The following is a 144,179-nucleotide window of genomic DNA, read 5'->3' on the forward strand; positions in this document are numbered from 1 at the left end:
TAGTTGGATGATTATGAATTTAAAGAATGTGTGTGTTGAGGTTTGTGATTCCTGTTGCATGCACGTATGGTGAACCGCTTTGTGATGAAGTTGGAGCACAATTTTATTTATTGATTGTCTTCCTTATGAGTGGCGGTCGGGGACGAGCGATGGTCTTTTCCTACCAATCTATCCACCTAGGAGCATGCACGTAATACTTTGTTTTTGATGACTTGTAGATTTTTGCAATAAGTATATGAGTTCTTTTGACTAACGTTGAGTCCATGGATTATACGCACTCTCACCCTTTGTCAGGACCCCGACTCAACGCCACATCGATCTAGCATGTAACACCTCATATCACTTTGCAGCCTCGTGCACGGTATTCCCACGGGTGTCGCCTTACCTTGCCCAGGACCGTTTGTGCCTTTTGGCGCACGTATATGATAGTGTCTCTAGCAACCATATGACAAGGAGCCCGGGCTAACATGGCTAGTCATGAACCCAAAGTAGCACTAACTTACAGGGATAGGCATACATGACCCAGCAACGAACGTGTCGGTCATCAGCGAGTGAATCTGGGCTGTAGCACTGGGCTAGCAGGACTCCGGTAAACCGAGCTGTAGCGGGCTAATAGGACTCCGATACTCATCGCGTGACATTTCCCCGAAGGGACAGACATAGGAACGAAGAAGGACACATGCCGGCCAGCCTAGGTGTTTCGGAGCAGTAGCAAGCTACCATGGCTCAGTGGAAGCACTAGGAGACATTTCCCGGTAAGAGAGGCTACCAAGGATAAACAACTAGGTAGTCAGATCCCACACATAACAAGCATTTCAATCATACACACAATAAGCTCGATATGTGCAAATACAACATGGCATCACAACATGCCTCTACAACTCAAGTACTTTATTTAAAGGATCAGAGAGCCATACATATCATACACACAAGTACGGGTCTCACGACCCAGCATACAAGTCATACAAACATATAAGCCAACATCGGAAGTAACATGTCTGAGTACAGACAACTAGAAAATAAAAGAGGCTTGAGAAAGCCTGACTATACTACACGGTCCATCGTGAGCTCAGCATCACCACCTGGGCTTCCGCCTACTAGTCGAGATCGATGTCTATGAAGAACCCATCAGAAGGGGTTGCAGCGTCTTCCGAAAAACGTAAATTAAGCAACATGAGTACAAAGGTACTCAGCAAGACTTACATCAGATCCTACATACATGCCGATTATCAAGAAGGGATGGTGGGGTTATTGCAGCAAGCCAGCTTTGACTCTTGGCTAAGCTATCTTACGAGACTCTAACTTGAAAATGTTTTGCGCACTCGAGTCCACTACTCACCACTTCAATACACTACCCAGGATCCACCTACGTCATCCTACGAAAGAGCCATCCTCGGCACTCACGCTTATCTTGAGGCTTTTAGTAGTATCCATTTACTTGTCTATGAACTGCATAGGCAACCAAGTAGTCCTTTACCGCGGACGCGGCTATTTGAATAGATGATGTTAACCCGGCAGGGGTGTACTTCTTCATACATGTTTCCACCACTTAGCGTCCGCACACGACATGTGCTCGGCAGACTTCAAGCGAAAGCCGACGTGGGTGTAGACCACGACCTACCTAAACACCTAAGTCTCTAGTCCAGGTTTATCGCCTATGCAGGTTCCATCCGCAGGGAGTCCGGCCGACGTTTCCACATACGGCCCCGAACAATGTGTGTAGGGTTCCCGAGATACCAAACGGGCATCCGGTACCCCATGCCATGTACCTACCGCATCACAGCCCATCCCGCGGGTCAGCGCTGCCCACGGCCTCGAGTAAGCTACAAACACAAGAAACTACTTGCAACTCCTGGACAGAGGACTAGGGTGGATAAGAAGTCGAGCGGGGTCATATTTCAGGGCCCAATGCATGGTAGTAGCTGAATCTTAAATCACACATACAGATCTCAGTGCTTAAGGACGGTTTCAATGAAACAACCCACCATGTACTCCTACATGGCCTCTCATCGATACCTTTACCAAATCGTGTTCAACACATCGCTCTCATTACCGACATGATCATTTCACTCTAGCCCATCACCCAGATGAACCAGACCTGACACGACTCTAAGCATAGTAGGCATAGCAAGGTAGGAACAACACATACACATGGCTCAATCAACTCCTACACATGCTAGTGGGTTTCATCTAGTTACTGTGGCAATGACAGGTCATGTAGAGGAAATGGGTTCAACTACCATAGCACACAGCAATTTGAATTGAGTTGTCTTAATGCAGTAAAAGAGAGCGGAGACGAGAACATGGGATTGTATCGATATGATCAAATGGTTGGTTGCTTGCCTTGAAGGTCCGTGGACTGGTAATGCTCTTCGCTAGGATATTCGCAATACTCCTCGGGGCAGATCTGCCGCAGAGAGCACCGATACACAATCATCATCAAACAATATGCAACAATATGATGCATGCATGAGACATGGCAAAATAAGTGTATTGGGTGATGCAACTAAGACCAGATGGGTTTGAACCATTTTGAATCAAAGATTCAAGTTCCAAGCTCATAAATGGCCCTTAATAATTCTTTAACTTGTTCTGCACTGAACAGAAGGTTAACTTGTTTAAACATGCATGCAACCAGTACAGATGGATAGATTGGATTTTTTTGATCATTTTTCATATATAACACTTTGCATTTGGAGTTACAGATTAATTTCTATGAATTTTTGAAGTTTGTAGTATTTTCTGGAATTTCGTGTATAAGAATAATTCCAGTAATTAAATTATTGTGTCAGCATTGCATCAGGGTGACGTCAGCGATCAACGGGGACGGTCCAGGTCAAACCTGACCAGTGGGTCCCGCGTGTCAGTGTCATTAGTCTAACTAATTAAATTAGTACTAACCCCAGATTAATTAGCAGGGCTGGGCCCCACCTGTCATTGACCCATGGGGTCAAACTGGGCCCACCCGTGGTCAAATGGGGTCAGCGGGGTCAAACTCGTTGGTGTTTAGCCGCCGGCAAGGCCAAAAGCGGCGGTTCGGTGCGGGTTTTGTGCTCCGGCGACCAAAAAGGCGGCGGGGGGCACCTACATGTTGCTGGAGGCGAGCCGCATCCAGCGGTGGTGGTGGTTGGGCTTGGAGTCGCTGGAAACGACGTCGGCGACGAGTTTGGCGGCGGCCGGAGCTTGGACGAGCTCGGACTCGTCGCTAGGAGGCACGACAAGGCGCGTGGAGTGGTGCTACGGCGTCTTGGGAGTGTGGTGAGGTTAGCGGGCAAGGTGGTGTGGCCGTGGCATGGCCGGAGCCTCGTCGGCGGCGCATGCGGGTGAGATACATGCAGTCGCTACGGGGCTCGAGAGAGAGAACGGAGAGGATAGAGAGGTAGCTAGGCTCACGGCGGTTGCGATAGAGTTGACGGCGAGGTCGGGGACTAACTGCTGCAACGGTGAGAGTGAAGGGGATCTCCGGCGGTGGCGGAGTCGGGCGAGGTCGACATGGTGGCTTCGGGGCACGCGAGCGCTTGGGGCATGGCCTGCTCAATGCAGAGGACGGTGGCAGAGCTCGTGGACACGGTCGGGTGGCGCTGAGACGGTGGTGGCTACGACTACGACGATGGCGTGGCTGCGGCAGCGTCGGTCATGGCGGAGGGGAACAAGGGAGAGGCGAAGGGGGCAACTGGACGTGTCCAGAGGGTCGAGGGTGCGACATGGAGGTCGTCTAGCTTGTCCAGCGGCGAAGCGGCAAGCAAGTGGCGCCGTGGCGAGCTCACGCTCGTCGGCGTCACCTCCCTGCCTGCCTGGCAGGGATGAAGCAGCTGGCTGGCACGGGCCAGCACAGTGCTGGGCCACCAGGTGGGCTGGGGCGTGGGTTTGGCCAGGTAAGTGAGTTTTTCATTTATTTCTGTTTTATTTTATTTTTGTAGGTTTGTTGCATTATTAAAAATGCTTAGGCATCTCGAAAAATCACCAAACTGCACATGACCATTGCTTGGAACATATCCAGCATGGAACATTTTAGTTTGGGATTATTTGAGCATTTGAAATATTTTATATTATTTAAATGCCCAAACTCAAATAACTAATGATTTAATCCAGTGACCTTAGGATGACCTAGAAATTTGTGCATCACTTCTGGCAGAGGTTCCGGACCAAGACAAAAATTATGGACATTTTAGAAGGGCATTTCAGGTTCATTGAAAATATTTTTAGTAAACCCTAGTTGGTTTCAGGGGGTGCTGGGGGTTCTGCATCCCCATTTCCAGTTTCCGATGAATGATAAACATGATGCAAGCACTCTAATGCATGAACTAGCTAGGGTGTGACAACTCACCCCCACTCAGAAAAATCTCGTCCCGAGATTTAGGATCCTTCGGGAAGAAGGCGGGATACTCAAGTTGAAGACAATCTTCTCTTTCCCAAGTTGCTTCTTTCTCAGAATGGTGCGACCATTGAACCTTGAGAAACTTGATATTATGACATCGAGTGGTACGCTCGGCTTGATAGAGGATACGAACGGGGTACTCTTGATACATGAGATTTCTTGAAGATCAAGTGTTTCGTGGTCCCCTCCACGGATAGGATCCGAGAAGCAACGCCCGAGTTGAGAAACATGGAAGACATGCTGGACTCTGGAGAGATGCGGAGGTAGTTCCAATTGGTAGTTAACTTATCCTCGTTTGGCAAGAATGCGAAAGGGTCCAATGTAGGGAGGAGCCAATTTGCCTTTGATACCGAAGCGATGGGTTCCCTTCAGAGGAGTAACCCGAAGGTTAGCCTTCTGGTCAACCTCAAAAGTCGTAGCCTTATGTTTTCGGTCATATTGGCTCTTTTGACGAGATTGGGCTGTTTTCAACTTTTCACGAATGATGCGAACTTGCTCTTCTGCTTCCTGGATTATATCCGGGCCAAAGAATTGTCTTTCCCCGGTTTATGACCAGTAAAGAGGCGTTCGACACCTTCGTCCATAGAGAACTTCAAAAGGGGCTTTACCCAAGCTAGATTGATAGTTGTTGTTATAAGCAAATTCGGCAAACGGAAGGCATTTCTCCCAATCCATTCCGAATGAGATAACAGAAGCTCGAAGCATGTCTTCTAGAATCTGGTTGATGCGTTCTACTTGACCACTTGATTGAGGGTGAAAGGCAGTGCTAAAGGAGAGGCGGGTTCCCATAGCATTTTGGAAACTTTCCCAAAATCAAGAGGTGAAGAGACTTCCTCGATCTGAGTTGATTTCCAGTGGAATACCATGGAGGAACACTATTCGAGAGATATACAAGTCTGCTAGCTGACTAGTGGTTATACTCTCACGAACAGGCAAGAAATGGGCCACTTTGGAAAGACGATCGATAACGACAAAGATAGTGTTATTCCCTCTCTTGGTCCTGGGAAAACCGGTGATGAAATCCATACCAATTTTATCCCATTTCCATTCAAGAATAGCTAAGGGTTGAAGGGTGCCAGCAGGCCGTTGATGCTCTGCTTTAACGCGACGACAGATGTCACAATTAGCAACAAATTGAGCAATGTCTCTCTTCATCCTAGTCCACCAGAACCTCTGGCGTAGGTCCTGATACATCTTGGTACTACCGGGATGAATGGTGAGAGGAGATTCATGAGCCTCCTTAAGGATCAACTGCCATATATGTTGGTTCTTGGGAACCACTAGATGGTTCTCAAAGTACACAACACCATGATCATTTGTAGAGAAACATTTAGCATCTCCGCTGGCGATGTTCTCCTTGATCCGAGATATCCCTTTATCTTGCTTTTGGGCAGCGATGATTTGATCCGTAAGAGTAGGTTTTGCCACCAAGGTTGAAAGGAATCCTTGAGGAACAATGTGAAGGTTAAGCTTTCAAAATTCCTCATAGAGAAGTGGTTGACTTTGTTGTAACATCAGATTGTTACAATAAGATTTACGACTTAGTGCATTAGCCATGACATTGGCTTTTCCTGGGGTGTAAGTTATCCCTAAGTCGAAATCGGTGATCAACTCGACCCAACGTCTTTGCCTGAGATTGAAATCCGGTTGGGTGAATATATACTTCAGACTTTGGTGACCGGTGAAGATTTCGCAATGATTACCGAGGAGGTTATGTCGCCAGGTTTTAAGTGCATGGACTACAGCTGCAAGCTCTAGATCATGAGTAGGATAATTTTCCTCATGTGGGTGCAATTGTCGTGAAGCATAAGCAATTATGTGACGATCTTGCATGAGAATGCAACCTAGTACTTGTCGCGAGGCGTCGCAATAGATAACAAAGTCCTTAGAGAAATCTGGTAGTACCAGTACGGGAGCGGATGTCAGGCAGCTTTTCAGTTCTTGAAAGTTGTGCTCATAGTGTGGGGTCCACTCGAACTTTTTATCTTTCTTGAGGAGTTCAGTTTGAGGTTTAGCAACTTTGGAGAAGTTCTCGACAAAGCGGCGACATAGCTCACTAAGCCAAGGAAACTCCACACTTGCTTGACCGATTCAGGTGGAGTCCAATTAAGAACGGCTTGATCTCGCTCGGGAGTGACAGCAATACCCTTACCAGAGATTCCATGGCCTAGATAGGTCACTTCTGGCAACCAAAATTCACATTTAGAAAATTTGGCATAAAGGCGATGCTCTCGAAGTTTGATCAACACTAGCCTTAGATGCTCGGCATGTTCTTCCTCATTCTTGGAGTAGATGAGTATATCGTCGAGGTAAAGGACGACAAATTTATCCAAATACTCCATGAAGATTGAGTTAATTAGCCGAGAGAAAGTGGCTGGGGCGTTGGTTAAACCGAAGGACATGATGGTGTGCTCGTATTGGCCATAACGAGTAACAAAGGCCGTTTTAGGGATGTCCCCGTTCCTGATTTTGATTTGGTGGTAGCCCAACCTCAAATCCATCTTGAAGAAGACTGAGGATTCAGTGAGCTGATCATACAGGTCGTTGATCCTGGGGAGCGGATACTTGTTCTTTATTGTGACAAAGTTGACGGGTCGATAATCTACAACCATCCGATCCGTACCATCCTTCTTCTTGACGAAGAGGACAGGGCAAGCCCACGGAGATGAAGTAGGACAGATGAAACCCTTTTTCAAGGACTCATCGAGTTGTTTCTTAAGCTCGGCTAGTTCTAGTGGTGCCATCTTATAGGGTCTTCTAGAAATTGGGACAATTCCTGGAATAAGATCTATCACGAACTTGACATCTCGGTCAGGTGGAACACCTGGCAATTCTTCTGGAAAGACATCTGAAAAGTCACAAACTACCGGAACTTCTTCGAGGTCTGGCAAAGGACTGGCATTGAGAGAATATAGTTGTGGCTTGATTACTCGGGTTAAGACATTGACTACCTATCCCGATGGGTGTGTAAGTTGAACAGTCCTAAGAAGCAATCAATCTTGGCATGATGGGCTGACATCCAGTCCATACCCAAGATGATATTAATATCCGAGGATTTGAGGGCTATCAAAGACGCAAGAAAAACAAGTCTGTCGACCTGAATTTCATTTCCATGGCTCACTCTAGAAGTTTTCCATTTGGATCCCGGGGTTTGAATTACCATGGAGGTGGGGATATCACAGAATGTGATGTTATTCAAATGAGCATAGCTCTCGGATATAAATGAATGAGATGCTCCAGTATCGAAAATAACAGATGCCAGATGGCAGTTAACAAGGAGCGTACCGAGAACGACGTTGGGATCCTCATGAGCCTCTTCAGTAGAGACACAGTTCACATGGCCATGTGCAACGGTGGCCGACTTGGCGCAGAGCACTTTCCCTGTTGGCTTGCCACGGCCAACAGCTTTTCCAGACTGGTTGGGGTTGGTCTGGGGACACTCATGCATGTAGTGGCCCAGTTCCCCACACTTGAAGCACGTCACAGAACTGGTGTGTGGAGGTGCATTGTTGGTTGGTCCACCATAGGGCTTGCTGGTGCATACTGCTGAGTTGGGCGAGGCACCTGATAGGATGGCCTCGGTGTGAACCTGGGTGGCAGGGCGGTGTTAGGCACCCACGCCCGGCGCTTCTCAGAGCCAGATCTAGATGAGGAACCCATGTCACGGCCATGCTTGCGTGTTGCTTCGAAATCAGTCTGACCTGTCTCAGCACTAATGGCCTTGTTTACAAGCTTCTGAAAGGAAGTGCACTCATGCAGACGGAGGTCACAGCAAAGCTCGGGGCTAAGTCCCTTGCGGAACCTTGCCTGCTTCTTGGCATCGGTGGAAACTTCCTCTGTTGCATAACGTGCTAGGTTACTGAACTCCCTACTGTATGCATCCATAGAGAGTCTACCTTGAGTGAAACTGCAGAACTCCTCACGCTTACGGTCCATAAGACCCTGTGGAATGTGATGTTCATGGAAAGCCTCACTGAATTCTGCCCAAGTAGTGACCTGGCCAGCTAGGTGCATGGCCTCATAATTCTCCCACCAAAGACTGGCGGGGCCTTCAAGATGGTAGGCAGCAAAAGTGACCTTATCAGCCTCAGCTACGAGTGCAGGACGTAGCTTATGGGTAATGCTATGAAGCCAATCATCGGCGTCGAGGGGCTCGACAGAGTGATGGAAGGTGGGTGGATGTAACTTGATGAAGTCACTGAGCGACACCAAGTTATTCCTTTGATGCAGTGTTGTGTTCTGTTCGATGCGCTCCAACAAATGGTTGGTCTCCCGCTTGTTCCTCTCGGCCACCAGCATGACCTCAGCCAGAGAGGGAGAATGAGGCAGGTTCGCATCTCAAGCTCCACTACCTTCAGCCTGCTCCTGTGAAGCAGGGTTGTTGCGTGTGTTGACCATCCTAGGAAAACAAGACAATGGTTTAGTCCAGAATGATAAGATTCTGACATGGAAATGCAGAATGTAAGGGATAACTCGGAATGCAAGATGATCATCCGTATGACATGGTAAATACAGAAACTACTACATTTATTCTATCATCATACACACCATACAAGGTTTAGTACAAGACCAAACGGAGTACAACTGCGGTGAAAGGAAGATTACATCTCAACGGAGGCATCCCAAGCTCCTATACATTATTTTTCTACACCCCCGGAAAGTGGTACACACTAAGTCATATCCCATGAGTCACGCAGGACAATGGACGATATAACTGTTACAATACTAGTGGTGCTACCTTCAGCTCAGACATTTCCGTAGTAATCTTCATAGAGATTACCACCATGTCCTGGAAGCTGGACGTGATCATCGGAAAATAGTCGATCCTGTGGAGCCTGCGGTCCATAAGGACTCAGATGTGGCATGGGTCCAACAAACGGTGGCAGAAGAGGTCCACGGGGAGGAGTGATGCCCCTACCTCACGCCAATCCATACAATCCGGCAGAGTAGACCGCACGGGGTACAGATCCCGCATATCCACATACCCAGCCTGCATAGCAGGTCCAAACCGAGTCAAAGTGGCCCAGTGATCAGACCGGGAGTTGAAAAGCTCCAGTCGCAAGGCACGGTTTTCACGGTCCTTGTCCTCAAGCATCTGTGCGGTAGTGCGGAGCAGCGAATCCTCATGAGAAGAGTCGATGTAAATAGCTGTGAAGTAACCTTCTGCCCCAGGGAGGGACGCTGGCATATAGCGGAAGTCAGTGTTCCGAAGCAAGGAAGTCCTAGCCCGCATAATAGTCATCATCGAGTAAGCAGCGTCCTGCACGGACATCTCGATGGTAACCCCAAGTCCATATGAGCAATGGAGGGGTTCAGTGGATCCAGGATAGGAAGGGAATATCCTGACGGTGCAGAGCTATTGGCTTTGATTGAAGTCTCTATACTGCTCCTCAACGGTGTACTTAGGATACCAACGGTAACCAGCCTTGATCATTACGCGGACCAACATAGCAGTATGGCCGGGTACATCGAGACACCGAGTCAGATGAACAACTTGGTTCTGGGTGCGGGAGGCCATCTGAAACATGATGGAATGCAAAAGCATTAGAATTTCTAGTAGAAATTGGATAGCATAACAGCTATAAATGCTCAAAAAAAGATTTTGAGACACTTTGCAGAGGATTGCATAGACACTCAACAACATCATATCAAGGTTCCGGGTCCATCTTAGCAACATAATGGGTAGTAGAACTGAACTAGGCTTGTATCCATCAAACCTATAAGGTACTACTGATTAGTAACACGTGAACCTGATAGAGAGAAGACAAGGCCTAGTTCCTTAACCCCCGGTGGAAGAATGGACTGACTCAGATCAGAATGCCATGAGGTAAAGGAGTAAAAAGAACCTTACGTTCCATCCCACAATCAATTCCCCTACATATAACTAAAGCATTTCTAGACTCAACATCGACCAGTTTGGCTTAGAGAACATATAGGCAGTCCGGCTCTGATGCCAACACTGTCAGGACCCCGACTCAATGCCACATCGATCTAGCATGTAACACCTCATATCACTTTGCGGCCTCACACACGGTATTCCCACGGGTGTCGCCTTACCTTGCCCGGGACCGTTTGCGCCTTTTGGCACACGTATATGATAGTGTCGCTAGCAACCATATGACAAGGAGCCCGGGCTGACATGGCTAGTCGTGAACCCAAAGTGGCACTAACTTACAAGGACAGGCATACATGACCCAGCAACGAAAGTGTCGGTCATCAACGAGTGAATCCGAGCTGTAGCACTGGGCTAGCAGGACTCCGGTAAACCGGGCTGTAGCGGGCTAACAGGACTCCGGTACTCATCGCGTGACATTTCCCTAAAGGGACAAATACAGGAACGAAGAAGGACACATGCCGGCCAGCCTAGGTGTTCCGGAGCAGTGGCAAGCTACCATGGCTCAGTGGAAGCACTAGGAGAAATTTCCCGGTAAGAGAGGCTACCAAGGATAAACAACTAGGTAGTCAGATCCCACACATACCAAGCATTTCAATACACACAATATGCTCGATATGTGCAAATACAACATGGCATCACAACATGACTCTACAACTCAAGTACTTTATTTAAAGGATCAGAGAGCCATACATATCATACACACAAGCACGGGTCTCACGACCCAGCATACAAGTCATACAAACATACAAGCCAACAGCGGAAGTAACATGTCTGAGTACATACAACTAGAAAATAAAAGAGGCTTGAGAAAGCCTGACTATACTACACGGTCCATCGTGAGCTCAGGATCACCACCTGGGCTTCATCCTACTAGTCGACATCGACGTCTATGAAGACCCCATCAGAAGGGGTTGCAGCGTCTTCTGAAAAACGTAAATTAAGCAACATGAGTACAAAGGTACTCAGCAAGACTTACATCAGATCCTACATACATGCACATTATCAAGAAGGGATGGTGGGGTTATTGCAACAAGCCAGCTTTGACTCTTGGCTAAGCTATCTTATGAGACTCTAACTTGAAAATGTTTTGCGCACTCGAGTCCACTACTCACCACTTCAATACACTACCCAGGATCCACCTCCGTCATCCTACGGAAGAGCCATCCTCGGCACTCACGCTTATCTTGAGGCTTTTAGTAGTATCCATTTACTTGTCTATGAACTGTATAGGCAACCAAGTAGTCCTTTACCGCGGACGCGGCTATTCGAATAGATGATGTTAACCCTGCAGGGGTGTACATCTTCATACATGTTTTCACCACTTAGCGTCTGCACACGATATGTGCTCGGCAGACTTCAAGCGAAAGCCGACGTGGGTGTAGACCACGACCTACCTAAACACCTAAGTCTCTAGTCCAGGTTTATCGCCTATTCAGGTTCCATCCACAGGGAGTCCGGCCGAGGTTTCCACATACGGCCCCGAACGATGTGTGTAGGGTTCCCGAGATACCAAACGAGCATCCGGTACCCCGTGCCATGTACCTACCGCATCACAGCCCATCCCGCGGGTCAGCGCTGCCCACGGCCTCCAGTAAGCTACAAACACCAGAAACTACTTGCAACTCCTGGACAAAGGACTAGGGTGGATAAGAAGTCGAGCGGGGTCATATTTCAAGGCCCAATGCATGGTAGTAGCTGAATCTTAAATCACACATATAGATCCCAGTGCTTAAGGACGGTTTCAATGAAACAACCCATCCATGTACTCCTACATGGCCTCTCATCGATACCTTTACCAAATCGTGTTCAACACATCACTCTCATTACCGACATGATCATTTCACTCTAGCCCATCACCCAGATGAACCAGACCTGACACGACTCTAAGCATAGTAGGCATAGCAAGGTAGGAACAGCACATACACATGGCTCAATCAACTCCTACACATGCTAGAGGGTTTCATCTAGTTACTGTGGCAATGAAAGGTCATGCAGAGGAGATGGGTTCAACTACCGTAGCACATAGCAGTTTGAATCGCGTTGTCTTAATGCAGTAAAAGAGAGCAGAGGCGAGAACATGGTATTGTATCGATATGATCAAATGGTTGGTTGCTTGCCTTGCGGGTCCGTGGACTGGTAATGCTCTTCGCTAGGATATTTGCAATACTCCTCGGCAGAACCTGCCGTAGAGAGCACCGATACACAATCATCACCAAACAGTATGCAACAATAGGATGCATGCATGAGACATGGCAAAATAAGTGTATTGGGCTAATGCAACTAAGACCAGATGGGTTTGAACCATTTTGAATCAAAGATTCAAGTTCCAAGCTCATAAATGGCCCTTAATAGTGCTTTAACTTGTTCTGCACTAAACAGCAGGTTAACTTGTTTAAACATGCATGCGACCAGTACAGATGGATAGATTGGATTGTTCTGATCATTTTTCATATATAACACTTTGCATTTGGAGTTATAGATTAATTTCCATGAATTTTTGAAGTTTGTAGTATTTTGTGGATTTTCCTGTATAAGAATAATTCCAGTAATTAAATTATTGCGTCAGCATTGCGTTAGGGTGATGTCAACGGTCAACGGGGACGGTCCAAGTCAAACCTGACCAGTGGGTCCCGCATGTCAGTGTCATTAGTCTAACTAATTAAATTAGTACTAACCCTAGATTAATTAGTAGGGCTGGGCCCCACCTGCCATTGACCCAGGGGGGTCAAACTAGGCCCACCTGTGGTCAAACGGGGTCAGCGGGGTCAAACTCGCCGGTGTTTAGCCGCCGGGGAGAACAAACGCAGCGGTGCGGTGCGGGTTTTGTGCTCCGGCGACCAAAAAGGCGGTGGAGGGCACCTACGTGATGCTGGAGGCGAGCCGCATCCAGCGGTGGTGGTGGTTGGGCTCGGAGTCGCCAGAAACGACACCGGTGACGAGTTTGGCGGCGGCCGGAGCTCAGAAGAGCTCGGACTCATCGCTAAGAGGCACGGCGAGGCGCGTGGAGTGGTGCTACGGCCTCCTGGGAGTGCGGTGAGGTTAGCGGGCAAGGTGGCGTGGCCGGAGCCTCGTCGGCGACGAGCTCGGCGGTGGCGCATGCGGGTGAGATACATGCAGTCGCTACGGGGCTCGAGAGAGAGAATGAAGAGGATAGAGAGGTAGCTAGGCTCACGGCGGTTGCGACGGAGTTGACGGCGAGGTCGGGGACGAACTGCTGCGACGGTGATGGCAAAGGGGATCTCCGGCGGTGGCGAAGTCGGGCGAGGTCGATGCAGTGGTTTCGGGGCACGCGAGCGCTCGGGGCTCGGCCTGCTCGATGGAGAGGACGGTGGCGGAGCTCATGGACACGGTCGGGCGGCGCTGAGACAGCGGTGGCTATGGCTACGACGGCGGTGTGGCTGCGGCAGCATCGGCCATGGCGGAGGGGAGCGAGGGAGAGGCGAAGGGGGCAAATGGACATGTCCAGAGGGTCGAGGGTGCGACGTGGAGGTCGTCCAGCCCGTCCAGCGGCGAAGCGGCAAGCAGGTGGCGCCGTGGCGAGCTCACGCTCATCGGTGTCACCTCCCTGCCTGCCTGGCGGGGACGAAGCAGCTGGCTGGCACGGGCCAGCACAGTGCTGGGCCGCCAGGTGGGCCGGGGCGTGGGTTTGGCCAGGTAAGTGAGTTTTTCATTTATTTCGGTTTATTTTTGTAGGTTTGTTGCATTATTAAAAATGCTTAGGCATCTCCAAAAATCACCAAACTGCACATGGCACTGCTTGGAATATATCCAGCATGGAACCTTTTAGTTTGGGATTATTTGAGCATTTGAAATATTTTATATTATTTAAATGCCCAAACTCAAATAACTAATGATTTAATCCAGTGACCTTAGGATGACCTAGAAATTTGTGCATCACTTTTGGCAGAGGTTCTGGACCAAGACAAAAATGATGGACATTTTAGAAGGGCATTTCAGGTTCATTGAAAATATTTTTGGTAAACCTTAGTTGGTTTCAGGGGGTGTTGGGGGTTCTGTCATCCCCATTTCCAGTTTCTCATGAATGATAAACATGATGCAATCACTCCAATGCATGAACTAGCTAGGGTGTGACACCCTTCCACCATTGCTAGCCTCTCTTGTGTTGCGCAACTTTCGCCGGTACCATACACCCACCATATACCTTCCTCAAAACAGCCACCATACACTACAAAAAAAGACACATCCGTGACATTTTGGGCCGAACGATTTTTTTTCTGTCATACATATGACACTTTTATGACGATAATTGTGACAAAACCCAGTATCATCATAGATGTGGTGGGCTCCTACTTCTATGACAAAAAATCATGAAAGAAAATGGGCTTTTCGTCCTGTGCGGGCCGGAGACGCAGCTGCATGACATTCTTTGGGCCGTCCATGACGGAATAAACCGTGGTAGAAGTGAGGGCAAGGAAAATTTTGGGGAGTTCCTGGTTACGGTGGGCGATTAGGGGCCGAGCGATGCGCGTTTCTCTCGTGCACGTACGCGCGTGTGTGCAAGGCGTTGGCTCTAACTGAACCGAAGCGAGGCATTGGGCTCTAACTGACCCCGAGCGATGGCACTGCAGGCTACGCGTTACTGAACCCGAGCGATCGATCGATGGCTGTTAACTGAACCCAATCGAGCGATTCCTTCGCTACTGCTGCTAACTGAAGCCGATCGATTGGATGAACAGTGAGCATTGCGGGGGGGGGGGGGTGGATGAACAGTGAGCGGTGGCGTTGCCTCTGGATGAACAGGACCTCGATCAATCGAGCCGGTTGGGGCTAGATGAACAGGACCCCGTGGAGGGCTGGATGAATAGGACGACCCCGTGGAGGGCTAGATGAACAGTAGACGGTGGAGGGGTGCCCGTGGAGGGGTGGTTGAACAGTAGCCGGTGGAGTAGCGCGCGGTGGAGGCTGGATGAACAGGAGCCCGTGGAGGCTGGAGGAGGTCGACGGTGGAGATGAACAGTTGTAGGACCTTGAAGTATGTCTTGAGGGTGGGTGATTAGACTACTTGACCAATTAAAAACTTAACCTTTTCCCAATTTTAGTCTTTGGCAGATTTTAGCTATCTTAGCACAAGTCAAGCAATCTTCACACAATTCAAGCAAGCACGCAAAGAGTATATGAGCAGCGGAAATTAAAGCATGCAACTTGCAAGAATGTAAAGGAAAGGGTTTGGAGATTTCAAACGCAATTTGGAGACATGGTGATTTTTGAGCCGTGGTTCTGATAGGTGGTGCTATCATACATCCACATTGATGGAGACTTCAACCCACAAAGGGTAACAGTTGCGCGAGTCCACGAAGGGCTCCACCCACGACGGGTCCACGAAGAAGCAACCTTGTCTATCCCACCATGGCCGTCGCCCACGAAGGACTTGCCTCACTAGCGGTAGATCTTCACGAAGTAGGCAATCTCCTTGCCCTTACAAACTCCTTGGTTCAACTCCACAATCTTGTCAAAGGCTCCCAAGTGACACCTAGCCAATCTAGGAGACACCACTCTCCAAGAAGTAACAAATGGTGTGTTGATGATGAACTCCTTGCTCTTTTGCTTCAAATGATCGTCTCCCCAACACTCAACTCTCTCTCACAGGATTTGGATCTGGTGGAAAGAAGATTTGAGTGGAAAGCAACTTGGGGAAGGCTAGAGATCAAGATTCATATGGTAGGAATGGAATATCTTGGCCTCAACACATGAGTAGGTAGTTCTCTCTCAGAAATGGTAAGTTGGAAGTGTAGGTTTGTTCTGATGGCTCTCTCCACGAATGAAGAGGAGGTGGAGGGGTATATATAGACTCCACACAAAATGTAACCGTTACACACAATTTACCAATCTCGGTGGGACCGAATCAACAAACTCGGTCGGACCGATTCAGTAAACCTAGTGACCGTTAGTGATTTCAGTGGGACCGACATGCAACTCGGTAGGACCGATATGGTTAGGGTTAGGGCATAACGTAATCTCGGTGAGACCGATTACACAAACTCGGTGAGACCGATTTTGGTAATTAGCTAACTAGAGAGTTGGTCAGGTAAAATCGGTGGGACCGATTCGCTCTTTTCGGTGAGACCGAAATGTTACGAAAGGGAAACAGAGAGTTTACTTTGCAATCTCAATGGGACCGATCGCTCACTTCGGTTAGACCGAAACGTTACGAAGGGAAACAGAGAGATTACAATCCCATCTCGGTGAGACCGATATCCCTATCGGTGAGACCGATTTGCCTAGGGTTTGTGGCAGTGGCTATGACATCTGAACTCGGTGGCGCTGGATAGAAAGAATCGGTGGGGCCGAGTTTGACTTTAGGTTTAGGTCATATGTGGATATGAGAAAGTAGTTGAGGGTTTTTGGAGCATATCACTAAGCACTTGAAGCAAGAAACTCATCAAGCAACACCTCATCCCTCCTTGATAGTATTGGCTTTTCCTATAGACTCAATGTGATCTTGGATCACTGAAATATAAAATGTAGAGTCTTGAGCTTTTGAGCTTGAGCCAATCCTTTTATCCTTAATATTTTGAGGGATTCACTTTCCTCATCCATGCCATGCCATTCATTGAGCTTTCCTGAAATATTTGTCTTGGAATAGTATTAGCTCAATGAGCTATATGTTGTTAGGAATTACCAAAACCACCTAGGGATTGTTGCACTTTCAATCTCCCCCTTTTTGGTAATTGATGACAACATATAGATCAAAGCTTCGACAAATGATAATAAGATTGAAAAACATCGTCGCTTTGAGAAGTATGTGATAAGCAAGAGCTCCCCCTAAATTTGTGCATAGTTTAAGATTTGCTTTGGACTGCAAATGCACAAGGAGTTAGGCTCATGGGTTACTCTTTCATGTCACATACATCTTGGTGGAGCGCTCAAAATAATAAAGATTGAATACATGCACTCATCACCAAGCAAAGTGAATGATCATATAAAGATAAATGAGATAATGTCATCTAACAAGAAGAAATGTAGCTTATGATCAAACACATGATCATCAATGTCTCACAGATAATAGCATAGTAACTCAAGCAAGCAAAAGCAAATAAAGTTCAACCATGAAGACTAGAGAGAAAAAAAGCAAACTCTCTCTCTCTCAAAGCCTATGATCTATACATTTTTCTCCCCCTTTGGCAACAAGTTACCAAAAAGTTCCTAGAAAATGCACAGTACTATTTTGTCTCTCAGGCTTGGTCTTCAGTTGGTGGTGTAGAGATGGCTCCTTGGACGAAGACTTCAGTTGATGTGGATGGAGCTGAAGGAGTTGGTGCTGGAGCTGGTTGCACTGGAGTTGTAGTTGGTGCAGATGAAGTGGCTCTGGTGTCTGTCATAGGCTCTGCAACTGATCTCTGAGCTCGAGGCACTCTGGCAAATGCATCAGTAGTTGTCCTGCCCTTCCTCTCCTACATGTCATCCTGAAGCTGCTCCACAACTGACTGAATCTCAGTTACTTTCACATAGAGGTCATAGAATTTTTGTTCCATGATTCTTTCCAGGCTCTCCTGGTTTTGAGTTAGGATGGCCAACCCCTTCTCAATCCTCGGAGTTGATGCTATTAAGTAACCAAGCTGGTCCTGCTTACTCTTCAAAAAGTACTCAGATGCCTCCTCTAAAGTTGGCATCTTGGCAGCCTTCTCCTTCTTTGCCTTCTCCTTTTTCTCTTGAGCTTGCACTGATGATGGTTCATTCTCATTCATGACAATTTGATTGTCCTCAAAATCTGGATAGATAACAAAGTGTTCCTTATCCAACAGGTATTTGCATGTGCCCATCTTGGAATTGATCAGCTCCTAGATTTGTGGGGCATACCCACAACTTCTCTTCTGGTCTACTGCTATCCTCTTGATAGTCTCAACTATGAGGCTCATGACCTTGAATTTCTGTGGCACATCAAATATGTGTAGAAGATTTATTGCATGCCCTCTGATCATGTTGTGGTCACCTGACTTGGGCAAAAGAGTGTGCCTTAGGATCCAGTTGATCATTGGCAGCCCTGACAGAAGAAAATGGACAGACCCAAACTTGAAAGTCTCAAGTGCCGTGTCTGGGATCTCCTTGTACATATGTGACATTGAATGGCGATCCTTCTTCTTCTTGGAGTAGACATCCGAGTCATCGTCACTCTCCTCTGGGGCATTGATCGGATTTGCCCATTCCTCAATAGTTGATTGGTACCTTGTACCTTCAGACATCCAGACTATTCTGCCATCAGGATAAAAGTGAGCTGTGGAGTAGAATTGCATAACTAGCTCATCATTCTAGTTTTTGAACTTCTGTCCAATAAACTCATCAACTCCACAAGCCTTAAAGTTGTCAAATACTCCTGGGTAGTGATCCTCATTTTCCTTCATGTATTTCCAGTCTACCCACCGCATGTCACAAACTATGGGCTTCTTGTCCAACAGCACAGTCTCATAGAAATCCTGTTGTTCCTTAGTGTGGAACCTGTAATCAACAGCAGTCCTCCTTCTGATTGCATAGGGATTAGACAATCTCCACTGCCTGAGCCGTGCATCCTTCCTCAGCTTCATATTCTCAGCCACTGGATGAGCATCATTGTGGTCTGGAATCTTGGGTTTGAGCTTCCTCAGAACTTGTCCTTCATCTTCTTCCTCAGCAGCAACTTTAGGCACTGGGGCCTTGTTCTTCTCAGCAGCTGGTATGCTCCTGGTATTCCTCTTAGGTGCAGACTTGGCCTTGAAGGCAGGTTTGGGTGCTTCTTTGGGCTTTGATGATGCAGCCCCTGACCTTATAGCATCACCCATCAGCTTTTGTGCCTTGGGTGCTGGTGCAGCAACCTCTTCTTCCTCCTCTTCCATCATGGAAGGTTGTCCAACAACTCTGGCCATGGTCTTTCTGACCCTTTCCTTCCTCTTCTCTCCTTCTGCAGCAGGCTCTTTGGGATCAGGTTTCTCAGGTTCTTGTGTTGATCCTCTGACCTTTAGCATAGGTGTCCTCTTGGCAGGGACCTTCCTATTTAGTCCATGCTTTGTGATCTTAGTTGAGCCATACTCCTTTTTGAGCACTATCTTCTTGGAACTAGCCTCATCTTCAGCTGCCACATAGTCTTCATCCTCAGAGTCTGATTTTCTCTTCCTTCTGGCTCTTGTGGCTGCTTTGGGCAAATTGCTAGGAGTGCTCCTGCTGCCATCATCTGAGGAACTAGAGGGAATAGTGCCCTCACTCATGTGAATCTACTCCTCTTCCCTGTCCTGGCTGTCACTTTGGTCTGACATGTTGCAAACATTGACTGCTGACCCTATGAATAGTTGTAGTTGAGATAGAATGGATGAGCATCACAAAATGCAGAGATTTTGCAAAAGAATGACTCAAAAACTTAGTTTATGTTTTCCACAGAAAGCGTTTCGGATCAACCGATTTGCAAACTTGGTGATACCGAAGCAGCATTTGGAACCTAAACTAGTGATCTCGGTCAGACCGAGTCACAGTTCGCTGGCACCGAGACTGCTAGGGTTTCACAAAGTTCTAAAAGCGTTCACACAGATTTGCAATTCTCGGTCGGACCAAGAATCACTTGTGCAATGGCCTTAGCCGAATCGGTGGAACCGAGTTTTTCAACTCGGTGGGTCCGAGATGGTTTCGGGGAAACCTAACCCTAAATTTTCAATTCACATCTAATCTAAGCATTGTTTTGACTGGATAGATGCGTTTCAATCGTGGCAAGAATCATAATGAACACAATGTGCTAGGAATTGGACGGGGATAGCACTGTGATCGAGTCCATACCTTAGTTTGGCGATGAACTCGCTACGGCGGCAACGGCGGGGATGAATTCCGTTGACGGCGGCAGAGACCAGCGACTGGAGGCGGCTGGCAATGAAGTCGACGATCCGGAGACCTAGGAGGCAGAGCGAGCTATGCGCGGGCGAAGGGGTTTGGAGAAGTTTTCCAAAATAATTCCCGTGTGTATATATAGCCCGACCCTGTCGGTGTGACCGAGTGGAACAACTCGGTGGCACCGAGATGCATAACTGTTGACAGTTACAGCAAATCGGTGAGACCGAAAAGTTCAAATCGGTTGTACCGAGATTGAAAACCTAGATCGACTTAGTGATCTCGGTATGACCGAAATGGAAGAATCGGTCAGACCGAAACACACAAAGAAGTTTTGGAAGTTTAAGTCTATGGCGAATCGGGGACTCCGAGTGCTCGTCACACAGAGTGGTTCGAATCTGACTTAATCAAATTTTGTGATGTAGCATGAATAGAGTTTGAGACAAGAAAAGCATAGATAGCTAGAGAAGGTTCTTAGGCATTCTTGTTCATCCACTTGGAAAAATAAAAAGAAGCCAATCAAACAAAGCAACAAGTGGATGTCCTTGAATGAGTTAAATATGCAACCAACATGCTCACACAATAAAATGGCAAATGAAATATGTGGCAAATCATGGACAACCAATTCTAGCATCTATCAAACAATTGGCGATTACTAGGTCATTTATATATGAGTATATTGACTTAGGAGTCAAATGAGAACATTTGATCATAGGTCATACTCATCGTTTAAGCTCAAGTGGGGTTACCACTTTTACATAATGCATTGATGTGTTCACATCATTAGAGTTGCTTTGACTCAATTCTTAAGCTCCCCCTAGATGTGAGATCCCCCCTAAGAGGGATGAACTAACCTTGGGTTTTGTCGATGATGACTTCATGTAGGTGTTGAAGATGTGGATGCTCAATGTTGATGTAGATCATTTGGAGCAATCCTTTGGAGTGAGTTGCACTTTCAATACCTACACGGGTTAGTCCCACAAGGAACAAACAAGTATATCCATAGACATAGAGTGATGCACACACAAGATGATGCCCATGAAAGCATTAGGTTACCTTGTCCCTTGCCTTACCAACATGAGGGTTTGTGACTCCTTGAACTAGTGCAAGATGTGGAAGTTGATTGCACTTGTCCTTGCCATAATGATATGAAAGAAGAATGTTGGCGGAGTCACCCTCAAGAACACTCTAGTTCTTCTTCTTCGGGATCCACATCATCTTGATGGGAATCCTTGGAGTTGTAGTCGTGCTTGATGAAGTAGAACTTGACGTAGTCTTGGGAACCCACTTGACCAAGGCCTTAGGAGCTTCTTCAAATGCATCAATCTCCTCTTGAAGCTTGTCCTTGCCTTTGTGCTTGTGGTCTTGTGGTGGAAGATCATCTTGAGCTTGTGTCCCTTTGAAGGAAGTAGGATCATACTTCTCTTGTTAAGGAACAAACTTCGTCTTGGGGTATTGATCTTCTTCCCACTCAACTCCATTGGCATTGAACTTTCGTTCAAAACCAACACCTTGATTCTTCCGGTGCCTTCCTTGCTTGCGTACAATTTCCTCGAATTGCTTACTCCCGGCAAGGCTCTTGTAAACACCTTTCTCTATAATTCCCTTCAATAAGCTATTTTCTTGCTCAAGTGTAACTTGTCTAAGAGAATCATTAGTGGAATCAAGAGAACTACTAGAAGCAACAATATTGGATTTAGCATGATTATTGTTACTACTAGAGGAAGAATCCTTCTTGTTCTTGTTACTAGACTTGACTTGAGGCATGTAAGTAGATAAGAGTAAATGCTTGGCAATGTAAGAAGAACTTTTCTTGCGAAGATCATCATTGATTGCTTTTAAGAACTCATGCTCTTGCTCAAGATTGAGCTTTTCAAAGCGTAACTTCTCATGAGTCCTCAAAAGTTCTCGATGATCCCCTAAGATAGTTTCATGAGCTAACTTAAGAGTGTTTAGTTCTTTAGTTAGAAGCTCAATCTTCTCCTTATCATTGTCATTCGTTTTATCTTGTTTAGCATGATTAATTGACGTTTCATCATAGTATTCATCACTAGAGTTGTCAATAAGTAAATCATCATCACCTAACAAGTCATCTTCGTCACTATTGAAATCAACATACTCGGGGTGAGTTACCTTAGGGACTTCAGCCATGAAGCATTTTCCAATTCCTTCATTTGGTGAATCAAATATGTCGTAGGAGTTGGTCGACACAAGTGCTAGACCGGCAACACCTTCATCTTGAGTATGTTCGGAGTCGGAGTGATAGCTTCTCTCAGAGTGATGTTCAGAGTCGGAACCGGATACCCATTCACCAACAAGAGGAGGTGGAGGGGTATATATAGCCTCCACATAAAATCTAACCGTTACACACAATTTACCAATCTCGGTGGGACCGAATCAACAAACTCGGTCGGACCGATTCAGTAAACCTAGTGACCGTTAGTGATTTCGGTGGGACCGACATGCAACTCGGTAGGGCCGATATGGTTAGGGTTAGGGCATAACGTAATCTCGGTGAGACTGATTACACAAACTCGGTGAGACCAATTTTGGTAATTAGCTAACCAGAGAGTTGGTCAGGTAAACTCGGTGGGACCGATTCGCTCTTTTCGGTGAGACCGAAATGTTACGAAAGGGAAATAGAGAGTTTACATTGCAATCTCAGTGGGACCGATCGCTCACTTCGGTTAGACCGAAACATTACGAAGGGAAAAAGAGAGATTACAATCCCATCTCGGTGTGAACGAGATCCCTATCGGTGAGACCGATTTGCCTAGGGTTTGTGGCAGTGGCTATGACATCTGAACTCGGTGGCGCCGGATAGAAAGAATCGGTGGGGCTGAGTTTGACTTTAGGTTTAGTTCATATGTGGATATGAGAAAGTAGTTGAGGATTTTTGGAGCATATCACTAAGCACTTGAAGCAAGAAACTTATCAAGCGACACATCATCCCTCCTTGATAGTATTGGCTTTTCCTATAGACTCAATGTGATCTTGGATCACTGAAATATAAAATGTAGAGTCTTGAGCTTTTGAGCTTGAGCCAATCCTTTTATCCTTAGTATTTTGAGGGATCCACTTTCCTAATCCATGCCATGCCATTCATTGAGCTTTCCTGAAATATTTGTCTTGGAATAGTATTAGCTTAATGAGCTATATGTTGTTAGGAATTACCAAAACCACCTAGGGATAGTTGCACTTTCAACAGTATCCCGTGGAGTCCCGTTTTGCGGTACGCCACACCCCTCCCGATGAACAGGACCCCCCGTTTCGACCGTAGTGCTCCAACACAAGTCCGTTTCGTCCGTTTTGTGGTACGCCACACCCCTCCCGATTAACAGGACCCCCGTTTCGACCGTAGGAGGTCCGTTTCCTCCATTTTGCGGTACGCCAGACCCCTCCCGATGAATAGGATCCTGTTTCGAACGTGGCCGGTCGAACACAAGGCCGTTTCCTCCGCTCTGTGGTACGCCAGGCCACATTTCCATCGCCTGTTCCGTCCAAGCCCTCCTGATGAACACGACGACGCATTCCGTTCCGACCTAGCCGGTTGTCTCCCCATGAACACGACAACGGCGATGTTTCTCTGTCCCGACCCAACCATGTACACGAGCCCTGGCCGTACGTATGCGCGAGTAGGCGTTCGAGACCCCGCCCGTATGTACACATATGTGGCCGTATTTTCTTTCTTGCACACTGGCCGCTGTACGATACGTGTACTTGCTACGTGCGTGCCTCTAGTACGACACGTACGCGCCTCTACTACGACACGTGTGCGCCTCTACTACGGCACGTGCGCGCCTCTACATCCACCAGTATGTACGTACACGTTCGCGACCAGAATGACAACGCTACGTATGCTTCGACCAGGTGGGTCCCGACTGTCAGGCACTTCCTTGCGTGCGAAGATGTAGCTGGTGGGTCCCAGCAGTCAGGGGGGCGAATCGTTTTTTTGCCCGGACGCATTTCCTTGCATGCGAAGATGTAGCTGGTGGGTCCAAATAGTCAGGGGGAAACATTTTTTTCACGAAATACGGTGGCCCGTCTGGTGGGTCCCTACTGTCAGGTGGAGGAATAATTATTTTGCGCGTAATAAGGAGGCAGTTCCTTGCTACGGCCATGGACCCAACTGTCAGTCTCTCCACGTACAGTCCACGTCCGATGGAAGTCGTTCCTTGACCACGTTGACCACGCCGCGTCGAGAGCACCACGGCAGTGGACGACGGCGAGGCCTAGGAAGGGGACGATGCGGAGCCGGGGAAGACGCGGCAGTGGATGCCCACGCGGAGAGGAGTACGAGGGTTCACTGGTTCGGCTGCGGTGTGAGGCTGCCGTCGCCGCAGAATAACAGGGGGTGTGGGTGAGTGGAGGGATGGCCTGGCCAGCGGTGGGAGTAGTAGGGGGTGGTGAGGCCTCCGCGGTAGCACAACCGGCCACGACAGGCAGGAGCGGGCGGCATGACCGGCGCTGCTTTGGGCGGCTGGAGCAAGAAGATCATAGGTTGAATAAACACGACGGCCGTTGGATGGACATCGTACGGTCACTACAGCTAGAATCGTTTATATTGGCTAATTTGACAAAGCCCTTGGTACGCGCCAACTTAGTAGGCCCACAGGTCAGCCTCCGAAATGGTGCACCCCTAGATGTCAGGGGGAGGAATCATTTTTTGGGTGACCGAAGCTAAGAATATCCGAGATTGAAGAAGAAGCACGACATCCGTTGGATAGACATCCAATGGCCACTGCTGCTAGAACCGTGTGTTGACTATAATAAGTTGACAAAGCCTTGCATACGCGTCAACTTATATTTTTAGGGGACGCGTCAACTTAGTAGGCCCACAAGTGTGTGGCAAAGAACTTATGGCCCATTTGCAATTTGTAAGAATGTACAACCCATTTTTGAATTCTAATGGAATTTACTACAGTCCATTTACAGTTTGTTAAAAGTGCAGCCCATTTTCTAGCTAGGACAACGATTAATAATTTCAACCAACTGTTGAAGACACAATTCAATAAAATTTCCCACATTTTGATGGGATCCAAAATATTTTTATCCTGAAATTTCTAGTCAGATTAAATATAAATTTGTATTACGTAAAAATCCAACGAAACATTGCGCGTGCAACAATGAAAATTTAAGATTTTCAAAATCCATAAATAATATCTTATAAACTAATTTCGTGTTTGGTGCATTTTTTTATAGTTAATGCCCAGTTTTTATAATTACATCCCATTTATTATTTTTTAAAGCCCATTTTCCTATTAAGTCTAATACATCCCTCCTAGGAAAGATTTGCAGCCCAGCGGGGCGGAGAATAACAAGTTGACCTTGCCTGGGTATTCCTCAAAAAATGTATAGCTGGGCTTGCCATTTTCATCTTGAAAGAATTAATATCTGGGCTGGATATCTGGCCTGGGCTAGACGGGCCATAGCCCGCCCAGTTAATACCCTGCTCTCCTCTAAACAACAATGAAATAATCGCCAAGAAAAACTCTGCAGTGCTCACGCCTCAAAAACACAAATACTGCTCGAGCTTCTTGGTCCCAGCTGTCGGCCGCACCTTGTGCAATTCTCTCGTTTATATTGACTACATAGGTTGACAATGGTGTGGGACCGTGATGTCAGCAAACCAGGAGGAAGCAAAAAAAATATAGTTGTACATAATAAGGAGGCACTTGCGTACGTATGGCTATGGCCCTAGTGGGTCCCTAGTGTCATCCAGTCAAAATAAAGTCATCTCCTGAATCCTCATGTTCGTTGACGATGTTAACAATGCTCGGTGCCACAGCGAGCGCAACAACTCGAAGGACGACGGAGCCCTATGGATGGTCTGATACAGCGCCCGCTGCTCATCCAGGAAGCCAGGATCATCAGACACCTATGAGAACCTTCGAGAAACTGGGACGGCATGAAACGATAAGGCCGCGCTTGGGAGATCTGGTTTATTTCAAACCTGTATTAACATACAAGTGTAATTTACTCGTCATCGGAAACAACGCGTAAAATACAGGCGTAATGAAACTAAGGGCCCGAGGTCTGTAAGTAAAGCCGGTGGGTTACGCGTGTAATTTGAGAGACCGGTGTATATTTTACGAGCACTGCTATATGGACGACATTACCAGACGATACATGCACGACGTGCGTATCATGCCATCCATGGGCAAGGCTGAAACAACAGCTAACGGCTAGATTAGCAATCGTCTGAGTGTCGTTCAGCATTTTTATCGTGTGTGAAGTACTTTTGGTATTTTACTAGTCGAAATCGACCAACCAAGCGCTTCGCCCGAGACCAGCTGCTTTTATTTACAAGCGTTAGTTTTACAAGCGGTTTTGGTTGGAAAATGATGATCCAATCACGGCCTAATATCATGAGCTGGTCGGAAGATCATATGGTTTCATGTCTAACCTACCCGACTTGTAGTATAGGCTATGAATGAAACATAAGATGATGAATGAGGGAGTCCTGGATTAGGGGGTGTCCGGATGACCGGACTATAACCTTTGGCCGGACTCCTGGACTATGAAGATACAAGATTGAAGACTTCGTCCCGTGTCTGGATGGGACTTTCCTTGGCGTGGAAGGCAAGCTTGGCGATACAGATATGTAGATCTCCTCCCATTGTAACCGACTCTGTGTAACCCTAGCCCTCTCCGATGTCTATATAAACCAGAGGGTTTTAGTCCGTAGGACGAACAACAATCATACCATAGGCTAGCTTCTAGGGTTTAGCCTCTCTGATCTCGTGGTAGATCTACTCTTGTACTACCCATATCATCAATATTAATCAAGCAGGAGTGGGGTTTTACCTCCATCGAGAGGGCCCGAACCTGGGTAAAAACATCGTGTCCCTTGTCTCCTGTTACCATCTGCCTAGACGCACAGTTCGGGACCCCCTACCCGAGATCCGCCGGTTTTGACACCGACATTGGTGCTTTCATTGAGAGTTCCTCTGTGTCGTCATCTTTAGGCCCGATGGCTCCCCCGATCATCAACAACGATGCGGTCCAGGGTGAGACTTTTCTCCCCGGACAGATCTTCGTATTCGGCGGCTTTGCACTGCGGGCCAATTCGCTTGGCCATCTGGAGCAGATCGAAAGCCACGCCCCTGGCCATCAGGTCAGGTTTGGAAGTTTGAACTACACGGCTGACATCCGCGGAGACTTGATCTTCGACTGGTTCGAGCCACAGCCGAGCGTGCCGCACTATCACGATGGGCATGATCTTGCTCTGCCGCTGAACAGTGCCCAGGAGGCCGCCCCAGTGACCGCTCCGACCCTTAGCTCAGAGCCGACTGCGCCAATCGAGGACGGGTGGCTAGACACCGCCTCGGAGGCTGCAATCTCTACGGCGATCGAGCCGAACACCAGCCTTGTCCTTTGCGAAGCTCATGACTCCAAGGTGACGGATTCCTTTCCGGACTCTGAACCTTCCGCGCCCCTGCCGATCGAACCCGATTGGGCGCCGATCATGGAGTTCGCCGCTGTGGACATCTTTCAGCACTCGCCCTTTGGCGACATTCTGAATTCACTAAAGTCTCTCTCTTTATCAGGAGAGCCCTAGCCGGACTATGGTCAGCAAGGTTGGGATGCGGACGATGAAGAAATTCAAAGCCCACCCACCACCCACTTCGTAGCCACTGTCGATGAATTAACTGACATGCTCGACTTAGATGCCGAAGACATCGACAGTATGGACGCCGATGCAAGAGACGACCAAGAACCAGCACCTATAGGGCACTGGAAGGCCACCTCGTCATATGACATATACATGGTGGACACCCCAAAAGAAGGGAATGGCGATGGAACAACGGAGGATGACCCCTCCAAGAAGCAGCCTAAGCGCCGGCGTCAGCGGCGCTGCTCTAAATCCCGCCAAAGCAAAAACGGCGATTTCGGCACGGGAAATAATAACACCCCGGACAGCGCCAAAGACAACCCCCTCCAGCAGGATTCAGCACAGGAGGATGGAGAAGCCAACCCTCATGAGAGAGCGGCAGACAGAGAGGTAGAGGACGATAATTACATGCCTCCCTCCGAAGATGAGGCAAGCCTCGACGACGACGAATTTGTGGTGCCTGAGGATCCCATCAAACAAGAGCATTTCAAACGCAGGCTTATGGCCACGGCGAGCAGCCTCAAGAAAAAACAGCAGCAGCTTAGAGCTGACCAAGACTTGCTAGCCGACAGATGGACTAAAGTCCTTGCGGCCAAAGAGTACGAGCTCGAACGCCCCTCCAAGAGCTACCCAAAGCGCAGGCTGCTACCCCGATTAGAGGAGGAAGCACCTAAACCCACATCACCAGCGCACGACGCGGCCGACCGGCCACCTCGTGGCCACGACAGAGAGGCCTCTCGGCCATCAATTCAAGCCGCACCCTGGCGCCGCTCAAAAAATACCAAGGCACGGGGAAATGCGCAAGACCTACGAGACATATTGGAGGACAAGGCAAGGCAAACAAGATCGATCTACGGATCGCATGGGCGCCACACAACATGTGACGATAACCGTCACGCCGGATATGGCAAATACGGCCAGGCCGAACACAGCAGACAAAGCTCATTTGGGCTACATCATGATATAGCCCAGTACAGAGGCGCCGCATACCCACTATGCTTCACAGATGAAGTAATGGATCATCAAATCCCCGAAGGTTTTAAACCCGTAAACATCGAATCATACGATGGCACAACAGATCCCGCGGTATGGATCGAGGATTATCTCCTTCATATCCACATGGCCCGCGGTGATGATCTACACGCTATAAAATACCTCCCACTCAAGCTTAAAGGACCAGCTCGGCATTGGCTTAACAGCTTGCCAGCAGAGTCAATTGGTTGCTGGGAGGACCTGGAAGCCGCATTCCTTGACAATTTCCAGGGCACTTATGTGCGACCACCAGACGCCGATGACCTAAGCCACATAATTCAGCAGCCAGAGGAATCGGCCAGACAATTCTGGACACGGTTCCTAACCAAGAAAAATCAAATAGTCGACTGTCCGGACGCAGAGGCCCTCGCAGCCTTCAAGCATAACATCCGAGACGAATGGCTTGCCCGGCACCTAGGACAGGAAAAGCCGAAATCCATGGCATCCCTCACAACACTCATGACCTGCTTTTGCGCGGGAGAAGACAGCTGGCTAGCTCGTAGTAATAACATGACCAAGGACAACAATGGCAGGTCGCGTCGCAACAAGCACAAGAGCCGCATTAACGACGACAATGCTGAGGATACGCCAGTTAATGCCGGATTCAGAGGCTCTAAACCCGGTCAGCGGAAAAATCCATTCAAAAGAAATACTCCGGGCCCGTCCAGTTTCGACCGAATACTCGATCGATCGTGCCAGATACACGGCACCCCCGAAACACCAGCCAATCACACCAACAGGGATTGTTGGGTGTTCAAGCAGGCATGCAAATTAAGTGTCGAAAACAGAGACAAGGGGCTGCATAGCGATGACAAGGAGGAGCCCCGGCCGCCGAACAATAGGGGATAGAAGGGCTTTCCCCCACAAGTGCAGACGGTGAACATGATATACGCAACCCACATCCCCAAAAGGGAGCGGAAGCGTGCACTCAGGGACGTATATGCGTTGGAGCCAGTCGCCCCAAAGTTCAACCCGTGGTCCTCCTGCCCAATCACTTTTGATCGAAGGGACCACCCGACTAGCATCCGCCACGGCGGATTCGCCGCGTTGGTTCTAGACCCAATCATTGACGGATTTCATCTCACTAGAGTCCTCATGGACGGCAGCAGTAGCCTGAACCTGCTTTATCAGGATACAGTGCAAAAAATGGGCATAGATCCCTCAAGGATTAAACCCACAAAGACAACCTTTAAAGGTGTCATACCAGGTGTAGAGGCCAACTGTACAGGCTCAGTTACACTCGAAGTGGTCTTCGGATCCCCGGATAATTTCCGAAGCGAGGAGTTAATCTTCGACATAGTCCCGTTCCGCAGTGGCTATCACGCCCTGCTCGGACGAACCGCATTTGCAAAGTTCAATGCGGTGCCGCACTACGCATACCTCAAGCTCAAGATGCCAGGCCCTCGGGGAGTCATTACGGTCAATGGAAACACCAAACGCTCTCTCCGAACAGAGGAGCATACGGCGGCCCTCGCAGCGGAAGTACAAAGTAGCCTTTCAAGGCAATTCTCCAGTCCGGCTATTAAACGCCCGGACACCGTCAAGCGCGCCCGGAGTAACCTACAACAAGACCGCCTGGCATGTTCCGAGCAAGCGTAGCAATGCGGCCCCACCCCAGCCCTCGCAAAATTGCGAAACCAGTACCACGCGTACATAATTACGCTCTGGAAATACCATGGGCATAAGGGGAGGGGCACAACCACGGCACGCCCAAAATGCGGCTCAACCACACTAGGGGCTCCCGATTTTGTCATTTCTTTTTTCTTACTTTCAGGACTCCATTCTCTGGAAGGCCTGTCCGGCAGTACAATCGCCGAACACACGATGCAACAGCCAGGGAGGCAGCAAGCTACGTCGAATGTCCAGGTGGTCTCTATAACGAGCTAAATACATGTCTTACATAAAGTCTCGCAGCTTGCCCCTGGAGGGGGACATGTCAAATAATCCCATCTCTTGCTTATCGCACTATTTGTATCGTTCTGCTTCCACAGCAGCCTTTTAATAAACAATACATAGCTCTTGTCTATTATTGCATTCATTTTTTATGTAAATATGTTCAGTTATGACATTATGCAACCGTACACTTTGGTACGGCCAATACACCAGGGGCTTAAGTACCCCAGAATATGGTGTGAGAAGTCCGAACACTCTCACGAGTGCGGCACCCCGAACTTATAGCATTATATGCATCGGCTCTAAATCATGTCTTGGGTCAATAGTTCGGTTTGCCCGGCTCCCATGTTTTGGTACCTTATGTTCTGTTATATCGGCTAAGGTAGCGCTGGGAGAACTACTGCAATTGTGCCCCAGTTGAGTTGGGTTAAGCACCTCAGTAGAGAAAGCTAAAACTGACCGTCATGATAGGGCGAGAGCCGGTCACTGTTTGAGAGGTTTTCGAGTCCCTAAAGACTTATACCGCTTAGAGTGAGGAGCTGGCTTTGTCCGGCCTAGGCATGGATAGCGCCCCGAACTTGGTCTTCCGAATACTAGGGGCTTCGCCGAAATTTAAAATTATAGAATTCTATGGCTAAGTGAGAGTGATAAAGCATTATAGTCCGACTGAGCGCCTCCCTCGAAGGACCCAAGAATGGGAACAAGAGCGCTCAGGTTTATCCCAAACACCCCAGCACTCGTGGCATGGGGGTAGAAGCCGAAGACTCGCATCTCTCAGATTTAATAAACGGCTGCACAAAATGTAATATTTTAAATTCAAAAAGCGTTGCTTAGCGCATATGAACAAGTTTTCAGCGCACAGGACAACACGAGCGAGTTTACTCAAAAATTACATCCTTGGAACACTCGTTCGCCACAAGGCAGGCACCCTTCAGGACGCCCTCATAATACAACTCGGGCTTGCGATGCTCCTTCCCCTCCGGTGGCCCATCTGTCACCAGCTTCTCAGCATCCATCTTGCCCCAGTGTACTTTAACACGGGCAAGAGCCCTACGGGCGCCTTCAATGCATATGGAGCGCTTGATGATTTCAAGCCATGGACAGGCATCCACCAGCCGCCTCACCAGCCCAAAGTAGCTCCCAGGCAGGACCTCCCCAGGCCATAGCCGGCCTATAAGGCCCTTCATGGCCTGTTCGGCTACCTTATGGAGCTCGACCAGCTGCTTTAGCTGGTCGCTCAAGGGCACCGGGTGTCCGGCCTCAACATACTGGGACCAGAACACCTTCTCCGTCGAGCTCCCTTCCTCGGCTCGGAAGAATGCGGCAGCGTCGGACACACTGCGGGGCAGATCTGCGAATGCTCCTGGAGAGCTCCGGACTCGGGTAAGTAACAAGTAATTCACTTTCACGTGCTTGCTTTGCATAAAGAATGCCTTACCCGCCGCTATCTTCTTCATCGCCTCAATTTCCTGGAGGGCTTTTTGGGCTTCGGCCTTGGCAGATTTGTCGCTCTCAAGGGCCAAGGCAAGCTCGGACTCTCGAGTCTTTGAGTCAAACTCCAAACTCTCATGTTTTTCCACAAGAGCATGGAGCTCTTGCTGCACCTCCGCCACCCGCGCCTCTTGCTTTTCTCGCTCGGTGCGCTCCATGGCCACATTGTCTTCGGCCTTGGACAACGCTTCCTTCAGGGTCGCCACCTCAGTTGTGGCCCCTGTAATACTCACGTTGGTCTTGTCATTATTTGCAACCAGGTATTTTTATATACTTACATAAGGTACTACTTACCTTCCTTGTCCTCGATCTGCTTCTTGGCAAGGCCGAGCTCGTTCTCGGAACGCTCGAGGCTCTGCTTCAATGCATCGACCTCCGCAGTCAGTGCGGCAGAGGTCAGCAGCGCAGCCTGCATTCCCATATTGACATATTTATGTTAGCTCCTGTGTATATCTTTTTAGATCCTCAGTCCGACTTTTCTTTCCGAACACCAAACTGAGCATCATGGGCTACTGTCTATGCGGTAATATTTTTACATGTCTTAAATACATACCTCAAAGCCTGTTAGAAGGCTGGCACAGGCTTCCGTCAGCCCACTCTTGGCGGACCGAACCTTCTGGATCACCGCACTCATAATAGTGCGGTGCTCCTTGTCGATGGAGGCGCCATTAAGCACCTCCAGCAAATTATCCGGTGCTTCTGGTTGGACGGAGGTCACCGACATCGTGGGCTTGCCCTTCTTACTACGGGGCCACCTGCTGGACTCCGGAACCACTGAAGGTTCCGGTGCGGTGTCCGGCCCAGGACCGGACTTAGAGCCCTTTGGGGTTTTATCCCCTTTGCGCCTGGAGTCCGAGAGGTCGCCTTGCGGCGCCTCCAGGACCACCTCCTCCTAGCTTGGCCCCTTTTGGGACTCCACCTCGGCATCGTCCGTAGGGCGAGGGGAGGTAGCAGTCAGGAGCGAAAGACTATTCACGTCCGACGAATCCAGGAAGCCGCTCGACGAAGCGTCGAGCCAGGCCTGGGGCGGACTGCATGATTATATTCGGCGTTAGAAGATACTATGCAATAAAGGAATGCCATGAGTTGTTCTGCTATCTGGATACTTACGATTTCGCCAGGGGCTTGGCCCTGGATGGCCACTCCTCTTCGCCGTCGTCGGCGTCGGTGGAGTGGTCCGGAGGAAGGGTACTTCCCTTCTTGGACCCTCCGCCCCCCCCTAGTTGAGGTGGCCTTCCTCTTCTTTACTCCCCTCGTGGGAGGGGGAGAGGCCTCTTCTTCCTCCTCCTCGTCTTCGGGGGAGGAGTGCGCTTTGGAGTCGTCGGGCGATGAATCCGACACCACCAGGTGCCTGGAGCTCTTTCGAGTTCCCGTGGCCTTCTTCTTGGCCTTCTTCTCCGGCACCACGTGAGGTGCCGGGACCAGCAGCTTCGCCAAGCGGGCATCTGCTGGGCCTTCGGGCAAAGGAGCCGGACAGTCGATCTGTCCGGACTTCTTCTGCCAGTCCTGTTAAAGGAATGGGAGCTTAGATCCCGCATAGAGTCAAATTATGAAAAAACAAGTATCTTGTAATGGGTAAAACAAGCTTAACGCACTGGCTTGGTGCTTCGCGCAGAATCCGCGATCCTCGATAATGGGAGGGGGAACCTCGGTGCCCTTGAATAGCACCTTCCAGGCATCTTCGTGCGTTGTGTCAAAGAGCCTGGACAAAGTTTGGTGCTGGGTCGGGTCGAACTCCCACAAGTTAAAAGCCCGTCGTTGACACGGGAGGATCCGGCAGAAGAGCATGACCTGGACTACGGTGACAAGTTTAACCTTCTTGTCAATCAGGTCTTTGACGCAGGTTTGGAGTTCGGTCAGCTCTCCCGAATTACCCCACGACAGGCCCGTCTCTTTCCAGGAGGTGAGCCGTGTGGGGATGCCAGATCGGAATTCGGGGGCCGCTGCCCATTCAGGGTCACGCGGCTCGGTGATGTAGAACCACCCCGATTGCCACCCTTTGATGGTTTCCACAAAGGAGCCCTCGAGCCATATGACGTTGGCATCTTGCCCACCATGGCACCTCCGCACTCCGCCTGCTGGCCGCCCACTACCTTCGGCTTGACATTGAAGATCTTCAGCCATAAGCCGAAGTGGGGCTTGATGCGGAGGAAGACCTCGCACACGACGATAAACGCCGAGATGTTGAGGATGAAGTTCGGGGCCAGATCGTGGAAATCCAGGCCATAGTAGAACATGAGCCCCCGGGGCAAATGGGTGGAGTGGGAAGCCTAGTCCGCGGAGGAAATGGGGGAGGAACACCACCCTCTCATGGGGCCTGGGGTGGGGATGAGCTGCCCCTCGTCTGGAAGCCGGTGCGCAATGTCGTTGGATAAGTATCCGGCTTTCCTCAACTTTTTGATGTGCCCCTCCGTGACGGAGGAGGCCATCCACCTGCCTCCCGCTCCGGACATGGCTGGAGAAGGTTGAGGTGGGAAGTGCGGACTTGGGCGCTGGAGCTCGAGTGCGCGGAAATGGATAAGCAAAGGAGGAAGAAGGCGTAGATGGAAAGGGTGGATCCTTATCCCCTTATATGCGCGGACGAAACTATGTATGCCCACCAGCCTCGTAAAACTCGCTTATCTCCCAAGCGCCGTGATTAATGGCACGGTTGGGTTACCCATGCCCGTATTGATGAGAATCCCGGAATAAGGGGACATGATCTCTGCTTCGACAAGACGTGCCAAGGAAACCACCTCGCTAAACGCGCTGAGGTGGGACAGTAAAATGATTCGAATAAAGGCTTGGCCATGGCATGATGTCATGCTGCGGAATACGTCAGCAAATTAGATTTGTACAAATATTATTCTCTCTACAGTGGTATGTGGAACTTATTTTGCAGAGCCGGACACTATCCTTGTGTTCAAAATCTTCTATGAAGTATTCGGAGGAGGAACCCTCCTTGCAATGTTGAAGACAATTTGCGCGCCGGACTCGTCGTCATTGAAGCCTAGTTCAGGGGCTACTGAGGGAGTCCTGGATTAGGGGGTGTCCGGATGACCGGACTATAACCTTTGGCCAGACTCCTGGACTATGAAGATACAAGATTGAAGACTGCGTCCCGTGTCCGGATGGGACTTTCCTTGGCGTGGAAGGCAAGCTTGGTGATACGGATATGTAGATCTCCTCCCATTGTAACCGACTCTGTGTAACCCTAGCCCTCTCCGGTGTCTATATAAACCGAAGGGTTTTAGTCCATAGGACGAACAACAATCATACCATAGGCTAGCTTGTAGGGTTTAGCCTCTCTGATCTCATGGTAGATCTACTCTTGTACTACCCATATCATCAATATTAATCAAGCAGGAGTAGGGTTTTACCTCCATCGAGAGGGCCCGAACCTGGGTAAAAACATCGTGTCCCTTTTCTCCTATTACCATCCACCTAGACGCATAGTTCGGGACCCCCTACCCGAGATCCGCCGGTTTTGACACCGACAATGAACTTCTTAAGCACGGAAACAACAGAAGAGGATGATCTTCTTAACAAGCAAATCACTGGCATTAGATCGACATGCAAAACAATACGAAGCATTATTCTCAGGAGGCACGGTGAATAGCTCGTGATGCCGCATGCCACAACATTCCAAGCTCAACTTTCCAATCAAACGCAAGGCCTCGCATTACATAGACAATATTCAGAACAAACTCTTAACACAGGAATATCTCAGCAGAGTAACTATTTACTTCTAAACTGAACACATGAATAGGAAAAACAATCGATGCTGCTCACAGCAAGGGCGTCCCACTCAAAAATATCAAATGCATGTCTTCTGGCTAACATCAATGAGCAAATTTTGACAAGGTTTTCCAATTCCAATATATTAAACTAACGTCTTCTTGCTAAAATCAGTGATTAAACTTTGACAAGCTTTTGCCATTCAAAATATGTAATGCCTATGATCGTGGAGTCCTGTCGTAGCTTCTTGTACTTGTTTGGGCACTTTTTTCCCAGTGCACTCCACGTGTTGTAGAATTGCGAATGCTCTCTGCAGACTAGTCATGTCACCAGCGTCTAATAATACTCTGTAAAGCTTCTCGGTCATTCCTTCTGTAATGTAGCGCAAACAATGACTGCTTCTTTCTGCAAAGTAGGACGACCAACTGGACCCAGTAATGCAGCAGTTTGCCTTTGACACATTGGCTCCTTTTGTGCAGTTCCACTAAAATCGAAGTCGGAATAAAACCGAGCTTTAATTTTGATATCCCTGTAAGCAACAATAGGTATAAGGGAAACAATTACTGAGAAATAACGGTTGATGACTTGTACTCCCAGAAGAAAAGCATCTACTGATCTACCTTATCTTAATGGGAAACAAAGCAGGAGAGTAGCAATTCTCCATCAGTGTGATTCATTCATATTGACTGAGACATTATCTTAACAATGTTGGAAATATTCCCTAGAGGCAATAATAAATTAGTTATTATTATATTTCCTTGTTCATGATAATCGTTTATTATCCATGCTATAATTGTATTGATAGGAAACTCGGATACATGTGTGGGTACATAGACAACACCATGTCCCTAGTAAGCCTCTAGTTGACTAGCTCGTTGATCAATAGATGGTTACGGTTTCCTGACCATGGACATTGGATGTCATTGATAACAGGATCACATCATTAGGAGAATGATGTGATGGACAAGACCCAATCCTAAGCCTAGCACAAAGATCGTGTAGTTCGTATGCTAAAGCTTTTCTAATGTCAAGTATCATTTCCTTAGACCATGAGATTGTGCAACTCCCGGATACTGTAGGAATGCTTTGGGTGTACCAAACGTCACAACGTAACTGGGTGACTATAAAGGTGCACTACAGGTATCTCCGAAAGTGTCTGTTGGGTTGGCACGAATCGAGACTGGGATTTGTCACTCCGGGTGACGGAGAGGTATCTCTGGGCCCAGTCGGTAGGACATCATCATAATGTGCACAATGTGACCAAGGGGTTGATCACGGGATGATGTGTTATGGAACGAGTAAAGAGACTTGCCGGTAACGAGATTGAACACGGTATCGGCATACCAACGATCGAATCTCGGGCAAGTACAATACCGCTAGACAAAGGGAATTGTATACGGGATCGATTGAGTCCTTGACATCGTGGTTCATCCGATGAGATCATCGGGGAACATGTGGGAGCCAACATGGGTATCCAGATCCCGCTGTTGGTTATTGACCGGAGAACGTCTCGGTCATGTCTGCATGGTTCCTGAACCCGTAGGGTCTACACACTTAAGGTTCGATGATGCTAGGGTTATAAAGGAAGTTTGTATGTGGTTACCGAATGTTGTTTGGAGTCCCGGATGAGATCCCGGACGCCACGAGGAGTTCCGGAATGGTCCAGAGGTAAAGATTTATATATGGGAAGTCCTGTTTTGGTCACCGGAAAAATTTCGGGTTTTTCCGGTAACATACCGGGACCACCGGGAGGGTCCCGGGGGTCCACCAAATGGGGCCAAAAAACCCGGAGGGTTACATGAGCCAAGTGTGGGAGGGGACCAGCCCCAGGTGGGCTGGTGCGCCCCCCACAAGGGGCCCAAGGCGCAGGGAAGTGGGGAAGGGGGCAAACCCTAGGGCAGATGGGCCCTAAGGCCCACCCTAGGTGCGCCTCCCCCCTCTCCCCCTTCTGGCCGCCACCAGATAGCATCTGGGGGCTGCTGCCACCCCTGGGGAGGGAACCCTAGAGGGGGCACAGCCCCCTCCCCTCTCCCTATAAATACTTGAGGTCTGGGGGCTGCCCAACGCACGAGAACCTCTCCCTCTTGGCGCAGCCCTACCTCTCTTACTCCTCCTCTCCCGCGGTGCTTGGAGAAGCCCTGCAGGATTGCCACGCTCCTCCACCACCACCACACCGTTGTGCTGCTGCTGGATGGAGTCTTCCTCAACCTCTCCCTCTCTCCTTGCTGGATCAAGGCGTGGGAGACGTCACCGGGCTGTACGTGTGTTGAACGCGGAGGTGCCGTCCGTTCGGCACTAGATTCTCCGGTGATTTGGATCACGACGAGTACGACTCCTTCAACCCCGTTCTCTTGAACGCTTCCGCTTAGCGATCTACAAGGGTATGTAGATGCACTCTCCTTCCCCTCGTTGCTGGTTTCTCCATAGATAGATCTTGGTGACACGTAGGAAAATTTTGAATTTCTGCTACGTTCCCCAACAAACAATGCCTTGTTTCAACATGTATAAAGAATGACAAAGTAGAAAAGTATCATTCCTAAAACAATGCAACTGATTCATTTTAACAGAGACATTATCTTAACAATACCTTGGTTAAACATGTAGAAAGAACTACAAAGCAGAATAGTACCATTCCTAACAAGTGTTGCAGTTTTGAACTAAGATTCAGTAGTTAATTAATTCTGAGAGTGGCATTGCTTAATTTTACCAGCGGCATTAGATTAACGAAAAGCATAAACAGTTCCAGGGAGAGTTGGCGCAACAACAATATGTGCTTACATCTACTTATAAAGGGGGTGATGCAGAGTTTGTTGTAACAAAACAACAAGCATCATGCCTGGGTTCGTCCCATTTTTGTTCACTACTTAATGGGAAAAGACATCAATACAATAGCTTCAATTCAACATTTATTTAAAATAGTACCAATACAAGTAGCATAACATCTCAAAGCACACTGCACAATCATGTGGATGAAGGCCTGTACTGACCTTTCATGAGAACACTAGGATAAAATATGAATCTGCCAACACGAATAGGAAATCCAATCTCATTTTGTGTAGTTGCACTGAAATCAAGCAAAGTGTTTCGTGTAGCGAAGCAAAATGTCGCAATAGCAACAGTTGAATAGATATCCCTGTTTAAACAGAGGCAAAAAGGGATCAATTACTGGCTAATAAAGGAGGATGAAACATGCGGCCACAAAAATGGTAATCCCGCCAATCCCTAACAAGTGTTGCAGTTTTGAAATAAGATTCAATAGTTAATTCTGAGAGTGGCATTGCTTAATTTTACCAGCGGCAATAGATTAACAAGAAGCATAAATAGTTCCAGGGGAGAGTGGGCGCAACAACACCATGTGCTTCCATCTACTTATAAAGGGGGTGATGCAGAGTTTGTTGTAACAAAGCAACAAGCATCATGTCTGGGTTGGTACCATTTTTGTTCACTACTTAATGGGAAAAGAGAGTAATACAATAGCTTCAATTCAACATTTATTTAAAATAGTACCAATACAAGTAGCACAACATCTCAAAACACACTGCACGATCATGTGGATGAAGGCAAGTACCAACCTGTCATGACGCTCACAAGATCAAGTACAAATCTGCCAACACCAATAGGAAATCCAATCTCGTTTTGTGCAGTTGCACTAAAATCAAGCAAAGTGTTTCGAGTAGCGAAGCAAAATGTCGCAATAGCAACAAGTTGAATCGATACCCCTGTTTTAACAAAGGCAAAAAAGGAAACAATTACTTGCCGATAAAGGAGGATGAAACTAACGGTGACAGAAAGAAGCATCTAACTTATCTTGGATGGAAAACAAAGTAGGATAGTAGCATTTCTAAAACGATTGCATTGATTCATATTGACAGAGACATTCTCTTAAAACAACATTCGTTAAAAAATGTAATGCAGTGGCATTGCTTCAATTTTCCGGCGGCATTCTTAGATTAACAACAGCAAAATAGTTGTATGGGACATGCCAGCACCATGTGCGTCCACATGTATAAATGGGTGATGCAGAGTATGTAGCCAAGCAGCGTATATGCGTTGGTCCCATATTTTTTCTCTTTGAACATTTTTCCTATGTGAGGGCAGCAAATCTAGTCCTGCACAAACTACCCGACCCCCCAGTTTCTTTCCCTTTTCAACAAAGAGATCGGTTCCTTATAGATGTGTGTACTGGGTTACCCCCTTTTTCCCTTTTTGACCAACAAAGCGGCTGGATAGCCAGTCTATACTACTTTTCGTCCCTCCTTTCCTCATTGATCCACGTCCTAGATTCTTGCTCCATTCCATTGCACCCTTCTTTCCTCTTTGAACCAAGACCTAGATTCGACTACAGATCGAAAAAGATCCACATGCAGCTAGAGCAACGACGGTTTCAAAGAAACTTATACCTTAGGGTCGTCGGGATGTGGCAAGGCGTGCGGCGGGAGGCCAGATCTGCCCATACTACGTACGGCAGCGAGGAAGAAGGGTTTGGTGGCCCTCCCGCACAGGCGCTGGGTGAAAGAGAACAGCGTAGCTGGTAGTGGATTGCCTCCCTCGCCGAAGGCAATAGAGTGAACGCTACACCTCCTCCCCTTCCCGGTGCGACGGGATACGGATGCCTCCTTCATCAGTTGTGAGGGGGAGAGAGAGACAAGAGGCCAACACAGTCTTGTTTACATCTGGTGAAGAGGGGGTGAGAGACTGTGAATATAGCAAACCCTAGCAAATGAACGCTAAGCCTCCAGCGTGTATACATATGTAGTGCGGCGAGAGTGTGGAGAGTGCAAACCCTAGCGAACAAGCGCTGAGGCTCCAGCTTATATATATACTACTGTAGTACGGACTGAGCTCCGGTGCCTTCACTGCATCTGCTTTTGGCTGTATGACAGGTGAGCCAGCCACATTTTGCGCCCACCTATCATAAACCCAAAGGCAGGTGCACTAAGTCAATGAAGCTGCGTCCATATAGTACTCTTGTGTATACGACTAATATATAGTGGAGTGGTTTTCTTATTCTCTCCATAACAATCGTTTTAAATTGTGTAAGTACGAAATGAAACTCTTTATTTAACGTACAGTGAAGAAAACTACTACTACTTCTGATGAACTAACGATCCACGCCCATGCGTCCTGGTCGCACTTCCTGTCCTTCACGTGCGGTACACTACCCACCCTTAAATGAACAACCACACATGCGCCAAATTATCGGAAACGTGTGAGAGTGTGTACAAATAAAGAATTTTAATTTCAATTATTGGAAAGGTTTGAGAGTATTACAAAGTTTGACTTCAGTCAAATCTAATATGCGGAGTAAATAAAAATGGAGGGCTACTACGTCCATCCGGGTTTTAAGTCCACACCATTTTTTAAATCGAAGTTAATAGCTGGACAAATAAAATTACAGGGGAGCTGGAGACAATGTTGTGAGAAGGCTTAGAAATCAATACAAAACTTATGCTCTTAGTACCAACGTCAATCCTTCTTCGAGGAAACATTTGGTTCATAGCCAATTGTGTGATAAAATTGCACCAACGTGAAAGACGATTGCGTCTCCAATGCAACCAAGGTGAACTGACGAAGGATATCATCTTTGTGCATAACAAGCAAAGAGCACTGATGGAAGACAACTTGTTTTTCATTGAAAATCGATCAGCTTCACCAGCAGGCACAACCATGAGAAGCAACCATGAGCATCGATAGGTCATCGTGGTGATGCATCATCCATTTGGCATCAAGTTTGGGTGAGGCACCTATGAAGTTCGACAAATCCTCACTGTGGTCTGTTTCTTCTCAGTAATCAAGCTTGAGGAAGGAAGAACCATGTGGCAGAGAACAGTGAGGCGGGACAACAATGGCCATCCAATTTTGTGCAGTTCCACTAAAATTTAGGAAGACATGCCCGGGTATGGAGATACACATCGCTCTTTCCAAAAATATAAAAAAGGGATATAGTGTTGTTACTTTGTTTTACAAGATTAGCAACGACATCTCAATTGTCAATAAGAATTAATGAAAAGTACACCATCAAACAGAAGCATCATAATTATCTTGATGGGAACTGAACCAGGATACCCGAGAAAAAAAGCATTTCTTCATTTAACCAGTGATAGTACTACCACCATATGGACAATGACCGCACAACCACCTTGTACTTTTTGTCGAAACAACATGTATACCTCCACCGAGGCATAAATCAGGACAACTTTTCGAGTGGCATTTCCTCTATATTAGTACTAGTAGGTGATGTTGGACCAGCCGATGAACCCTAGCTACTATACATGGGGAGCTAGGGAGTAGTCGCATAGAAGAAAATCCGCACACAGCGACCTAGGGAGCTGGGCCAGTACAAGAAGTTATACCTCAGGTGGGCGAGATGTCGTTTAGGCGGGCGGGCGGGATCTGCCCACACGACGGCAACGAATAAGGGCGCGGAGGATCTTTGTCCACGCCAGCGTCGGCTCCGAGAGGACGGTGCGCATCGGCTTCCTCTGTCGCCGACGGCGACAACGTCAACGCTGCACCTCCTCACCTCCCGCAGCAGACGGGATTCGGCCGGATCTGTGACCACCGGTGAGGAGAGAGATAGAGTGGACACTGTCATCTTGTTTTGATATGGAGAGGATGAGACAGCGAGACGCGAGAAACTCTATCAAACAAGAGGCTATAATGGAGTAAAAAAATCTCTCCATAGCAGTGGTTTTAAATAGAATATGCGCGTTCCTAGAAAAAAGAAACGAAATCTGACGAACAATTTTTTAACATACCAAGAAAGAAAACTCGATCAAAAACACGCCCCCGCTTCCAGGCCGCGAGAGTCGTCGCGCACAAACACATAGACATAGACATGCATATCCGTGTTTACGTAAAATTCCATTTCCATCTCCATCTCCAATCATATTTGTCCAACTCGCACATTATTTACGTTGTTAATTATATACGCGGCAATATTAACATACAACCTCTATTGTTTGCGGACATCCGGACCGCTGCCACGGCCGGTCCTGACCAAGCCGAACCCTCGTCATCACCCGCGCGTGCTTCCCGCCTGAAACGGTCAGTGCCGCATTCATGCCCGGCCAGAGCGGACGCGACCTCTCACTGGCGACGGCATTGAAGCGGCGCGTCGGCCGAGAGAGCGTCGCCCGCACCGCTTCCAGGTGCACGCGACTGCTCCGCATTCAAAGGTTGCAATAGCCGGCTACAACATGCATGTAAAAAGTTCTTGGGAGTCCATGCTACAGCTAGCTGTCCTCCCCCAACTCGTCAATCTCTTCCAGTAGTGCTAGTACTCCATGGCGCGATCCATCGACAAGCAGGCGAGAAAGTTATCGTATACTCGGTTTGCGGTGAGTGGCATGCCAAGCGACCGTGTGGGGTCGAGCCGTGGAGGAGGGTGAGACACGAACACGATAGACATGATTTAAACGTTGGTTTTGCTCGATGGTGCGATCCAACGAAACGAAACATTGGTTTCTCTCCGTTTCCATTTTTTCTCCAGAAAAACGGAAACTTTCCACTCCATTTTCATTCCTATTCCAAGGTTGCCCCCTACAACATTCCATCAAATACAAAGGAAAACTAACACGCATGCTGATGCATCTCAATGATTCACAAATCATAGCCAATATTTACTTCACAACTAAATACAAAAGTTGTGAGAGCGTGTACGAAAGAAAAACTACTGATGGGGTCACTACGACTTAAACCCTAAACCCTAAACAGGATTTAATTTCCTGGCCAGGTAGAACCTGTCGAAGGAAAGACGGCTAGCACCCTCGGATCATACGATGCTTTTGTGCAGCTCCACTAAAATCGACCTGAGCATCCCTCATGGCAAAGATATTGAAGAAGTGTGATTAGAATAATAGTATTGGCACTAGTTCATGAGACATAAACTCATCACAAGTAGAAGCCGGTAGAAGTAGAGAAAGATCGGCATGGAGATGGAGCTACGGCAGTCGAGCAAGCTAGCTCCAAAAGGAAGATGGACTACCTGGGACATCGGGCTGTAGCTAGAAGGGCGGTTGGGACGCGGCATCGGCCCATACCGCAGTGACCCCCGATTGGGACGCACCGACTGTGGGTTTTCTCCCTTGCCGATGTCGACCACGTCTACGCAAAACATTGTTCCCTTCCCCCAGCCGCGGGATCAGGCCCGTCATTCTATGCTTGTGAAGAGAGCAACCTAAGCAAGCAGGCTTATAGCTTAGGCTCCTGCTAGTGTATATATAGTGGTTTTCTTTTTCTCTCCATATCAACCATTTTATATTGCGTACGTGTCATTGAAGAGTGAAATGATGGTTGCTTCTTCCGACTAACTTACTATGTGATTTGACTGCTCCTTAGTGGCCCCTACACGTACTCCCCCTACGTGCATGCAACAGTCACACGTACACATGGATGAAAAAAGGCGCGCGACGCCCTAATGCATGCATGTCCGAGCACACGATGGAACACACACGGTCACACTCAAGTGCTCAACCTACACGTGCATGCACACACATACTCAGTCAGGGTGAGCTAGTGACCGTATAAACACCGGAAAATATATATATTGAGCGCAATGAGCGTATTATGAAGTCCACTAACCGTATTTTTACAAATATACAGTGACAAACAGTGTATTTATCTCGTCTGAAATTAAGCCATATTGACCGGAGAGGAGGCAGTATGGACTAGCATTACTTTGTTGTGTCCCGTCAACTTGCCGAACGAGGAGAAGGTTGCAGGACGGGAGAAGCTTGCGCGCGCTGGCTCGCAGGACAAGGAGAAACTTTTGATTAATGCAAGCTCTCCCTCGCTCAGGCGGTGGACGTGAAACAGTTAATTCGGTGTCAGATTGCCAGAAGCATACACTATACTACTAGTAGTATTATTGTTCAACTTCCCGAATAGGCGAACAGCCAAGCGCAAAGTTTACTAGTAGTGCTAGTACTACTACTATAGTCTATACAGGTATGTACTATACTAGTACTAGGAACTGGATGGAGGAGCGTCTGCACTCTTATTATGATTTTAAAATGTGATAAAGCAACACATTTGGTTCTCTTCGAGGGTTCTCGCATGTGATAATGGAAGTTGATTGCATGGAACACTCGCCACAATTCTCGCTTAATTCTGGCTCATATCCTGTTACAAGTAGGAGCGCTCGGTAATATTTCCTCTTTTTTTGTTATTCAGCATGTAAACAGGTCAGCAAACCTTGCAGCGCATCTTCGTGCGAACCGTGCTTGCTGCACTTTGAATGTGGCCGAGAGCTGGCTTGATGAAACACCTCGCTTCCTACTTCTTTTTTTTGCGGGGTACCTCGCTTCCTAGTGACCAGTGTCTTGGCTGATCGTCCTAAGAATGCTTATATATGAATAAAGCTCTCTCATTTACCTGCAAAAAAGATTAAGCCATATTAACCAGAAAGGAGGGAGTATGGACTAGCACTACTTTTTGGTGTGTCCCGTCAACTCGCGGAATGAGGAGAATCTTGCAGGACAAGGTGAAGCTCGCTTACGCCTTTTGACTAATGCAACCTACCCTCGGTGGACATGCATCAGTCCATTCGGTGTCAGATTGTCAGAGGCATACACTGTAGTACCCAACATGTGGAGTACCATCATTGTTCGACTTCACGAAGAGGCGAAGAGCCAAGCGCAGTAGTACGAGTAGTACTACTACTAGAACCGCATGGTGGAGCGTCTGTACTCTTATTTTTTTATCTCTGATAAAGTACACGTTTATTCTGGAGAAGGGCGGAAACGGTAGCCCAACATGTAATGATGATATCGATCAACCAACCATGCTCGAATATATCTTGGCCTCCGTGCGAGCCCGTCTGTGTGTTCTCTCTCCTCGTCTCTCTCAAGGAATGGCGGGTTGGCTATTTGCCATCAATTGAGATCGGTTTGCTCACACTCCTGTCCCACATGTCAGTGATATGCCAAGAGGAGGTGCGTTGACCGACTGGCCATACACGTACTTGGTTTTGCACCTTCATCCGTCAAAATTTTAGTTTTTCCATTTTATAAGGCTCAATTTGGTTGTTTTCTGTCGCATGTTCATATTCCAAGGTGCATTAAATCATTGCATGCAAGTATTAAGAGAAAATTGACCAATGCATGTACTTTATGCATGCATGCATTGCAATTAATGCATTGATAAACATAATTTTTTGAGGAAAACAAGAGCATTAATTAGGTGCTTTTGCAAAACTACAAAAAGTATTCCACCACTCGCCATCTACCTTGATTGGTGAGATTTTTGAATTGAGCACTATAAACCGGAAAGGAGGGAGTACTACTACGGAGTGGAGTAAGTGCATCCATGTGTGTACCCGGGGTGGAAGCACTGCATGCATATGTGTACGCATTATTCCCTCTAGTAATAGACGCCGTGCTATAACTATCAATGTTATTTTCAGCCCGATCGCTAGTCACCTTGGTCCCACAGATTTTTTTTCTTTTTTTCTAAAGTGTGCTCTATAAACAATGACGGATGGAGTAGTATGAGCGGATTCAAATAAGAGTGTATTGATGGTTGCTTCTTCCGAGCAACTTACAGTGGGAAAGGTGGGGCTTATGATTTGACTGCTCATTACTCGCTATTAATGTGGCGCAACGAACGGGCTGAGTTTCCCATGCGGTTGTGCACTACCCCCTCGGTTCTTAAATATACTCCGGAGTATTTGTCTTTCTAGAGATTTCAACGAGTGACTACTCAAATATTTGTCTTTTTAGAGATTCAAATGGACTACTACATACAGATGTATATAGACATATTTTAGAGTGTAGATCCACTCATTTTGCTCCATATGTAGTCACTTGTTAAAATCTCTAGAAAGACGAATAGAGTATTTAGGAACGGAGGGAGTACACATACGAAGCAAAATGAGTGAATCTATACTCTAAAATATGCCCATTTGAAATTTGTAAAGAGACAAATATTTAGGAATGAAGGAGTATAATTTTGTGCATGGCACATGGACCTGGATGCTGAAGAGGCTTCTGGCAATGTTATCAAGCTTCCATCATTTGTTTACATAATTGACGTACTATACATATAATTTTCCAGCGACGTGAAATTGTACAATGGTGTGAGCTTTCAGCTTTTGTTTCGTGTGTCTTGCCATCGATGCTCTTTCGGAAACAATAAAAAACTAACTTCCTTGCTAATGCATGTCAATTATTAGCAGATCAGAGCTAATATTTACATCACAACTGAAGACAGAGTTGTGAGAAGGTGTTAAATTAAAATTGATCCATGCTTTCATCGGCAGCAACGTCCCCCCAGCTCTGTCTAAATCAACAAGGCATGTTGGGAAAAAAAAAGTAGCTGTCTGGAGCATGCAACATTCCGATCATTTTGTGCAGTTCCACTAAAATAGAGCCGAGCGTCCCTGTTTCAAAGATATTAAGTGTGATTATGATAATAGAGGACTGCTGATGAAATAATAAACACACAAATAGAATCCGGTCACCTTTGTAGTCTCTCTTAAGACTAACTAGTTGGACAAGATTAGGCTTGGAGTTGGATGAGGAGGATAGAGCAAAACCAATCTCCCTTTGTGCAGTCGCACTGAAATGTAGAGACGTTGTCCGTGTAACATTTTAGTACAACTGCACAAAACACTCTTAAGAAAAAAGTGATTTGTGCAGTTCACCAAAAGGTCGCAATAGCAACGAGGTGAAATGGATAGCCATGTTTGCAAAAAAGAGGTAGAAAGGAAACAATTACTGGCCAATAATAGTTGACGACACATGCGACGACAAAAAAGAAGCATATTCCTTGTCCTAAGGGAAGATAACAACATTGTTGTGTTTGTCTAAAATGGTGTGAGGACGAGATTGCAATATGGAAAGTACGCCGGACGAGCTACGTTTTGGGCAAAGAACTATGGAAGAACCACATGCAGCGACGTGGGAAGACGGGCAGTGGAGCAAGGCCGGAGGGGATACCTGGAGGTCGTCGGGATGTAACTAGGTGAGCGGCGGTGGGCGGAATCTGCCCATACTGCAGTAGCGAGCAGGTGGAGTAGGCCCCGCTGCGCCGGAGCTTGGTCAGAGAGAACAACGTGTACCGTAGATCGGGACGTGCTGCCTCGGCGCCGTCGAACAGAGAAACGATGCACTTCCTCCCTTTCCCCCGGCAGACAGGATGCGGCCAGATCAGTGACCAACGGTGAGAGAGAGAGAGGCCACCGCACTCCCTTTCCCCTGGGGACGGGATGCGGCTGGATCAGTGACCAACGGTGAGAGAGAGAGAGGCCATCACAGCCTTGTGTGAGATACTCTGAAGATCGACAAACCAGGCAGGCAAGCTCCATTGTATATAGTGGAGAGGACTACCTTTCTGTCCATAAAAATCGTTTTATATTCTGTATACGTGCCATTGAGCGCCATAACTTTATTTAAAAATAACACGGAAACGCGTCAAGTCAAACTTTGTTTCGTGCACGCGTGGTACACGACCTCCCTAGGTAAGCAATCGCTACATGCGTTCAAATTAGCATATGGGCTGCCATTTCGTAAAGAAATGAGCTCCACCGTGTACCCGCGCGGGTGTGGCTGGGCACGAAGCGTGAGTACGTGCACGGTGCACCTATTCTCTTCTTGTATACATACACCACCTACGTGGGGTTGTGTGAGACAGATACAAACCTAGAGAGATATAGTGTGTGGGTTCGTGAGAGTTTTTTTGGGGAGGCATATGCAATGTGTGTGAAATAGAGTCCTAGATATAACATATATATAGAGGGGGCGATCCACGAGAAGAGAGTGGAGGTATCATCGGCTTGAGGTGTCCATAGAATCAAAGAGAGGGATGATGTGTGTGTGTGTGCGCGCGCGATCGATAAAGAGTGCCATCGAATTTGTGTGTGCCCACGTCAAAGATATAGAGTGGCTGGCCTACTGGAACATGAGAGAGGACATGTACTGTTTGTCTCTGTGGCATGGAAACCTACCTGCAGCGCTCGACTATCGGTGTGTGGTGGGGAAAGAGGGAGGCCCAATTAACTATAGAGGTACAATGGTTGGTACATGTGTGGAGGAGGAGAGAGGCCTACCTCATGTATTAAGGAGATCGATCTGCCTCATGTATTAAGGGAGATCGATCGGCATCCATGCATATGTGCAGGAGAGGTATAAGGTTGGGAGAGAGACAGAGCTAGAGTGTTGGAGGGGGTGGTAGTGGAGTTGCTTCTAACAAATGGTGGGATAGGCTTGCTAGACAAACGGATGGCACGCCCGCAATATCAATACGAGAGGAGATGGCTGCTTGTTGTTGTCTGTGCACGTGCGTGTGAGAGACGGGTCAGGAGGCATGCACGAATGATGAGGGGGGACGATATGGTTGTGGTAAGCACACGTAACTACATAGGAATATCAATCGCCCTTTGTTAGAGTAAGGAGAGACATAAATTGTGAGGTACGTCGATCGATGGGGGGATAGTTAAAGTCGATCTAGGTATATGTTGGGAGATCGATCGGTATACATGCATGTGTGTGTTAGAAGCAAATGAGGCACGAGGAGAAGGATAGAGAGAGAGGGATGCATCTAGGAGGTGGTACGAGAGGCATACTATATCGAGGGGGAAGGAGTGTGCGAGTACGAGATCGATGAAAAGAGTGGTGGGAGTGAGGCATGGACGGTGACAAGAGAAGAGGGGAAGCTTGTGTTTGTGCTAGGCACACCTGGCTAGAGAGGCATATCGATCGATGTGTGCCGTAAAGAAGGAGCTGGGGGGCCTACACACACCATGGGTGAACGAACTAAAGTGAAAAGACGAATTTGCACGATGGAGCTAGAGAATGCTGAGGGAGGGTGAGAGGGATGCGGGCATGTGCATGCATGAGAGAAAGTTAGCGCTAGCTACAAAGATAAGAGGATTGTGTGGGTGTAAAAGAGGAATAGAGATCATACTTCATTATAAAAAGCGAATTCGGATATTTGAAGAATTTATCATAGTTTTTTAAACCGACGCATGTGTGAATATATATAACGGTGATACACATGGTGTGGTTATGAACATGTTATACTACATATAATATATTTTATCTCTACTCTTATAAAAAACGGAGTTGTTGATGATGGTGTGCCTGCCATCCTGCAATATAGGCCGTCCGATTTATATCTGGCGGATAGGAAGGAAACTATGGCAAGTTTGAAAAAAGATACCCACACCCCTCTCCATATTTGCAAATTAGGCCCCTTGATCATGTTGATGTTCTGTGGAACACATGGGCATCTTGCTAGTACTACGTATAATACACAGAACATTGATTATAATCTGGGCTAATGTGTGGATTTTGTAGCTCAGGTCTAAATACTTGTCATAATGTAGGGGCCGGGGCACTATACTTTGTGTGATAAACACGGTGTATGTATGGAACATGATTTAGATTATGAATATATAGTTAGTACATCAAATGTACTAGTATTTGGAATCAACATCAAGTGTATTCAAAAAATAGAATTCGAGTTCATGTAGTACACATAGTTCATATCTATCTCTATAGTAATTATGTAGTGTGTTATTAAGGTAATACACGAATGATGGTTGAAGTTGGCAACAATCATGATTGTAGATTCTTATTGAAATAGAGAAACGAATTCAAATTTAGTTTGAATTGCAGTGGTAGTATAGACATTTGGAATGCTCTAAAATGTTGGTATGAGTAGGTTACATGCATTATACAGCAAGCGAAAAAAATTAATCGGACATAACATGGATTCATACTCCCTCCTTCCATCTATATAGGGCGTAATGAGATTTTTAAGACCGCCTTTGACTATTGACAAGATTAATAGTACATGGCATGCACAATGTGAAAATTGTCATTGAAAGAACCTTTCACAGACAAATTTAACGGTGTGCTTTGTGTAAGTTGCATGTCATATATTATTGCTCTAATATTTGGTCAAAATTAGCATCGAAAAACGCATTAGGCCCTATATAGATGGAAGGAGGGAGTAGCTTTGAATAGCATTTGTAGAGTAAAACCGAGCAAGACTCTCTCTTTGTGTGGTGTGAATAGTTTTATTTTTTTGTGTTTTCTTTTTGGTTGAGGGAAGTGCGAATTGATTTGGTACGTACAAGTACAATATTACTACACGTTAGGCTTGTCCCTAAAATTCAACTCGCGTCTTGTTATATCCCAAAAATTCAGATATCGTGCTCCCAAAACTGGCGCCTTCACAACCCGCGCCTTGCTATCCCAAAATTACAACGTGCGCGAAAACTCCCTCCAGCTGCCGAATCCCGACACGCAAAATCCCCCTTCTAACCCTGAGCCGAAAGGGCCGCTAGTTCAAATTAGTGGGGGTTCTTTTGTAACACACCCTACATTTTGGACAAGCGCGTCCCTAAGTCATGCTTCACCCCCTCCCATCGCCCCCTTTTCGCCATTCGAAATCCCAGGCCGCCATAACCTCTCTGCTCCAGCCGCGAAACCCCACCCTCCTCCATCCGCCACCTCACCGCTGCCCAGCTAGAGCCTCTTCCCCGACAACGTCGTCCACCGCAACAGCTCGACGTCCCTCGTCCACCTCCTCGGATGAGGATCCTCGTCATCTCATCGTCCCGCCGGTTCAGTCGCCCCGTCCTCCACCTCCAAGGAGCTGCTCCGACGATCGCCTCGTCTATCACGGCTGCTCCATCCCCACAGCGCCGCCTTAACCTGCTGCACCGGAACCGCAACATCCTCACCGACTCCTCGGACGAAGCCGAGGCCTACTCGGTGCCACCAAAGAGGTTGTACACTCATCGCATCGCACCTTCTCCTTCACTCGACCTCCCGGCGACAATGGTGCTCCATCCCGCACCCCCATGGAGCATCTACCTTGAAGTCGGCGCCGCGGGCGACATCTCCACGGTGGCTCTCCCGCAGTGAGAGGCCCCTTCGGCAGCGGCGTTCATACCAGCCGAATCTGCTGATGCTGCTCCGGCTCTCGCTCGATCGCTCGCTAGCCCAGCTGCTGCTGCTGCTCTCCCCCTCGCTCGTGCTGCTGCTCTGCTCCGATTTAGCCACACTTCAGTCGACTGAATCGACATTTGGGTCAGTCGATTTTCAGGGGTTGGGGGGGGGCTCGCCGGAGTTAAGGAAGAGCCACCCGCAACGGGGACAGGGGCTCGCTGGAGAGGTACCCCACTATCTATCTTAGGGTTCAGGGTGGGGGGGCTAGAGGGCTGGCCGAGGCGGCGGTGGGGAGTTGTTTCAGGGCAGCGAGGCGGCGCTGGGGCCGGCGGTTCGGCCGGTGGTGGCTGGCGGCTCGGGGGGGTGCAGGTTGAAGATGAACTGCAGGCCCTCCCTAAACTACATGTCAAGTGCCTCTCTGCTACCATTGCGTTCAGTATCGGCAGTAGCATTCAGATTCCATAGTAAATTTCAGTTTCGACAGTTAAGTTCAGAGTCAGCAGTTTTTACCTCATCTGTTGTAGTCAGGTGGTTTTTGGTGATGTAAATTTTACATCCATTTTACATCATCTATTGGAGATGCTATTAGAATCCCACTTGAGATTGATGATGTCTGTCTTGTGCTGCTTCAGCCTTGACGTCTTACGACTCACCGGAGCTGCTCCAATGACAAAACGATCCATCACAACAGAGCAGTGCCCTGGACGCCGTCTATAGATTCCTCAGGTCTTCCTCCACACCTCCAACATCCACCTCTGCCTCAACTGCTTCAGCGACCAACCCAATGATGCTGAGGTCGACACGGCTACGGCAAAGAGGTTGTACACTTGTTGCATCACTTATTACTATACATTCACGTCGATCCATTAGGGCTATTTTGGTTCATCGGAAAAACATAGAAATAGAGAATTTTCCAATGGCACTCTACTATTCAACTATTCATGCATTTTGTTGAAAGGAATGAAGCAAAACATCCACCTGGACCTACTTTTCAAAATCCTATGCATGAAAACAAGACCAAGTGCATTAGTGCCAGAATAACATTCTAACTACGCTTTCATATGGTTTCACTTTATTTTGGCCATGTTTCTTTGCATTCCTCTGCTCTTCCAATTCATGTAAACCAAACACCCAAGTTGACAGAAATCATGTGTTTACAAATGCTCTGTTTACCATGTGCATTCCTATCCTATTCCGGTGTTTTTCCTATCCCTGCGTTTTAAGAATCATGCAAGCCAAATGAGCCCTTACAGAATTACTTCAGTTATAGGTATGTGTCGAAGGGAACTTTGTGTGGTTTGTCCTGCTCCTGCCGTGACATCGTCCACCTCACCTGAGCTGCTCCATCGACAGAAGCATCCACCAAACCATACATCACGACTCCTGACCGTCTTTTGCCCCCTCAGCTCTCCTTCCCTGCCACTGGCACCCACCGCAACGGCATCACCATCATCGACTCAGCAGATGAACCTGAGGAGTACACGGGTCCACAAGAGAGGTCACACTCTTTTGTTTCTACTTATGTTATGCATTGCTTAAACTTACCTGCTACTTTATCGTCCTGTTCAGCTCTTGGACTCCTAAGTCAGGTCCAAATTAATGTTCAAACTTGAGTTCTAAATTAGTTGTGGGGCACATATCGAGGCAACAATGAATAGTATGTCTATCTAATATCTGGTTCACCTAGGGTATGCCTATGTTGTTCATCTTGGGTGGGAAACAAATAGTAAAGCAACCATCATCTATCTTTTTATTAATTTAAAGCAATCATCAGCCTGTTATCGTTATTTTTTGGATCCATCCACTGGTTGTTACCATCACTCTAAATTTCTGCATGCTCTCCTCACATAATCTCACCATATTTTTTTCGTATGCATGTCAGATATTGTACACAGTCATGCTGGACATGTAGAGAAAAAGAGAAGAGTTCTGCGCGGCAATACAATGTCATGCAGACATCGCTCCATGGTGGGTTCAATGGCAAACCCTTCCCACCCCTCTCCAGATTGTAATCCAGAGGAAGATATCTGTTCTGAGGCGGATTCAGACACCGCTGACCACTCCTATTTACCCCCCAAGGTGTTTGCTCTACCTTGGCATGATGATGTTAGTCATATCATGCATATGTTGCCTTGAAGTGCCTACTTTTGACATCATATATTTCATCTGCTTAGTTTAGACATGTTCTGTAATGCCACTTGTTTAGTTTCTATATCATATATGGGAATTATGCTGTCTCATGTCTTTTAGCCAGCCATAATATATGTGAAATGTGCAATGTCATCCTGTTTAACCAGGCATCATATATTTGAATGATATCTTGCCCATCCTTTTCTTCATTACATTTCCATTTGTCGACAATGTTTGTACATTAAACTACTCTTCCTGTGAATCAGCCATTTGGGTGGGAGATGGAAAAATCTGGAGTGAAAACAAGGCCTTCAGAGCAGACAATGCTACGTGTCGAAGCAGATCTCTTGTTGGGTCCCGATAGCTCCTCGGAGATGGATTCGGAGACAGATGACCAGTCCTATTCCCCCACCGAGGTGTATACTCTAACTTGGCACGGTTATACTGCTCATATCATGCATATGGTGTCTTGCATTGCATAGTTTAGACATCATATACACAATATTTAACACCATGTTCTTAGTTCAGACATCATATCGAATGCCCTCTATTTAGCATATAAATCACATATGTGAATTAAATGATGCGATCCTGATTACTTAGATAACATGTAGGTGAATTATGTCATGCGATCCTGTTTAGTTATTCATCTTATCTTTGAATTATGTTATGCTATGCTATCTAGTTTAGATAGACATCATATATGTGAAATTATGTCATTCTATCTGTTTTAGTTAAACAATATACATGTCAACTATTTCATGCCCTCTTTTTTCCACACTATCTATTGCATCTGTCTCTCATACAATGTATGTACATTCAACTATGCTTCCTGTTTATCAGCCATTTGAATTGGAGCGGGTGATGCCAGTATCTAGCGGACTAAAAACACGGTCTTCAAATAAAACAATGCTACCTCTTGGTGGAGATAGCACCCCGGTTGTACATGCACAAGAACCATCCCTACCACACATAACCCAAACTCTCGCAGATTGTACCCCTACTGCGATGGACAGAGAACCAACTTCACCCAATCTAACCCCAACCCCAGCAAATAGTAACGCAGTTCCTGTTGACACAGCACCATCTCCACCACAGAGCTCCCAAACAAGAGCAGTTAGTAAGGCAGCTCCAGTGCCCAAAGGGCCAGTACTACCACGGCGAACGCCAACTCCACCAGTTAGTACGCCTATTCCTGTGGAGGAAGCACAACCAGCTAGTTGTAGTTTAGCAGCTATCGCATTTGATATTGTTAAATCGTATGTGCGTATCTTCCCATCTTGGAAATATTATACTGAAGATGAAGAAAAATGCCAGTTGCAGGTGTTTGTCCAGGAGTTATGTGTAAGTAATGTTATTCATGGCAATTACTTTGCTTTGTCCCATGCATCCTACCTCCATGATGGTTATAATACAGCAAATTTTCGCATTTTTCTCTATAGAGAAGGACCGATTTGGAAACTCAGGATGAGGTAACCCGTGCTAATACCTCTGCTATCTTCAAGAATGCTTGGTGGCAGTATCGGAATTACCTGAAGAAAATGTACTTCACTGGCAAAGAAATTTATCAAATTCCCTTACGTTCTCCTAAGACACATTTACTGGACGATGACTGGGAACACCTTGTCCTGTACTGGTCCCGAACCAAGAATGTGGTAAGGTCTATGAGCTCATTTTCTATTTTTAAGTAAGATATTCTTGCGTCTTACTCTACTCTGTTCATGTAGAACAAGTGCCTAAACCTGAAGAACAACTGTTCTAATTTAAGATTCCATTGCTATCATAGTTCAAAAAAGCGCTAGCGTTAGTTGTGCGTTTTGCCACCGCCTTGCGCTTTACTGACCAAAGCACATGCTTATGCGCAGTTATGCACAAATTAAGTGTAGTTATGCGCAATGCATTTTGCCAACGCCTAGAGCCTAGGCGCGCCTTTTTTTAACTATGATTGCTATCGTGCATACTGCTTTGCTCTTGTATCACTGTATTTACTCATACAAACTTATTTTTAAATTGAAGGATCCAATCAAAACTCCAATGGCACAGCAGGTATGTTCACACATGTTTCTTTAACAGGTTTGCTCTTATCAATAGCTCTGTTGATTTCAATTTCAATTGTGTATACAGTTGACTTCTCATATCATGCATATTACTAGCATCACAAGAGAGCCAATAGTGTTGTTGTACATGTAGACCCATGGTACCCATCTGAAATCTTGTTGTGTCGTGTAGTTTCCCACGCTTTGTATTCTTTCACTGTTGCTTTATCTTGAACTGATATGATTTGAACCGTGTCTCTATTTTGATTTGGCAAGACAATGCAGTGACCATAGGGCATAGATATATGTTTGTTTGATGCTTTTATTATGTACTAGTACTTAGCAATAGAAGAATTGGTAGTTTAATCCTCTCCACCTTACTAATGAATTGGTTCACCGAAATGAGTTTCATATACTAGTACATGCTAAACCTGTTATGTGTCTGTTTGTTTCTTCTTTTAGAATGCTGACAGAATATTGGGGAAGAGTGCCTTATTAAGCAATGGTAAAGGAAGTAATGCAGATAAGGTTCGGGATAGTGACACATCCTTGTTGGTCTCCAACATAGCTGATAAAACAGCTAAGGAAGACTATCTTGAAGACAGCGAGACAACCCCAAAGTCCTGTCTTGGTTTAGTGTTCGAGTTACTGGCCACTACCGCTTGTACAAGCTATTCAAACTCACTGTCTGAATCAATTTGGTTTCTTGAGTCTCTATGCAAGCTGAAAGACATCGATCAGCTGTGATGCGACAAGAAGCAGAAGGACTGCGGAAGGCCCTGGAGCATTCAGATGCATACTTTCTGGTGCAACAGCAAGCGTTGGAGGATTTTAGCGTAAAACAGGACAAAGCTAATAAGCTTGCTAAGCTTATTGCTAGCATGGTGGATACCCAGGATAATGTTTCTTGAGCTCTTCTGAAGTTGTTTCAGTTATGCTCTTGTTTTGCTGCCACGTTTATTTGCACTGGTGGCCAATTTTGATGGCCAGTGTATGTAATATGCTGCTTTGTTCCCTATATTTGCACTGGTGGCGAACTTTGATGCCCAGTGGATGTAATATGTGTAATAGCGGTAATAGGCTAGCGTTAATTGCTTGCTTATTTATTTCCTCATTGTCTTGTTTAGTTGTTTGCTTGTAGTCACTGCAGTTCTTTTTCTGTGTTTTCCTAATGGCCACAATAGCCTATTTTTGGTAACTAGGCCAAAATAATCATGGCAGCACACAAACTGTTGTAACCATGGGCCTCCCGCGAGCCGTATGATCCATGGGCCTTCTACAGGCCATAGGGTCCATGGGCCTTCTATGGGTCGTAGGGTCCATGGGCCTTCTACAGGCCGTAGGATCCATGGGCCTTCTACGGGGCATATCGTCATTTCGCCAATCATGGGCCGTACTATTTGTGGACCATAACGGGCCGTATTTGATAACTGTATGAAAATAGCCCAACAGGTTTTTTTTGACATGAAAACGGCCCAACGTATTAACGGTCCACAAACGGGCCGACTGTAACGACGGGCTGAATTTGGCCCACAAGCAGAAAATGACAGTAACGGGCCGTAATTAACCAAGCTGCAAACAAGCCCAAGAATAAATGGGCCCTGAGAAGGCCGAAAGATAACTTGGGCTGGAAACGGCCCAGTGGAATAATGGGCCGTTAATGGGTATAAAGTGATACACTATTCATTACAGGCCAGTTACACCACGGGCCGTTAATGGGCCAAGAGTTACAAAGGGCCTCATATGGGCCGAAAGAAGTCATGGGCCACACATGGGCTGGAAGTTAAAACGGGCTAGAATCATATTGGACGGCCCAGATGACGCTACTGGGCCTAATTCGGATAGGGCATAACGGGCCCTGGGTTAGCGGGTTGTAAATGGGCTATATGCGGATAGGCCGTTAACAGGCTTTCCGTGGGCCGGCCCACCACCTTTTGACCAAGTCAAAGGGCCGGCCTTTTCACAAGAGTGGGCCTCTGTTGGACCGTGCCACGTGTCGATGTATCATAGGCGCCTTAGGTCCAATGAGTGGATGACGTCTGTCCCAATGGTGAGCCGACACGTGTTTCCTCCAGCCAATGATGATTTTACACGTGGAAAATCCCCATTGGTCGGGGTTGTTAACGGGTTATCGGATCCAAAACCCGACCCGATAGCTTAATGGTGTTCCGTTACGGTGGATGCCACGTGTCGGTCACCCTTGACGAAAGCACTTCTGTGACGCGCGATTTATCGTCATGGAAGTGGACACTTCCGTGATGATATTTTTGGTAATGTCATGGAACACTTCTACGACAGCACATGTATGACTATCTTGATTCTGTCATAAAATCGTCATGGATGTACATGCATGACAAAAAACGCACCCTACTGTGACAAACACGTATCATCATGGAAGTGTATTTTTTTGTAGTGGCATACCTACCTATTATGGCATTTCCATAGCCATTCCGAGATATATTGACATGCAACTTTCCACCGTTCCGTTTATATGACACACATCATTATCGTCATATTGCTCTTTACATGATCATGTAGTTGGCATCGTATTTGTGGCAAGGCCACCTTCATATTTTTCATACGTCACTCTTGATTCATTGCATATCCCGGTACACCGCCGGAGGCATTCATATAGAGTCATATCTTGTTCTAGTTTTGAGTTGTAATCTTGAGTTGTAAGTAAATAAAAGTGTGATGATCTTCATTATTAGAGCATTGTCCCAGTGAGGAAAGGATGATGGAGACTATGATTCCCCCACAAGTCGGGATGAGACTTCGGACTTTACAAAAAGAGAGAGAAAAAGAAAAAGGAAAGAGAAAGGCCAAAAGAAAAAAAGGCCAAAGAAAAGAAAAAGAAGAAGAAAAGAAAAAAATGAGAAAAATGAGAAAAAAATGAGAGAAAAAGAGAGAAGGGACAATGCTACTATCCTTTTATCACACTTGTACTTCAAAGTAGCACCATGATATTCATGATAGAGAGTCTCCTATGTTGTCACTTTCATATACTAGTGGGAATTTTTCATTATAGAACTTGGCTTGTATATTCCAATGATGGGCTTCCTCAAAATGCCCTAGGTCTTCGTGAGCAAGCGAGTTGGATGCACACCCACTTAGTTCCGTTTGTTGAGCTTTCATACATTTATAGCTCTAGTGCATCCGTTGCATGTCAATCCCTACTCACTCACATTGATATCTATTAATGGGCATCTCCATAGCCCGTTGGCACGTCTAGTTTATGTGAGACTATCTTCTCCCTTTTGTCTTCTCCACAACCACCATTCTATTCCACATATAGTGCTACGTCCATGGCTCACGCTCATGTATTGCGTGAAAGTTGAAAAAGTTCGAGATTACTAAAGTATGAAATAATTGCTTGGCTTGTCATCGGGGTTGTGCATGATTAAATACTTTGTGTGATGAAGATAGAGCAACAGCCAGACTATATGATTTTGTAGGGATAACTTTCTTTAGCCATGTTATTTTGAGAAGACATGATTGCTTGATTAGTATGCTTGAAGTATTGCTATTTCTTATGTCAATATGAACTTTTATTTTGAATCATTTGGATCTGAACATTCATGCCACAATAAAGAAAATTACATTGAGAATTATGCTAGGTAGCATTCCACTTCAAAAATTCTATTTTTATCATTTACCTACTCGAGGACGAGCAGGAATTAAGCTTGGGGATGCTTGATACATCTCCAATGTATCTATAGTTTTTGATTGTTCCATGCTATTATATTACCTGTTTTGGATGTTTATGGGCTTTACTTCACACATTTATATCATTTTTGGGACTAACCTACTAACCGGAGGCCCAGCCCGTATTGTTGTTTTTTTTGCTTATTTCAGTATTTCGAAGAAAAGGAATATGAAACAGAGTACAAATGCAATGAAACCTTCAGGAGCATGATTTTTGGAACGGACGTGATCTAGAGGACTTGGAGTGCAAGTCAAGAAGCAGCCGAGGTGGCCACGAGGGTGGAGGGCGTGCCCACCCCTACAGGGCGTGCCCCCCTATCCCGTGGGCCCCTCGGGCGGCCACCGACCTACTTCTTCCTCCTATATATACCCACGTACCCCGAGAACATCAGAACAAGCCACGAAAACCTAATTCCATCGTCGCAACCTTATGTATCCGCGAGATCCCATCTTGGAGCCTTCGTCGGCGCTCCACCGGAGGGGGAATCAACCATAGAGCGCTTCTACATCAACACCATAGCCCCTCCGATGAGTTGTGAGTAGTTTACCAGAGACCTTCGAGTCCATAGTTATTAGCTAGATGGCTTCTTCTCTCTTTTTGGATCTCAATACCATGTTCTCCTCGATCTTCTTGGAGATCTATTTGATGTAATTCTTTTTGCGGTGTGTTTGTCGAGACCCGATGAATTGTGGGTTTGTGATCAAGTTTATCTATGAGAAATATTTGAATCTCCTCTGAACTCTTTTATGTATTATTGAGTTATATTTTCAAGTCTCTTCAAATTATCAGTTTGGTTTGGCCTACTAGATTGATCTTTCTTGCAATGGGAGAAGTGTTTAGCTTTGGGTTCAATCTTGCGGTGTCCTTTCCCGGTGACAGCAGGGGCAGCAAGGCACGTATTGTATTGTTGCCATCGAGGATAAAAAGATGGGGTTTATATCATATAGCATGAGTTTATCCCTCTACATCATGTCATCTTTCTTAATGCGTTACTCTGTTTTTTATGAACTTAATACTCTAAATGCATGCTAGATAGCGGTCGATGTGTGGAGTAGTAGATGCAGGAAGGAGTCAGTCTACTTGTCGCGGACGTGATGCCTATATACATGATCATGCCTAGATAATCTCATAATTATTCGCTTTTCTATCAATTGCTCGACAGTAATTTGTTCACCCACCGAAATACTTATGCTATCTTGAGAGAATCCACTAGTGAAACCTATGGCCCCCGGGTCTATCTTTTATCATATAAGCTTTCATTCTACTTTTATTTGCATCTTTACTTTTCCAATCTATATCATAAAATACCAAAAATATATTTATATTATCAAACTATCTCTATCAGATCTCACTTTCGCAAGTGGCCGTGAAGGGATAGACAACCCCTTTATTGCGTTGGTTGCGAGTTGTTTGTTTCTTTGTGTAGGTGCGTGGGACTTTTGAGGAGCCTCCTACTGGATTGATACCTTGGTTCTCAAAAACTGAGGGAAATACTTACGCTACTATTGTTGCATCACCCTTTCCTCTTCAAGGAAAACCAACGCAAGCTCAAGACGTAGCATAGATGCATCAGAGGTAGTTAGGAAAAAGACTACAACAGAGGAGAAGCAACGCATGGACAAGCGCTATGGAACCCCAGCTAAGGGGATCCCGCCCATCGACATCCTCTTGTGGGCCATGAGGAGGCGGACTCCACCAATTCTGGGCAGCCCACCACTATATCGCTCCAAGAACAAGCTAGGGCTACAACTAGAGATGTGCAGCAAGAGGAGGAGGACGACGACTTGCAGATCGTCGCCCCACCGACACTGCTTGCTCGCCGCCTACCTCCTCTCGCATCGTCATCGATGAAGATGAAGTGTAGGAGCTGCCAGATCATACTCAAGTCAAACAGGAGGTACACCGGTCTGCGCACTTAGCATGGCAGGCTTCTGAGATTCTAAAACTGTAAGTTTCAGGTTCAGTTATCGTCAATGTTTGAATGTTTACTGAGATTCAGTTTTGTCAGTGTTCTTCAATGTTGAAACCTTTCAGTTCCAGTATATCTAAAACTATTTCAGATTGTATGTGTTATTTATGTAATAATAAGTGTTATCTATGTAATCATATCTGCTCTCTATGTAATCCTAAATGCTATCTATGGCGCCTGCCTATGTTTGCAAATGTGATATAAAGTAATCAGAATTGCCTTAAGCAACCATTGTCGCACAGAAATACATTTCTTGAGGACATAATATGGTTTTTATCTTAACTTAGAAGCCATTACAACGAGGATAAAATGTAGGAAGTACAAATTAAGGGCATAACAACACCCCCACCACCCTAACCAAAATGATCTGAAACCATGGCAGTTCTTAGGCAGTTTCATAACTAATATTAGTACTGAGATGCATATTTGCATCAGACTCAATAGTGCTACGCCAGTTATATATATATAGGCCTCATATTTACTTACTAACCATAGCTACCACTTCACTCCTCCATGACAACTTCTTTCATCTTGTCCAGCTTTTCCTTGCACCCATGACCAGCCTTCAGGAGCTAAGAAATGACATGCTCCAACTTCTTCTTCTCTTCTTTAAGGAGGTCTCTCTCGTACCTTCACTTGTATCTCCTTCATGGCCTTCATGGTGTTTGAATGATATCAGCTTGACTCTGCAGGATGCACCTCTGTTCTTTCTTGAGTTTAAACTTCTCCATTCCAAGCTCAATCTTTGCCTGCTCCTCAAGTTGTTGCCTCTTCTCCTTCAGTTCATTGATTGCTTGGCTTGTGTGATCCATGTCATGGGATTTCTGCCCATCCTGGTAATCAAACAGCTTGGATACATTATCCACAAGCCGGCTGTACTGATTGCCAACAGAATCAAGCTCCTTCTTCAGTTTTGCAACCTCTATCCCATGAGCCTCATTATCCTAGACTCTATGAAGGTTCTCCTCATGATACATATCCCACAGCTTGGTTAAACATCTTTACAGAATTACTAGCCAAGGGGCATCTACCCACTCCAGAACACCATAGTTCACACCATCCTGAAAACACAATGAAATTCAGTCAAATTTACAATGAACTATATTGTTCAGTAACAATCAAATTCAGAAGAAGAAATCATAAACCCTAAACATTTACATAGCTACACTTGCTAGCTCTATGAAAGAACTACAAAACATTTATCTACATCAACAACTAAACAATACTCTGTTTCCACATACCACAAAATTCAGACATAACCAACTGAACAGTACTTTGTTTCCACATACCACAAAATGAATCAATCACAACCTTCAAAAGTTAGTATATTACCTCAGTAGCACAACCTATGAATCTTCTGCCAGTGTCAGTACCTTCAAATGCAACAAATTTGCCTGGCCTCTGCCTGTGCAGTATGCACTTATGGTCAGATTCAACCACAAGCCCACAGAAATGGAAGAAATCAAAAGAATCTTCAAACCCTAACCCTAGCACGGGATAGGAGAGATTGAGCAACTTACAAAGTACATCTGCATGCTGCTGAACTCGCTCATGTACTCGTCATCATTATCGGAGCTCTCATTGCTATCTGGACACAACGACATCTTCGTGGCATCGCCGGAGTGCGATGAGAAGAAGAGAGGAGGCAAAGAAGAGAGTGAGCTCGGGGGAGAGTGAGAGATGGTGGGAAGGGGCGAGCCGGCCGACCAGCTTTGACCTGGTCGAGCCCGGTCCGACTGAGTGGCGCAAGTAACGGCCACCAACTGTCACCATTAGCCATAGGCACCCCGTCAGCCTGACAGGTGGTCCGCTCTTGTCGGAAACACGTTTAAAATGCTTGAAACGGTCACCAGACGGATTTAGTAGTTTTTAGACACAAAATGAGCAATTTTTGGTAGTTTTTAGCCAGTTTAAAAAAATGATAGTTCTATGGGACAAAACCCCTAGAGTGGTAGTTTTTTGTCAAACACTCCATGGACATTGTCGTCCGACATGGGCATGGAGGGGAACAACAAGGGCTGGCTTGGAGGACGTGCCCCGCTGTAGAATTAGACTAGGTTTAGGTCCGATCGCTTTGTTTAATATATAATATGTCTAAAATGTAAAGAATGTGCTCCGGATTAGATGTCAATCATCTGTTTTTGCATGTAAATCCTCTTGTTCGTTCAAATTTGGTTTGAAAATGTATGCGCGCATAGTTGGATGGTCAACTCCCATACCGCTCTCCGCAGACTAGTTCGTACGCGTCCACGGACGTTCATTTTAAGGGTCACCGTTGAATATGTTTGATATGTAATTTTTAATTGTTTTATGATATTATAATATCACTTTTACATACTTTTTTATTAGAATTTATATAACCTTTTTGAACTAACCTATTAATTCAGTACCCACCCAGATCCTGTTTTTTCCCGGTTTTACAAGAAATCATTGTCTCTAGCCCTCAAAATATCATGCCGTATCAAATAAATACACATAATTGTAATATTGGAATGAATCCATTGATAAATCACAAAAAACATAGCGAGCCCGGTTGGTATTGGGCTTTTGGCGTGTGGTTGTTATGCTAAAAGACCTTTTGCATCTTAAAAAACGGAGAAGACCGGTTCTGGTTCGCGGACGGACCGCCAGTCCGGTTCGGACATGAAGAGTGAAACCTACTCTCGCGGTTGTCGGAAAAGTTGGGGCGGCATAAATTTGCCAGCGCCGAGACAGCCGGTGTCCAGAACAACCGGAAGTCGACACAGGATAGGCCACGCAGGCAGGCCTCGTACGAGCCGTCCGATCCGGCCTCGCTTCCGACGCGCCCATCCGAGCCCTTCATCCCCGAACACCGGCCCCACAAGACCTCCGTCCGGCGCCACCTCACCTCTCTCCTCCTGTCGCCTGAGTGCAGAGTCCCCTCCTGAATCCGGATCGCATCGCGCGCTCCACCGTGCCGCTTCGATCGCCTCCCCCTCCTCCAACGCCGGCGACGCCGACGCCGACGCCGGTGCGGTTGGCCGGCACTAGGAGGCGACCTGCCCCCAAGTTTCTCGCGGCGCGGTAGTGTTCGCGAGTGATCCGCCGGTAAGCGCCACCTCTGCTTGCAGCCCCTACCTTTCCTTTTCCTGAAGGCGAGGCCGTTCTTGGAGATCTCGGGACTAGGGCTCGCCGTGTTCAGCTGCGAGAATTCTCGGTAGTGTCTGGTGGGCGGGGCGGGAAGCAATTGCGATCTCGAATATTTTGCGGCGTTTTTGTCATAGAAGTACTAGAACAAATCGAAATCAACCCTTGGCACTTCGATAGTTTGTGAGAGTTCTGGGCTACCTGGGTGCAATTTCGTGCTGCATGTCACCACATTTGGTTGTTTGTTTGACACGAAAGCAAAAAGGTTAATGTGATTGTTTCGTACGGCTATTTAGAGTTGAGTTTTTTAAGTTATGTATGTAAACTGGAGAGTTATGAGGAGTGATCGATGCTGCGATCTGCTCGAATGGTGGGGTTCTCATGTTCGAAGTTGTATGATCAGGCTGAATCATTGGTTACACGAGCTCACTGTCTACTGCCGGCAACTTGGTTTTGGTGAAATAGGATTGCTAGGAATGCGCAACATTACAATTTTGATGTGCAAGAACTATTGTAGTATCAAATATAGTATTTGAGCAGATTGGATTGACTTGTCTTTATGTGGTCGTTTTCGTTCTATATTCGCTTGCTTATGCTAACCGACTTCTCACTTGCTATTGATCTGAAATTTGCAGGTTGGGTACCATTTCACTTGCTGAGGCCGCCTGACACAGTTAGCACATAAGACTGTTGTATACAAAATGTCTGAATTCCTTGAGCTTGAGGCTCTGGATGGGATAAGGATGCCATGGAATGTTATTCCAGGCACAAGGGAGGATGCTGTGAGCTGTGTCGTCCCTGTTTCTGCCATCTATACTCCTCTCAAGTCAATTCCTGATATGCCAGTAGTGCCATATGCTCCCCTTCGCTGCCGCATGTGTCGTTCCATCCTCAATCCTTTCTCCAGAGTCGACTATAATGCTAAGATCTGGCTCTGTACATTCTGCTTTCAGCGCAATCAGTTCCCTCAACACTATTCCTCGATCTCAGAAAACAATCTCCCTCCAGAACTCTTTCCTCAGTATACCACAATTGAGTACATATCCACTGCAGAAACAGGTCCTGTAATGCCTCCTGTTTTCATCTTTGTTGTGGATACTTGCATTATCGAGGAAGAAATTGGTTATTTGAAGTCTGCTCTGGCACAGGCTACTGAGCTATTGCCAGATAATTCCCTTATTGGATTCATTACTTATGGGACATATGTACAGGTATAGTTCTGTGTTTACTCATAATGCTCTGTCCTTAAATGTTTTGTTCTGTACTCAATGCTTTATTTAGCAATATCTTTTCAATATTGGTGCATGTAGGTGCATGAATTGGGTTTTGGTTTGTTGCCGAAGTCATATGTGTTCAAGGGAACAAAGGAGGTCAGCAAGGAACAAATATTGGAGCAAATGTGCTTCTTTGCAGGCAAACAAAAGCCCACCACAGGGGTTATAGCTGGAACCAGGGATGGTCTTTCATCAGAGAGCATCTCTAGGTTCCTTGTGCCTGCTTCGGAGTGCGAGTTTGTACTGAACTCAGTTAAGAATCGATATCATTCAATAGAAAATCATATTGTCTATATAACTGTTCTTATCCCAAATTTTTAATGAGGCAAGTCCATGATACGATGATTTCACTGTATGTATAGGTTATTGAAGAGCTGCAAAAGGACCCTTGGCATATTCCAGCTGATCAACGTGCATCAAGATGCACTGGAGCTGCATTAAGTGTGGCGGCTAGTCTCTTGGGGGTTTGTGTCCCTGGATCAGGTGCTAGGATCATGGCATTTGTTGGGGGTCCATCTACAGAGGGACCTGGTTCTGTAAGTCCAATTAATATTGAATGATTGCCATCTTTTGAGCTATTTGGTTGTCTATCATACTATCACAATTTTGGGTTCACATGTTTAGATGTGAAACTGGAAAGGTTCTTACTCTTGGAGCACCATCCTTTCCTCATGTTCCAAGAAACACTACTATTTTATATTTGAACATTAAGTCATTTTTGCATGTTCTAGCATTGCACCTTTGCTTTGTGACAAAATACTATTGTTTCTTTTCTTGAAAAGGTAAACTCATGTTTATCTCACTGTTTTCATTGGTTTTAGAGCAAATCTCTGCACCAAAAGCTCCCTTATTGAAGGACAGCAATATGCACTGTTTTCTGCCAAATTGCTCTGAGTACATATATTGATTATGCTTGGAACTTATGTTATCTATAATTTACATATACCACAATAATTGTATAATGCATACATATTGTTTTATATGATTCTTGTGTAGTGTGATGACCGTTCTGCAAAATTTCCAGATTGTATCCAAATCCTTAACAGAGCCAATTCGCTCACACAAAGACCTCGATAAAGACTCGGCTCCACTTTTTGATAAAGCTGTTAAGTTCTATGATCAGATTGCCAAGCAGCTTGTGCACCAAGGACATGTGCTGGATTTGTTTGCTTGTGCAGTCGATCAGGTCTGTTGCTTATTTTATTTATACTCCTTACTTCTTGTATAGATGTCATCTTAGTGCAGTTAAACCTGTAAACTGTTTCCTAGCATATACAACTACTAAGAGTTGTCAAAATTATATTGAGTAGAATTGGCATCATAAGTACTCTGTATCATTGCATTTATAATTAGAAAAGGTATGATCAAAGTTGTGTACTGGAGACAACGTCTATATTATTAAGTTTCATGCACCAACCAGTAGAACCAAAAGTCTGAACTAATGGAGAAAGTTTGCACAATCCACATATACTTCAACAGATGTCCATAATGACAAGCAAAAGAGAATGGAGAGGGTACTAAGTAAAGTATGAGGCCACACATACCCTTGTATGGATAGAAATCAGCTTGTCGAATGTGTTCCCTAACTCTTTCACCCTTTTCTCCTTGATTTTGCAGCTATTACTATTAGAGGTGTGTAGCTAGAACCGTTAGCTTACGTGTGTAGAATTTGTAGTTATTTAGCTGTTGCTTGTGCTGAAAGTCCATATCAATATCACATATCCATGTTAGTGCGTCAGATATCAGCCATATGCACAATTCTAGGACATGAACTAGATTCCTGACCAACGGCAGTATCATCATAATGCAAATTAGCTACCTTTTTCTAGCCACATGGGTCCATTTTATGTAAAGCAATAGCTTTGCTATTGCTGTGTATTTTTGTGAGTTGTATGCTAGTGAGGGACCTCAACACAGGTACTATATCCAATGTTTGCAAATAATAAAATGTAAGAAACACTTAGTTGCTTCCAGTGACTGTGTAATAGGACCACAGAGTTGATAGACAGCCGGTTATGAAGGGCACGTCCACGGTCGTTGTGCGGTACTGCACGTGGCATTTAGTTATTTATAGTAGTAGTTGCTTATTCTAGTAAGATGTTGTGGATAAAAATGCTCTCAACTAACCCTTGTATCCAAAACTGGTTGAAAACACATGCTTTTGAAAAGCTACTACACTGCCTAATGAAGCCATGGAAACTCACCTTTGTGTCCACTATTTGATGCGTGACTTAGATGCATGGTCATTTTGTCTGAAGTAATATTTTCTTTATGCTTGAGTTTTCAGGTTGGTGTTGCTGAAATGAAGGTTGCAATTGAGAAGACTGGGGGAATTGTTGTGCTTGCTGAAAGTTTTGGTCACTCTGTTTTCAAAGACTCGCTTCTCCGCATCTTTCAGTCAGCAGACAACGGCCTTGGATTATCATTCAAGTAAACAATTATTTTCTCTTGCTCTTATTTTTATTTTGTTGGCAAACTGCTGCCTACCTCTTTTTCACCATAGTGTGAGGGTTCCTCATTTAAAATTTCCATACTATCCTATAAAGTCGTACATGTGCCAGTGAAGCTTTCAAGGTAGCTCAGCTGCTCTGCTGCATATCAAGGCCACCCGGATCGACCCTTGTACCGGAGATACCATATTTGAATCTAAAATTTATCAATCAATCAATATAATACACCCAATGTTTGTGTGAAGGTGACATCTTTATTTGAATTTTACACTAATATTTTTGAATTGCCTCAACAGTGGTATTCTTGAGATTAACTGCTCAAAAGATGTAAAGATTCAAGGCATTATTGGGCCTTGTTCTTCCCTGGAGAAGGTACAACCATGTTGTTAACTTTGTAGCTGTAAAGTATATACAATGACAAGACTGCAATTTTTTGCTGTTCTAATGTTGCAGTTATTGTATGCAGAAAAGTCCTCTGTCTGCAGATACTGTTATTGGTCAGGGAAATACTAGCGCCTGGAAGATGTGTGGTCTTGACAAGAAAACATCGCTTTGCTTTGTATATGACATCTCAAGAAAAGTTGGCCCAGATTCAGTCGCTCAGCAGACAGGCGAACAGCTCTACCTTCAATTTGTAACCTAGTAAGGAACATTTTTTTTTCCTTTTCAATTTTCCAAACAATCTGATTCTGCTTTAGATGTACTTGCCTGGCTGACTTGAGGGTGTCACATTCAGTTATCAGCATCATGAGGGCCAGATGAGATTGCGAACTACTACGATCTCCAGACAATGGGCTTCTGGTTCTGCTAGTGTGCAGGCTAGTTTCTCTTATCTTTGATCACTTTGCTAATCATGAATTATTGATGACACTTCTTCTAGTGAGCATAATCTTTTTTTCGCATTTAAATATTTTCTGTTCCTTTTAGAAGACTCTGTACAAGGCACAAAAGCACAATCCACAAACGGTGGCCAACGACTAAACCAAATAAAACCATAAAAAGTACAAAAGCACAACAACAAAACTGAATGGAAAGATTAACTTAGCTACCTATAATAAAACTGCAAAGGCTAAAAGAAAGAAAGAAGAGAAGGCAAAAGACATGCGCGGAGAGGTGTCGTTCCATCTAGTGAGCATAATTGATTTTGCTGATATGAACAAGTAATCTATGTTCAGAAAACAGCCATATTGTTGCTCATGCCGGTTCCTTTCGAATCCGACGGGTTTTCTGGTGTTTGCCTGTTATTCTTTTGAAAAAAATACTTATTTGTTTATTAATATACTCTTTTTGTGTTTCAGGAGCTGATAGATGGGTTTGATCAAGAAGCCGCAGCCGCAGTTGTGGCACGCTTGGTCTCATTTAAGATGGAAACTGAGGTACATCCATGTGTTTCATAATTAAATTAAATAGTTCACAATATTACTCCATTTTTAGAATTTACAAATTGAATGCATTTCTTACTTCTGCCGATATGGATAATTTTTTTAGCAGTATTGTTCAGCACTTGAGCTGTAGGCAGTGACTTGGCTGTTGATGTCACATAGATTATCTGAAATAATTCAGGCCTTAAACGATTATAAATTCAAGTTATAGTTCCATATTTATGTAACACTATCTTATCTGGATGTTTTCAGGCTGATTTTGATCCAATAAGATGGCTTGACCGTGCTTTGATACGTTTATGTACCAAATTTGGAGACTATCAGAAGGAAACACCCTCATCTTTCAGTTTGTCTCCACGTCTATCAATATTCCCCCAGTTTATGTTTAATTTGAGGCGTTCTCAGTTTGTACAGGTTGAGCCTTTCTTCATTAAACAATGCTACAAAGATGGAAATTTACATGTTTATACATACTGAATTGCTTACCTTGATGCAGGTTTTCAATAATAGCCCCGATGAAACCGCATACTTTAGGATGATGTTGGAGAGGGAAAATGTGGGCAATGCAGTTGCAATGATTCAACCTTCACTTATATCCTACTCATTTCAATCAGGGCCAATGCCTGTTCTCTTGGATGCAACTGCAATTGCTCCTGACAAGATCCTTTTGTTGGATTCTTATTTTTCTGTGGTTATTTTCCATGGGATAACCATTGCACAATGGCGAAATGCTGGCTACCAAGATCAAGAAGGCCACGAGGTAATTGTTTGTCAAGCTATACTGCAGAATAATGTTGGTTTACTGAGATGCACACGAGTCTAGTTGATTGATCATGAAAGACTTGATCTAGATTGCAAAGTAGAGTGCCTTCCAGTGTTTAATCTTCTTTTGCATTATGTTCAGGTGTTTGCGCAGTTGTTGAAAGCTCCACATGAGGAATCTGATAGCATAATCAAGGAGCGGTTTCCTGTGCCCCGTTTGGTTGTTTGTGATCAATATGGATCTCAGGTAATTCCTTTTGTACTTGTGATTTGTTGATGAAAATATGGTACTTAGTTTCGGCATTGGCTTTGTTATAATTACTCGTTGAAGAAAGAGCTAAATGTCATTTGCGTCTGAACCTGCAGGCTCGGTTCTTACTGGCAAAGCTAAATCCATCCGTGGCATATAACTCTGACAACCCTGCTCCCGGAGGAGACGTGATATTCACGGATGATGTGAGCTTCGAGGTGTTCATGGACCATCTCCAGCGGTTAGCGGTCCAATAGGCGATATATGACTCTGCGGAGAGCAATTTTGTACCACCAAAGCAATCATCTCTTGTGGTGTACAGTAAAGAGGCATTGTTCGTTCGTGTTTATCATGTCTTGTTACTTTGTATTGTGTTAGACGGGTTTATGCGACTTCGGTTATGAAAGTGTAAAAAGGCGCATGCTATCTTGTGAACCATGTTGTGCCATGCCAGTTTGGTATATGTATGTGGATGGACCGGTTCTCTTCTGTTGACCAAGTGAATTGTACTTTTTCACACCAAGGAAAAAAAATAGCACGCTACGGCAAAAAAAAATTAGCATCGGCCTTAAAATATGCCATTAACATGCTACATATCGCGCTATAGCGCCCTTAGGGCGCCCTTTTTTTTTCAGTGTTCCACATGCGCTGACATTTTCGTTTTCCCAGCGCCATGATTTATCGCCATATGTAACTCAAAATAGCCCCTAAAGAAAAACTGAAAATAGATTTTAAAACAGTCCCCCAAACGGCCAAACCGCTCGCTCTTTTTTGGGTTCTTTGGAGAGAAAAAATGCCTGGCGTATCTGAACCCACGCCGCGCAAAACGTGCCATCGCTGGTGATTGCGCTGTTCAACCGGGGACCAGGGGAAATCTCGCGGACAGTTCAGTTGCGCGGGCGGCATGGACAGACGGAAGATCTTGTGCCGATGTCGGCGTGCGCTTGATCTCTCGACGTGTCCCTTTTAGAACGTGGCCGATCTTTTGAGGTAACGTTCTCACGTGTCCTTTTTGCAACTTGGCCTGTCCTGAAGCACACGCGGACGGTAAGGTCCATGCATGCGGTTTTTTTTTTATAGAATTTTTTGCATTCAAATCACAAAACAGTACAAAATAGTTGACCCTTACAAGCACACTGAAACAGAAACACAAAGGACCACGAACACCTAGAGTACCCTAAGACAACCATAACATAAGAAAATCTTCGGAACCCTGTGTCATCATCCCTGAATCTTGAGAGAAGACCCCTGCAGCAGAAAGACCTGCAACCAGGCACAAATAGATCATCATCTTCGACCACGGAACAATTGTCGTCACGCTGCTTCTTCCTTTTTTGACATCAGCACTGAGAGGGCATGGACATTAATCCAACACACCTGCAACAACCGTCGCCATCTTTGACTTTGAGTACCGCAAAAAATGTCCCTTCCAAAAGAAAGAGAACTCGAGCCTTCCGACCGGTCCAGCACCACGGCCGGGCCATCCGTCTGGGCAAAGCAGGATCTTCCTCCAGCATCAATACAGAGGAAGAAGAAGAACAACAGCAAGGATCTTCATCTCTGAATCGCATGATGATGATCTTGGACGGCCGGACCTTTGCCACCACACAAAATCTTATCTGTTAGCACTGTTACTGCATCCAAGCCGGCCTAAGCATTAAGCAACACCTGGCTCTTATCTGTTAGCCTGTTACTACACCAAGGCCGCCTAAGCAAACACTCGGACAAAAAGAACACTCGGCCTCCATGGCCACCACCATCAGGAGCGGAGTCACCACCTGCACTGGCTGGGCGGCCACCCGACCTTGCCGGCGGCTACCACTGGATCGGACAAGAAGGTTACCCCAACTCCAACGGCCTTCCTTGTCGACCACATTCTTGCCTCAAATAAGATGCCCGGGCCTGTGGCGATCGAGAGTCCGTTCCACCTCAGACACGAGTGGGGCTCCTCCGGTGACTGCCCCGGAACCAGTTGGTGCCGGCGAGGTGCTGCTAGAGGCGGCGGGGAGCTTCCGCATCTACAAGAGCGGGAAGATAGACCGCCTCAACGATCCCACCATCCTGCCCGCCGGCGTCGACGAGGCCACCGGCGTCACCTCCAAGGACGTCGTCCTCGACGCGGACACGGGCCTCTCCGTGCGCCTCTACCTTCCCAACAAGCTCCAGGACGCCTCCGCGAAGCTCCCGGTCGTCGTCTACTTCCACGGCGGCGCCTTCCTCATCGGGTCGGCCCGCGACCCCACGTACCACAAGTACCTCAACGCCCTCGCCGCGGCGGCCGGCGTCCTCGCGGTGTCCGTCGACTACCGCCTGGCCCCGGAGCACCGGCTCCCCGCCGCCTACGACGACTCCTGGGCCGCGCTCCTGTGGGCGGCCTCGGCGCAGGACAAATGGATCGCCGACCACGGCGACGCCTCCCGCCTGTTCGTCGCGGGCGACAGCGCCGGCGCCAACATCGCGCACGAGATGCTCGTGAGGGACGGCGGCCCAAGAATCGAGGGCGCGATACTGCTGCACCCGTGGTTCAGCGGGAACGCGGCGATCGAGGGGGAGCCCCCGGCCGCGGCCAAGGTCACGGGGCTCCTCTGGTCCTACGCGTGCCGGGGGTCGGCGGTGGGCGGCGCGGACGACCCGAGGATGAACCCGCTGGCATCGCCGGCGCTGGAGAGGCTCGGGTGCGCGAGGATGCTGGTGACCACGGGGCTCGAGGACGGGCTCGCGGCGCGGAACCGCGCGTACTACGAGGCCGTGGCCGCGAGCGGGTGGCGCGGGAGGGCGGCGTGGCTGGAGCTGGAGGGGGAGGGCCACGTGTTCTTCCTTGGGAAGCTCGAGTGCGACAACGCCAAGCGGCTCATGGACCGCGTCGTCGCGTTCATAGCCGACGCATGAGCTGCATGTACTGCCCACCAACGCGTTGCCCACTCGCTGCTGATCCAAAACCCCTGCCGTTCATCCAACAATGGTGTACGAGTTAGATGCGACTAAGCGAGACACTGCATGCATCAGGATGTGATCGACCGTACGTCCGTACCTTCTTCCTGGAGGCGCGCATACATAGCACGCCGACATCTGGTTCTGAGCCCAAGTCGCTACCTGCCCAGGGAACTCCATGTCCAACGGCCACGGCACGGCTGAGATTGCATTATCCTCTTGAGTTTAATGCAACAATAAAACATGATTCTCTCCATCTGTTAATGCTCTTGAGTTGTAAACTGGTAAAGGTAGACAACAGGTTTTTCAATTTCGTTGCTATCATTTTTTTGATAAAAGAGAGTGCCCTCTCCGATTTTCATTAAAAGAAATCATTCAGTCTTACAACTAACAGAACCAAACTAAACTACTAATAAACTCCCTTCTGGCATCGCACTAAACCAATGGAGAGGAGGGGGAGCCATCCCTCCCCCACCTAAAGCCCCCAAAGGCAGTGTCGCATAGAGAGAATAAAGGCCTGGGCTCTGAAGCAAGTCCCAGCCCCAGCATTACAAAGTTTAAGAAACCACATAGTATCAAACAGTCTTGAGTAGACAAACTACAAGCAGTCCCCTCTACATGGAGAGCAAAACAAGATACAAAAGAGCAGAGTGAAGCAAAACGCAGGAAATGCTGCCTCCCAGCATCCATCGCAGCAACATAGATCCGAGGAAACTTGAAGCTTTTTGGTCATCCCATAATTCTTCTAGTCTCCAGACGCCACCCATGTATTGCTTTGAATACCTCTTCAGCAACTTCACCTACTCGCTTCACTCCTGCTTCCATCATATCACTTCTTGCGGGGGTTTTCTGCAAAATATTCCAATCATGTAAGTTTTTAAGAAGCAGATTAATAGGTATACATGGATCATTATCCTGTTATTATCAAAAACCACACTATTTCTCAATTTCCATAAAGTCCAACAAATACCAGAAATTCCTACCATAACTAAACCTCTCTCTTCCTTTCCAAAGGTTTTAGCCCATATTCTCATTACCAGATCCAAGTCGCCTGGTATATCAGTTAAATCAAAGGCACATTTAAGGATATTCCACAACAACCTAGCTACAGAGCAAGAAATGAATAAGTGATTTATAGTTTCCACACGGCCACAGAATGGACATTTATCATCTCCCTTTCATCCTCTACGGCGCAAATTATCTTTTGTGAGGATACTGTTTCTAAGAGTCAGCCACATAAAGACTTTGACTCTCGGAGGCATCTTGATCTTCCACATATATAGATGTGGATATTTGATCCCATTTTCTATCAGATGTCTATAATAAGATTTTACAGTATATATCCCATTTTTTGTCAACGTCCATTTTACCTTATCATTTTCCTCTCTCAAAATCACCAGCTGCACACCTCTTTAATGTGGTCCCACAGCTCTCTTGAGTCCCCTGTCAAAGTCCTACTAAAACTCATGTTTTCAATTTCTTTTGCAAAAATCTCTCTAATTGTTTTCTGTTTATCAAAGCATACATTGTACAATCTAGGAAAACTCCTGCACAAAGGTGCATATCCAATCCACCAGTCTTCCCAGAATCTAGTATTCCCCCCATTTCCAATCTGGAATTTGCACAGGGAAGTAAAATGATCTTTGTGTTTTAATAACTCCCTCCAGAATTGGGAATCCCCTTGTCTAACTGTAATGTTACCCAATGCTTTAGATCCCTGATATTTTTTTAGAATAATTTCCTGCCATAAACCTTCTGTGTTATAAATTTTCCACCACCATTCACATAACAAAGCTTTGTTTATATGGGCAAGATTTTGGATTCCTAGCCCCCCCCCATGTCTTTGGGTCTACAGACATCAGTCCATTTAACCAGGTGATATTTCTTTTTTTTATCATCTTCCTGCCAAAGCAACCTAACTCTATAGAAGTCCATGCGTTTGTTAACCCCAACAGGTAGACCATAAAAGGACATCATAAAATAAGGGATCCATGTCAAAGAAGATTGGATTAGTGTGACCCTCCCAACACTTGCAAGCAATCTCCCTTGCCAGGTTTCACATTTCTTCCCCATCTTAGTTTCTGGGGGTTTCCAGTGTTTGTTTCTAATCCTGTTCTTATCAACTGGCAACCCTAAAAATTTCATAGGCAAAGTACCCACTGGACAAGTGAATATCTTAGCATATTCATCTTTTTTATCTTTGCCCCCCCCCCCACAAAGAGGAAGAGCTCACTTTTATGAAAATTAATTTTTAGACCAAACATTTGCTCAAAGAGGCATAAAACATATTTCAGATTATGAGCACTATCTATATCATCCTGTAGAAGAAAGATATTATCATATGCATACTGCAGCATGTTAATTCCATCTGTGACATAATCACACAAAACCCCCTTGACCAACCCATTTTTTCTGGCACTATCCAAGGTAATAGCCAAAGCATCAGCTGCCAAATCAAAATTCAGGGGTGATAAAGAATCCCCCTGTCTTAATCCTTTACGAGTGAGAAAGAATTTTCCTAAATGCTCATTAACCTTCATACAAACGTTTCCTCCCTAACAGTTTCCATCACCCAGTCTATCCACTTATCTGGAAATCCTTTCAAATTGAGCATCTGAAACAAAAAGGTGAAAGTGCAACTATCCCTAGGTGGTTTTGGTAATTCCTAACAACATATAGCTCATTGAGCTAACATCATTCCAAGATGAACATTTCAGGAAAAGCTCAATGAATGGCATGGCATGGATGAGGAAAGTGGATCCCTCAAAATACTAAGGATAAAAGGATTGGCTCAAGCTCAAAAGCTCAAGACTCTACATTTTATATTTTAGTGATCCAAGATCACATTGAGTCTATAGGAAAAGCCAATACTATCAAGGAGGGATGAGGTGTTGCTTAATGAGTTTCTTGCTTCAAGTGCTTGGTGATATGCTCCAAAAACCCTTAACTACTTTCTCATATCCACATATGACCCAAACCTAAAGTCAAACTCGGCCCCACCGATTCTTTCTACCCGGCGCCACCGAGTTCATATGTCATAGCCACTGCCACAAACCCTAGGCAAATCGGTTTCACCGATAGGGATCTCGGTCTCACCGAGATGGGATTGTAATCTCTCTGTTTCCCTTCGTAACGTTTCGGTACCACCGAGATGAGCGATCGGTCCCACCGAGACTGCAATGTAAACTCTCTGTTTCCTTTTCGTAACATTTCGGTCCCACCGAAATGAGCGAACCGGTCCCACCGAGTTTACCTGACCAACTCTCTGGTTAGCTTATTACCAAAATCGGTCTTACCGAGTTTGTGTATTCGGTCTCACCGAGATTGCGTTATGCCCTAACCCTAACCATATCGGTTCTACCGGGTTGCATGTCGGTCCCACCGAAAATCCTAACAGTCACTAGATTTACTAAATCGGTCTAACCGAGTTTGTTGATTCGGTCCCACCGAGATTGGTAAATTGTGTGTAACGGTTAGATTTTGTGTGAAGGCTATATATACCCCTCCACCTCCTCTTCATTCGTGGAGAGAGCCATCAGAACAAGCCTACACTTCCAACTTACCATTTCTGAGAGAGAACCACCTACTCATGTGTTGAGGCCAAGATATTCCATTCCTACCATATGAATCTTGATCTCTAGCCTTCCCCAAGTTGATTTCCACTCAAATCTTCTTTCCACCAAATCCAAATCCTGTGAGAAAGAGTTGAGTGTTGGGGAGACTATCATTTGAAGCATAAGAGCAAGGAGTTCATCATCAACACACCATTTGTTACTTCTTGGAGAGTGGTGTCTCCTAGATTGGCTAGGTGTCACTTGGGAGCCTCCGACAAGATTGTGGAGTTGAACCAAGGAGTTTGTAAGGGCAAGGAGATCGCCTACTTCGTGAAGATCTACCGCTAGTGAGGCAAGTCCTTCGTGGGCGACGACCATGGTGGGATAGACAAGGTTGCTTCTTCGTGGACCCTTCGTGGGTGGAGCCCTCCGTGGACTCGTGCAACCGTTACCCTTCGTGGGTTGAAGTCTCCATCAATGTGGATGTACGATAGCACCACCTACCGGAACCACGACAAAAACATCCGTGTCTCCAATTGCGTTTGAATTCTCCAAACCCTTCCCCTTTACATTCTTGCAAGTTGCATGCTTTACTTTCTGCTGCTCATATACTCTTTGCATGCTTGCTTGAATTGTGTGAAGATTGCTTGACTTGTGATAAGATAGCTAAAATCTGCCAAAGACTAAAATTGGGAAAAGGTTAAGTTTTTAATTGGTCAAGTAGTCTAATCACCCCCCTCTATACATACTTCAAGATCCTACAAGTGGTATCAGAGCTTTGGTCTCCATTTGCTTTGATTTCCATAACTTTTGGTGGTCATAGCCTTGGTTTCACAACCTAGGAGAGTATGGCGTCTAGCGAGGGAAATTATCACTGTAGAGGTCCTTACTTTCATGGTATAAATTTTGCTAGTTGGAAGCATAAGATGAAAATGCATATTCTCGGACATAACCCCGCCGTTTGGGCTATTGTATGTATTGGCTTGCAAGGTGAATTCTTTGATGGGAGAGAACCAAACCGTGAAGCTAGCGTGGAAGAGTTGAAGATGCTGCAATACAACGCTCAAGCTTGTGATATCCTCTTCAACAAATTGTGCCCCGAAGAATTCAACAAAATCAGCCGTCTTGAGAATGCAAAGGAAATTTGGGATACTTTGATTGATATGCATGAAGGTACTGACTCCGTCAAGGAATCCAAGTTGGATGTGCTCCAAAGTCAACTTGACAAGTTCAAAATGAAGGATGGTGAAGGTGTCGCTGAAATGTACTCTAGGCTTGCTCTTATCACAAATGAGATTGCGGGCTTAGGAAGTGAAGAGATGACCGACAAATTCATCATCAAGAAGATCCTAAGAGCATTGGATGGAAAATATGATATCGTGTGCATATTGATCCAAATGATGCCCAACTACAAGAATCTCAAGCCAACGGAAGTCATTGGAAGAATTTTTGCTCATGAGATGTCACTCAAGGATAAGGAGGAACTTCACAACAAGTCAAGTGGTGCTTACAAAGCCTCATGTGAAGCTCCTACATCATCAAGTGAGAAACAAACCTTCAATGAAGAATTGAGCTTAATGGTGAAGAACTTCAACAAGTTCTACAAGAGTAGAAGCAAAGAGAGAAGCTCCAAGTCAAGGTCCTACAATGACAAAAGATCTTCCAGTCGAGAGCGCAATTGCTATAATTGTGGGAGACTCGGACACTATTCCAATGAGTGTACGACACCCTACAAAAGAAGAGAAGATTCTCCCAAGAGAAGAAGTAGAAGAGAAGAATCACCGCCAAGAGAGAGAAGGAGTAGTGATGATCGTTATGAACGAAGAACATCCCGGAGAAGCAAGGATTCGGAAAGGAGGGACAAGTCATCAAAGAGCTACACAAAACGAAGACATCAAGCTCATGTTGGTGAATGGGTATCCGGTTCCGACTCTGAACATCACTCCGAGAGAAGCTATCACTCCGACTCCGAACATACTCAAGATGAAGGTGTTGCCGGTCTAGCACTTGTGTCAACCAACTCCTACGACATATTTGATTCACCAAATGAAGGACTTGGAAGATGCTTCATGGCTAAAGGCCCTAAGGTAACACACCCCGAGTATGTTGATTTCAATAGTGATGAAGATGACTTGTTAGGTGATGATGATTTACTTATTGACAACTCTAGTGATGAATACTATGATGAAACGTCAATTAATCATGCTAATCAAGATAAAACGAATGACAATGATAATGAGAAGATTGAGCTTCTTACTAAAGAACTAAACACTCTTAAGTTAGCTCATGAAACTATCTTAGAAGATCATCGAGAACTTTTAAAGACTCATGAGAAATTATGCTTTGAAAAGCTCAACCTTGAGCAAGAGCATGAGTTCTTAAAAGCAATCAATGATGATCTCTGTAAGAAAAGTTCTTCTTACATTGCCAAGCGTTTACTCTTATCTACTTACATGCCTCAAGTCAAGTCTAGTAACAAAAACAAGAAGGATTCTTCCTCTAGTAGTAAAAATCATCATGTTAAATCCAATATTGTTGCTTCTAGTAGTTCTCTTGATTCCACTAATGATTCTCTTAGCCAAGTTACACTTGAGCAAGAAAATAGCTTATTGAAGGGAATTATAGAGAAAGGTGTTTACAAGAGCCCTGCCGAGAGTAAGCAATTCGAGGAAACTGTATGCAAGCAAGGAAGGCACCGGAAGAACCAAGGTGTTGGTTTTGAACGAAAGCTCAATGCCAATGGAGTTGAGTGGGAAGAAGATCAATATCCCAAGACGAAGTTTGTTCCTCAACAAGAGAAGTATGATCCTACTTCCTTCAAGGGGACACAAGCTCAAGATGATCTTCCACCACAAGACCACAAGCAAAAAGGCAAGGACAAGCTTCAAGAGGAGATTGATGCATTTGAAGAAGCTCCTAAGGCCTTGGTCAAGTGGGTTCCCAAGACTATGTCAAGTTCTACTTCATCAAGTACGACTACAACTCCAAGTATTCCCATCAAGATGATGTGGATCCCGAAGAAGAACTAAAGAGTTCTTGAGGGTGACTCCGCCAACATTCTTCACTCATATCATTATGGCAAGGACAAGTGCAATCAACTTCCACATCTTGCACTAGTTCAAAGAGTCACAAACCCTCTTGTTGGTAAGACAAGGGACAAGGTAACCTAATGCTTTCATGGCATCATCTTGTGTGTGCATCACTCTATGTCTATGGATATACTTGTTTGTTCCTTGTGGGACTAACCCGTGTAGGTATTGAAAGTGCAACTCACTCCAAAGGATTGCTCCAAATGATCTTCATCAACATTGAGCATCCACATCTTCAACACCTACATGAAGTCATCATCGATAAAACCCAAGGTTAGTTCATCCCTCTAAGAGGGGGATCTCACATCTAGGGGGAGCTTAACTCTAAGAATTGAGTCAAAGAAACTCTAATGGTGTGAACACATCAATGCACTATGTAAAAGTGGTAACCCCACTTGAGCTTAAACGATGAGTATGACCTATGATCAAATATTCTCATTTGACTCCTAAGTCAATATACTCATATATAGATGATCTAGTCATCGTCAATTGTTTGATAGATGCTAGAATTGGTTGTGCATGCTTTGCCACATAATTCATTTGCCATTTTATTGTGTGAGCATGTTGGTTGCATATTTTACTCATTCGAGGACGTCCCGTGACGCCCCGAGACCGGCGCTCCAGAAGACTTCCAGCTATTCCGAGTTTCGCCGTGTGTTTCTTTTGTGCTTGCTCTTTTATTTTTGCATTGCATCGTTTCTTCATGCCATCATATCATTAATTTTTATAACTCTTCTAAATAAATTGTATGGATTTTTCGATCCATTTAAATCGAGGGAATTCACTTGTGATTTCTCTTTATAACATATTAAAGCCTCTCAATATTATTAGGGAGCTATAATAAAATTATTCCATTTATTTGGAATTAACCATAACCCACTTGCAATATCCCATGCCTTTGTTATCTCAATTCTTGGTCTCCAACCTTGTCCATAATTTCTTTCATCATTTTCCGGAGCTCCACCAAAAATCCGAACATTTTTGGACCTTTGAAACTCCACTTCTTATTCAAACCCATTTGAATTAAATTCAAATGAGTTTGAATTTAAATCTTTCAATCATGGCCTTTTTATTTTTCTTGGAACGAGCATATTTTTGCGAGTCCGGGAAAATTACCCCATGCGTAAATGCTATCCCAAACACTTCCTTTCCTCTTCTTTTCCTCTTTGGTATTTTCTGTTTTGGAAAATAAAAGAGTAGTGAGAGAGAGCCCAGCCGCAACCTGCAGCCAGGCCAACTAGGCCCATCCGCAGCCCAGCTTCTCCATGGCCCAAGGCCCAGCCGCCCCCTCTAGGCCTCTAACCCTAGCCCGATCCCACGCATCTCTTTCCCTCGATCTCTCCCTCCTGCGCCGCCACCTTCTTCTCGTTCCCCATCGCGCACAGCCAGCGCCAGGAGCCACGCTCGATCACTTCTCCCTCCTCGCTCGATCCCCATCTTCCTCGCGCCTCCACCTCTGCCCAAGGCCTCACCCTTCCTTCTCCCCCGCGTCCCCATCGCCACCCGCCGCTGTCGGCGACCCCCAGGAGGGCCACCCCGCGCTTGGCCCCATCCTCTCCGCCGCGACGCCTTCCCTCCTCCGTCGCCTGCGGCCGTGCCAGGACCTCCGCCATTCGCCTCCTGCAGCCCGAGCGCCTCGACTCAGCGCCACCTCGCCATGGATGCCGCCATGGACGCCGAGCTCGTCCCCGCCGCGCCAAGCCCCTCTCCAGCGACCGCCGCTGCCTCCGTCGTTCCCTGGCCAAGCTGCTGCCATGTTCCTGCTCCGCCCTCTTGCCGTTCTCCGTCGTCGCCGGACCCGCTCCGTCCTCTGCTTCCTCTACGGTGACCAGGAGCCACCTCGCCCGTGCATCTCCTCCACCATCAACCTGCAACGCCCGAGCGGAGTCGAGCTCCTCCCGGTCCCCATGGTGCTGCGACCCCATCACTATTCCTGCTGGCCATCGCCGAGTTTCCCCAGGACCCGTGGAGTCATGCACGGGAAAACCAAGTCTGAAGATTCCATGGATGTGTGCCTGGTGTCACCTGGATCGTCAAGTACCGTCTCCGTGGATTATTCAAGTACCACGACGACCGACGCATAGTACCACTACGATTGCCGTGTACATCTACCGTCGCCCGAAGACCCGTGTACCACGAGCGCCAAGTTCATCTACGGAACATGTACGTCTCCAATGGTGTACCACTACCGATGCCGTGTACGACTACTTCCCACGACGACCCGTGAACGTCTACTTCCACTACTGTCGTGTGTACAACTACTTCCACTACGACCCGTGAATGACTACTTCCCTCGACGATTTTGGAACCGCCCCGAATGCACACTTCAGAGGTATAAGCCCCGAGACGATCAACCGTGGACCGAATGAATGTGTGTTGTATGAGATACTTGTGTGTGCACCGCGTCCGAATTGTCGCTCTTTGCCATGCCACCGACACGTGGGAACCCGATAGCCGGGAGCACCCCACCATCCTTGCATGACACGCTCATGCCCACTTCTTGTGCACCGGTATCTCCATGAGCTACCGGAACTGATATGTTGCCGTGGCATCATTTTCGGATATGTTGCCGTGGCACCATTTTTGTTTCGCCGCCGTGGCACCCTTTTCGTTCCGCCATGGTGACCAAATGCCTCGTAACATGCTCATGTCAACGTTTTCATAAAAAATGCATAAAACTTGCATTATGTCATCTGCATCATGTTAACAACATTTAAAATGGTTAAAACTGTGTTTGCATTAAATTGCTAAATGACATATGGGGATTTTCCGGAATTGTTGTTTGTTATTTCCGGCCTCATTTAAACTTGCCTAAATAGTTAGTTCAATTATGCTTCACCTCTTGCCATGCTTAACAACATTTAATATTGTTTGGTAACTTAAACAAGAGAGAACTAAATAATTGATGTGGTGTTTCGTCAATATGCAACTCGTTGCATATTGAGCTCCACTTAACTTGTAGTATTGTTTGTTGCACTTTGCCATGCCATGCCTCATTAAATCGGACATGCATCATACTTGTTTGTGCATCATGCCATGTTTATGCTCGTGTGTTTACCATGTTGTTTGCTTCTTTCCGGTTTACTTCTCTCGTTAGCTTCGGTTTCGTTCCGGAGTTGTGAGGATTCATTCGACTACGTCCGTTTGTCTTCTTCATGGACTCGTTCTTCTTCCTTGCGGGATTTCAGGCAAGATGACTATTACCCTCGACATCACTTCTATCTTTGCTTGCTAGTTGCTCCGTTCTATCGCTATGCTGTGCTACCTATCACTTGTTTACCATGCCTCTCATATTGCCATGTCAGCCTCTAACCTTTTCACCCTTCCTAGCAAACCGTTGTTTGGCTATGTTACCGCTTTGCTCAGCCCCTCTTATAGCATTGTTAGTTGTAGGTGAAGTTTAAGATTGCTTCATGATGGACAGGATTATGTTGGGATATCACAATATCTCTTATATTATTAATGCATCTATATACTTGGTAAAGGGTGGAAGACTCGGCCTTATGCCTGGTGTTTTGTTCCACTCTTGCCGCCCTAGTTTCCGTCATACCGGTGTTATGTTCCCGGATTTTGCGTTCCTTACGCGGTTGGGTGATTTATGGGACCCCCTTGACAGTTCGCTTTGAATAAAATTCCTCCAGCAAGGCCCAACCTTGGTTTTACCATTTGCCTACCTAAGCCTTTTTCCCTTGGGTTCTGCAGACTCAAGGGTCATCTTTATTTACCCCCCGGGCCATTGCTCCTCCGAGTGTTGGTCCAAACTAGAGCACCGTGCGGGACCATTCCTTGGCAACTTGGATTACGTCGGTACCTGTACGCTTCGCTTATCTGGTGTGCCCTGAGAACGAGATATGTGCAGCTCCTATCGGGATTTGTCGGCACAGCGGGTGGTCTTGCTGGTCTTGTTTTACCATTGTCGAAATGTCTTGCGAACCGGGATTCCGAGGCTGATCGCGTCTTCCCGGGAGAAGGTATATCCTTCGTAGACCGTGAGAGCTTGTGATGGGCTAATTTGGGACACCCCTGCAGGGTATATTATCTTTCGAAAGCCGTGCCCGCAGTTATGAGGCAGATGGGAATTTTTTAATGTCTGGTTGTAGATAACTTGACACCAGATCTGATTTAAAACGCATCAACCGCGTGTGTAGCCGTGATGGTCTCTTTTTGGCGGAGTTCGGGAAGTGAACACGGTTTTGGGTTATGTTTGACGTGAGTAGGAGTTCAGGATCACTTCTTGATCATTGCTAGTTCACAACCGTTCCTTTTGCTCTCTTCTCGCTCTTATTTGCGTATGTTAGCCACCATATATGCTTAGTCGCTGCTGCAACCTCACCACTTTACCACTTCCTACCCATAATCTTAAATAGTCTTGATCTCGCGGGTTTTGAGATTGCTGAGTCCTCGTGACTCACCAGATACTATCACAACAGTTGCAGGTGCCGATGAAACCAGTGCAGATGATGCAGCCGAGCTCAGATGGGAGCTCAATGAAGATCTTTGTTGTTGCTATGTTTCATTTCATGTTGATCAGTAGTGGAGCCCAGTTGGGACGATCGGGGATCTAGCAGTTGGGTTATCTTCTTGTCTTTTGGCTTCGTCCGTAGTCGGACATATGTGTGTACTCTGAATGATGTATGATTTATATGTTCATTGTGTGAAGTGGCGATTGTAAGCCAACTCTTTATCCCATTCTTGTTCATTACATGGGATTGTGTGAAGATGACCCTTCTTGCGACAAAACCACAATGCGGTTATGCCTCTAAGTCGTGCTTCGACACGTGGGAGATATAGCCGCATCGTGGGTGTAACAAGTTGGTAATCAGAGCCATCCCCGACTTAGGAGCCCCCTGCTTGATTGTTTGCTGGCGTTGTTGAGTCTAGAACAAAAAAATGTTTTGAGTCTTAGGATTATATATATCGGAGAGTAGGATTCTTTTTACTCCTCAGTCCCTTCGTCGCTCTGGTGAGGTCTCCTGACGTAGATGTTTTGTCTTTCCTCTCCTCATATTTCACTAAAAAAAAATTAGGATCACGCGGGTATCTTGGAATCGTTCCGATGGCTTTGTGACGAGAACATTGTTCTCGGTGCCTCCTGTCTATTATGTGGCATTGACCCGGGGAGTTGAGCTCTGAGGTGTTGTCGTCACAATTTTATCGTTGCAGTTCTGGAATACCTGAGTTTTGCCGACATCGAAAATCTCTTTTATGCAGTTGTTGATGAGATAACCTCGACGCCACCCAGTACTGGGGCGGGAGTTTGGGAGTATTGCCATAGCTCGTATAACGGATGCTTTTCGAAGGTTGAGGTACATGATTTCCGAAGGTTTCTTGGTTATGTGTTGACGGATGGATACAACTTGGATGTAGGGATTGTTAGTTTTGGGTGAGATATATATTGCTTCCCCTGTATCCCCAACACCAGATTGCATAACCAGAAAGTTTCGGGAGTTTTATAGGTGGGAATTCAAGTAGCTCCTAGAATATCTTTTCGACAGATGCATGACATGAGATTGGGGTTCGACGTCTAGTGGTCCGCCTTTCCACGGTCGTTTTTACAGTGGTCTCGTTGTGTCTTAAAGAACCCTTGGCTATGCTGGTTCGGGGACACTTCGTATGTCATGTTCACTGCCTTGTACATGATGGTGCTGTACACTCGAGCCCGTGTGGGCCCCACCACGAAAACTTCGAACGAAATCTCTATCATATGTTTGTTCCGGCTTATTCTGCAAGCCAAATCCTTTGTTTTGTTTTGAGTTGTGGTAATCGAGTTGCTTCGAAGTCAAATGTTGGATCCATACCTTTCCTAAACGGTTTTCTCATATTGCTATGTGAATACTAATCCTTCTTGATCATCGAGGTCGTCATGTTAATTCTTTTCCAACCGGTGCGCTTCTCTTCAAGAAGATTTCTCCCCATCTGCAAGATCATTTCCAAGTTTTTCTCAACGGTGTTTGTTTCATCCGTCCCAAGTTGCCTTTGTTTTCCCGCCCTCCCACCCTTAACTTCAAGGACTTAGATTTCTTAATCGGGTATCCATTTTATTGATGGGAAGTCTCTCCGTTCTTTTCCGTCAATGTTCTTATCCGGTGATTCTCAGGGAGATACTAACGGAGCTTCAAGTTCATCATTCTTCGTTCTCGTTTTCTTCTCCAGTGGATTTAACTCAAGCTTTCGGTGTTGATCATATTCTTTTTCTCATTTCAAGTGCTTTCTTATGCTGGTGTATCTCTTAATCATTCAATTCTCGCTATTCCTTCGTTCTCGAGTGTTGAATATATCTCAGAAGGCCCGTCTTTCCATTCTCAATCCGTCCAAATTATTTTGAGGTTGTTATCTCATTCAAGCCATTTAATTCAACCGGTGCAATCCCCCCTTTTCAATCAATCGTTCAACGGTGTTTTCCTTTTGAGTGGGCCCTAACCCACAGGTCTTTTCCCAGGATCTTACCCGACTCTTCTAATTATCAGGAGCGGTTCTCAAATTCATTTCCAAGTTTGACGTAAGAATGAATTTTCATCAGTCATATTCTTTCTCCAAGATCGCTTTCAAAATATTTTCAGCGTTGGTTCATCATTTCTATTCTTCTTTGTTCCGAAGTGCCTCAACAATTTTGGTGGTTCTTGTCATCATTCTCAACATTTGAAGACCGAAGAAGGATTTCTCTTAAATCTTGCTCCATTCTCTTCAAGATTCATGGTTCTAGCTTTTTACCATCCTTTCATAATTGTTTTCGATTGTGAGAATTCTTTTCAACCATCCGGAGCATTTCATGAGTTGTTTCCGTTTCTTTCCTACGAAGGCCATAATGTCATAATTCTTCATTCTCAGCTTTCAACTCTCGTTCTTGAATTCTTCCGGTGCATCGTCCAAATACCCTCTAATCAGTTCATGATCTCTTCGTTCTCATGTATCTAAATCCCCTCAAGTATCTTCATTCGTTTTCCAACTCTTCCTGGTGAATTGTGCCTTTGCTACTTCCATTTTCAATTCTTACGGTGGTTCGTTCAAGATTCCTTTTCTCTTGTTATCATGTTAATTCATTTGTTGTTTCCAAATCCCACCGGTGGTTCCATCAATACCTTCTTAAGTTTACGCTATATCTCTCTTAATCCTTTCCACGGGAATAAGTAGTATGCCAAATTCATTGCTTGTCATCAATTTAATTTGATGAAGGATAAGCATACAATAAATCTTATTCTTATTTCCTCGAGGTGATTCAATTCTTTTCCTCCGGAGATTGTTCATGATGAAGTAATTCTCGGCTCTAGTGCTTCATCTTTTCTTTTCCGGAGTTCCAAGTTTTCTCGGTTATCTCGTTGCGAAGCTCCATCTAAATCATCGCAAGGCTTCACCTTGTGTTCTCAACTTCTCTTTCTTTCTATCATTCTTTTATTACCGGAGTTCTTCATGGAGGCTCTACATGGTGGTTCGTCAAGGATTCTTTTCATTCTTCAATTGTTCTTCAAGATTTCTCTTGAAGTTAAGATCAGCCAAGCTATACTCTAAAAATAAACATGGTGTTCAACACACGTTTTGTTTTGAGGAGTTCAAGTATTCTTCTTCTTGCATTTTGAAGTGCAATTCTTTCTACCTTATCTTTTGAGACGGTGTTATATCATTCTTGACAATTTCCATTCTTGTTTCACGATTCACATGTTGTCAAGAATGAGGTATTTTAAATCCATCAATCTCTTCGTTGGAGTTATCTTGTGTCATATTTCACCTAAAAGCCTTACCTAAGGAATGTTCCTATTGTGGTGCTTATCAATGATCCAAGTTTTCTCCTATCCTCTCGGCAAAAGCAGTTTTCATCTCTTCATTGGTCTCAAGCAATCAATTGTTTCTGTTAGTGGCCGGTTGTCACCTCATCATTTTGAGATGTTTGCCATAAGCCCACAACAAGCTTGTGCTTTTCATTGTTGATTTTCCAACAACTCCGTTCAATTCTTCTTTGCAAGGATGCTTTCCAAGCTCATTTGTGGTAGAAGTTGGCATTTTCTTCTCCGTTCCTTTATCCCAACAATCTAGCTTCTATTCTTTCGTTCCGGAGGCATTGTGATGTTGCTCTCTTCACTCATCTTCTCGTATTGAGGATCGTGTTCTTTTCGTGCTTATCCATCTAACCGGAGTGTTGTGTCATCTCTTCAAATTCTTTTCATCTTATCAAGTCATGCGTCTCTTTTCAATCGGAGTGATGTCTGAAATCCTTCTTACCCCTTGTGCCATTCTTTCAATAGTTCCGGAAGCAGTGTGTTGTTGATTTCATCAAGAATCATCCCATCTTCTCAAGTTCATGTTCTATTCCCTCCATGTTCAACCGGAGTGCTGCCTGAATTCTTCCTCTCTCATCTTATTTTAACCAGAGTGGTTTCGAATTCTATCTTGTCCATTAAACTCTTGATTCATGTCTTTGCAACCTTCAAGTTCTAATGTTCTTTGTTCCTCTTTTCTAACGGATTGTTCGCAATCTCGTTCATCTCTGTTGTACTCTTTCTTTTAAATTGCTCAACTTCTCAAGGTTCTTTGGTTTCACTCATTGGTCGAAGAAGCAACTTAGTTTTACCTCTTCTCTTCCTCTTCCGTTTCCCTCCGGTGCCATCCTAGATCTCGGGACGAGATCCTCTCGTAGTGGTGGAGTGTTGTGACGCCCCGAGACCGACGCTCCAGAAGACTTCCAGCTATTCCGAGTTTCGCCGTGTGTTTCTTTTGTGCTTGCTCTTTTATTTTTGCATTGCATCGTTTCTTCATGCCATCATATCATTAATTTTTATAACTCTTCTAGATAAATTGTATGGATTTTTCGATCCATTTAAATCGAGGGAATTCACTTGTGATTTCTCTTTATAACATATTAAAGCCTCTCAATATTATTAGGGAGCTATAATAAAATTATTCCATTTATTTGGAATTAACCATAACCCACTTGCAATATCCCATGCCTTTGTTATCTCAATTCTTGGTCTCCAACCTTGTCCATAATTTCTTTCATCATTTTCCGGAGCTCCACCAAAAATCCGAACATTTTTGGACCTTTGAAACTCCACTTCTTATTCAAACCCATTTGAATTAAATTCAAATGAGTTTGAATTTAAATCTTTCAATCATGGCCTTTCTATTTTTCTTAGAACGAGCATATTTTTGCGAGTCCGGGAAAATTACCCCATGCGTAAATGCTATCCCAAACACTTCCTTTCCTCTTCTTTTCCTCTTTGGTATTTTTTGTTTTGGAAAATAAAAGAGTAGTGAGAGAGAGCCCAGCCGCAACCTGCAGCTAGGCCATCTAGGCCCATCCGCAGCCCAGCTTCTCCATGGCCCAAGGCCCAGCCGCCCCCTCTAGGCCTCTAACCCTAGCCCGATCCCACACATCTCTTTCCCTCGATCTCTCCCTCCTGCGCCGCCACCTTCTTCTCGTTCCCCATCGCGCACAGCCAGCGCAAGGAGCCACGCTCGACCGCTCCTCCCTCCTTGCTCGATCCCCATCTTCCTCGCGCCTCCGCCTCCGCCCAAGGCCTCGCCCTTCCTTCTCCCCCGCGTCCCCATCGCCACCCGCCGCCGTCGGCGACCCCCAGGAGGGCCACCCCGCGCGTGGCCCCATCCTCTCCGCCGCGACGCCTTCCCTCCTCCGTCGCCTGCGGCCGTGCCAGGACCTCCGCCGTTCGCCTCCTGCAGCCCGAGCGCCTCGACTCAGCGCCACCTCGCCATGGATGCCGCCATGGACGCCGAGCTCGTCCCCGCCGCGCCAAGCCCCTCTCCAGCGACCGCCGCTGCCTCCGTCGTTCCCTGGCCAAGCTGCTGCCATGTTCCTGCGCCGCCCTCTTGCCGTTCTCCGTCGTCGCCGGACCCGCGCGGTCCTCTGCTTCCTCTACGGTGACCAAGAGCCACCTCGCCCGCGCATCTCCTCCACCATCTGCCTGCAACGCCCGAGCGGAGCCGAGCTCCTCCCGGTCCCCATGGTGCTGCGACCCCATCACTATTCCTGCTGGCCATCGCCGAGTTTCCCTAGGACCCGTGGAGTCATGCACGGGAAAACCAAGTCTGAAGATTCCGTGGATGTGTGCCTGGTGTCACCTGGATCGTCAAGTACCGTCTCCGTGGATTATTCAAGTACCACGACAACCGACGCATAGTACCACTATGATTGCCGTGTACATCTACCGTCGCCCGAAGACCCGTGTACCACGAGCGCCAAGTTCATCTACGGAACGTGTACGTCTCCAATGGTGTACCACTACCGATGCCGTGTACGGCTACTTCCCACGACGACCCGTGAACGTCTACTTCCACTACTGTCGCGTGTACAACTACTTCCACTATGACCCGTGAACGACTACTTCCCTCGACGATTTTGGAACCGCCCCGAATGCACGCTTCGGAGGTATAAGCCCCGAGACGATCAACCGTGGACCGAATGAATGTGTGTTGTATGAGATGCTTGTGTGTGCACCGCGTCCGAATTGTCGCTCTTTGCCATGCCACCGACACGTGGGAACCCGGTAGCCGGGAGCACCCCACCATCCTTGCATGACACGCTCACGCCCACTTCTTGTGCACCGATATCTCCGTGAGCTACCGGAACTGATATGTTGCCGTGGCATCATTTTCGGATATGTTGCCGTGGCATCATTTTCGGATATGTTGCCGTGGCACCATTTTTGTTTCGCCGCCGTGGCACCCTTTTCGTTCCGCCATGGTGACCAAATGCCTCGTAACATGCTCATGTCAACGTTTTCATAAAAAATGCATAAAACTTGCATTATGTCATCCGCATCATGTTAACAACATTTAAAATGGTTAAAACTGTGTTTGCATTAAATTGCTAAATGACATATGGGGATTTTCCGGAATTGTTGTTTGTTATTTCCAGCCTCATTTAAACTTGCCTAAATAGTTAGTTCAATTATGCTTCACCTCTTGCCATGCTTAACAACATTTAATATTGTTTGGTAACTTAAACAAGAGAGAACTAAATAATTGATGTGGTGTTTCGTCAATATGCAACTCGTTGCATATTGAGCTCCACTTAACTTGTAGTATTGTTTGTTGCACTTTGCCATGTCATGCCTCATTAAATCGGACATGCATCATACTTGTTTGTGCATCATGCCATGTTTATGCTCGTGTGTTTACCATGTTGTTTGCTTCTTTCCGGTTTACTTCTCTCATTAGCTTCGGTTTCGTTCTGGAGTTGTGAGGATTCGTTCGACTACGTCTGTTTGTCTTCTTCATGGACTCGTTCTTCTTCCTGGCGGGATTTCAGGAAGATGACTATTACCCTCGACATCACTTCTATCTTTGCTTGCTAGTTGCTCCGTTCTATCGCTATGCTGCGCTACCTATCACTTGTTTACCATGCCTCTCATATTGCCATGTCAGCCTCTAACCTTTTCACCCTTCCTAGCAAACCGTTGTTTGGCTATGTTACCGCTTTGCTCAGCCCCTCTTATAGCATTGTTAGTTGCAGGTGAAGTTGAAGATTGGTTCATGATGGACAGGATTATGTTGGGATATCACAATATCTCTTATATTATTAATGCATCTATATACTTGGTAAAGGGTGGAAGACTCGGCCTTATGCCTGGTGTTTTGTTCCACTCTTGCCGCCCTAGTTTCCGTCATACTGGTGTTATGTTCCCGGATTTTGCGTTCCTTACGCGGTTGGGTGATTTATGGGACCCCCTTGACAGTTCGCTTTGAATAAAACTCCTCCAGCAAGGCCCAACCTTGGTTTTACCAGTTGCCTACCTAAGCCTTTTTCCCTTGGGTTCTACAGACTCAAGGGTCATCTTTATTTACCCCCCCCCCCGGGCCAGTGCTCCTCCGAGTGTTGGTCCAAACTAGAGCACCGTGCGGGACCATTCCTTGGCAACTTGGATTACGTCGGTACCTGTACGCTTCGCTTATCCGGTGTGCCCTGAGAACGAGATATGTGCAGCTCCTATCGGGATTTGTCGGCACAACGGGTGGTCTTGCTGGTCTTGTTTTACCATTGTCGAAATGTCTTGCGAACCGGGATTCCGAGGCTAATCGGGTCTTCCGGGGAGAAGGTATATCCTTCCTAGACCGTGAGAACTTGTGATGGGCTAAGTTGGGACACCCCTGCAGGGTATATTATCTTTCGAAAGCCGTGCCCGCAGTTATGAGGTAGATGGGAATTTGTTAATGTATGGTTGTAGATAACTTGACACCAGATCTGATTCAAAATGCATCAACCGCGTGCGTAGCCGTGATGGTCTCTTTTCGGCGGAGTCCGGGAAGTGAACACGGTTTTGGGTTATGTTTGACGTAAGTAGGAGTTCAGGATCACTTCTTGATCATTGCTAGTTCACGACCATTCCTTTTGCTCTCTTCTCTCTCTTATTTGCGTATGTTTGCCACCATATATGCTTAGTCGCTGCTGCAACCTCACCACTTTACCACTTCCTACCCATAAGCTTAAATAGTCTTGATCTCGTGGGTTTTGAGATTGTTGAGTCCTCGTGACTCACAAGATACTATCACAACAGTTGCAGGTGCCGATGAAACCAGTGCAGATGATGCAACCGAGCTCAGATGGGAGCTCAATGAAGATCTTAGTTGTTGCTATGTTTCGTTTCATGTTGATCAGTAGTGGAGCCCAGTTGGGACGATCGGGGATCTAGCAGTTGGGTTATCTTCTTGTCTTTTGGCTTCGTCCGTAGTCGGACATATGTGTGTACTCTGAATGATGTATGATTTATATGTTCATTGTGTGAAGTGGCGATTGTAAGCCAACTCTTTATCCCATTCTTGTTCATTACATGGGATTGTGTGAAGATGACCCTTCTTACGACAAAACCACAATGCGGTTATGCCTCTAAGTCGTGCTTCGACACGTGGGAGATATAGCTGCATCGTGGGTGTAACACGTCCACTTGTAATTTTTCTTGTCTGGCTTCTTTTCTTTTGCCAAGTGGATGAACAAGAATGCCTAAGAACCTTCTCTAGCTATCTATGCTTTTTTTGTCTAAAACTCTATTCATGCTACATCACAAAATTTGATCAAGTCAGATTCGAACCACTCTGTGTGAGGAGCACTCGGAGTCCCCGATTCGTCATAGACTTAAACTTCCAAAACTTCTTTGTGCATTTCGGGCTGACCGATTCTTCCATTTCGGTCATACCGAGATCACTAAGTCGATCTAGGTTTTCAATCTCGGTGCAACCGGTTTGAACTTTTCGGTCTCACCGAGTTGCTGTAACTGTCAACAGTTATGCATCTCGGTGCCACCGAGTTGTTCCACTCGGTCACACCGACAGGGTCGGGCTATATATACTCACAGGCAAAAATTTGGAAACTTTCTCCAAACCCCTTCGCCCGCGCATAGCTCGCTCTGCCTCCAAGGTCTCCGGATCGTCGACTTCGTCGCCAGCCGCCTCTAGTCGCTGGTTTCCGCCGCCGTCAACGGAATTCAACCCCGCCGTTGTCGCCGTAGCGAGTTCATCGCCAAGCTAGGGTATGGACTCGATCACAGTGCTATCCCCGTCCGATTCCTAGCACATTGTGTTCATCATGATTCTTGCCACGATTGAAACGATTCTATCCAGTCAAAACAATCCATAGATTAGAAGTGAATTGGAAATTTAGGGTTAGGTTTCCGCCGAAACCATCTCGGACCCACCGAGTTGTAAAACTCGGTTCCACCGATTCGGCTAAGGCCATTGCACAAGTGATTCTCGGTCTGACCGAGAATTGCAAATCGGTGTGACCAAGTTCAGGACTCTATGAAACCCTAGCAGTCTTGGTGCCACCGAACTGTGACTCGGTCTGACCGAGTACACTAGTTTAGGTTCCAAAAGCTGCTTCGGTATCACCGAGTTTACAAATTGGTTGATCCGAAATGCTTTCTGTGGAAAACTAAAACTAAGTTTTTGAATCATTCTTTTGCAAAAACCTTTGTATTTTGTGATGCTCATCCATTCTATCTCATCTATATCTATTCACAGGGTCAGCAGTCAGTGTTTGCAGTATGTCTGACCAAAGTGACAGCCAGAACAGGAAAGAGGAGTAGGTTCATATGAGTGAGGGCACTAGTCCCTCTAGCACCTCAGATGATGGCAGCAGGAGCACCCCAAGCAACTTGCCCAAAGCTGCCACCATGGCCAGAAAGAAGAGAACCTCAGACTGTGAGGATGAAGACTATGTGGCAGAAGAGGATGAGGCCACCTCCAGGAAAGTGCTCAAGAAGGAATATGGCATAGCTGCAGCCACCAAGCCAGGACTAAACAGGAAAGTCCCTGCCAAGAGGACACCTATGCTGAAAGTCAGAGCATCAACTCAAGTTCCTGAGAAATCTGATCCCAAAGAGGCTGCTGCAGAAGGGAAGAAGAGGAAGGAAAGGGTCAAGAAGACCATGGCCAGAGTTGTTGGACAGCCTTCCATGATGGAAGAGGAAGAGGAAGAGGAAGAGGAAGAAGAAGCTGCTGCTCCAGCACCCAAGGCTCAAAAGTTTATGGGTGATGCTATTAGGTCAGGGGCTGCATCATCAAAGCCCAAGGAAGCACCCAAAGCTGCCTTCAAGCCCAATACTGCACCTAAGAGGAACACCAGGAACATACCAGCTGCTGAAAAGAACAAGGCCCTAGTGCCTGAAGTTGCTGAGGAAGAAGAAGATGAAGGACAAGTTCTGAGAAAGCTAAAACCTAAGATCCAGACCACAATGATGCTCATGCAGTGGCTGAGAACATGAAGCTAAGGAAGGATGCAGGGCTCAGACAGTGGAGAATGTCTGATCCTTATGCAATCAGGAGAAGGGCTGCTGTTGACTACAGGTTCCACACTAAGGAACAACAGGATTTCTATGAGACTGTACTGCTGGACAAGAAATCTATAGTTTGTGACATGAGGTGGGTGGACTGGAAATACATGAAGGAGAATGAGGAACACTACCCAGGTGTGTTTGACAGCTTCAAGGGATGTGGAGTTGATGACTTTGTTGGACAGAAGTTCACAAAGTGGAATGATGAGCTCATAATGCAATTCTACTCCACAGCTCACTTTTATCCTGATGGCAGAATAGTTTGGATGTCTGAAGGTACAAGGTACCAATCAACTATTGAAGAATGGGCAAATCTGATCAATGCACCTAAGGAGAGTGAAGATGACTTGGATTTCTATGACAAGAAGAAGATGGATCACAATTCTATGTCACACATGTACAAGGAGATCCCAGATAAAGCTCTTGAAACTCATAAGTTTGGATCTGTACATTATCTTCTATCAGGATTGCCAATGATTATCTGGATCCTTAGGCACACTCTCTTGCCCAAGTCAGGTGACCACAACATGATCAGAGGCCATGCAATAAACTTGCTACACTTATTTGATGTGCCACAGAAGTTCAAGGTCATGAGCCTCATAGTTGAGACTATCAAGAGGACAGCAGCAGACCAGAAGAGAAGCTGTGGATATGCCCCACAGATCCAGGAGCTGATCAACTCCAAGATGGGCACAGGCACATACTTGTTGGATAAGGAACACTTTGCTATCTATCCAGACTTTGAGGATAACCAAGTGGTTATGAATGAAGATGAACCATCTTCTGTGCATGCTCAAGCAAAGAAGGAGAAGGCAAAGAAGGAGAAGGTTGCCAAGATGCCAACAATGGAAGAGGCATCTGAGTACTTTCTGAAGAGCAAGCAGGATCGGCTTGGTTACTTAATAGCATCAACTCTGAGGATTGAGAAAGGGTTGGCCACCCTAACTCAAAACCAGGAGAGCTTGGAAAGAATCATGCAACAAAAGTTCTATGACTTAGATGTGAAAGTAACTGAGATCCAGTCTGTTGTGGAGCAACTTCAGGATGATATGCAGGAGAGGAAGGGCAAGACAACCACTAATGCATTTTCCAGAGTGCCTAGAGCTCAGAGATCAGTTGCAGTGCCAGTGACAGACACCAGAGCCACTACATCTGCACCAGCTACAGCTCCAGTGCAACCAGCTCCAGCATCTACTCCTCCAGCTCCATCCACATCAACTGAAGCCTTCGTCCTTGGATTCATATCTACACCACCACATCAAGGTCAAGCCTAAGAGTCAATCTAGTACTATGCATTTTCTATGAACTTTTTGGTAACTTGTTGCCAAAGGGGAAGAAAAATGTATAGATCATAGGCTTCGAGAGAGAGAGAGAGTTTGCTTTTGTTCTCTCTTGTCTTTGTGGTTGAAATTTATTTGCTTTTGCTTGCTTGAGATACTACTTTATTGCCTGTGTGATACAATGATGATCATGTGGTTGATCATATGCTACATTTATGCCTGTTGGATGACATTATCCCATTTATCTCTATATGATCATTCACTTTGCTTGGTGATGAGTGCATGTATTCAATCTTTATTATTTTGAGCGCTCCACCAAGATATATGGACATGGAAGAGTAACCCATGCGCCTAACTCCTTGTGCATTTGCAGTCCAAAGCAAATCTTAAAACTATGCACAAATTTAGGGGGAGCTCTTGCTTATCACATACTTCTCAAAGCGACGATGTCTCTCAATCTTATTATCATTTGTCGAAGCTTTGATCTATATGTTGTCATCAATTACCAAAAAGGGGGAGATTGAAAGTGCAACTATCCCTAGGTGGTTTTGGTAATTCCTAACAACATATAGCTCATTGAGCTAACATCATTCCAAGATGAACATTTCAGGAAAAGCTCAATGAATGGCATGGTATGGATGAGGAAAGTGGATCCCTCAAAATACTAAGGATAAAAGGATTGGCTCAAGCTCAAAAGCTCAGGACTCTACATTTTATATTTTAGTGATCCAAGATCACATTGAGTCTATAGGAAAAACCAATACTATCAAGGAGGGATGAGGTGTTGCTTAATGAGTTTCTTGCTTCAAGTGCTTAGTGATATGCTCCAAAAACCCTCAACTACTTACTCATATCCACATATGACCCAAACCTAAAGTCAAACTCGACCCCACCGATTCTTTCTACCCAGCGCCACCGAGTTCATATGTCATAGCCACTGCCACAAACCCTAGGCAAATCGGTTTCACCGATAGGGATCTCGGTCTCACCGAGATGGGATTGTAATCTCTCTGTTTCCCTTCGTAACATTTCGGTACCACCGAGATGAGCGATCGGTCCCACCGAGATTGCAATGTAAACTCTTTGTTTCCTTTTCATAACATTTCGGTCCCACCGAAATGAGCGAACAGGTCCCACCGAGTTTACCTGACCAACTCTCTGGTTAGCTTATTACCAAAATCGGTCTTGTCGAGTTTGTGTAATCGGCCTCACCGAGATTACGTTATGCCCTAACCCTAACCATATTGGTCCTACCGAGTTGCATGTCGGTCCCACCGAAAATCCTAACGGTCACTAGGTTTACTAAATCGGTCTGACCGAGTTTGTTGATTCGGTCCCACCGAGATTGGTAAATTGTGTGCAACGGTTAGATTTTGTGTGGAGGCTATATATACCCCTCCACCTCCTCTTCATTCGTGGAGAGAGCCATCAGAACAAGCCTACACTTCCTACTTACCATTTCTGAGAGAGAACCACCTATTCATGTGTTGAGGCCAAAATATTCCATTCCTACCATATGAATCTTGATCTCTAGCCTTCCCCAAGTTGCTTTCCACTCAAATCTTCTTTTCACCAAATCCAAATCCTGTGAGAAAGAGTTGAGTGTTGGGGAGACTATCATTTGAAGCACAAGAGCAAGGAGTTCATCATCAACACACCATTTGTTACTTCTTGGAGAGTGGTGTCTCCTAGATTGGCTAGGTGTCACTTGGGAGCCTCCGACAAGATTGTGGAGTTGAACCAAGGAGTTTGTAAGGGCAAGGAGATCGCCTACTTCGTGAAGATCTACCGCTAGTGAGGCAAGTCCTTCGTGGGGCGACGACCATGGTGGGATAGACAAGGTTGCTTCTTCGTGGACCCTTCGTGGGTGGAGCCCTCCATGGACTCGCGCAACCGTTACCCTTCGTGGGTTGAAGTCTCCATCAACGTGGATGTACGATAGCACCACCTATCGGAACCACGACAAAAACATCCGTGTCTCCAATTGCGTTTGAATTCTCCAAACTCTTCCCATTCTTGCAAGTTGCATGCTTTACTTTTCGCTGCTCATATACTCTTTGCATGCTTGCTTGAATTGTGTGAAGATTGCTTGACTTGTGCTAAGATAGCTAAAATCTGCGCCAAAGACTAAAATTGGGAAAAGGTTAAGTTTTTAATTGGTCAAGTAGTCTAATCACCCCCCTCTAGACATACTTCAAGATCCTACAAAAGGACCATTTAATCTTGTCATATGCTTTCTCAAAATATATCTTTAGCAACAAAGCACTCTGTTTTTTCTTCTTAATATCATTCAAAGCTTCATGCAAAATTAAAAATCCCTCCATAATGTATCTGCCTTTTATAAAAGCAGTCTGCATAGGAGATATAACCTCAGGTGCCACTAAATTCAATCTATTCATCAGAACTTTGGTGATGATTTTAAAACATACATTTAACAAGCAAATAGGTCTGAAATTTTGGATCCTATTTGCATTCTTAGTTTTGGGGACCAAAGTAATGATCCCATAATTCAATTTGCTTATATCAATCTTTTTTGTAGCAAAATCATCTAGCAAAGCTTTGAGATCATGTTTAACTAACTCCCAATAGTGTTGATAAAATTCAGCATGAAAGCCATCAGGGCCAGAAGATTTATTATGAGCCATTTTGAACACAACATTATTTATTTCTTCAAAAGTAAATTCACTAACCAACACCTCTTTATATTTTTCTTGAATTTTTCTGGGGTTATCAATAATCAAAGAAATTGTGGAATCATCAGGGTGACCAAATAAGTCCTTATAAAAATTTGTGATGTATTCCAACAGTTCTTTTTCCCCCTCAATCTCTCCCTCTTCTTGCTCAAGTCTATTAATTCTATTTTTCCTCAGTCTTCCATTGGCCTTGGCATGGAAGAATTTTGTGTTGCTATCCCCTTCAAGAATTTCATCTACCTTAGCTCTCTGTCTCATTTTGCTTCTTTTTGTTGGAGCAACCTATCTAACTGCTCCCTAAGTTCCATCTGTTCTTTTCCATCTGCCACAGTAAGGCCATTTTGTTCACAGTGTTTATCAATTGCATCTAATTTTTGCAAGATAACTTTTTTCAGTTCAATAGACCAGGCATTCATATTTCTATTCTAGCCTTTCAATTTGGGCCTAAGTGATCTGAATTTGCCCAAAATTCTATCAACACTGTCCCTAGTAATGTTGTTATCATTCCAGGCCTCATGAATAATCTTATCAAACCCTTCCCTCATGAACCAGGCATTTTCAAATCTAAAAATTGGATCAGATTTTTGAATGTCACCAGAATCTAAAAAAGGGGGTGTATGATCATACTTTTCTCTAATTAAAGCTGAGACTTGGGTTAAAGGGTATACTTCTTCCCATTCTGTGCTACAAAGAATTCTATCTAATTTTCAAATGTGATTTTTTTAGATCCCCCATGTATATTTTCTACCATTCGTCTCTAATTCTCTAACTCCAGCTTGTTCCAAAATAGCATTAAACAGGAAGACCCAGTGCCCAGGGGTACTTGGTTTATTTTTCTCACTGGCTTTCCTAATTATATTTAAGTCCCCTCCTATTAAAATAGGATTGACACTGGATTGAAATATTCTAGAAAGTTCAGCCAGAAATGTTGCTTTCCTTTCTGGCTAAGCATCCCCATGGATCACAACCAAGTCCCAGATAAATCTGGTCTTCAGATCTTGTACAGTCATTTTTATATGATAATCCCCTTCATCCTGGGAAATAACATCTAGAGTTGTATAATTAACCCCAAGGAGCAAGCCACCAGATTCCCCCTAGCTGGGGCAAAATGCGAGTGAAAATCTCTTCCCGCACAAATCTGCTGTAAATCATTCCTGGAAAAATGTTGTCTCATGGTTTCCTGAAGTCCTAGGAAATCTACCTTCATATCCATAATCATTTCTCTAAGAAATCCTTTTTTTAATGTCTCCTACAAAGCCTCTCATATTCCAAAATATACCTCTCATTTTCTCATTTTCTTTTTTTACTAGAAGATTCTAGAAAGTTTACTACAGATACAACTTTAACCCCAGAACCTATGGTGGTTTTACTTCTTTTCCTCTTCTTTTTTTATGAGAATAGTTCTCTGACTATTTCCCAATCATCATCTTCCTCTTTATATTCTTCATCACCTCCCTGATCCAGTAAATCTTCTAGGGTATGTTCCCCAGTATCAATAATTTCATTTTCCTCTGGCATAACCATTGTTTTTGACTCTTATTAAAGTCAGTTAGCCATAGATCAACTCTGGCTTGTTTTGCTATTTTAATTAAATCTAAATTGTGTTTTATCATAACATAATTATTCCCCAAGTTAACCCCAACTTTTTTTGCAACGTTTTGAAGAACATTATCATTTTGGGGAAGACTCCCAGAATAAGATGACTCACCATAGTTATCCTTTTTTTGCCGCCCTTTCCTTAGCTATTTCAATTATAGTATGGTCCTCCTTTCCTTTTAATCTGATACATCTTCTCAACTCCTCTTCTTCATCATTGAGATCAATTTCCCCTTTTCCAGCCTTTTTAATCTTAGTCTCAAAAGACTCTGACTCTTGACTAGCAGTGTAGTCAACAGGCTCCACATATCCCAGCCCAATGGCTTGTTCAATCAGTTCCTGTTCAGTCAACTCCCCTCCCTTATTTTGCTTATCTTCCACTACCATATCCTCTTCAGTAGCTCCCTCATCTTCTCCCTCAACGCAGATTTTCTCTCCTGACTGTGATCCTTTCACTTCCTCGGCTCCTTTCAGGTTAATTTGTAAAAGTTCATGCTGTCTCTTGACCTCATTCTCCAAATTCTTCCTTATAATCTCACATTTCCTTTCTCCTTCTCTCTTCCATCATCAACTGTGTTATCTGTCTAGCTGCCAGTTCCTCTGCTTTCTACAATCTCCTCACCAAGTCATCCTCCTTTATTTGCATCTCTACTGCTACTCCTGACTCCACTGTCTCTTTATGGATTTCACTAGCTTGGCCTTTTTCTTTAGTGTTTAGCACCACTTGCTCATACTGTTTCAGCCCAAAACTCCCCAGACTCATGTTATGCTTTCCAGTGTTAGCTTGCTTACTCTTCTTTTTGCATGTCATGCTCTCTTTGTGTTTCAAAGCTCTCCAGATCAAGAAATTCAAACATTTTCCTTTTATTTCCCTCTTCAAACTTATACCATCCCTGTTCAGCCACTGAATCAAACTCAAGGCTGATATCATACAACATGAGATCTTTAGTGGTTATTTCAGTTCTTGCTGAGATTTTGTGGAGGTCTCTCACCCCCACTTTCACTCTTATTTCCTCCTTAGTATGAATGTGTTCCACATCAACCTCCACCACTGGCCCTAGAGCAGAGCCAATCTCACAAATTCCCAGGTAATGTCGCAGAGTATCAGGTACTCCCCACATTTTTATCCAAACAGAGTGTAGTTTCCCTTTGGCCTTATCATCAGGGCTCCAGAAATCTACCTCAACCATAGCCCCTGTCCCCAACAATGTGAATTTCCCAAAATTCTTCAGCTCCACTAACTTGGCTTTGTTGGGAAATCTCATCAAGAAAGTTTTTGGACTTTGAAATTTGGCTCTCCAGGTCCACCCCCATTCAAACATTTTGGCAAACCCATAGGCCATTGTGGTTTCATTCACCTGCCCAGATTGAATTGTAACCAAAGCCATTGGGTTTATGTGTTCAGCAGCTACAATATCTTTTGTGTTTTGAACCAGCAAACATCCCAGACCCCTAGCACCATATCCCACATACTTAGTAACAGGCTTAGCTTGCTTCAGAACTGTACATTCATCAGTGTTATGAGTAGGTCTTTGACAAACCACACAGAACACTTTAGCTTTGCAGTCATTTTTGATATGCCCTTGCTCTTTGCACTTTACACAGAACAGATCCTTACTATTTCCAGTCTCTTTCTTCTTGTGGACTTCTTTGCCTCCATCCTCCTTCAGTTGCCCCTGCACCTGCAGTGCCTCCTGATTTGGTAAGTTGGAGAGCAGATAACGATATTGTTGTGCCATTTGTTCTTGTGGTATGAACCCAAACTGTCCCAGCCCCATTCCTACAGGCACCATCTGAGGGAAATTGGGGTTGTTTAGCGCTGGAAATCCTCCTGCCATCTGGATCTGGCCCCCTTGCACCCCCATCTGCTGCATGTTGGGATTAACAACCCCAAAGTTATTACCAGTGGTCATCTCTCTAGATCCAACCTGGGTTTTTTCCTGTTGCTCTCCAAACCTGCCTGAGCCAAATCTACCTAACTTGCCTTCTGGGTCTCTGCCATTTCCAATCGAAGGCCCTTCTCCCCCTGATACACTGCTGTTAGTCCCAGATCCTCCTCTGTAGTTTCCCTCTCTATTCCTCCAGTCAAAGCTATCCTGATCTCTCACATCTTGCCTACCAAACCCTTTGTCAGAAAAACTGGAGTTGCCATAGAAATTACCTCTCCCACCAAATCATGTTCCTCTTCCTGGTCTCGGACGCCAATTATCTTGCCTGCCTGCCATAATCCCTTCTTCTTCCCAACAAGATTCTGCCTCAACTAGTCCTGTCTCCAGATCAGCCGCCACCCTGCTTTTTTAGGGTTTGGTGAGAGTAGGAAGTCTGGCTCCGGAATGGAAGGGGGTATGCCTCCTTTAGGGCATCTCCAGCCGTTGGCCCCCCCAGGGGGCGTCTAAAAGCGCCGCCTGGGGGTGAGCCAGCGCAAAAAATGGCCCTGGGGGCGAGTCGGTCCCTAGCCGTCGGCCCCCAGGGCCGCCCCAAGGCGCGTATAAAAAAAAGGGCCGTTCGGCGAAGTTATGATAAAAAGTAGTTAAATTTCGGCTAAACATGGCAAATTTCGGCGAAATTCGCGCATTTTCATTACATTAACCTAATCTAAAAAAGAAAGGGGCTGAAGTCGTCGCCGCCATCGTCGTCGTCGACCTTCTCCTCCTTGACACGGGCGCCCCTGCTGGACCCGGCGTCGCCATGGCGGACTGGCGGCGGCGCGTCGTCGTCGTCGTCGCTGTCGCATAGGACGACGACCCCGTATTCATCGCAGCCGCGTCGGCGCTCCTCGAAGCGGCGCAGGGCGGCGCGCTGGCGCTCCTTCACCTTCTCCCGGCGCGCCTTCTCCATCGCAATGGAGTCCTGGCGCGCCCATTCTAAGGCCGTGTCGTCGTCGTCGAACTCCGCCTTCACCGGCGCCAGCCCCGGCTCCGTCTTCACCGGCGCCAGCCCCGGCTCCGTCTTCACTGGCGCCAGCCCCGGCTCCGTCTTTGGCTTGACGAAGCGCGGAGGAGCCGACGAGGAGGAGGCGCCCGTGAGGCATCAATGGCAAGGCTGACCGGCGACAGCCTTGCCATTGATTCCCCGCGGGAACCGAGGCCATTGGGGGAAGACGAGGCGCCGAGTCGCTGACGCGGCTGGCCCGCGTCTTTTTCGCGCCAAAACAGCTCGCCCCGGCGCCCCCGGGCGCCCCCCAGCGTGCCGGGTTCGGGCTGGGTCCGCCGGCGCTGTTTTCAGCCCAAGCCGGCGAAAATCGGGCTCCTGGGGGCGCGACTGGGCCGTTTTTTCGGCGCCGGCGCGAAAAAATCGCCTGGGAAGACCTTCCTGGGGGCGCGGCTGGAGATGCCCTTATATATAGTCACTCCACTTCCTCTCTTTACTGGGCCACTACCCACCCCCTCCCCAGCGGGCCGAACTGCTTGGGCCAGGCTTTCAGACAGACCATCCAAACAGTTATCCCCTCTTTTCTCTTTCCCACCAATCTGCAAGTCTCCTCTCCCTTGAATCTCATCCAAACCCTCTTCCAAAGCAAAATTCTCAGGAATGTTAACCACGGCAGTCTTAATTTCAATCTCCTCTACCTCAGTCTTCCTCCATTTGTTTTTCCCCTTGTCACTTTTAACTGATTCATCCTCATCATTCTCAATATCATCTAAAAATTCAGGAAATCTAACATAATCCACAATAGCATGGTTTTTATGTTTAATTTTTAACAATGCTAGATCAACTCTTTTTGTGTGGTAATCTCCCCAATTGGGTGATTCCACATGAATAAACCCTTCCTGACAATCTATCAGTTTATCAGTTTCAGCAAATCTATCCTCTTCCTCTGCATGTTTCAGAAGCAAGCTCTGAACATACTGATTCATTTTTTTTCTTAATTCTACGGTTTACTCGCCTAATACGGCTATGAGTATCAATGGCACTCGATTTCCTCTCTGTATTATCATCAGGAGATTTATATGGGAAGCCGCAATTAATTTTCATACCTGAGTCAACATCAATCACGTCAGAATCGCTACCTGAATCTTCACTAGCCATCCTCCAGAAGCGGTTGCTGGCTAGCGAAGCCTTCAGGCATCGATTCCGGCATTAATTCCGGCGAGGCATGCCGAATGGCGAGGAGTCGGAGTAGATGAAGCTGGAGCCAGACGAGCGGAGCGGCGCGACGTCTGCACCACCTCCTGCGGCGGCTGCTCCACGGGGTCTTCCTGGATCACAATCGGCGCCATGACCGAGCCTGGAGCAGGGAGCGCCAGCACCCCCTCGCGAGATCTGAGCGCCGTTGCCCGCATGGCCGGGGCGAGGCGTGCCGTCTTGAAGGCGGTGAAGGCCACCCACTTCCGCGCCACCGCCCTCACCGGCGAATCCGCCTGATCCATCGCCCACATCAGCACCTGGAGTGGATGCTTGCGCCTCCCGCGCCTGAAGAGGGACTCCTCCTCCGTTGCCGTCAGCCCCTCAAAAATCGCCTCCGCCTCCGCATACATCTCCCGCTTGCTTGTGTACAACGATCCGATCTCTCGCAGCCGAGCAAGCAGGCACGCATCTCTGCCTGCGAACCTCACCAGCTTCTCCTCGCTGATCTCCACCATGGTTGCCGCGGTCGATGGCGAGCAGAGAGAGGAGCGCGGTAGGTGAGAGATTTGGTGTGGGCTCACCCACCTCGCCCGGATTTAATCCCTCCCCAGCCGCGATTCCCCTTCCACCGGCCGCAATTCCTTCCCCGCCGGCTCCTGAGGCGCCGCCCCCGCTCTGGGTCGCCCCCTCGATGTGCGCAACGTGACAAGGAAACGCAACCACAGCACCAGGCGCGAGAACCGTCTCTCCCCTGGACCGCGTGTCGACCGTGTACCCCCGCTCATCAACGAGATGCACCGTCTCCGCGTGGACGCCCAGCACGATCTGGCCGTGATGGAGCCGGGATGGCCTCACCGCCCGAAAATCTGCGGCGAACCACGCCGGCCACCGCTGCGCAACGGAGTCGCCCTCCAGATCGCCAAGGAGACGTGTCGGACCCGTTATTAACAATTCCATCGGAAATATCCATTTCGTTGCTATCATGAAATTCAGAAAATGCAGTTCAAGCATGTTTTCTGCGAGCCCGCAGGAAGCTCTTGCGTGTGGTTGTATTAGAGACGACGACGAAGACAGGGATGGTGGGCGAAGATGCCCAAGAAATGAAACCTGCCACTTCAATTTCGTCAGCTAAAATCGAAACTGGTGTCGTCGTCTTCTGATCAGTGTTTGTAGCAAGCCATCTTGCTTCTCGCGGGTAAAATCCTGCCTAATTCTGAATTTTGAGGCGCTTTAACCGTCAGCATTACACCTTCGAGACGGTGTCCAGTGTTGATAATACCCTGTGGATGGCTTCTTAATTTAGATCCTTGCATCTGCGTGCGTGGAATCCTTGTGATTCGCTTGCAATCTACAAACTCAGATAAAACCTGTTCCGGCTTCGGAGGAATGGCTTTGGATCACGACCGCCCCCCTCCAAAGATATTCCAGCGAGATTTGCCCTTGTTCCTGCTTGCACTCGCAGTCACCCTTTTGCCTGATTCTTGGTGCTTCTCTGCTTCTGGTTCCTCGTCTTCCTGGACGCCTTCTAGGACAGAGACCACCGAGTCCATGGTCGGCCTCTTCTTAGAGCTCGTGCACAGGCACTCAAGGGCAAGGGCAGCGATGTTCTGTGCCGCACTGAACGAGTACAGACCACCTAGACTGGCATCTATGACGCAACGTATCTTGTGCTTATGTTTGAGATATGGTCTGGCCCAGTCCACAAGATGTTGCTCCCCCTCTGGCCGGGTCTTGTCGATGACACGACGACCTGACAACAACTCCAGAAGCAATACTCCAAAGCCATAGATGTCACACTTCTGTGTAAGTCTGCCTGCAAGTGTAGAATTGTTATACATACATAAGCTTATTACACCTTGAATATGAGCTGTGAATGAAGCTGACAACAAACCAGAAAGACACCATCGCAACATCTTCACACCAAAGTAAACAACATTTGTGAATAATTGGATTAGCAAAAATGAAATGTTTCAAAATAATAAACAAGGCCATTTATACCTTCTCTAAATGCTCTAGTTATTGCACATCTAAGTGACTCAATCAAAATAGAAAGAAAAGGAAAAAAAGACAAAAGAAAATGCTTGCATGAATCTTATCATAAAATCAATGACATAGGACTTGGATGTGCAATACTTAAAGCACATCTAGATGTGCTTTAGCAAAACTGTTCTGAATACTATGTACAACTTTTCGAACCCAGAGTAATTAATAGGCATGCTTGCTTGGTAGCCAAAAATTGATTTGTCAATATGCGGCAAGTTCTGTGAGGTTGGCAAAGTAGGCAACCAACCATTTGGTTGCCAGTTTTTCGGCTTGCCTACAGTATTTTCATTAATAAAAATTTACTCCCTCTGTCCCATAATATAAGAACGTTTTTGACAGTACACTAGTGTCAAAAACGTTCTTATATTATGAGACGGAGGGAGTATATATGTACAAAAGTAGAACAAAAGAAAAGAAAATTCATCCAATTCCAGTTCTCGACAATATCATGATCAAAAGATAGAGGGAGCTACTCTTGTGCAGACCATCAAAAGGTGAGCACTAATCCAGTTTTGCAAAGCCCCTAGATGCTTTGCCTTGATTCTGTGTTGCAGTAGTTCAAGGTCCTGTCTTACTTCGCAACTGAAGGCAACCTTGTAGGAGCTTTATGTTCGAAAAGTGGCCAAAAGGATGAGCCCTTGGCACCGAGGGGAGATTGATTCTATCTAATGCTTGCCTGGCCAATGTTCCTTTATATAATATATATGATTTTTATCTCTTTGGGGAGGGTGTGCATGCTGAACTTGACAAAGTCAGGGGCAGATTTTTCAGAAAGCTGATGTACGGAGCGCTGACATTCAAGGGAGTCACTGGCAGTCTGACACGCATACGAAAATACAGGGGAATTCATATTCTGTGGAAAACAGGGTGTGCACCTGCCGAGACAGAGTCCCTACTAGGGAGCAAATCCAGAAAAGGAATGGGCTAGGCAATGAGCTCTGGCCCTTTTGCGAACACACTGAAAATATTGACCATCTATTTTTTGGCTGCCCTATTGCGTGTTTTTCGTGGGTAACCAACAGACGTCGTCCATAAATGAGTCTGTTCTTCCAGCATTGGCGCTTTTGCGGGCTCTCTGGGGGAGGAAATTGCAGATTGATATTGAAGTAATCATCGGTAAGGTACTAAGGTGCTGGAGATGGTAGGGCCCGTCATGCGCCAATGTTCTTTTTAAGGTTTTCATGCGAAAATTAAATGTCCCGGTTTTCGATCTACTTTGTTTATTGCTCATCTATTTCAAATGAAAAACCTATCCTATATGCATAGTGCCTGAAGATGTATTCAGAAGATTACCTGTTGCAATGTATTCCGGGGCAGCATAACCATATGTTCCCATAACCCCTGTGGATACATGAGTCTCCTCACCAACAGGACCATTAGTTGCCAATCCAAAACCAGTGAGCTTTGCAGTATAGTCCTGCACAGTAGTATGATGCATTCCTTTCAGTGGACATCACATGATCATATAGGTGAAGTGCAATGTATTGACGATCCACTTACGCTGTCAAGGAGAATATTGGAACTCTTAACATCTCTAATAATAATATTTGCACTGTGAAGGTAAGCTAGTGCTTTCGCAGCTCCAAGTGCAACTTTCATTCTCAGGTTCCATGCAAGAGGTTGACCTGAGCCTCCTATATCAAGGTTTATATAGAAATCTATAAATATAACATACTATGGCGTTATTCTATGCAGTACGAATAACAGTGGACAACAGTGGAGCACAAAATCCTACTTTTACTTACTCTTAAAAAGATGACTTTCCAAGCTTCCACGTGGTAGGAACTCGTACACTAGTAGCCGGTGCTCATCCTCTAAGCAGTACCCAAATAGCTTCACAAGGTTGGGATGGGAAAGATGACCAAGGTAATTGACTTCTGCCTATAAATGGAAACATAACAGAGTTAAAAATCCTGCAATATTCCGTCAGCACTTCTGAAGCTGTAACTGCTAAAATGGAAGTCATCACTTCAAGATAAGATTTCGAAACTGTACTTAGACCACACATGAATCTACATAGCTTCGAGGACAACAACACAAAATAGAATAACAGTTATACTCACCAACCACTCTCGGTGCCCTTGTATACCATTGTGGTCTAATCGTTTCACTGCGACAGGTATACCGGTGCAAGATTTGCAAGATGACAATGTGTTCTCATCGATCCATCCTTGATATACAGTTCCAAGCACTCCTTCACCAATCACACAGTTAGAATGGAACTTCCTTGTGGCCAACCTGGGATTATCATAACTGAAGAGCTTAACACTGGCTGCTGGCAAGATCATATTCGCAGTTAGAAGCACCGAATCCGAAGAGGCTCGAATCATACTCCCATCTTTACCACCACCTAACATTCCTGCATATCATGTCTTCAGTACCTTTTAACGAACAAAACATACACAAAAATACCAAATTAGCTTAATATTTTAAAAGAAAATGTTCTCTGGTGGATACACTTTTGTATTGATCTACCTCAGGTCCATAGTTATCATGTTCTGCTAGATTTAAATGTTTGGTTCTATTTTTTAGGGAAACTTTGCACAGAAATTAGGAACCGGCTCAAGCAAGCTTGGTCACTTGCCATCATCTAAAAATGGTATGAGCAGAGAGAAGGATAGTTGCCTGGAAAGGTCGAGGAGGGAGTCCAGTATGTTACTTAGTTGGAGTCTGGTCTTAAGTACTAAATGCTTACCTGAGTTCACACATGAGTTGAAGGCCTGATTGCTTCGTAGGTTGGTGACCTACAACAATGAACTTTAGAGCTTCAGCTCTTGTTTACATGAGTCTCTCTTAGACTGAACATATAGTAGTATTTTCCCACAAAAATATATAGCAGCATTTAGGATTTTTTTTAAATATTACTTTTTAATAACAAATTCCGATAATATATGACCTAATTCATAAATTACAATTATATTACCCCATCGGCCTCGTGTGGGCCGACGATGCACTCTTCGGCCGATGACGTAGTCTTCGGTTTTCTTTGGGCCGATGAGCTCTTTTTGGTCGTGTATAGGCTGAAGACCAGACGGCCTGGGCCGAAGAGACACTCTTCAGTTTTTACTAGGCCGAAGATTACTGCAAATGGCCAAATACTGTTTTTGGCTTTTACCAGATCGAAGTTACTATCTTCGGTTTTTACCACACCGAAAAGGACTCTTCGGCCTTGCTTGGGCCGAAGAATCCTTTTTTTTATTTACTAGCAGATAACATGCACATGTTAAAGCTGGCTGCTCTCATTAATTTTTCTTGACTTAATCGCCGTCCAGAAACGTATATCATATATATAGAGGTAAATACACCGGGAGTCATAGAACTTGCATGTGACGGTCAGTTTGGTGCATAAACTTGCAAAATACATGTTTCTGGTCTTCAAACTTGCGCGAGCGTGCAAATACGGTGTAAGTTCTATAACTCCCGGTGTATTTACCTCATATACGTAGGCGTCCGATTTGGATAGCTGTTGTAAAGTGTATTTAGGGCATCTCCAACAGGGACCCGTAAACCGCTCGCATCCGGCCGAACCGCATTGTCCAGACCGCGGAAGCCATCCAAGCGGTCCTAATATCGGTCTGCAGCACGGTCCGGATGTGTTTTCTCCGGAAAAACAAAGACAAACATGGGGGGCTTTGGGGGAGTCCGGACCGCTCCTAAGCCCGCTTCTGACCGCCCTAACCCACCCAAACCCCCTCTTACCTCCTGCGCGCGCTTCCCGCCCGAAACGGCCAGCATCGCTCCAGAACGTGCCCGCATTCATGTCCAGCCAGAGCTGACGCGACCGTTCACTGACGCCGGCATTGAAGCGGCGCGCCGCCCGCGCCGTTTCCTAGTGCAGGCGACTGCTCTGTGTTCAAACGACATGACAACCGCTCGCCTGGCCGTCTGCCGCCCACATTGATGGCATGCGGTTACCAAGGCGTCTCCTCCGGCGCCACCCGTCCATCCCTCTGCCGCCCGCCATTGCCATATAAACCGCTGTCTCGCCATAGCCGCAGTCATCCGCCTCGATCCATCTCCGCACCACTCCCACCATGGATTCCTCCCCCGCCAGTGCTCTCTGGGACGGGCTGACGTCGGAAAAGAAGGAGATAGCCACCATTGCTGCCAGCTAGCTGTCCGACAGGCAGCCGGAGGACGACGACGACCCAAGAGGACACAGACGACAACGAGCCGGCGCCACCCTCGCGGTGCATTGCACCATGACCATCGGCGCGGCTCGTGCCCATTATATGGACATGGTGCGAGAGGAGCAGTTCCGGGAGGCGCAGACCGACATTGCCTAGAACCACCACATCTAGGAGTACCTGCAGGCGGAGGAGCAGCTTGCTGCCGGCAAGGCGAGTGCACCGAATGTGGACCCTACGGAGCAGGAGGCGCTGCCGGGGTCCTACCGCTCCGCCTGCGAGATCCGCCTCTCCCGGTGGCGGTACCGCCAGCGGGTGGCGTAGGTGGCGGCTGCCTACAAGGAGTGTGACAACGGGGCAGGCGATGCGGTCTTCAGCAAGACCAACGACGAGGAGGAGGACAACGCCGAGGCCGCACCCCGCTGCCACGACCACGATGCCGACACGTCCGCGGACGCTGCCGACAGCGAGGAAGAGCAGTGAACGGTTGGTCGCCGTTGCTCGGGTCCCAAGAAGGTCACCGCTCCTTCCCTCCCGTCTACGCCAAGCTTGGCGGGCTCAACATTGACGGCCGATTAGCCGCTTGACGGCGACATGGAGGCGGACAACTTCACTTCTCGGGCCTCCGGAGGCAGTCTCAGAGAGCGCCAAGTCGGAGCTGGAGAAGGAGAAGCTTCTGTTCTCAGGGCTCATGGCCGGACACGAGGAACAGGAGTCGGCGACCATTTAGATTATGCATTAATTATACCTCCAGAGCCGGACTAGCACCACTTAGTTTATATAAATGTAATGAAATCCATCATGTTTATATGAAACCCGTTATGTTTATATGAAATCAGTCATGTTTATATAAAATCCGCCCGTGTTTGATCGAATCTCGTCTGGTTAGTTCAAATTGTTGGACGGATGTATGCGGCTAGTGTTGGATGGCGGCCTCTCGCATCCAGTCCATGGACTGGTTCCCCTGTCTGCGAACGGATGCGAGAGAAAATTTACGGGTTGTCGTTGGAGATGCCCTTAATATGAAGTATTTAATCAAAAACTACCACATTTCATCGATCCGTGCCCATACATTACCACTTTATGAATTTGTGCCGAAACTACCAATTTTTTGCTAATCTATGACTAAAAACTACCACATCGACTTAATGACTGTTTAGCAAAAATTAAACTTGATTATGACAGGTTGGGACCGCTCGTCAGGGCCGACAGGGCATTCAGTTGTTTGATTATTTGTGTTGACTGTTAAGTTATGGACATTTTATCGAACATTTGGTGTGCACCGGCACCTGCGACCGCCCACTCAGCAGGAGCTTGCCGTCGCCGGCAGGATCTCTACGGCTAAAGCAGGAGGAGCTCGACGGCCACCCAGGAGGAGCTTGCCGCTGCCGGCAGGATCTCTACGACCAAAGCAGGGGGAGCTCGACAGTTGTGGCGTCGCCTCTAGCCGTTGCCGCTAGTAGGAGCTCCCCGTCGTTGGGCAAGCTGGCTGTCGCGCTGGCCTCCATGCAGTCCGGCGATCTGGTTGCCGGCCACCTCTAGCCGTTGCCGTGGGCAGGAGCTCGCCGCCGCCGGGCGAGCGCTGGCCTCCACGCGGCCGAGCGAGCTAGTTGCCGGCCGCTTCTAGCCGCTGCCGTGGGCAGGAGCTGGCCACCGCGCTGGCCTCCACGCAGCGGGGCGAGCTGCTGGTTGCCGGCCGCCTCTAGTCGCTGTCGTGAGCAGGAGGACATGTATTTGTTGTGGCTAAACGACGGAAGCAGCACCAGTGACATGCGGCGGCGCGGTAGTCGGACTTGGAGCAAATGTCGCAGCTGGCGGCCGCCCATGTACAAACTTAACGGTCAACCAAACGGCTTCGACTTACGATGCCATGTCAGCACTTACATAAGCGCGTTTACAATGGATGAATCGGTTGATTTACAAGCATGGTAGTTTTTAGTCACAGATTAGCAAAAAAATGATAGTTTTTGACACAAATTTATAAAGTGATAGTTTGTGGGCACGAATCGACGAAATATGGTAGTTTTTGGTTAAATACTCCTTAATATGCATGGTATGATATATAACAGAAGAGTACAACAGAATAGAGGGAAGAGGTTCCTCTGTAGATAAAGATCAATATAAATGTCTCAAACTACTTTTTCTTATGAGGTAGGAAAAATTTGCCCTCTACAAATGCCTCAATATAGATGCCTCAAGCTACTTTTTTATAGTTGAACCCTCATCTAAAAATCAAAATAAAATATGTGAATATGTAAGATTAAGGTTTCTCTACAATAAAGATAATTATTTTTGGTTCTCACCCGTAACTTTAAATGAAGGTAACTTAGATTGGCAGGGTGTAGTAGTAAGGGCATCTTCAACGTGGACCCGCAAACCTTCCACAACCGTCCGGATCGGGAAAGCCATTCAACGCCAACCTGTATTGGTCCGGACGCGATTTCTCCCGTAAATCGAAGACAAAAGTGGGGGAGGTTTGTGGGAGTCCAGACCAATTCCAAGCCCGCTTCCGACCGCCCTGACCCACCAAAAATCCCTCCCCTCCGGTGCGTTTTTGGTTAGCGCCGCTCCAAAGCGTTAGCACCCGCATTCATGCAAGGCCAGAGCGGACGCGACCGCTCACTGGCGCCGGCATTGAAGCGGCGCGCCGGCCGAGAGAGCGTCACACGCGCCGCTTCCCGGTGCAGGCAACTGCCGCATGTTCAAACGACATGACGGTCGCCCGTCCGTCCGCTGTCACCCGCATTGACGGCACGCGGTTGCCGAGGCTTCTCCCGCGCCACCCGTCCGTCCCTCTATCGCCCATCGGTGCTATATAAACTGTTGGCCCCGCCATAGCAACAGTCACCCCTCTCCACACGACTCCCCGCCATGGATCCCTCCGTCGTCAAAACTCTCTAGGACAGGCTGACGTCAGAGCAGAAGAAGGCCATGGCCGCCATTGCTGCTGACTGGCAGGCCGACAAACAGCTAGAGGGCGTGCAAATGGAGGACACTTCCTAAGACTAGCCAACGCCACGCTCATTTTCATCCGCGGCACCCTCCTCCTCCGCTCCACCAACACCGGTGCATTTGACCATGACCATCGGCGAGGCCCGTGCCCATTATATGAACATGGTGTGGAAGGAGTGGGACGAGCAGTTCCGGGAGGCGCATGCCGACGCCAACTACAACCACAACCTCCTCCAGGAGCATCTGCAGGCGGAGGAGGAGGTCGCCGCTGGCATGGAGGTCACACCGGACGCGAACCTGGCGGAGCAGGAGGTGTTGCTCGAGTCCTACCGCTCCGCCTGCGAGATCCGCCTCGCCCGCTGACGGTACCAGCGGCGGGTGGTCGAGGTGGCGGCCGCCAGCAAGGAGTGCGATGATGAGGCAGACGAGACGTTGTTCGGCGACACCGACGACGAGGAGGCCGTGCCTCGGCGTCGCAATCGCGAAGAAACCGGCACTCGTGTACGGTAGGTCGCCGTCGCTCGTGTCCCAGGAAGGCCACCGCTCCTCCCCTCCCGTCGACGCCAAGCTTGGTGGGCTGAGCATCTTCGGCCGATTAGTCGCTTGGCAGTGATGTCGAGGTGGACAACTTCAGTCCCCGAGGCTTCGAAGGCGGAGCTGGAGAGCGCTGAGGCGGAACTGGAGACGGTGAAGCTTCAGTTCTCGGGATTGATGGCCGGAAATGGGGACCGGACGCTCGCAATCATTTAGATTAGGTATTAATTATACTCCAGAGCCTGCCTAGGACCGCTTTGATGTATTTGTAATAAAATCCGTCATGTTTATATGAAATCCGGCTGTGCTTATATGAATTTCGGACTTGTTTGAACGAAATTCGTCCAGTTGGTTCGAGTTGTCGTAAAAATGTGTGTGGTTAGCGTTGGATGGCGTCCTCCCGCATACGTGTCGACCCGTTCCCCCTGTCCGCGGACGGATGGGGAAGAATTTTTGTGGGTTGCCGTTGGAGATGCCCTAAGAAGCGTGCTTTTTACAAACATGAGGGATCTGTCCAGCATTTGTTCTTTGTTCACGCATTTTGCGTGGTGTATGGTCAGATCCGGCATTCCTCCACTAGAGAGCACTACTGATATGTTTGGCAATTAGCTCTTAGGGAGAACTTATTAGTTGGAGCGGGCGAGCGGTCACAAGTTGGGCAGTCAAGCTGTGCAGCCCTGGCTGCTACTACTGAGGCAAGAGGGCAGGGGAATGGCGCTCTCAGCACGTACGAGGTTGGACATAGCGGTACCACTGTTTTTCACGAGCTATGGTTGGCAGTCTAGTTTTTGCGCATCACCGAAGGATGAGGACCACGGTGGTGATGGCTTCGTAGTATCACCGCATTTGATCTTTTGCCGAACCTTTTAATCCAATATCTTGATTACTGGACTGTGTAAGCGTTACGAGAAACATCGTTTGAGCGTTGTAAACTTTTATGGCTGTGCACATCCTGGATGCAGAAGCTTAGCGGTGAATCATCTACATACTAGAGCAGCAAACACTTCTATTATCTAAAAAACACAGTTAGTTGTTCTCAGAAAATATGGTGAACAATTCTAGTAAATCCAGGAATTTAATTAAACTCAGGCTGTGTATGGGAGGTAAATAAGGGTTATTTAGAGAATATGTCGAGTTTAATTTAGCTATTCCATATATGTCCACATAGCAAGAAGGCACAATCTGTGGACAGATGCAAGAAAAAAAAGCCATGTCGAAGATGAAGGTATCATTAGTACAGTGTGAAAATATACCTGCTCTGTTGGTGAATTTCTGGCCGTATCAATCTTATTTAGTTCATCGATAATGGTAGTATCAATCTTACTCAATTCATCCACAACCTCGGCTATAGTAGGCCTTTTCACTCGGTCAGCCTCCACGCATCTTAATGCTATTTCAATGCATTTCTTAACTCCATGTGATGTATCCGACAACACAGTTGTCTGCAACGCTTTTTCCCAGTTTTCATGTACCTACAGAATTGAAACATAATAAACTGGAAGATGACATGCATGCACACTGGTAAGTCGATAGAACATACTCCCTCTGTTCCAAAATGTATGTCGCTGGGGAATATGTTCCGACCAGGTGAAAATGGGCAAATGGACCTTTATGCCCCCAGTTCAAACTTTGAATCTGTCCATCATCTTCCTCAGCGTCTTCCACCTCCGCCTCCGCCCCGGCACTCCACCTCCGCCTCCGCGGCTCTGCCACCCGCCCTCCACCTCCGCCCCGGCACTCCACCTCCGCCTCCGCGGCTCCGCCACCTGCCCTCCACCCCCGCGCTCCTCTCCCACGCCAGGGGCTCCTCCCGGCCCCCGCGCGCCCAGGTGGTGCTCTGCTGCCGGCCGCTGGTGGAGACGAGGTGCTGATCTACTGCCGGCCGCTGGTGGAGGCGAGCTGGTGCTCTGCTGCCGCCCGCTAGTGGAGGCGAGCTGCTGCCTACGTGCGCCCAGGGGCTGTTCCTCCCCATGCACAGGTGCTGCTGCCGCTGAAGTCCTCGCCGCTGGGCAGGAGCTGCTTTAGCTGGAGTTCTCAATTTTGCTCTCCTAGGTTCATCTCCTCGCCCATTACTCCCTCTGCATCCCAGCGCCGTCGTGGACAGACAGACAAAGGAGCAAAGCTGTAGTGGAGAAGGGACCTTTTCTTGCATGGTTAGGAGGGGCATCCCAGCGCCGTCGTGGATGGTGCGGCAGCTCCGGATGCTGAAGATGGCGCCCTTGACCTTGAGCACGACGGCGCCGTTGGCATCGGTGATGGCGAAGTCGCCGTCGGAGAGGCTGAGCGCCTTCTTGGTCACCGTCAGCGGCACCACGTAGGGCGCGCAGAACTGGTGCCCCACCACCGGCAGCGGCGCCGGTGGGGCTCCACATCAAGCGCCGTTGTGTCGCCGGAGTACTTGAGATGCGGCTCCAGATCCTCCCGCTCGGGCTCCAGATCCTCCCGCCGTCGTCTTCACGCCCGCGCCGGTGCCGCTTGGGCTCCGCTTCAGCGACTCCTCACGCCTATCCACAAGCAGATCGAGGACCAGTGCATGTGGATCCAGCTCCTCCTCGCCCAGCAGCCGTCACCGACAAATAAAAATGGCAGCTTTGTGTGGTGGGGAGCGGTGAGCGGCGATGCGGAGCAAGATGCCGGCGAGAGGGAGAGAGAGGGAGCATCAACGGGGAGAGAGCGGCGTCGCGCGCGAGAGAGAGAGGCGCCTGGTGGCCGGCGTCGCGCGCGAGAGAGAGGCGAGCGGGGGCGTCGCGCGCGAGGGAGAGAGAGCGGGGGTGAGTGGGGAGAGAGTGGTCGGTGGCGTCGGGCGAGAAAGAGGGGAACGTGTCGGTCGGAGGGGTAGAATGGGAAACTCAGGGAAAATCGTAGCCTACGAAAATTTGTTCGTCGAATCGTTTAACGACATACAATTCGGAACAGAGGGAGTAATATTTTGGTGTGTGGGGGTGGGGGGAGAATATTGTTCAACATATATAATATTTTCTTACAAGTTGAGTAAATTCTTGGGAAGACATATCCGCAAATTTGGAGTAGCCCTCATGTCCTGCCATTATTTTTATGATTGTAACATCCAAACTGAATACATCAAACTTTGGTGTGATTTGGAATCTATTGATGTATTCTGGTGGCATGTATCCACTGCATGATATCAAACACGCTTATATTAATAGCAAGTTTACCAAAGCAGTCGATTACTTTTCATCATTTATGAACTTACGGTGTTCCTATAATTCCATTTGTGGAATGGGTTTCTGTTGAATCGAAGAGTCGAAGAGACTACCAGCTAGGCTAGGTCGCTACTGGTGGGTGCGCCCCCCTCCCCTCGCACCGCCGGCGAGCAGGACGGCGGCAGGCAGGAGGTTGGGGAGGGCCGGAGGAGGGCTGGATCTGGGACAAGAGGAATCTGATGATCTGTAACAGAGTGGGTGGATGTTTAACCATTTATCCAAAGCTGGTCGGTCTTTGATAAAATATTCCAAAGTTGATTATGGGGAAATTTAGGTCTGTGCCATTAAAATATCCGAACTCCAGAAAGGTTGCAACGTTACAGCCTTTTATCATTCCGCGAGCTTCCGTTACACATCAACCAATTGGGCGAGCTCTAATCCTTCTTCGTCCAAGCTGGGCTCGTGAGAGGAGAGGACTTGCGGTAAGCTCTAGTGTCGACTCCGACTTCATCTTGTGGTAGTACGTTGTAGCCTCTTCTCTTGGCATGGCTGACTGCATTCGTCTTCTCCGTGTCCGGTCATGGTTCGCCGCGTTCCAGTTAGATTTGCTGCGAGTGAATCTTGACTGCAGGAACCCGCCCTTTTCCTCCCCATGACGAGGCTCTGGCTCGTTTATGTGAGCTGCAGCTCTCCGCCGGCAGGGCCATGGGTCTGATGAACTGACGAAGAACGGCGACGGGAGCTTTAGGCCTGTTTGGTTCAGCTTTCTTACCCGGATTCCTCTGCCTGGCAGCCGAATGTAACCAAACGACGAAACGAGCCAGCCCGATTCGGTGGACGCGCAGCGAAAATACAACGGGGGCAAAGCAAAATCTGCATACAGATTTCATTGTCAGGAGCCGGATGAAACCCCCCGATCCGGAAAAAACGGAGGGGCGGTGCGTCCTTTTCTTTCTCGATGCTAATAGCAACACCAACGGGCCGACCCAAACGGACGACGTTTTTGTTCGTTTGGGTCGGCCGCCCGGCCGCCCGCCCGGCGTCCGTCCTTTTTTAGATTTGGGTAGGCAGCGTCCAACGCGTCGACCCATTTCATGACTGCGCGCGTTTTAGATCATGCCAGCGCGAGGGAAAAATTCGCGCGCGCGGGGAAAAATCGGCATAGCGCACGCTGGCTTTGGAGCTCCAGAGCGCGGGAAATGTTCGCGCGCTTGTCTTGGCGCGCCGTGGCCGGCGCTCGTTATAAGAAAGGCGCTCCCTCCATACTCAGTCCGCCGCCCACTCGTCTCGCCCCCTCTCATTAGCCTCGCCGCCTGTGTGCCACCATGTCGATGCGTATCCTCGGCGCTTCGGATTTTCGCGGAGTCCGCGAGCGCCCCTCTGTCGCCTTCTCCGCCGAGATCTTGTTTGACGAGAAACGCCTCATCCTCGTCACCTTCGACACCGCAGAGCAGGCGGCCCGCGCGTATGACGCGGCGGCATGGCGCCTCCGGCGGCCTAGTCGGGAGATGAATTTTCCTGACGTGTCGAGCCAGCAGGCGCAGGATCTGGCACCTCTCCCGCGGCTTTTCACCGACGAGGATCGTCGCGTCCACCAGAGGCGCCAGCGTCGCCTCGCCATCGCCGAGATGGACGTGCAAGCCTTGGTGGTGTGGCGCGAACGCTTCCCACAGGACATCGTCGACGAACATCAGTTCTATGAGCAGAGGAGAACGGAGAGGGAGGCAAGGAGGACGGAGCGAGCCGCCTATCGGCAGGGCAAGCGTGCGCGGAAGCAGGCCGCTCAATTGAGACTGAAGCTGCGAGAAACATCGGGGTGGGACTTCGCGGACGAGCAGGCTGCTTATGCCTATATTCAGACGTCGAAGGAGGACATTACCGAGTCAGAGTCGGAAACCGACAGTAGTTGATTTTTTTATCTGTGTACGCAAGAACTATCAATGTATCCTTTTTCATCGGAAAAAATGGCCGGCGGCATCGGCGACGAAGCAGGCGGTGGAGGTTGTGCGCGCGCGGGGAGGAGAGAGGGCGAGCGCGCGTGTTCATCTTGTGTCCGCACCAACGCAATTCCGGCTCAAAAATGGGCCGGGAATGGGTCGGCAGGCGGACGAAAGCAGACGCGCGTCCATTTGGATCGGCGTGTTGGGCTGACTTTTCTGTCCGTCCGACCCAAACGGACGGCGCGGACGAAATGGGTCGCCCCATTGGAGTTGCTCTAAGGGCACGCGACCCAAAATGGTCCGCAAGCGTCTAGTTTGGGAGTAAACGGACAAACGAGGCCTCCTAATGGTCGGGAGCAAACGGATCAATGTCCATTTTTGGTCCCTTTCAATTCATTTTGACTCATCTTACGACCGAGTTTGCGGCTAAACAGATACGCGTGGACGACGCGTGACATCTGCCCACGTCCTCCCCTGGCCCGTCCGTTGGGGACACTGACCCCCTTATTTTACCCTCCCCGTTCGCACCCATGCCCCTCTCGTGTCGAGTTGCCGCCGCCGCCATTTTTGCAGCACGGCCGCGCGTTCACCCCTACCCTTGTCGTAGCCCTTGTTCCCTCGACGCCCAGAGCTGCCCAACCCGGGCACCTGATTTTAGCGCACCCGATGTCGGATTCGGTCAGACTTGAGCTCACCCGGTTGCGGTAGGCCGCGCCGTGCCATGGACTGGCCGGGCACCGGGCTGAAAAGCCCCGGCAAGGCCGCCAGGCCGCATGCAGGTACGGACTAGCCACTCGGATCTACCCCGTCGGCGGTTCGCCGGCAGAAACATGAACGGCCGTCGTCCGGGCTCGGTCCTGGCCCAAAGGCTCGTCGGTGCACCGTTGTCACTCATAAAGTGAGACGACTGCCCATGGAAGGTCTTGCGCCGCGTGTCTACAACACCGGAACATCTCGGATGGGTGTTCGTCAAGTGCTCAAACGATGGGGTATGTGCTACTTTAGCTTCGGTTGTGCTCTCGGATTCGGCTACTTTTACTTACACTCAAATATTTATTGTGTAGGATGGATGCAACTTTTGGTATTGAGAAGAAAAATACGCCGATCTATTGATAGAGCGTAATATAGATGTTCGTGCACTTGTTACTAGAATAGAGGCTAGAGATGAGACTAGATGCGAAGAAGCAACGCCTACTTCTTTAGACTCGAAGAAGAAAGAAGCACGCAAGATCGAGCCTTCGCAGATCAGTTTACGGGAACAGTTATCAAAGTTGGATATCTTCTAAAATGACTTCTTGTGATTCTTATTTTCTTTGGTCTTGCTATTCTAGTCAAGATTTAGTGGTGTGGTTTAATGTATCAAAAATCAATGATGAAAATAAAGATATGTGTTGCCAAAAAAAATCAGACGAGATGCGGCCGTGTTGGGGAACGCGGTAATAATTCAAAAAAAATTCCTACATGTCACCAAGATCAATCTAGGATATGCTAGCAACGATAGAAAGGGAGTGCATCTTCATACCCTTGAAGATCGCTAAGCGGAAGCGTTACAAGAACGCGGTTGATGGAATTGTACTTGTGGCGATTCAAATCGCAGAAGATCTGATCCAAGCGTCGAACGGATGGCGCCTCCGCATTCAACATACGTACAGCCCGGGGACGTCTCCTCCTTCTTGATCTAGCAAGGGGAAAGAAGAAGTTGAGGGAGAACTCCGGCAGCACGACAGTGTGGTGATGGAGCTCGTGGTTCTCTGGCAAAGCTTCGCCAAGCTCGGGGAGGGCTGCGCCAGGGGCTGAGGTGCGGCTGCCCTCCCATCCCCCTCTATTTATAGGGTGAAGGGGTGAGGGGGCCATCCCCCCTAGATGCATCTAGAGGGGGGAAGACTTGCCCCCCAAGCAGGTGGGAGGCGCCTCCACCCCTTAGGGTTTCCAACCCTAGGCGCCTTGGGCCCTTGGGGGGCGCAACAGCCCACTAGGGGGTGGTTCCCACACATATTCAGCCCACTTGGCCCCTGGGGTAGGTGGCCCCACCCGGTGGACCCCGGACATCTTTCGGTGGTTCCGGTACAATACCGATAACCCCGAAACCTTCCGGCGACTAAAACTGGACTTTCCATATATAAATCTTCACCTCCGGACCATTCCGGAACTCCTCGTGATATCCGGCATCTCATCCGAGACTCCGAACAACTTTTGTAACCACATAAAATTACCCATTACAACTCTAGCGTCACCGAACTTTAAGTGTGTAGACCCTACGGGTTCGGAAACCATGCAGACATGACCGAGACATCTCTCCGGCCAATAACCAATAGCGAGATTTGGATACCCATATTGCCTCCCACATGTTCCACGATGATCTCATCGGATGAAACATGATGTCGGGGATTCAATCAATCCCGTATACAATTCCCTTTGTCCATCGGTATGTTACTTGCCCGAGATTCAATCGTCGGTATCCCCCAATCTCGTTACCGGCAAGTCTCTTTACTCGTTCTGTAACGCATGATCCCGTGGCTAACTCCTTAGTCACATTGAGCTCATTATGATGATGCATTACCGAGTGGGCCCAGAGATACCTCTCCATCATATGGAGTGCAAATCCCAGTCTCGATTCGTGCCAAACTAGCAGACACTTTCGGAGATACCTGTAGTGCACCTTTATGGTCACCCGGTTATGTTGTGACGTTTGATACACCCAAAGCATTCCTACGGCATCCGGGAGTTGTACAATCTCATGGTCTAAGGAAAGATACTTGACATTAGAAAAGCTCTAGCAAACAAACTACACGATCTTGTGCTATGCTTAGGATTGGGGCTTGTCCATCACATCATTCTCCTAATGATGTGATCTCGTTATCAATGACATCCAATGTCCATGGTTAGGAAACCATAATCATATATTGATCAATGAGCTAGTCAACTAGAGGCTCACTAGGGACATGTTGTGGTCTGTGTATTCACACATGTATTATGGTTTCCGGTTAATACAATTATAGCATGAACAATAGACAATTATCATGAACAAGGGAATATAATAATAACCATTTTATTATTGCCTCTAGGGCATATTTCCATCAGTATCCTACTTGCACTAGAGTCAATAATCTAGTTACATTGTGATGAATCGAACACCCATAGAGTTCTGGTGTTGATCATACTTTGCTCGTGGAAGAGGTTTAGTCAATGGATCTGCGACATTTAGATCCGTATGTACTTTACAAATATCTATGTCTCCATCTTGAATATATTCATGAATGGAGTTGAAGCGGCGCTTGATGTGCTTGGTCTTATTGTGAAACCTGGGCTCCTTGGCAATGGCAATAGCTCCAGTGTTGTCACGGAAGAGAGTTATCGGGCCCGACACATTGGGAATCACTCCTAGGTCGGTGTTAAACTCCTTCATCCAGGCTCCTTCCTGCGCTGCTTCTGAAGCAGCTATGTACTCTGCTTCACATGTAGATCTCGCCACGATGCTTTGCTGGCAACTGTACCAGCTGACTGCCCACCATTCAAAATATACACATATCTGGTTTGTGACTTGGAGTCATCCAGATGTGTGTCAAAGCTAGCATCGACGTAACCCTTTACGACGAGCTCTTTGGCACCTCCATAAACGAGAAACATATCCTTAGTCCTTTTTAGGTACTTCAGGATATTATTGACCGTTGTCTAGTGTTCTATATCGGGATCACTTTGGTACCTCCCTACCAAACTTATGGCAAGGTTCACATCAGGTCTGGCACACAGCATGGCATACATAATAGAGCCTACAGTCGAGGTATAGGGGATGACACTCATCTTTTCTCTTTCTGGTGCGAAGGTCGGGCGTTGAGCTGTGCTCAATCTCACACCTTGCAATACAGGCAAGAACACCTTCTTGGACTGATCCATATTGAAATTATTCAATATCTTCTCAAGGTATGTGCTTTGTGAAAGACCAATGAGATGTCTCGATCTATCTCTATAGATCTTGATGCCTAATATGTAATCAGCTTCTCCAAGATTCTTCATAGAAAAACACTTATTCAAGTAGGCCTTTATGCTTTCCAAAAGTTTTATATCATTTCCCATCAATAGTATGCCATCCACATATAATATGAGAAAAGCTACAGAGCTCCCACTCACTTTCTTGTAAATACAGGCTTCTCCATAAATCTGTATAAACCCAAACGCTTTGATCATTTCATCAAAGCGAATGTTCCAACTCCGAGATGCTTGCACCAGCCCATAGATGGAGTGCTGGAGCTTGCATACCTTGTCAGCATTCTTAGGATCGACAAAACCTTCCGGCTGCATCATATACAACTCTTCCTTAAGGAAACCGTTAAGGAATGCCGTTTTGACGTCCATTTGCCAGATCTCATAATCATGGAATGCGGCAATTGCTAACATGATTCAGACGGGCTTCAGCTTTGCTACGGGTGAGAAGGTCTCATCGTAGTCAACTCCTTGAACTTGTCGATAACCCTTAGCGACATGCTGAGCCTTATAGACTGTCGGGGATATACCCCGCGGTATGACCCGATCGGAGTTATAAACCGGTTGGGACTTGGTAAACCGGCAGATGTTAAGTCAGATGATATCCCGGCAGGTGTTAATTAAGATGATAACCCGGCAGGTGTTAAGTCAGATGATAACCCAGCAGGTGTTAAGTCATATGATAACCCGACAGGTGTTAAATCATATGATAACCCGACAGATGTTAAGCCGGATGATAAGTCAGATGGTAAACTGGCAGACAATCATAAACCGGTAGACCATCATAAACCGGTAGACAATCATAAACCGGTAGAAAATCATAAACCGGCAGACAGTCATAACCTGGCAGACAGTCATAACCCGGCTGACAGAGTCGCCCGGGGTTAACAAGCCCGAGACGTTAAGAAGCCCAAGATGTTAAGAAGCCCAGGAAGAGAGGTCAAAATATTTTAAGTCTTAGTTCAAGATGGACTTTACATGTAACCCGCCCCTTCAACTTATATAAGGAGGGGCAAGGCACCCTGAGAGGGGAGAGAGATAATCTTAGGGCTAGACATAACTGGGAGAGCCGGTTTACTGCGACTCTCTCGTGATGATAATAAGACCTAGGCACAAACAACATGTCGGGTTGTTACCGGATGATGTTTCCCGGGGCTCGAAGCTGTCTAAATCCTCGTCTTTCGTTGCGTCTCTCGATTCCGCCCAACCCCTCTCAAGCTACCACATAGATGCGTTGGTCTCACGACTAAGTCCACACACTAGGACATCTGCTGTGACAATTCCACGACAGTTGGCGCCCACCGTGGGGCTCGCGCACGGTGGTGTTGAGTTTTTAGAGGGATCCCTTATAGGGATTGAGCAGTTCGCAATTTTCTCGATGAAGGAGAACTGGTTTTGGAAGGAAGAATTAGGGTTGTGATCAACTCCGCTCGGCCGCTATTTCGCAAGTCGCCGGGGCTGAAGGTTATCCCGTCGTGGTCAACATCGATTTAGCAGAGGGCTTAAGACTTGCGTCAAAACCGTCCAGAGCAAAGAAAAATTAATCTGGATGGAGGTCCCAGCTTGTGTATGTTTTGGAGATTAAAATCAAAGATTGCTGGTCCACGACCCGGAAAAGATGGCCGTGGCCCGTAGCTAATCCAGACTCGCCTCTCGCTCACCATCATCTCCTCTGCCGCGAGTCTCTCTTCTTCAGCCAGCAGCGCTGACCCGGCCAGGCACCGTTTATACTGCTCCCCTTCTCTGACCCGGCCACGCACCAGTCTAAATCGCCTCTCACTCACCCGAGCTCCACAATCCGGCTTCGCTCGCCTCAACGGCTCACGCCCCTGCTTTGAATCGCCGTGCCTTGCTTCTGCCGCGATTCAGCCATGGCCGCAACCGCTCGCCTCGCCGGTTTATCACCTCGCGGCCAGAGCGTGCCTAGACCCGCCGTCCGCTTCGTATTAAACCTGCACGGCCTCGATCCGTTTCACCATCACGGACGTGCTTCCGAGCCGCCGGCCCTGATTCGCCACCTCGGGCCGGCCCTACCCCGCCGCCGGTTCAGTCGCGCCATCGCCTCCTCTGGGTCGCCATCACCGACCCGCAGCCACCTCAAACCGCCGTCGCCCTCACATCTAAGACACCATGGCAACACTGAGCCGCCGGTCGTGTCCGCCATCAAGTCGCCGTCCTCGCGACCTGCTTGAGCCGCCAGGACCTTCCTCGGTTCTGAATCGCCAACTCCGCCGTTCCGGCTAGCAAGCAGCCGCCGTCTGCGAGACGCCGTTTACTTCAGCAGATGGGTGCCTACGCTTCCAAGCCGGCCAGACCTCAGTTAAGTCGCTGTGGTCTGCCTCCATTGTGACCTGCCGCGTCGAGCCCTCCGAACGCTGTCATCCGTGCGTGTTGGATCATCGCTGCATCTCCATGCCGGACCCGGCCATGTTCGAGATGCCCCGGGCTGCCTCCTTCGCCAATCGGCCTTGAGCCAACGCAGTTAAGCCGGTTTGCGTCCCCGCTTTCATCGATCCGCCAGGTGCCTTGCCGTCACCCATGTAAAGAGGCCCCTGGTTTTCTCCGGCCAGCAGCATCGTTGCTGCACTGCGCGTCGCCTTCTTCTCTAACCAAGTCGCACGCCAGCCTAACCTCTTCCCACGACTGTGAGCTGCCAGCGCCTGCTGGCTTCCGTGCCCAGCCGGTCTCGTGCTCTCGCTTTCTTCGCCGGCTCTCTGCCACTCCCGCGGCCGCGTGCCCGCGTCACAAGTCGCCGTCGCGCGCCGGCCGGATCTTGCATCTGAACCGCCGTGTTTCACGCTACTTTGAGTCGCCCTCGCGCAGACTCGCCCTGGCCTCGGTACTCATCATCGTCACGGCTGTGTTAATCCGCCTCGGCCTCGTCCCTGTCTTCAAATTCTCCGCCGTGAGTCGCCAAGTGGACCCTGAGCCGCTGTCAGCATCTTCCTCTACAGCAGTGTTTTGATGGAGCCTGACGCGCCAAGCCACTCCACCGTCGAGGTCTCAAGCCACTATGAGCCGCCACTGGTGCTCTGGCCCGCCGTGTCGAGCTGCCATCTCTGCTTCATTTCATGTCGAGTTTCCATGCCGCGTGGCTGCCGGATCGCTACGCCCGCTCCCCCGGCAAGACTGGCGCTGGCTCCTTGCACCGCCCATGCTCCGTTGCGGCCGGCTTTCTGAGCTTCCAACTCGCCGATTATTGCGGACGCACTTGCGGACCTGTCGGAACGCCCCTGCTGTAGCTTCTGAATCGCTAAAACGCCTCTGTTGTAGTGCTTCTAAGTTAGCAGTTACCTGTCACAGTCTCAGCTACCGCCAGGAGTCGCTGCCGTGTTTTTGTCCGGCCGGGTCGCCTCATCTTCGATCTGCACTGCCACGGTCTTGACCCGGCCCCGCCTCACGGTATCTCCAAGTCGCCCTTGCCGGGTCGTGTTGCCCCTGCCTTGCGGGTTCAGGAGAAAGTGTTAACCCCAAGTACGGACTCACCAGGTGCCCAGTTTGACCAACCCACACTATGTTTGATGGTCTTGACCCCAATGTCTCTAAAGATATTTTGAAAACAAGTGTTGGCTGCTCTCAAAAGAGGAGGATTTTGCAAAAAAAGAAAAGAAAGGATGGATGTCATATACGCGGCAAACTCCTGAAACAGTGGCATACATTCGTTAAATACCACAGTTTTTGTGTTTGCTACCTGACCAATCTGACAGACTCGCTAAAGGGAAAGTCATTAAGAAGGAAAAAAGGGCAGCGGGCGGGGGCAATAGCGAATCAGCCGCTCCATATCCCGAGGCCAAGGTTTGCACGTTGCCAGGAAACTGTGCGTGTGTGTGCAGCCTCGGTGGCACTTCAATCACATGAGTGATGTAAGGCTGGTTATAATGAGGAGTAACTTAGACTAATAACATACATATATTATTAGTCTATATTACTATCTTCATAGTGGGTAGTAACATATGGATGGTAACATGTAAGCCTTCATTAATTGAGATATAGACTCATTTTGCCTTGGGGTGTGTTATGTTACAGTAACATATTATGTTATCACAAGCATATCTTTCCTCATTAACTCCATGCCACATAAGCAATTATTTCTTGGGATGTGTTATGTTATTACCTAAGTTACTCCCACTATGGCTAGCCTAAGAGCAAAACCAGAGGGAGTACCAGTAAATGCACAATGCAAGTATGCATATAATGCAGAGAAAGCTCTCCTAGCCTGCAAATAAAAATGACCAGGTGATGTCCGTCCGGTTTATTTCAGCACATATTAATTTTTGTGTGAAACAAGTATTGTGGTTTGCGATACTTTTTGATGCAGGGCAGTTGTTCATTACAAATGAGGTGTTATACGGCGGGTACAGAGCATGCAATAGCAGCATTCTGCACCGACGTTTCCTCTATGTCATACCACCCGCTTCACCATAGCGATCATCAACTCCACGGTGGATAACCCCTTGCATGATATATCAGGTGAAATCCATCCAATATATTTTATATTACATATTACCTTCTTTAAAAGAGTAATTACTCCGGCTTACAAAGTTGTCTAATACAGGACCCTAAACCGTCATATTGGTGCAAATTTAAAGGCCGTCAGAAAATTTCCGGCTTAAAAAGAAGGATTCCGGTTTAAAATGCGGCTCAAGAGAAAGCTGTCTCCCACAAAGCTTTGAAGCTCTCAGTATCCGGTTTACGAATTTCCGGTTCAAAAAGAATAATCTCCCGCAAGTTCGAGTTCTCAGGAAAAATTAAAGGGACCAAAGAGAGTCTGTTGCAAAAGCACAACTCAAACATAGGTGCCCCTTGAGTATAGCTTACAGTATTATTTGGGGGCTTGGTCGTGTTCGAACCATAGCTACACCTCTTGATGCGGCTATCAAGCCAATATTATCATAAGAGCACAGCTCTGGTTACTTCGGTAATCCGGCTATCAAGCCAATATTATCATAAGGGGCCAAAGAGAGTCTGCTGCACAGCACATCTCAAACATGGGTATCCCTTGAGCACAACTCACAATATCATTTGGGGGCTATGTTCGAACCATAGTCACACCTCTTGATAGGCTTAAGGCCATCAGGGAAATCACTTGGGGGCTCTGGTTGTATCCGAACCATAGCTTATACCCTCTTGATCGGTGTAAGGCCACCAGGATAATCATTTGGGGGCGTTGGTCGTATCCGAACCATAGGTTATACCCTCTTGATTGGCATAAGGCCACTAGGGAAATCACTTGGGGGCTATGGGTTCGAACCATAGCTACACTTCTTGATAGGCATAAGGCCACCAGGGAAATCACTTGGGGGCTTGGTCGTATTCGAACCATAGCTACACCTCTTGATTGGCGCAATGCCACAAATTATGACTACTTAGGGGCTCTGGTCGTATCCGAACCATAACTTAAACCCTGTTGATCATACACATACATCATCATATGTTGCATCATCATTACATCATCATAGCATGTATCATATGTGCACGGATATACCGGTTTATATGGTAGGAATCAGTTTCCAAACCAGGTTATATTATTCAAATCTTTAATAGCCAACATGGCTGGATTTTTATTATGGTTATCAATAACCAATATTATGATTGAAGTTTTCAAAGTTGCTTGAGCACAATGGATATAATTTATTCTGCAATGGAAGGAATAGTCCCGAGTCGCTGCAGGCTTACGACCCGGCACTTGGGGGCTACATTATTTAAGTTGAGATTACATCAAATACACAAGTCTCATGTCACTGCAAGCATGCACCATGACACTTGGGGGCTAATGCAAAGTCATTGTTTTCTTACCTTATTGAAGACCCGACTCATCACATTGTAATGAGCCGGCCCTTGGGGGCTACCAATTGCGCCTATCAACAATTCAAGGTACAAAGCATTTAATCCATTATATTGAAAGGTCCACTGCTCAGTTGGTAAAACACAAGGCTCTTAACCTTGTGGACGTGGATTTAAGCCCCATCATGGGGGTTACATCATATGATGTTATTTTCATTGAAGTATATATCAAGTCCCAGCTCAATATTATCTTACTGAGCCGGCTCTTGGGGGCTACACATCACTGCTCAAATTTACATGATTATATTTACAAAGTCCCTACTCATTATTGCATAATGACCCGGCCCTTGGGGGCTACACTGGTTGAAGTTTTTATGAGCATAAGGCGATTACAAGTCCCAGGTTGCTGCAAGCATGACAACCCGGCATTTGGGGGCGACATATGTGGATTACTCAGTTTATGACTAATGGTTGAGACGAACAACCTGGATTTCTTCAAGCTGGTGACATTCATATTGAAGCAAGTCTTAAGCTGTTACTACGTTCCATCCTTAAGACTTGGGGGCTACAAGTGATATGCATATAAGAGGTATATTTTTAAGCTCGATGTTAACAACAATTATGACCCGGTGCCATCAATATTTATAAACCGGCAAGTTCTACATCCTTAAACCGACTGAAGATCAGAGGAGGATTTCAAGGACCAATATTTTTGTTAAGTCATTGGGAGCTGAGTCAAATGAATTATTCTTCGTAATGTTTTTTCTGTGACAAACCAATGTCAGCAAATTGATAATGAAGCTGGCCTATTGACCCGGATTTTCTAGAAGAAGGAAATGACAAAGACTTAAGGGTGATCAGGATCAGTTTAACATGGATAAATCCAAGTTAAATTGGGGGCTAATTTCGGGTATATACCCCGCGGTATGACCCAGACGGAGTTATAAACCGACTGGGACATGGTAAACTGGCAGGTGTTAAGTCAGATGATAACCCTGCAAGTGTTAATTAAGATGATAACCCGACAGGTGTTAAGTCAGATGATAACCCGGCAGGTGTTAAGTCAGATGATAACCCGGCAGGTGTTAAATTAGATGATAACCCGACAGATGTTAAGCCAGATGATAAGTCAGATGGTAAACCGGCAGACAATCATAAACCGGCAGACCATCATAAATCGGCAGACAATCATAAACCGACAGACAATCATAAACCGACAGACAGTCATAACCTGGCAGACAGTAATAACCCGGCTGACAGAGTCGCCCGGGGTTAACAAGCCCGAGACGTTAAGAAGCCCAAGATGTTAAGAAGCCCAGGAAGAGAGGTCAAAATAGTTTAAGTCTTAGTCCGAGATGGACTCTACATGTAACCCGCCCCTTCAACTTATATAAGGAGGGGCAGGGCACCCTGAGAGGGGAGAGAGATAATCTTAGGGCTAGACATAACTGGGAGAGCCGGTTTACGGCGACTCTCTCGTGATGATAATAAGACCTAGCCACAAACAACATGTAGGGTTGTTACCGGATGATGTTTCTCGGGGCCCAAAGCTGTCTAAATCCTTGTATTTCGTTGCGTCTCTCGATTCCGCCCAACCCCTCTCAAGCTACCACATAGATGCATTGGCCTCATGACTAAGTCCTCACACTAGGACATCTGCCGTGACAATTTCACGACATAGACTGTCACATTACCATCCGCGTCAGTCTTCTTATTAAAGATCCACTTATTTTCTATGGCTTGCCGATCATCGGGCAAGTCCACCAAAGTACATACTTTGTTCTCATACATGGATACTATCTCGAATTTCATGGCTTCAAGCCATTTGTTGGAATCCGGGCCCGCCATTGCTTCTTCATAGTTTGAAGTTTCACCGTTGTCTAACAACATGATTTCCAGGACAGGGTTGCCGTACCACTCTAGTGTGGAACATGTCCTCGTGGACCTACGAAGTTCAGTAGCAACTTGATCCAAAGTTTCATGATCATCATCATTAACTTCCTCTCTAGTCGGTGAAGGCACCATAGAGACATCTTTCTGAGCTGCGCTACTTTCCGGTTCAAGAGGGGGTACTACTACGTCTTGAGCTTGCGTTGGTTTTCCTTGAAGAGGAAAGGGTGATGCAGCAGAGTAGCGTAAGTATTTCCCTTAGTTTTTGAGAACCAAGGTATCAATCGAGTAGGAGCTCACAAGTCCCACACACCTACACAAACAAACAAAGAACTCGCAACCAACACAATAAAGGGGTTGTCAATCCCTTCACGACCACTTGCGAAAGTGAGATCTGATAGAGATAATATGATAAGATAAATTTATTTTTGGTATTTCATAATATAGATTGGAAAAGTAAAGACGCAAATAAAATTAGATTGAAAGCTTATATGATAAGAGATAGACCCGGGGGCCATAGGTTTCACTAGTGGCTTCTCTCAAGATAGCATAATTATTATGGTGGGTGAACAAATTACTCTCGAGCAATTGATAGAAAAGCGAATAATTATGATATTATCTAGGCATGATCATGTATATAGGCATCACGCCCGTGGCAAGTACACCGACTCCTGCCTGCATCTACTACTATTACTCCACACATCAACCGCTATCCAGCATGCATCTAGAGTATTAAGTTCATGAAGAATAGAGTAACGCTTTAAGAAAGATGACATGATGTAGAGGGATAAACTCATGCAATATGATATAAACCCCATATTTTTATCCTCGATGGCAACAATACAGTACGTGCCTTGCTGCCCCTGCTGTCATTGGGAAAGGACACAGCAAGATTGAACCCAAAGCTAAGCACTTCTCCCATGGCAAGAAAGATCAATCTAGTAGGCCAAACCAAACCGATAATTCGAAGAGACTTGCAAAGATAACTTAATTACACATAAAATAATTCAGAGGAGATTCAAATATTTCTCATAGATAAACTTGATCATAAACCCACAATTCATCGGATCTCGACAAACACACTGCAAAAAGAGTTACATCGAATAGATCTCCAAGAAGAGGAAGGATAACTTTGTATTGAGAATCAAAGAGAGAGAAGAAGCCATCTAGCTAATAACTATGGACCCGAAGATCTGTGGTAAACTACTCACAACTCATCAGAGAGGCCTTGGAGTTGATGTAGAGGCCCTCCGTGGTGGATTCCCCCTTCGGCAGAGCGCCGGTGACGGCTCCAAGATGGGATCTCGCGGATACAGAAGGTTACAGCGGTGGAAATAGTTTTTCGGTGGCTCCCCTGATTGTTTCAGGGTACATGGGTATATATAGGAGGAAGAAGTATGTCGGTGGATGCTCGAGGGCCCCACGAGACAGGGGGCGCGCCCAGCCCTAGGGGGCGTGCCCTCCACCCTCATGGCCGCCTCGCTTGTTTCTTGACTTGCACTCCAAGTCTTCTGGATCACGTTTGCTCCAAAAAGATCGCTCTCGAAGGTTTCATTCTGTTTGGACTCCGTTTGATATTCCTTTTCTTCGAAACACTGAAATAGGCAAAAAAACAGCGATTCGGGTTGGGCCTCCGGTTAGTAGGTTAGTCCCAAAAATGATACGTATAAAAGTGTAAAGAAAAGCCCATAAACATCCAAAACGGGTAATATAATAGCATGGAACAATAAAAAATTATAGATACGTTGGAGACGTATCAAGCATCCCCAAGCTTAATTCCTACTCGTCCTCGAGTAGGTGATAAAACATAATTTTTGATGTGGAATTCTACCTAGCATAATTCTCAATGTAATTTTCTTTATTGTGGCATGACTGTTCAGATCCAAATGATTCAAGATAAAAGCTGATAAAACATAAAAATAATAATACTTAGAAGCATACTAACAAATAATCATGTCCTATCAAAATAGCATAGCCAAAGAAAGCTCATCCCTACAAAATCATATAGTTAGGCCATGCTTCATCTCTATTACACAAAATACTCCCTTTATGCATAACCCCGATGACGAGCCGAGCAATTGGTCCATACTTTTTAACGCGCTTCAGCCTTTTCAATTCTTACGCAATACATGAGCGCAAGCCATGGACATAACAATATGTGTGGTCTATGGTGGTTATGAGGACAATGAGGGAGAAGATAGTCTCACATCAACTAGGCATATCAACGGGCTATGGAGATGCCCATTAATAGATATCAATGTGAGTGAGTATGGATTGCCATGCAACGGATGCACTAGAGCTATAAATATATGAAAGCTCAAAAAGAAACTAAGTGGGTGTCCATCCAACTTGCTTTCTCACGAAGACCTAGGGCATTTTGAGGAAGCCCATCATTGGAATATACAAGCCAAGTTCTATAATGAAAAATTCCCACTAGTATATGAAAGTGACAACATAAAAGACTCTCTATCATGAAGACCATGGTGCTACTTTGAAGCACAAGTGTGGAAAAAGAGATAGTAGCATTGTCCCTTCTCTCTTTTTCTCTCATTTTTTTGGTGGACTTCTTTGGTCTCTTTTATTTTTATAAAGTCCGAAGTCTCATCCCGACTTGTGGGGGAATCATAGTCTTCATCATCCTTTCCTCACTTGGGACAATGCTCTAATAATGAAGATCATCACACTTTTATTGATTTACAACTCAAGGATTACAACTCAATACTTAGAACAAAATATGACTCTATGTGAATGCCTTCGGCAGTGTACCGGGATATGCAATGAATCAAGAGTGACATGTATGAAAAATTATGAAGGTGGCCTTGCCACAAATACTATGTCAACTACATGATCATGCAAAAAGCAATATGACAATGATGGAGTGTGTCATAATAAACGGAACGGTGGAAAGTTGCATGGCAATATATCTCGGAATGGCTATGGAAATGCCATAATAGGTAGGTATGATGGCTATTTTGAGGAAGGTAAATAATGGGTTCATAATACCGGCGAAAGTTGCGTGGCATAATAGAGGCTAGCAAAGTGGAAGGGTAAGTGTGCGTATGTCCACGGACTCACATTAGTCATAAAGAACTCATATACTTATTGCAAAAATTCATTAGCCCTTGAAGCAAAGTACTACTATGCATGCCCCTAGAGGGATAGATTGGTAGGAAAATACCATCGCTTGTCCCCGACTGCCACTCATAAGGAAAGCACTCAGAGATCACCCCATGCAACAAATTTGTCACACAACTTTTACCATACGTGCATGCTACGGGACTTGCCAACTTCAACACAAGTATTTCTCAATTTCATAATTACCCAACTAGCATGACTCTAGCATTATTACCTTTATATCTCAAAACAATTATCAAGGATCAAATTGATCATAATTTTTAATGCACTTTCTATGATAGTTTTTATTATACCCAACTTGGATGCTCACCATTCTAGGACCAATTTTATAACCATAGCAAATACCATGCTGTTTTAAGAAACTCTCAAAATAATATAAGTGAAGCATTAGATATTAACCATTTCTACAAAATTAATCCACCACCGTGCTCTAGAAAGATATAAGTGAAGCACTAGAGGAAAAATTATCTAACTCAAAAGATCTAAGTGAAGCACATAGAGTATTCTAATAAATTTCAAATCAAGTATTTCTCTCCCACTAGGTGTGTACAGCAAGGATAATTGTGGTAAACTAAAAAGAAAAGACTAATATCATACACGACACTCCAAGCAAAACACATATCATGTGGCGAATAAAAATATAGCTCCAAGTAAAGTTACAGATAGACGAAGACGAAAGAGGGAATGCCTTCCAGGGCATACCCAAGCTTAGGATTTTGGTTGTCCTTGAATATCTTGGGGTGCCATGGGCATCCCCAATCTTAGGCTTTTGCCACCCTTTATTCCATAATCCATCAAATCTTTACCCAAAACTTGAAAACTTCACAACACAAAACTCAACAGGAAATCTCATAAGCTCTGTCAGTGCAAGAAAGAAAAACCACCACATAAGGTACTCTAATGAACTCATTATTTATTTATATTGGTGTTAAACCTACTCTATTCCAACTTCTTTATGGTTCACACCCCTACATACTATCCATAGATGCATCAAAATAAGCAAACAACACACTAAGAGCAGAATCTGTCAAAAACAGAACAGTCTGTAGCAATCTGTAACTTTCGGTTACTTCTGGAAATCTAGAAATCCTACCAAAATAGGACGTCCTAGGCAATTTATCTATTGATCTACAGCAAAAAGAATCAACGCAAAAGCACGTTTCTGTGATTTATTGAAATTTTTTCTTGTGAGTTCAAAGTTTCTGTTTTTCAGCAGAATCAAATTAACTCATACCATAGGTTATCCTATAGGTTCTACTTGGCACAAACACTAATTAAAGCAAGATAACACATCTAAACAGAAACTAAATAAATTATTTATTACTAAACAGGAACAAAAATAAAATTGGGTTGCCTCCCAACTAGCGCTATTGTTTAACGCCCCAAGCTAGGCATTGAGATTTCAATGATGCTCACATGAAAGACAAGAATTAAAGCATAAAGAGAGCATCATAAAACATGTGACAAACACACTTAAGTCTAACATACTTACTATGCATAGGTTTTTTATAAGCAAAAAAATTATCAAGGCAAGCAGAAACTAGCATATGCAAGGAAGAAGACAATAGCAATCTCAACATGAAGAGAGGTAATTTAGTAACATGAAAATTTCTACAACCATATTTTCCTCTCTCATAATAATTACATGTAGGATCATAAGCAAATTCAACAAAATAGCTATCACATAAAATATTTTTGACACGATCCACATGCATGCAAAGTTGACACTCTTCCAAAATAGTGGGATTATCATTAACTAAAGTCATGACCTCTCCAAACCCACTTTTTCCAAAATTTCATAAGATTGATCAAAATCCAAATATGTTGGATATAAAGTTGACACTCTTCCAAACCCATTTTCAATATTATTGCAAACACTATTATCAATCTCATATTCATGAGGCTTAAATAATTTTTCAAGATCATAAGAAAAATCACCCCAATCATGATCATTGCAACAAGTAGTAGACAAAGCAAAACTAGCATCCCCAAGCTTAGGGTTTTGCATATTATTATCACAATTGACATCAAGAGAATTTATAGTAACATCATTGCAATCATGCTTTTCATCAAAGGAACTACCAAGTATGGGTGCAATAGCAACAATCTCATGTTTAACATAAGGGACTATAGCAAATTCATCTCCATAAATATTGGCATCATGGCCACAAGAATAGCAAGCATCATGTTCATCAAGGGATATTTCAATGAAATCATCGGAATCATTATCTATAGATTCATGCATATCATTATTTTCTTCCAAAGCAACAGTCATTCTCTCAATAAATTCTTTGACATAGACATTATGAGCATAGTTTTCATAGCAATATTTAAGTATGTCAAAATTTTCAGATTCATAGAGAGTAATATCATACTTTTCAATCAAAGAACCAACTTCATGAGCACCCTTAAAAGCAACAAATTCTTCAATTTGTTCGATATCATAGTAACTATAAACACCCTTTGCATAAGAAGATAAGATTTAATTTTCATTAAACTCACATAGGTAGGGAATGTGTTTTTTAGGGTTCTTAGAGCAACAAGTAAAATCACAAATTTCAGAAAGATTCCAAGCATGACACATCAATCTGTTTATTTGATCCCATAAGAGTCTCCCTTTTTCAGAAAAACGGTGACGCACAAAATGAGCATGCTCATCTAAAGATTTCCCATCAACTAGGCTAGTTGGGGTTTCAGCACGAGCGCATAAGGATCGAAGATGATCCAAGTAGAACACTTTAAGTGGATCCATATCAATAGATTTTTAGCAAGCAAAGATGCAAGCACATAGAAGGCACATGGAGACACAAGCAAACAAAAAGGCAAGTGAAAGAGAGAGGAGATTGGGAAAGAGAGGGCGAATAAAACAGCAAGGGTGAAGTGGGGGAGAGGAAAACGAGAGGCAAATGGCAAATAATATAAATGCGAGGGAGATGAGTTTGTGATGGGTACTTGGTATGTCTTGAATTCAGAGAATACCTCCCCGGCAACGGCGCCAGAAATCGCACGTTGGCGGGAGGTCGAATCTTGACTTGACTTGGTGAAAGCCTCCCCGACAATGGCGCCAGAAATCCTTCTTGCTACTTCTTGAGCTTGCGTTGGTTTTCCTTGAAGAGGAAAGGGTGATGCAGCACAGTAGCGTAAGTATTTCCCTCGGTTTTTGAGAACTAAGGTTTCAATCCAGTAGGAGGCTCCTCATAAGTCCCACGCACCTACACAAACAAACAAAGAACTCGCAACCAATGCAATAAAGGGGTTGTCAATCCCTTCACGGCCACTTGCGAGAGTGAGATCTGATAGAGATAATATGATAAGATAAATTTATTTTTGGTATTTTATAATATAGATTGGAAAAGTAAAGATGCAAATAAAAGTAGATTGAAAGCTTATATGATAAGAGATAGACCCGGGGGCCATAGGTTTACTAGTGGCTTCTCTCAAGATAGCATAATTATTACGGTGGGCGAACAAATTACTGTCGAGCAATTGATAGAAAAGCGAATAATTATGAGATTATCTAGGCATGATCATGTATATAGGCATCATGTCCGTGGCAAGTAGACCGACTCCTGCCTGCATCTACTACTATTACTCCACACATCGACCGCTATCCAGCATGCATCTAGAGTACGCATTAAGAAATATGACATGATGTAGAGGGATAAACAGATTAACGCTTTAAGAAAGATGACATGATGTAGAGGGATAAACTCATGCAATATGGTATAAACCCCATCTTTTTATCCTCGATGGCAACAATACAATACATGTCTTGCTGCCCCTACTGTCACTGGGAAAGGACACCACAAGATTGAACCCAAAGCTAAGCACTTCTCCCATGGCAAGAAAGATCAATGTAGTAGGCCAAACCAAACCGATAATTCGAAGAGACTTGCAAAGATAACTTAATCACACATAAAAGAATTCAGAGGAGATTCAAATATTTCTCATAGATAAACTTGATCATAAACCCACAATTCATCAGATCTCGACAAACACACCGCAAAAAGTGTTACATCGAATAGATCTCCAAGAAGAGGAAGGAGAACTTTGTATTGAGAATCAAAGAGAGAGATGAAGCCATCTAGCTAATAACTATGGACCCAAAGGTCTGTGGTAAACTACTCAGAACTCATCGGAGCGGCCTTGGAGTTGATATAGAGGCCCTCCATGGTGGATTCCCCCTCCGGCAGAGCACCCGCAATGGCTCCAAGATGGGATCTCGCGGATACAGAAGGTTACGGCGGTGGAAATAGTTTTTCGGTGGCTCCCGTGATGGTTTCGGGATACATGGGTATATATAGGAGGAAGAAGTATGTCGGTGGACGCTCGAGGGTCCCACGAGACAGGGGGGCGCACCCAGCCCTAGGGGGCGCCCTCCACCCTGGTGGCCGCCTCGCTTGTTTCTTGACTTGCACTCCAAGTCCTCTGGATCACATTTGTTCCAAAAAGATCGCTCCCGAAGGTTTCATTCCGTTTGGACTCCGTTTGATATTCCTTTTCTTCGAAACACTAAAATAGGCACAAAAAACAACAATTCGGGTTGGGCCTCCGGTTAGTAGGTTAGTCCCAAAAATGATATAAACGTGTAAAGTAAAGCCCATAAACATCCAAAACGGGTAAATAATAGCATGAAACAATAAAAAATTATAGATATGTTGGAGACATATCAGGTACCTCATCAAGTTCTAGTTTCCTCCCACTTACTTCTTTCAAGAGAAACTCTTTCTCCAGAAAGGATCCATTCTTGGAAACAAAGATCTTGCCCTCGGATCTGAGGTAGAAGGTATACCCAATAGTTTCCTTAGGGTATCATATGAAGATGCATTTTTCCGATTTGGGTTTGAGCTTTTCAGGTTGAAGTTTCTTGACATAAGCATCACATCCCCAAACTTTCAGAAACGACAGCTTAGGTTTCTTCCCAAACCATAATTCACACTGTGTCATCTCAACGGATTTAGACAGTGCCCTATTTAAAGTGAATGCGGCAGTCTCTAAAGCATAACCCCAAAATGATAGTGGTAGATCGAAAAGAGACATCATAGATCGCACCATATCCAATAGAGTGCGATTACGATGTTCGGAGACACCATTTCACCGAGGTGTTCCAGGCGGCATGAGTTGTGAAATAATTCCACATTTCCTTATGTGCGTGCAAAACTCGTGACTCAAATATTCTCCTCCACGATCTAATCGTAAGAACTTTATTTTCCTGTCACATTGATTTTCTACCTCGCTCTAAAATTCCTTGAACTTTTAAAAGGTCTCAGACTCGTGTTTCATGAAGTAGACATACTGTCGGGGATATACCCCGCGGTATGACCCGGCCGGATGTATAACCCGGCCGGACTTGGCGACTCACTAATGACCCGCCCTTACTGGACGACTCACTAAGTGACCCGCCCGAGCCTGGCGACTTATGGGTGACCTGGCAAGCGGATCAGAGGAGCGACAAGACCCAGGGGCCCAAGAGGCTCAAGGCCCAGAAGGCCGGCTTACGTTATGGAAGGCCGGCTTAAGAGGAAGGAAGCAAGACCCGGACTTGTATTCAACTTGTAAGAAAAGATAGACTAGTCCTAGTCCTACTAGGACTCCACATGTAACCCGCCCCTCTAACTTATATAAGGAGGGGCAGGGCTCCCCAAAGAGGGACAGGGCAACAAGCAATAATCTCTAGGGCTAGACACAAAGAGGAGAGCCGGCTTACGGCGACTCCCTCATGATCATAATGAGACCTAGCCACAAACAGCATGTAGGGTTATTACCGGATGATGTTTCCCGGGGCCTGAAGCTGTCTAAACCCTTGTCTTGGGTTGCGTCTCTTGATTCCGTTCAACCCCTCTCAAGCTACCACATAGATGCGTTGGCCTCGCGACTAAGTCCTTACATTAGGACATCTGCCGTGACAATTCCACGACAGTTGGCGCCCATCGTGGGGCCCGCGCACAGGTAGTGATGAGTTCTTGGAGGGATCTCTCCAGGGATCGAGAAGTTTGCAATTTTTTATATGAAGATTTTACAATCAGTGAGATTGAAGTCGAAGAAAAAATATAGGGTTGCGCCTATACGCCGCCGCCGACAAGTCTCCGTACGATTCGAGGAAATCTGATGAGTAAAAGTTTTGAGCGTGAGCCGGCAGCAATCCATCAAGCCGTCAAATCACCAAGTCGCTGAGACCGTCAGCTTATGTTGAAATCTGATTAGGCGTAGCTGCTGTTGTTATCTCCTTCGGTATACAACGATCTAAACTCAGATCAAGGTTGGAAAGTGCTGCCTGCCAGAGGCCGAGATCGACAGGAGTTCTAAACGCGTGCAAGTCACCGAGTTCTACTGCTCCAAACGACCCATACACTTTTCTGTTGTCAATACATTGACCAAGTCCAAGTGCTAGTCACATAAGGAAAAAGTGGAGGAGAAAGATTCCATCAGGGGCGGCCCACAACGCCCGTTCATATGGGCTGCTAGCCCCATTTTGGCCTTGCCTTTGTTGCAAGTGGCCGCCTGGGGCTGCTGTGTCGAGCCGCAACCGCGCCTGTGCCCTCGCTTCGAGGCGCCCATTTCCGCCACCGTTCCGACCCCAAGCCGGCGACCGTCGAACCGTCACTCTCCACTTCCATATGCAGAGAACCGGCCACGACCTCCGCCCCTACACCTGCGGCATCGGCCGCAAGTCAGCCACCGTCGACCGACTGTCTTCATGGCCCCGCCGCCGGCCGCCATCGGCACCTCTGCAGCCGCTGCCGCCTCGACGCTCCGCCTCCGTGTTACTCCGCTGGAGAGCCGCCCCGCACCTCGCTGGCCCCGCTGCCACCGAGAGCCGCCGCTGCCGCTGTGAGCCGCCGCTGCCGCTGAGAGTCGCCGCCAGCCGACCGTTTCCGCCCCGATCCACCCAGCTCGGGCACTGTCGTGACCCGCCTCGCCGGCTGCGAGCCGCCGCCGGCGGCCTCTCCTCTCCTGCTGAGGTGCCCGCCTTGAGCTGGCCGTGCTGCCCAGTAGCCGGCGTTGCGAGCTCCGCGGACCGCGCCGCCTCAGAGGCGAAGACGGGCTTGTCAGAGCAGAAGTCCAGTGATTCAATACCGCCCCGTCGGTTCTCCTCTACCACCAGTGTCAACCGCCATTATGGCCACAGTTTTGACCACGAACCGCCCTTGCTGTATCTGCGGGGGCACGTTGAGCCGGCCTACTGATTTTTTGACGCTACAGCCGTTGACGAGCCTCTACAATTGCTGCAGGTGTTTGAAGCACTGTATGACATGGCTGCGTGCAAGGGCTTTCATTTTTTGCAAGCAATATAGAAATCCATCAAGTTACGTAGGTGGAATGATCAGAAAAGGGGTGCAGCTTGTGTATGGTCAACCTTCTCAAACTCTCCTTTGACTCCAAGTGTGAGAACAGAGAAGAGGTTTCAAGACTTTCAACTGGACCTTCAGAGACTCAGTTATCAAATTACAATGATCAAAATTCTAAAAGGTTATCTCCTGACGCTACTTATGGATCATCGGTCGTGCGGATAGATCAGGTGATATTCATCTAAGTATATTTTATCGACACATTGTTTTTTATCAAAGAACAATTTATCTTTGCCGTGGTCTGCAATGTTTTTATGCAGGATAGTTATTTATGACAAGGGTATTGTTATACCGTGGACATGGAGCGCTTGCCAGCATAATTTTGTACTAGAGTTTCTCCGGGCCATGCTGCTCGATGGATACATGTGCAAATCGCCGCCCCCGCTGTTCGGTTTACATCTATCCACGCATGCGGCCGACTCATCGTCCGCGCCGGCTTACAAATATCACGGCCGATTCACCCGTCCGCACCGGCTTACCACACTGCGACCGGTTCACCCGTGACTGATTTTAGCTTCACCGTGGTGACCATCAACTCCACGGCGGATAATTTCTGGCCTAACATATCAGGTGACATCTATCTAAGTCTATTTTTGACACATATTTTTTTGTCAAAAGAACAATTACTTTGGACCATATATTTTGATATGCAGGACAATTATTCATTATAAAACATGGTTTATACCATGGGTATGGAGCACGCGCTGACAACGTCATGCTCGGTGTTCGTCCGTATCACATTACACGGTGAATGGACGTGTGCAAGACGCCGCCCTTACGACCCAATTTATATCAGCTTGCCGGGGCCGCGCCTGTTTTGACTCGTCCATCAGTACTGGCTTACAACACCGTGACCGACTCATCTATATATATCAACTCTGATGCTGCGGTCGTCTTTACCGTCCGTCTCTCGCGGCCTGGTCTACATCAACACACCGGGCCGCGCCTGTCTGCGTGAGCTGTTCATTGAGTATGAGCAAGTCACTACTTGGGGAGCCCGGTTTCTCTTCCAACAAGTTGGAGGTAAATTATCATATATTATCAACCATCGTCTGCGCAGGATGGTTCAATGGGCAGGCGCACAAGTCGCCGCCACTACAGTTTGGTTAACTTCAAACAACCAGTTGGAAGGAGCCATTGGCCGAGTTGCTGACATGGTTCATACGGGATCATTTATAACCCGCCGCAGTCACCTCAACCTTCTGTGGATTCACATCGCGCTATCAACGCCAATGATATATACCTTCTGCTATGGTCAAATATGGAGAATCTCAAGCCAACACTTCGAGTCATCTTGAGACTCAGGGGCTACAATGGTATGGCTCGACAAAATTAGCCGGTTCCAATGAATTCAAGAACTCTGGGTCATTGAAGGGAAAGATAACCCGGCCCTGGAGGCTACTGCTTTATTGGCAAATATTTAAAGGCCGTCAGAAAAATTTCCGGTTCAAAATGAAGATTCCGGTTTAAAATACAACTCAAGAGACATCTTTCTCCCGCAAGGCTTTGAAGCTCTCAAAACCGGTTCAACATCCGGATCAAGGTAAATTTGTCCCTTACAAAGCTTTGAGGATCTCAATATCCGGTTTAAGAAATTCCGGTTCAAAAGAATTAAATCTCTCACAAGTTCGAGATCTCAGACAAATTAATGGTTTCCAAAGGGAACTTGCTGCCATGATGCATGGTTCAAAACATGGGTATCCGGCCTTATGGTTTATTTTATTATGGTCACTTGGGGGCTTCCTGCTCATCGGGCATAGCTATCAGTACCCTCTAGATCGGCGCAATGCCAAAAATTTATATGGTCACTTGGGGGCTTCCTGTTCAAACATAGGTCGTATTCGAACCAAAGAGAACATAGCTGTCGATACCCTTTTGATTAGCAAACTGCTGAACCTACTTGGGGGCTTCTTGATCATATCCGAATCATAGCTTAACCCTTTGGGAATTGACGTGGATCGTATTCAAATCAGTGTCGTTAAACAACTTTTAAGGTCATTTGGGGGCTTCCTGTTCAAACATAGGTCGTATTCAAACCAAAGAGAACATAGCTGTCGATACCCACTTTGATCGGCAACGCCAACGCCACCGGGGGCTATATGATCGTATTCGAATCTTAGCTTAACCCCTTTGGAACAGTTTACTGATCGTATTCGAATCAGAAGCCTCAAAAATTTTATCTGTTTTTATACAATTGCAAGTATTTGAGTTGTCACAAATATCATATGTGTCGGCTCTTACAGACTTGAGTTATAAACTTCACTGTCCGGGTCACATAAGCCGGCGGTATCATTCAAAGGATCATAAGGATCTTGTGATCTACTTGTGTGCAGGATAAGACTACATTTGGGTGGTTACCCGCCCTGGTTTTTGACATTAAGTCGCCAGGGCATATGTTGTTTAAACTCTTTGCAGGATTTGCAGAAATATGACATATAAATGATTAAGTTCAAGCTCATTAGCAAAGTTGATGCTTCAAAATCCGTTCTCGATTTTTCTCAAA

At 46.6% G+C, this 144,179-nt stretch overlaps 3 protein-coding genes across 3 annotated transcripts; 2 read left to right on the top strand and 1 right to left on the bottom strand.

The window, feature by feature from the left end:
- The first annotated feature begins 65,328 nt into the window (after positions 1-65,328).
- LOC123112228 (protein transport protein SEC23) lies at positions 65,329-71,281 on the top strand. Its single transcript, XM_044533162.1, has 13 exons — positions 65,329-65,885; positions 65,985-66,200; positions 66,311-66,484; positions 66,973-67,134; positions 68,236-68,378; positions 68,695-68,770; positions 68,865-69,040; positions 69,135-69,216; positions 69,697-69,774; positions 70,033-70,194; positions 70,277-70,540; positions 70,685-70,789; positions 70,909-71,281. The coding sequence occupies exons 1-13, from the start codon at positions 65,376-65,378 to the stop codon at positions 71,047-71,049; spliced, it is 2,289 nt and encodes a 762-aa protein (XP_044389097.1). The 5' UTR covers positions 65,329-65,375; the 3' UTR covers positions 71,050-71,281.
- Positions 71,282-72,486: 1,205 nt separating this feature from the next.
- LOC123112229 (probable carboxylesterase 2) lies at positions 72,487-73,979 on the top strand. Its single transcript, XM_044533163.1, has one exon. The coding sequence runs from the start codon at positions 72,539-72,541 to the stop codon at positions 73,679-73,681; it is 1,143 nt and encodes a 380-aa protein (XP_044389098.1). The 5' UTR covers positions 72,487-72,538; the 3' UTR covers positions 73,682-73,979.
- A 174-nt stretch (positions 73,980-74,153) lies between these two features.
- LOC123114828 (receptor-like cytoplasmic kinase 176) lies at positions 74,154-118,144 on the bottom strand. Its single transcript, XM_044536226.1, has 11 exons — positions 118,079-118,144; positions 117,648-117,706; positions 117,418-117,568; positions 115,687-115,905; positions 109,516-109,564; positions 108,884-109,179; positions 108,566-108,701; positions 108,321-108,454; positions 108,114-108,237; positions 104,687-106,590; positions 74,154-74,572 (listed from the first exon to the last, which is right to left on the bottom strand). The coding sequence occupies exons 1-10, from the start codon at positions 118,142-118,144 to the stop codon at positions 106,175-106,177; spliced, it is 1,650 nt and encodes a 549-aa protein (XP_044392161.1). The 3' UTR covers positions 74,154-74,572; positions 104,687-106,174.
- Between the last annotated feature and the right edge of the window lie 26,035 nt (positions 118,145-144,179).

This window comes from Triticum aestivum, chromosome 5B (genome assembly GCF_018294505.1).
Source record: "Triticum aestivum cultivar Chinese Spring chromosome 5B, IWGSC CS RefSeq v2.1, whole genome shotgun sequence".
NCBI lineage: Eukaryota > Viridiplantae > Streptophyta > Magnoliopsida > Poales > Poaceae > Triticum > Triticum aestivum.

Coding starts and splice junctions, on each gene's coding strand:
- LOC123114828 (XM_044536226.1), bottom strand. CDS start 118,144: ATGCCAAGAGAAGAGGCTACAACGTACTACCACAAGATGAAGTCGGAG. Junction 117,569..117,647: donor AATGGAATTATAGGAACACC/GTAAGTTCATAA, acceptor GATATCATGCAG/TGGATACATGCCACCAGAAT. Junction 109,180..109,515: donor CAACTCATGTGTGAACTCAG/GTAAGCATTTAG, acceptor CATGATATGCAG/GAATGTTAGGTGGTGGTAAA.
- LOC123112228 (XM_044533162.1), top strand. CDS start 65,376: ATGTCTGAATTCCTTGAGCTTGAGGCTCTGGATGGGATAAGGATGCCA. Junction 69,041..69,134: donor TACCTTCAATTTGTAACCTA/GTAAGGAACATT, acceptor TGTCACATTCAG/TTATCAGCATCATGAGGGCC. Junction 70,790..70,908: donor GTGATCAATATGGATCTCAG/GTAATTCCTTTT, acceptor CTGAACCTGCAG/GCTCGGTTCTTACTGGCAAA.
- LOC123112229 (XM_044533163.1), top strand. CDS start 72,539: ATGGCCACCACCATCAGGAGCGGAGTCACCACCTGCACTGGCTGGGCG.